Source organism: Mesoplodon bidens (genome assembly GCF_964165515.1).
Source record: "Mesoplodon bidens genome assembly, chromosome: 2".
NCBI classification, from domain to species: domain Eukaryota; kingdom Metazoa; phylum Chordata; class Mammalia; order Artiodactyla; family Ziphiidae; genus Mesoplodon; species Mesoplodon bidens.
In genome coordinates this window covers 153766587-153909714 of record NC_138177.1, presented here as the reverse complement: position 1 = coordinate 153909714, position 143128 = coordinate 153766587, and the positions used below count along the sequence as shown (strand labels likewise).

At 46.1% G+C, this 143128-nt stretch overlaps 2 protein-coding genes and 1 long non-coding RNA gene across 14 annotated transcripts; 1 reads left to right on the top strand and 2 right to left on the bottom strand.

Annotated features, from left to right (window-relative positions):
* Positions 1 to 20315: 20315 nt before the first annotated feature.
* On the bottom strand, positions 20316 to 60620 carry RIMS3 (regulating synaptic membrane exocytosis 3). 7 transcript variants are annotated; one of them, XM_081224757.1, is made up of 10 exons: positions 60296 to 60620; positions 56801 to 56893; positions 44830 to 45002; positions 39590 to 39756; positions 38976 to 39223; positions 33476 to 33617; positions 29921 to 30033; positions 27291 to 27392; positions 26814 to 26953; positions 20316 to 26098 (listed from the first exon to the last, which is right to left on the bottom strand). In XM_081224757.1, exons 5-10 carry the CDS (start codon positions 39190 to 39192, stop codon positions 25886 to 25888), a joined length of 927 nt encoding a protein of 308 aa, XP_081080883.1. In that variant the 5' UTR covers positions 39193 to 39223; positions 39590 to 39756; positions 44830 to 45002; positions 56801 to 56893; positions 60296 to 60620; the 3' UTR covers positions 20316 to 25885. The 7 variants fall into 7 exon arrangements, with proteins under 7 accessions (XP_081080883.1, XP_081080882.1, XP_081080881.1 ...); XM_081224756.1 differs by lacking the exon at positions 56801 to 56893 and having other exon boundaries at positions 39590 to 39759; XM_081224755.1 differs by lacking the exon at positions 56801 to 56893.
* Positions 60621 to 65043: 4423 nt separating this feature from the next.
* On the bottom strand, positions 65044 to 78377 carry LOC308611825. Of its 3 annotated transcripts, XR_014015031.1 has the most exons (6): positions 76482 to 78377; positions 73902 to 73975; positions 73569 to 73654; positions 73176 to 73347; positions 68384 to 68611; positions 65044 to 65173 (listed from the first exon to the last, which is right to left on the bottom strand). It is a non-coding gene; the product is annotated as an uncharacterized lncRNA (long non-coding RNA). The 3 variants fall into 3 exon arrangements; XR_014015032.1 differs by lacking the exon at positions 73569 to 73654; XR_014015033.1 differs by lacking the exons at positions 73176 to 73347; positions 73569 to 73654 and having other exon boundaries at positions 76482 to 76570.
* Positions 78378 to 78632: 255 nt separating this feature from the next.
* On the top strand, positions 78633 to 142730 carry NFYC (nuclear transcription factor Y subunit gamma). Of its 4 annotated transcripts, none has more exons than XM_081223903.1 (10): positions 78633 to 78768; positions 112584 to 112696; positions 120671 to 120742; positions 122160 to 122273; positions 125854 to 125949; positions 131022 to 131195; positions 134735 to 134893; positions 138393 to 138500; positions 140982 to 141041; positions 141998 to 142730. In XM_081223903.1, exons 2-10 carry the CDS (start codon positions 112592 to 112594, stop codon positions 142427 to 142429), a joined length of 1320 nt encoding a protein of 439 aa, XP_081080029.1. In that variant the 5' UTR covers positions 78633 to 78768; positions 112584 to 112591; the 3' UTR covers positions 142430 to 142730. The 4 variants fall into 4 exon arrangements, with proteins under 4 accessions (XP_081080029.1, XP_081080028.1, XP_081080030.1 ...); XM_081223902.1 differs by having other exon boundaries at positions 78680 to 78807; XM_081223904.1 differs by lacking the exon at positions 78633 to 78768 and adding an exon at positions 91443 to 91570.
* The last annotated feature ends 398 nt before the right edge of the window (positions 142731 to 143128 follow it).

Below are 143128 nucleotides of genomic sequence, written 5' to 3'. Positions count from 1 at the left end.
TCAGCTAATTCCTCTTCCCAACCCCTACTCCCGCACAGGCTCCTCCCCAGCCACGTGACCCGCGCGATGCCATTCTTCTTACAAGGTTACCTGAGAAGTTTGCTCTCTCTTTCCTGAACCACCAAGTCTGACACAGGTACGCTCCTAGTGCTTGACAGTGTCTCCTCTGTCAGCACTGGGCACATGTTTCCTAAGGACCTTCTGTTTATTTGTGTCCCCATTATGTGGTCATCACTTTGTGACAACAGAGCGTGTCTGTCTTGTCCCTCACTGAATGCCAGCATAGGAGTCGCTAAATAAAAATTGGTAGCATGAGTGAAGGATTGATGGAATCCTAAACTGGCACCGCCTTTTTGGAACACTATTTGGCCCTATGAAACTAGAGCCTAACCCTCACCGATGTCGCCTCTGGACAACGGAAGAAGATAGCATCGTGTAGTGAGGGCTTGAAGCGCATGCTCTGGAGATGGGACGCCCAAGTTCAAACCCTGACCCTGCCACTTACTGGTTGTGTGGCCTTGGGGTGGGGGTGGGGAGGTGTCACTTAACCTCTCCATGCCTCCTCTTCCTTATAGGAAAAATGGGAATAATAATAGTATAGTACCTACCTTATAAGGTTGTTATGAGGATTAAATGATTTAGTAAAGTGAGTGACAGTAGTGAGGGCTCAATAAATGTTAGCTTGTTATCCACTAGAGTGTCAGTTCCATAATGGTAAGGGGTTTTGTTTTGTTTACTGCTGTATTATATAAACAGTGTCTGGCATCAAATACGTGCTTAAAAGATATTTGTTGACTAAATAGGCAAAATTCATATGAAACTAATTTTATTTTAGCATACTCATAATGGGAGCCATGATTCCAACCCAAGCAGTCTCTTTCGGCATCCAGGTTCCTAACCTCTGCTTCTACTGCCTTAAAGAGCTAAATGTAAACATTTTAGGGGAACCAGAGGAGAACGTTTTTGTTGTAACCTAGTGGTTGTCAGGTTTTCCTGAGGTAAACACAAATCATGAAGTAAGACTTAGGCAAGCCTAACTACACAAAAATGAAAATGTCTTTACAGAAGTTTCCATAAACTAAAAGGCAAATAAAATGACAAACTGCAAAGAAATAGGTGCAACATCTGAAACCAACAAAGGATTAATAACTGGATTATATATAAAGGTCCTAACAATCAACAAGAACATTATTCTGTGAGGGTGTTTTGGGGTGAGGTTAGCATTTAAATAGGTGGACTTTTGTTAAAGCTGATTGCCCTCCATAGTGTGAATGGGCTTCGACTTATCAGCTGAAGGTCTGAATGGAACAGAAGACTGGCCTCCTCCAGGCAAAAGAGAATTCTCCAGCAAATGGCCTCCAGACTCAAACTAGAACATCAGCTCGCCTGGTTCTCCAGCCTGTGGGCCCACACTGAAGTTTTTGGATTTGCCAGCCTCCATAATTGTATGAACCAACTCCTTATAATAAATTCTGATATAGTAAGTATCACATTAATATATTATTTTAATTAAACATGTTATAAATGTTATCTAAATATATAATATATTGACTATACATATACTACAATCATATATTATCACTCATATAATTAACATAAATTTATATAATCTATATCTCTCTATATCTCCTATTGGTTCTGTTTCTCTGGAGAATGCTAATTAATACAGCCTATTAAGAGTTCAGGGAAAGGAGCATGCACACACATATACATACATACATAAGGTAATAGCACAGAATACACTGATAAAGCAGAAGTTCTGGTCCCAGGTGGGAGGCTTAATAATACCCTAGCCTCCCTCTTCTGCCCTGAATCATAGAAAAGAAAGAAAAAATATTTTAATAAATTTATTACAATGCTAGTAACCAACAAGCGTTTCTTCCAGTGGACCAGAAACTGTTAGGAATCCCTGAATACCATAACTAGGTTAGTTAACAGGACTGTCAGTGACAAAAATGAGTGCACAAGAATCCTAAACATTTGATGAATTCTAAAATCATAGAAGAGAGAGACAGAACAGAGGCAGAAGAGCCCAAGGAAACAGAGCAAGCAGAATAGGACTTTAGAAAAATTAGTATTCTCAGAGGTGACAGAGGTTACAGCATCATAGACGTTAAGCAGCTAAAGAGCTTGGAGATCGGAAACTTAATCTGAAATAAAATATTCACTAGAAGAGGCCCTATAGCAGCATGGATGCAGGTGAAGGTGAGATCAGTGAGCTGGAAGATTAAGCTGAGGAATTCTTTCAAAAGATATCCCCCAAACACAAAGATATAAAATGTTTTAAAGGAAAGTTAAGAGACAGGTCCAGAAGTTTCAACGTCCATCAAATAAGAGTTCCAGAAGAAGGGAAGATACCGGAGAAGAGAGACCTCTCAAGCAATTCTCAAAGGCATTTCCCAGAACTGATGAAACCCTCAAATGGAAAGACCTCACCAAGGACTTGGCAGAATAAAGTGAAAAAGGAATATTGTAATGAAATTTCAGAAACCAAGGATTAAGAAAAAAAATCTTAAAAGCACAAAGAAAACAGATTCCCTATCAATGGAGTATATATCATGTTGACTTCAGAGTTCAGATGAAAATTTACAATCCTCATTCTAAAAATACAGTGAAGCAATAGCTTCAAATTTCTGAGAGAAAATAACATGGAACCTAAAATTCTAAACTCAACCAAATTCTCATTCTGGTTCAGGGGCTTGTCCCCTTGTGTTCCCATCCCACTTCCCAGTGTAGTCATTTAATGGAAAGAGCGCAGAACCAGGTGCCAGGATTCTGGTCTTGGTATTGTTACTCAAGGCTGGGTGCCCTGGGCAAGTGTATTTGCCTCTCTGGGCATAGTTTCTTCTTCCTTAAAATGGAGGTAACATCCCTGTCTGGTGAATGTCTAATGAGACAAACAATGAGAAACGTGTGGGAACGTCTAATGCAATGACTAGAGGGAGGCTCTAAATTCTCCTTGACCCATCCCCATCCCCCTGCTCCAGGTCCTTCTTCCCCCAGTGCCCATACCCCAGGGCCGTTTGAGCTCAGTTATTGCTTGATGAACCGGTCAGCATTAGTGTTTCCCTCATGTTCAGTCCCTTTTCTGTGCGTATGCAGCAGGCTTTTCAATGGTGGGAAGATAAGAGGCTCCTTGCAGGTTCTGACGACAGCTAGACAGGGATAGAAGGTGCCTTTCAAGGATGGAGAGTGGGCACCTACATTGCCTCTATCCAGGGTGGGCCCTAATGTGCAGAGGGGCCGCCTCCACACGCTGGAGAGCCTTGCACTTTGACCCACTCCCTGGTCAGCCTGGGATTGTTTTGATGAGCTCTGCATTGGATTCTACCCAAACTATGCCCCTAACTAACCTTTGGGTGACTTTGGACAACCCTCTGGGCCTTTGGTTCTTAATTTATAAGATGGAGAAAGCTGTACTCACAGATCTCAAAGGTCTCTTCCAAGTCAAAATGTCAGAGAATTTTGGACTCTCTGTTGTTGGAATCTGAGTCATAATGGCATCAAGCAAAGAGAATGCAGAACACTGAGCCCATCACTTCTCAACGGAGAGCCATGAAGAAGAAGCTGCCCTGTCTCATTCCTGTTCAACCTCCTCTTCATCGTACTTCTCCCCTTGCCCCAGCTCAGCTTTCAGCTCATTTCCTTCCTCCTGTCCTGCCTCTTATCCCTATGACTTCCCTGTCTGTCCACCCTGTGCCTGCCTCAGTCACCAGCTACTCAGACCAAACTGGTCCTCTTCCTACCACATGCCCAGACTGTCTCCCTCCTCTTACCAGTTTTGCCCCTTCCCACCTCCCTGCCTGTGTCACCTCTACCCTGGCCTGTCCCCCTGCTCCTCCTCCCACCTGCCTTCCTCCTCTCCCTCTCCCCTTCATTCGCCACCCCTTCCAACTTGCTCCGCTCTTCTCCCACATGCCTCCCTTGACCCCTGCCCCTCCTCCTCACCCTGCTTCTTCCCCAACCTGCAATGGGCCTTGGGCCCAGATAAGCCGCCCCTGCTCCTGCTAGGACATCTGCCCCAACCAGCCCTCACCAGGCCTGATGATTCCCACTCTCCATCATGGGGCCTTGTGTCCCTACCAGTGGGGCACCTGGCCCATCCCAGAACTCCTGGGAATGTGGTATGCAGAATCCTGGTGACCTGGTGGACATGGGGGGTACTGGATGATGACCAGCAGGCGTACAACCTGGAGGGACACCTCCCTCAGTTAAGGGTCTTTTTCTCAAGATGGGGTTCTCAGCTACTCCCATGTCTTGGTTATCTTGCTGCCTGGGTTTAGTGCATGTCTCCATTCCCATTCCTTACATCAAATATAAATGGAGATCGTATTATTTTTATATAAGAGACTCCACAGGGAGTAAAGCTTAGGGAAAACTGCAAGTGGACTCTGAATTCTAACCCATGTGCATCTCAACACCGATGTCATGGACACTGATACACACGCAGACACACGCTGTCCCGCGCTAACAGTTCCCAGTCGCCATAACCCTGTACAGAGATCAGCTCGGTAGCACGAGGCAGGTTTGGCCTGAGGATGGCGTGAGTGGAATTCTCCTGAGACATTCTTGTTCTCCTGGCCCTTTTATACAGTCCAAAACTCTTGGTTTGGAGCTCTCGGTTTGCTTCTATAACATGTCGATCAGTTGAGGTCCATTTGGCCACAGTTCATAACATGCTTTTATCATCGGCCTGGGCAAGGTCCCTTTCTTGTTCATTTAGATACTCCCTTCTATGCCCATTTCTCACTTCTACTCCCCTTATTAAACAAAAAACTCTCAAAATATTTTGACGTGTATGTGTGTGTATTCTTGCAAAATATATGGTATTATTTTGTGAGCTGTGCTGTTTTTTTAAGATTTTTTTGATGCAGACCATTTTTTAAAGTCTTTATTGAATTTGTTACAATATTGCTTCTGTTTTGTCTTCGGTATTTGGCTGGAGGCATGTGGGATCTTGGTTCCCCAACCAGGGATCGAAACCATACCCCTGCATTGGAAGGCAAAGTCTTAACCACTGGACTGCCAGGGAAGTCCCTGTGAGCTGTACTTTTAATTTTCATACATGGTATTATATGCTAGACTTTAGTCTGTTTACTGCCTTTTCACCCAGCACTCTGTTTTTAAGATCTATCTATGTGTGTGTATGTCATCTGTGCTTCTAACTTCTGCACTGTATCCCGCTGAGTGTCTCCTCCATGTTATACTCATCCACTTCCCCAGATAGATGAATACCTAGATTACCTCTAACTCTCCACCATGGCGGAGAATTCCAAAACGACCATCCTTACACAAGCTCACTTTTTTCTTTCTTTTTTTATTGAAGTATAGTTGATTTACAATGTAGTGTTAATTTCTGCTGTACAGCAAGGTGATTCAGTTATACATATATATACATTCTTTTTTATGTTCTTTTCCATTATGGTTTATCTCAGGATATTGAATATAGTTCCCTGTGTTACACAGTAGGACCTTGTTATTTATCCATTCTATATATACTAGTTTGCATCTGCTAACCCCCAACTCCCACTCCATCCCTCCCCCACCTCCCCTCCCCCTTGGCAACCACATGTCTGTTCTCTATGTCTGTGAGTCTGTTTCTGTTTCATAGATAAGTTCATTTGTGTCATATTTTAAATTCCACATATAAGTGATATCATATGATATTTGTCTTTCTTACTTCACTTAGTATGATCATTTTTAGGTCCATCCATGTTGCTACAAGTGGCATTATTTCATTCTTTTTTATGGCTGAGTAATATTCCATTGTGTATATGTACCACATCATCTTTATCCATTCATCTGTCGATGGACATTTAGGTTGTTTCCATGTCTTGGCTATTTGTGAATAGTGCTGCTATGAACATCGGGGTCATGCCCAATTTTGATACCATGTGGGAGCTTGCTGGGATGGGAGCCCAGCACCAGGAGCACTGAGTTAAAAGGTGCTCTAGTCAATCTTCCGTTATTCACATTAAGTGTTCTTGTTAGGAGGAGAAATAGTTCATTGTATACATATATTCATAAGGCAAGTTCAGTAAACCCCCTCTGGGCCATTGATATGCCTGAGACCTAGGAATTGAAATTCTCAAACTCACAAGATTTCTTTTGGTTTTGCTGAGGTGAAGACTTTTGTAACCAGCCTATATTTTACAGATTTGTGGAGTTTTGAGGCAAGTACACACATACAAATCAAGACTGTGGGCTCTCCACTCACTCACCAGCACCAGCTACTGGGTCACTACCCATCATTAGGCCTCATTTATAAAGGAGCTGCATGCCAGACTTCTGCAACTTCTTTGCAATTTGTTCTCATAATTGTCAGTATTACCATTCACAGTTGTTACTGTTCTATGTCAATCCATGATGCCTCCCACTTTCAGAGGCTGTCAGGATCTTTAGAGAGTTTCCTTTTCTTTAGGCAAGTTGCTCCTCCTGCATCCCTTATCCCTGCCTGGTGGGCTGGCCAGTCTTGAAGGGCATCTCCCTTTGTCATTGTCCCCTCACACCACCTGTGCTTATGACCAAACCATGAAAGATGCCAGACCAGTGGTGGCTGAGCTAGAGAAGAATGCAGGGGCCTACCCCCAGAGAGAACATGATTGGACTTTCCTGGGCAACTTCCTTCCAGGCCCACCATCTCGTCTGATTGCCAGGAATAATCCAGAATAATCCTCTATGACCTCTAAGGCATTTCCGCCCTGAGAATCCACCTCCTGCAGGAAGAGGGAGGTTTCCAGTGTTTGGATCAAAGCTGTGATTTTCTCAAAAGGCCTTTATCCTGGAATTTACAAGGTAGCAGGGTTTGGAAGGCAATGGTATTCTACATCCTACACAAGCACAGGTATCTGATTTATAGATGATATTTTAAAAATAGACACTGGGGTTTCCCCAGTGGCGCAGTGGTTGAGAGTCCGCCTGCCGATGCAGGGGACACGGGTTCGTGCCCCGGTCTGGGAAGATCCCACATGCCACGGAGCGGCTGGGCCCGTGAGCCATGGCCGCTGAGCCTGCGTGTCCGGAGCCTGTGCTCCTCAACGGGAGAGGCCACAACAGTGAGAGGCCCGCGTACCGCCAAAAAAAAAAAAAAAAAAAAGACAATTCAATTAAAAATAGACGCTACTGAGGTATAATTTTCATAAAATAAAATGCATCCTCAACATGATTAATATAATCAACACTGGTGTATGTTACATATAAAAGTTGTTACAAGAGCAAATCCTGAGTTCTCATCACAAGGAAAAAATATTATTTTCTTTTTCATTTATTTTTGTATCTATATGAGATGATGAATGTACATTAAACTTACTGTGGTAATTAAAAAAAAGCACCCATTTTAAGGGTACAGTTGGATGCATTTTGATAAATACATACACCTATGTAACCACTACCACAATCCAGATATATTTAGAATGTTTCTATCATGTCCCCCAAATTCCTCTGTGATCCTTTGCAGTCAATACCATCCACCCCAAATCCTCAGGCAACACTGATTGACATTTTTCCCTATAAATGAGTCTCATGTGGTCTCGAATTTCATATGACAGTATTTACTCTTGTGTCTGGTTTCTTTCGTTCAACGTGCCATTTTTGCCATACATCTGTGCTGTTGCCTATATCAGTAGTTCTTTCTATTTAGTGCTGAGTGGTATCCCATTACACTAATCTTCCACAAATTACTTTTCCATTGCACCTGTTGCAACAGTTATCAATTTGTTGCCTGTCAGCTCCAAACCTACCGGTCAATACCTGCTCTGGGATAGTTGGATATCCCCCTTTTCGCGTTTCTCCTTTGCAGTGAGTACAATATTAAGCTGTGTCAGTAGATGGCGCTGTGGAGGAACACTGCAGGAAGAAGAAACCTTTCCTGGATCCAGTGTGCTTCTGTTTGCTTCTCTACCTCCACCTGCACTGCTGCCAGAGGCATGTCCATGGGAGCATCCATTAATGTTATGTCCCAGCTGTGTGTCCAGAACATGCCTGTGAGCTCACAGCCCCAGGCCTAGCCTCGTGTCCACCTCGCTGGAGCTTCCCATGGCAGAGTCTGTGCACCTCGGGCATCATCCTGCTGATGAGCAGGCCTCTGATTTCCCTAGGCACCAACCTGCCAGCCTCCACACCAGCTCCCTGGAAGGCTGTTTCCAGTGACCCTCCAGACATGGGCACACACATCCTAGGACTTCATCACTCAGCCTGCAAGTAGGTTCCTGACTCAGACTCTCTCAAGGTGCTCCCTGCCAGCCAGTACCCCAGAGGGATGTTTCCTAATTGCCTGGAGGCTATGGACCAGGCCTGGCTTGGGCTCCTGGCACACCTCACATCGCATTACAAATTTTTCAACAAGCTTTGAATTACTGATTGAAGGAGAGGGCCCCTTCCAATCTGTTCTTTCCTTGGACACTCCCTCAGCTTTAGAATATTCTGCAGATTTCACTTTAAACCTTCTACAGTGATGGAGTTGATCATTTTTAACATTAAAATTTCCTTGTTCACTGGACAGCTACATGTAAAAGAATGAAATTAGAACACTCCCTAACACCATACACAAAAATAAACTCAAAATGGATTAAAGACCTAAATAGAAGGCCAGACACTATCAAACTCTTAGAGGAAAACATAGGCAGAACACTCTATGACATAAATCACAGCAAGATCCTTTTTGACCCACCTCCTAGACAAATGGAAATAAAAACAAAAATTAACAAATGGGACCTAATGAAACTTAAAAGCTTTTGCACAGCAAAGGAAAACATAAACAAGATGAAAAGACAACCCTCAGAATGGGAGAAAATGTTTGCCAATGAAGCAACTGACAAAGGATTAATCTCCATAATTTACAAGCAGCTCATGCAGCTCCGTATCAAAAAAACAAAAAACCCAATCCAAAAATGGGCAGAAGACCTAAACAGACATTTCTCCAAAGAAGATATACAGATTGCCAACAAACACGTGAAAGGATGCTCAACATGACTAATCATTAGAGAAATGCAAATCAAAACTCCAGTGAGGTGTCACCTCACACCAGTCAGAATGGCCATTATCAAAAAATCTACAAATAATAAATGCTGGAGAGGGTGTGGAGAAAAGGGAACCCTCTTGCACTGTTGGTGGGAATGTAAACTGATACAGCCACTATGGAGAACAGTATGGAGGTTCCTTAAAAAACTAAAAATAGAACTACCATATGACCCAGCAATCCCACTACTGGGCATATACCCTGAGAAAACCATAATTCAAAAGGAGTCATGTACCACAATGTTCATTGCAGCTCTATTTAGCCAGGACATGGAAGCAACCTAAGTGTCCATCGACAGAGGAATGGATAAAGAAGATGTGGTACATATATAAAATGGAATATTACTCAGCCATAAGAAGAAATGAAATTGAGTTATTTGTAGTGAGGTGGATGGGCCTAGAGACTGTCATACAGAGTGAAGTAAGTCAGAAATAGAAAAACAAATACCATATGCTAACACATATATATGGAAATCTAAAAAAAAGATGGTTCTGAAGAACATAGGGGCAGGACAGGAATAAAGACGCAGACGTAGAGAATGGACCTGAGGGCACAGGGAGTGGGAAGGGTAAGCTAGGACGAAGTGAGAGAGTGGCATGGACATATATACACAACCAAATGTAAAATAGATAGCTAATGGGAAGCAGCCACATAGCAGAGGGAGATCAGCTCGGTGCTTTGTGACCACCTAGAGGGGTGGATAGGGAGGGTGGGAGGGAGATGCAAGAGGGAGGAGATATGGGGATATATGTATATGTATAGCTGATTCACTTTGTTATAAAGCAGAAACTAACACACCATTGTAAAAAAATTTTCCCAGTTCAAATTACTGTGTGGTTTCTATATTTTGATCGACCCCTGACAGATGCATTAGACATTTGTATTGTTTCCAATTTGGGGCTATTATGAATAAAGCTGCCATGAGCATTTTTGTCTTTGGGTGGACATAGGCTTTCATTTTTCCTGATAAACAGCTAGAAGTGGAATTGCTGGGTCTTGGGGTAAGTGTATGAGAAATTTTTAAGAAATTGCCGAACAGTTTTCCGAAGTGATTATACTATTTTATATTTCCATCAAATTGGCAATTGTATATCTTCTTTTGTGACACATCTGTTTAAGTCTTTTGCCCAGTTTTACTGTCTTATTATGTTGTCATCTTATTATGGGTCATAATGGTATCTTTCAGAGAGAAGAAATTTTAACTTTGATGAAATCCAATTTATCTTTTTATTTTTGGGCTAGTGCTTTTTATGTTCTAAGAAATCACTGCCTACCATAATGTTGCGAAGATTTTTTTCCTATATTTTCTTGTAGAAGTTTTAAAATTTTAACTTTTATATTTAGGCCTATGATCCATTTTGAGTTAATTTTTGTGTATAATGTGAAGTAAGGGTCGCGGTTCATATTTTTCCACTGAAATACCCAGTTGTTGCAGCACCACTTGTTGAAAAGATTATTGAATGACTTTGGCACCTTTGTCAAAAATTAATTATTTCTGCAGTGTTCTGTTCCACTGATCTATCCTTATGCCAATACCATTGTTACTTTATAGTCAGTCTTGCAATCAGGTAATATAAGTCTTTCAACTTGGTTCTTCCTTTTCAATATTGCTTTAGCTATTCAATGTTCTTTGCATTTCCAAATAAATTTTAGTATCAGCATGCCAATTTCTTCAAGAAGCCTGCTGGGATTTTTACTGAAAGTGCATTGAGTCTAAAGGTAAGTCTGGAAAGAACTGACATCTTAACAATATTGTGCCCTCCAATCCATGAACAGGGTATGATTAACTCTCCATATGTTCAGGTCCTTAATTTCTGTCACACTGCATCTCTCTGCCCATCCTTCTGCAAGTATCTCCCTTTGACCACGGCTGGGAAGTTTTCCACTTTTAAAGACCCAGATCATTAGATTGGGCCCACTCACATAATGCAGGATAATCTCCCTATCTCAAAGCCCTTAATTTAGTCATATCTGCAAAGTCCCTTTTGCCATGTAAATTAACATATTCACATGTTCTGGGCATTAGGGTGTGGGCAACTTCAGGGGCTTCATTATTCTGCCTGCTACACTTCACCGCAAATAATGCTACGATGAATATCCCTTGTACATGTCCTTTTAATGGATCGACATACACATGTATAGGTCATAGGGTCTGCACATAATTAGACCAGGTAATGTCAGCTTGCTTTCCAAAATGGCTACACCTATTGTACCTCCATGTCCTTGTCATCACTTGGCATTATCCAGTTTTATAATTTTTGCCCATTAATCATAAGTATAAAGTAATATTTCATTATGGCTTTAATTTGTATTTCTCTGATTATAATGATTCTGGGGCTATTTTCATATACTTATTAACTTTTGGAGTTTGCCTGTTCATTTCCTTTGCCCATTTTCCATTGTTTTCTTTTTATCGTCGATTTGTAGAACTTCCTTTTACATTCTAGCTATTAATTCCTTGCCTTTTTTTTTTTTTTTTTTTTTTTTCTGTACGCGGGCCTGTCACTGTTGTGGCCTCTCCCGTTGCGGAGCACAGGCTCCGGACACGCAGGCTCAGCGGCCATGGCTCACGGGCCCAGCCGCTCCGCGGCATGTGGGATCTTCCCGGACCGGGGCACGAACCCGTGTCCCCTGCATCAGCAGGCAGACTCTCAACCACTGCACCACCAGGGAAGCCCTCCTTGCCACTTTTGACATTGTAAATCACTATTCTGTAATCTGGTTATTCACTTCTGTCCATAATGCCATTCATTAAAAAGAAATACTTACTTTTAATGTAATCACGTTACACAGTTTGTAATGTATGATTTGTGCTTTTGAAATATTAAAAGTTCTTCCTGGGCTTCCCTGGTGGCGCAGTGGTTGAGAGTCCGCCTGCCGATGCAGGGGACACGGGTTCGTGCCCCGGTCTGGGAAGATCCCACATGCCGCAGAGCGGCTGGGCCCGTGAGCCATGGCTGCTGAGCCTGCGCGTCCGGAGCCTGTGCTCTGCAGGGGGAGAGGCCACAACAGTGAGAGGCCCGCCTACCGCAAAAAAAAAAAAAAAAAAAAAAAAGTTCTTCCTTTTCCTTAGTTCACAAAACTATTTCTTTTACATTTTTATTTTATTTATTTATTTATTTATGGCTGCACCGCTCAGCATGCAGGATCTTAGTTCCCTGACCAGGGATTGAACCCATGCCCCCTGCATTGGGAGCTTGGAGTCTTAACCACTGGACCGCCAGGGAAGTCCCTACATTTTTCTCTTATTAACTTTACATTTTAGGGACTTCACTGGTGGTGCAGTGCATAGGACTCTGTGCTCCAAGGCAGGGGGCCCAGGTTCAATCCCTGGTCAGGGAACTAGATTCCACATGCATGCCGCAACTAAGAGTTCACATGCCACAAATGGGGAGCCCACGTGCCACAACTAAGGAGCCACAAGCCACCACCAAGGACCCCATGAGCCGCAACTAAGGAGCCTGCCTGCTGCAACTAAGACCCCGTGCAACCAAATAAATAAATAAATAAATATTAAAAAACAAACCAGGGCCTCCCTGGTGGCGCAGTGGTTGAGAGTCCGCCTGCCGATGCAGGGGATACGGGTTCGTGCCCCGGTCTGGGAGGATCCCATATGCCGCGGAGCGGCTGGGCCCGTGGGCCATGGCCGCTGGGCCTGCGCATCCGGAGCCTGTGCTCCGCAACGGGAGAGGCCACAACAGTGAGAGGCCCGCATACCGCAAAAAGAAAAAGAAAAAAAAAAAAAAAAAAAAAACAAACCAAAAACTACTATGCCTTATCCCTTAAAAAAAAACTTTACATTTACCTTTCAATCTTGGGTCTAAGATAAACCATCTAGGGCTTATCTTTGCATCTTGGTGTAGGAGAGTGTATGATCAGGCCACTCAAGATGGCTGTTCTCTCTCTCTTTTTTTTTTTTTTTTTTTTGACTGCACTGCATCACTTGGGGGATTTTAGTTCCCTTACCAGGGATAGAACCTGCTCCCCTGGCAGTGAAAGCACAGAGTCCTAACCACTGGACCGCCAGGGAGTTCCCTCAAGATGGCTGTTCTCTTGCTGTCTATACATCCCCTGCTTGACCAGTCCCTGTTCACTCACGTGACTATCCAATCCACTTAATAGTAGGGCTTAATCAGTAACTGCCTACCTGCTTGTCCCTTGCTCCAGCCGCTGGTTTCCCTGGTAACTGATGAGCCAACCTGACATCAATTCCCCCTGTAAATGGTAGCCTCCCTCTTCCCTGAGTAGCGAAGGTTGCTGCCATGGCCTGCCTGCGTGCCTGCCATAGTGGGGTGTTGCTCCAGGACTTTTTGCTTCGGACGTGTAAGATTCCCCTCCAATAAGCTATTGATGTCTCTGTTGCTGTCCCCAGGCTCTTCTTCCATCTCAAGGCTAAACAATTACAAGGCTTACAGGCCTGTGGGGCGTAGCCCAACAATTGGTGAACCAGGCAGGAAGCTGATGAAACCCGTGAGTGCCAGGATGTCGGGAAATAAGGATGGGGAATGGAACACTGGGGGGGGGGGGTGATCCTGGTGGCAGTCCACTAGCATGTGGGGCCCTGTGGCAACTGACTACCATGAGAGATGTCTTTTTCTTCCATTATGTTGATGATATTCTGTTAACCTCAGAGTCTCTTTCCAGTTTAAAAGTAGCAGCCCCGGGCTTCCCTGGTGGTGCAGTGGTTGGGAGTCCGCCTGCTGATGCAGGGGACATGGGTTCGTGCCCCAGTCCAGGAGGATCCCGCGTGCAGCGGAGCGGCTGGGCCCGTGGGCCATGGCCGCTGGGCCTGCGTGTCCGGGGCCTGTGCTCCGCGGCGGGAGAAGCCGCGGCGGTGAGAGGCCCGCGTACCACAAAAAACAAAACAAAACAAAACAAAAGTAGCAGCCCTGTGCTTGTGACTCATCTGAATTCACAGGGATGGCTGGTGAATACAGACAAAACACAAGGACCTGGATTATCTACAAAATATGAGCATAACCCTGACCCACCACCCCTAAACAACTACAGACACAGGCTTTAGGGGTATTAACTCAGGGACAGGCTTGTGAATTGGACATGGCCAGTTACTCAGAAGGGTTTGGTAAAGGCCTGTGGCAACGGCAAAATAATGAGAGTACCCTTGGACTTCTGGTCCCAGCTGTGGAAGGGTGCAGAGCAACCATATAGTGTGATGAGACAACAGCTATGTTCAGGCTACAGTGTGTTACAACAGGTGGAGGACATTATAAAAAGCCTACCCAAGTCTTTGAACGATGCAAGAAAAAACCTGTTCCGGGTCTAGAACAGCTGTGTGTGACATATGGGATCCCCATGGACATCGATAGCAACCAAAGATCCCATTTTCCTGGCCATGAAGTTCAGGAATGGCCCAATAAAAATGACATACACTAGCATTTCCACCTACCTTACAAGCTCACTGCTGCTGGGCTAATTGACTACTTAAAACAACAATTGAGACGGGAACCCTGCTCTCAACATGTGGACCAGGAGGCTAACTCAAGTCCTACGAACTTAACAACCCAGGAGCAATCATTCTAGTGCCCCAGCCATGTTAACCCAGAGGCAACTAGTCAACACCATCTGAGTTCACCTGTTGACCACCGAAGGACTGAAGGACCACTGCCAACTGTTGGTCAGGACAGTAACTCACTTTTTCCCTTATCACAGGATCTACCCATAGTGGGGGATATGTTGTAAAATGGCCCTGGGACTGGTAGGTAAGCCCCTGGTGGTTTGGGTTCGCTGCCCTGTGGGGAACAGGATTAGAAAGAGACTTACAGATTTCACCTGTCTTCTACCCAGCCCCACCTAAGACTACTAAGGTAATTAACCCAGGCCCCCTACTAGAGAAAGACATCATTATATTAACCCTGTGGTTCGTTGTTATACCACCTCTCCACTATTCAGCACTGGCTATGGGGACAGAGGGTGGACAGGTGGTATGGCAGGCCAGGACAAGAACCACAGGCAGCGGTGGTATTATCTCAGAATGCTGTTACTGCTTTTATTTTGCATAATGGTCATGATCTCCCATGGTGCCTGTTAAACATCTCACATTCATCCTAGCCTGAGTGGAGGGAATCAGTTCACGGACTGGGTGACAACCCATGTAGGGACAACTGAATTCTCTTGCCTTTCTCCTGTCTTGCATGCCAAGCGCCTGGCTCCAAAATCGCCCACCTCTTGGTAAATCCCTTTTATTTTATGGCCACATGAAGTACTGCATGGCATGCGAGATCTTAGTTCCCCGACCAGGGATTGAACCTGCGTCCCTCTGCAGTGGAAGCACAAAGTCTTAACCACTGGACCACCGGGGAAGTCCTGCAAATCCCTGTTTTTAGTGTAGTAGGTATATTACACCTGATACCCTCTAGCTGCTGCCGTCTATATTGCATTTGTGGTATCTGGTTGCAGTGCACCTCTACATACCTGGCCCCAGGGATATCATGGAAGAGGGGTGGACCAAGATTGTAAGGGTCGTGCAGGGTATATAGGGGTGGAGTGTATACTCAGGCCACCCATGGCTGTTCTCTTGCTCTCTGTACATCCCCTGCTCAATCAGGGCCTGCTTCACTCACATAACTATCCAATCGTCTTAATTATAGGGCTTAGTCAGTAACTGCCCATGTGCTTGCCTCCTGCCCCAGCCACTGGTTTCCTTGGTAACTGATGAGCCAACCTGACATCAATTCCCCCGTAAATGGTAGCCTCCGTCTCCTCCCAAGTAGCGAAGATTGCTGCCCTTGAAAGTCTGTGGGGTGCAGCCCAACAGTAGGGACTTTTTTTGTCCAGATAGTGAACCAGTTTTCCTAATACATATTTTAAACAATCCACTTTTCCCCATTGTTTTAAGGTGCCCCTCTTGTCATATGTTAATTTCCCAGATATACACATGCCAATCTTTGAGTTTTCTCTTCTTTGAACAGAAGTTGATCTAACCATTCATAGACTTACATTATTGCACATAAGTTGTAGAGTAAGTTTAGTTAACATACCAGCTGAAATTTTGAGATTATGTTGAACTTACAGATTAAGTTGGAGAGTTAATATCTTTATATTAAACCGCCCTATCCAAGAATAGGGAATGTCTCTTCATTTATTCAGATAATCAACTCTTAGAGTTTGAAAATTCTCTCCATAGAGGTCTTACATATTCTTATGTAATCATTACTTAATAATTTGAATTGCTTTTGTGGATAATATCTCATGTTTGCTGGTTATAGCTGTTACAGAAAAATGCAACTTATTTTTGTAGAGTGATCTTGTATACAGCAACTTTGCTGAATGCTCTCATTAGTTCTAAAATTTTTTTCTTAATTAGGTAGTAATCAAATTATCTATAAATGATAGCTTTATCCCTTTTTCAATACTTGGCCTCTTTTTTTGTCTTTGTGGCTTTGTACAGGATTCCTAGAACTAGTTTAAATGGTAATAATGATAATGGGCCTCCTTGTATTGATCTTTCTTTCCCCTAAATATGATATGCCTAGGTATAAGCTTATTGGTATTTATCTTAATTGATGTTCTCTGAGCTTCCTAGATCTATGGTTTGGTGTCACTAATTTTGGAAAATTCTTGGCCATTACAAATTTCAAATATTTCTGCTCCACTTTTTCTCCTTCTGGTATTCCCAATATGTACATGGTACACTTTTTAGAAATCCCCAGTAGTTCTTGGATGTTCCAGTCTGTTATTTTCACTTTTTTTTTTCCCAGTATGGGAAGTTTCTATTGCCTTATCTTCAACCTCACTAGTTCTTTCCTTGACCACGTCTCATTTAATGATGAGACTATCAAGGGAGTTCTTCATTTCTGCTAGTTTATTTTTATTTTTACCATGTCTTTTGTTTATAGAGGTTTCCTCTCTATGCTTGCATTACTCACCTGTTCTTGCATGTTGTCTTTTTCATTAGATCCCTTAATATATTAACAATAGCTATTAACCATAGCTATTTTAAATTCTCTGCCTGATAACTCCCCATTGTGTATAATATCTGATTCTGGTTCTGCAGCGTTTTCTTTTCAGGCTGGGTTTTTTCCTTGCCTTTAGTATGTCTAGTATTTTGTTGAAAGCTGGACATCATGTATTGGGTAACAGGATATTGGTAACAGGAACCAAAGTAAATAGGCCTTAATGTGTGATTTTATGTTAGTCTGGCTAGGAGCTGGGCTGTATTTCGTGTAACTATATGTGTCATAGATTTCAAATTCCTCTGGTGACCTTATTTTTATCTCCCTTCTTTTTTTTAAATAAATTTATTTATTTTTATTTTATTTATTTTTGGCTGCATTGGGTCTTTGTTGCCACACGTGGGTTTTCTCTAGTTGCAGCAAGCAGGGGCTACTCTTCTTTTTTTTTTTTTTTTTTTTCTGTACGCGGGCCTCTCACTGTTGTGGCCTCTCCCATTGCGGAGCACAGGCTCCGGATGTGCAGGCTCAGCGGCCATGGCTCACGGGCTTAGCCGTGAAGATCCCGCATGTGGGATCTTCCCGTATCGGGGCATGAGCCCGTGTCCCCTGCATCGGCAGAGTCAGGTGGACTCTCAACCACTGCGCCACCAGGGAAGCCCCGGGGCTACTCTTTGTTGCGGTGCGTGGGCTTCTCATTGCGGTGGCTTCTCTTGTTGCGGAGCATGGGCTCTAGGTGCCCGGGCTCAGTAGTTGTGGCTCACAGGCTCTATCTAGAGAGCGCAGGCTCAGTAGTTTTGGTGCACGAGATTAGTTGCTCCACGGCATGCGGGATCTTCCCGGATCAGGGCTCGAGCCCATGTCCCCGGCATTGATAGGCAGATTCTTAACCACTGTGCCACCAGGGAAGCCCCTTTATTTCCACCTCTTGATTTGGGGCTTCCCTAAGAGGCTGTGTCTGGGGCTTCTCTCAGAGGCTGTGTCTTACAGCTATTTCAACTGTAAGCCACTAGGTCCCTGTTCATATGGGGATAAGTGTGGGGCAGAGGAAGCATTCTATAATATGATTGCACCTCATTCTTTTAATGGGTCTATTTCCCGGTGTTGTGATTTTTTTCGCAAGTGTTTCTTAGCTTTTCTTCTCCCCTTAGGTGAGACAGGAAATCTAGAGGGCCCTAGAATGGGGAAAATGCCCTTCTCCAGGGTAGGGTGGGCTCCGGTTAAGTGTTTTCCCTGGAGAGTAGGCTTTTGTCATGGAGGAGGCTCTGGATGTTTTTCAGAACTTTTCCCCTCCCCCTGATAAAACCACTAGATCTTTTCTCAGGTCTTTACTGTAGGTGCCTAGAGAAAAAGTCCATAAAAATATGGACCCTTCCCAGCCTCCAGTTGTTTGTCATCCTCAAACTAGTCCACACTCAGTCTCCAGCAATTAGTTAATATTAACATTTAAGTGTTCCATCAGTTCTGGGCTCCAGTGGGTTCTCCTGGTAAGCATATACTAGCTCTAATTCTCTGTATGTGCTTGTCTTTCCAGATTTCAAGGTAGCAGTTTGCCTTGCAACATCAGTTCTCTGACAGGTCCAAGAAACATCATTGTCTCCTTGCATTGATCTTAAAATATGTTAAGTGTTTTCGTTAACATAATATTTACTATAGGTTTTTTGGTATATGTCTCTTATCGAATCAAGAAAGTTACCTTCTATTTGCCAGTAGTTTTATTACAAATAGGATTAAACCTTATAAAATGCTTTTTCTGCATTAGGATAATTATTTTTCTCCTTTAGTCTATTGATGTGGTGAATTACAGTGAATTTTTCAATGAACCACCCCTGTATTCTGGGATTAACACCAGTTGATCATGATGTATCATTTTTTAGTACACTATTGGACTTTATAGTTTGTATTTAGGATTTTTTGAATCTACTTGGTTCTGTTTCTATTTTCTTAGTATTTACTCTGGATTTTAGATTTTACTTAAGATTGAAGTTATTCAATGTCTTTAGCCTCCAAGAACGTTCCAAGGACCAATTTATGTGCTTCTATTCTCCAATATTTTAGTATATTTTTTAATTTTAAAAAGCATTATTATAGTTTTATAATGTATATATTAATATTTACTAATCTTATTTCTTTGCTCACATTTCTTTCTTACATCTCAGCCTTTCCATCATTTCCTTTATAATAGCAAACATAGTAAATGCTATGTGCCAGGCACGTTCTGAGCACTTTAAACATATTACCTCACTTGAATCCCCCCAAAACCCTATGAGGTATGTACGATATTCCTTCTGTTTGAAGAATTTCTCTGGATCTCAGTTTTTGTTGTCTGTCCCTCTTGTCTTTTTTTTCTTTTTTTGAAAATTTTACTGGCTAGAAGCACAGAAGTTCTTAAATTCATGAGAGTGCATGAGATTCTCAGAGAGCAGAAGTGGGAAAGAAGTAAAAGACAGAACCCTGGGGAGCATCAGCGCTTATATATAGGTCTCATGGGCCTTACATCTAGAGGTGGTGCCCACTGGAACTGCAAGGCCAAGGGCCAGAGCCATAGCAGTGGAGGTCACTCTGAAGGGCTCTTGGGATGGCAGATGTCAGCCCTTCCCCCGGCAAGCATGTGCTATGACATTACTATACTTTGTCCATCTTCTGTACTCCCAGACCCAGTCCTAGGAGGACAATGGCACTGCCCAGAAGTGGCTGTGTCCCTCCTTGAGGGAGAGGAAGGGGTGTTCCAGGTGTCACAGCTCTAGAGGTCAACAGCTATGTTTACTGCTTGTATCAGGTGTGGCTGAAATAAGCAAGAGTGCCCCAGCCACATGCCTGAGAAGAGCTACTGGACCCAAGAGCTCAGAAAGCAGCAGTGGGTCAAAAGCACTGGCCTTAGCTCCATCTTATCTTTCCCTCTATTTGGCTCTGGGCATCCTCTGTGGAATCTGTGGGAATAGAAGGCTTTGAGGGCTTGTAAGCAGGGATCCTGGGAGACAGAGCCAGGAAGCTGCCTGGAACAGTCAGATTCCATGGCCCAATGACATCATTGTGGCAACAGATTTCCCAAACAGGAGTCAGAAGCCCAGGTCAGCCTTTTGCTGAAATGTACTTCTCTCTGCCTCTCAGACAAGGCATCTTCTTCCTCCTTGTTTAGTCACCTGGAACCCTGTTTTCTCTCTCCTAGAATTAAGAACCGTCTTCAGAAAGCAACACATGAAACCATTTTCAAACGGACTTTAATCATTTTTTTGCTGCCCAAATACTGTACATGCAGAAGCCATGTGAAGAATTTTCTCCTCAAGGGAATTGGCAAGAGTGTTGTAAGAAACAGCCGGCAGTCCTCCCCGTCCATCCACCTGCCACCTGGGAGCCACAACGAGCTTGGAAAGATGCTGCACATAGAAAATGTATAGAGCACAGATATAAAAGGCTAATTGCTTCTTATCTAAACAGTGTGCTTCTCAGTCCCTATCTGCTCTCTTTGCAGGATGCATTTAGAAATTCTAAAAAAGGGGTTCTTGCCTCCTATGAATTTACATTCTAAAGGAGTGGATGGAATAATCAGGCCAACTTTTCCTAAGAAAGCAGCAGCCACTCTGCCTGATGAGATGGTGTCTGGTAAAAGACATTCTGGAGAAGAGTAATTTTTTGTTTCAAGAAGCAAAATACTTTGAAGGGAAATAAGTTCCCTCTCTCCTCCCATCAGAGAGCATCTCCCTTTAAAATTCTCCCATTTTCTCACTCTAGAAGCAGAAATGAGGACCAACCCAGCCTCATCCGCTGGTGGGGATACTGACCTACGCAGGATGCATCTGAGGTTGTGACATCACATCAGCACCTTGGAAAAAGTCCATTGTAGACAACCCTTAATTATCTCATTACATAAGAAAACAACAACAAACCAGGAAGAGGTGGAAGAAGAAGAGTCTGTTAGGATTCCCAGAGTTCTTGTCGGAAGCAGCATCTGGGCATGGACGGGTGAGGACCTGCACCCAGCTTGGGCACCCGGGTCTGGAAGGAACCAGCCTGTGGAACCAGGTGCCAGGTGCACCAGGCTCACGACCCTCATCAACTCCAGATTAGACTTAAAACCTGGAGGGAACCATGGAGTAACTAGCAAATGCTCTGGTTTTGCACATGAGGAAGCTGAGGCCCAGAAAAGTGAGGAGTCTTGCACAAGTCTTGCACAAGTCTTCTCTGTATATAATAGCCTTTGATTCTCCGTAGCCAGCTGTCCAGGCCACTGACCATTGGGGCAGATGCTCTGTTGCCTTTGGAATTCCCAGGACCCATTTCTCTTTGCCAAGCTCTCTGGAACCCAGTCCCAAGGACCCTTCCTGGCATCAGTGTGAGCTCCCAGGGAGGGCGAAGGCTCCTGTCCTTACTGGCCAAGTTTCCAATCGGAGCCTGGGAAGGTTTTCCCAGAGCAGTAACACTCATGCTTTTTGACGAGCATCCTCCCCAAGCCGGTCTGGGCCTCTGCGAGAATGCAAGTTTCCTTCACAGGCACAGCCTTGCTGGGCCCACAGAAGCCTGAGCTCAGGGTTTGGGGGAGGGGAAGTTGCTTTGCTACATGGAAAGATTAAGCCCTTTGTCAGAGAACAAGGTCCCACCATCGGGCATGCTGACACCTGAGCTGCACGTGTGCGGCTCAGCTGGCAGAGCTGGTGCCCGAGGAGGCCAAGTTGCTCTCTTTGGCATCACTGACAGTCGCTCTGAGATGCTCAGGCACTCTTTCAAAATAACCCTTTCCCAGCCAGACTAGGCTGATCCAGCCCCCCATCAGGCCTCACTGGATCGGGCGGGGTTCCCCTGCCCTTCAGTCATGATTGTTTTGTTTTGGCCCAATTTCTTCTGACCTGAGTGAAAAGCAGACTTGAGGGAGAAGGCAGGGGATGAGTCTACATTCCTACCTCCTTCCTGATCATTCAGTGAACGGTAATCCAGTATAGGAAGCAGCATTTTAAAGAACCTCTTTCTGTGTCAGGATATTGGAGAAGAAAACTCCGGGGGAGAGGAAGAGAAAGGGAGCAGTCGGCAGGGCAGCAGGCCTCTTCTTTTCCCTCTCCTTGCAGCCACTGCAGAAAGCCTGCTGGACCACCTCCTGGCCCTGAAGGACAGGCCACCTGTCTCCACCATCAAGCAAAGACAGCAATTGCTTGCACGGGCTTCGCACAGTGCAGGAAGCAATCAAAGAAGCGGAAGAGCAGCTTTCCTGAAGCCCTGATGCTTTCTGGGCTGAAGAAGATGGGGAATCGGAGGTATCAGGAGCTCTGGAGCCCTGGCGGGGGAGGAGCACGGCATCTCCTGGACAGCAGGGTGTGGAGCAAGAACCCTGGTTGCGTGCCAGGGCTCCTGGTTAACGCAGTCTAAGATTGTGCTACATTTCATTTCCAAAAAAGTACGCTTGGAGGGCTCTAGTGTCTTTGAAAGGGGTGGGAGGCTTCTGCTCTCCTCAAGGCTGGCAGGCATGCTTGCCCTGGTGGGGGTCAGGCCCCTGGGAGAACCAGTGATCCCACAAGTGGTGAGCTAGAGGGGAACCCTCTCTCTCGGCCCCCTGAAATGCTGGCAGTGCCTGGGCTTGTTATATACTGAGAGCCTCCTGAGGGCTCCTTTCCTAGGACTGCTGGGTTGGGGGAGAGACTGGGTGGGGAGTAGTTTAGGAGACGGCTTGACAAAGGGGATATGATTCTTCAGGGAAGAACCAAGACTTGGCCCCATTTGCTGGAGCCTGATTCATACCAAAGGCCCATCACAGACTTCCCTTTAGGGAAGGAGTCTATGAAGGAAGTGGGACAGATTGAACAGGGCAGAAACGTGAAGACAGATGTTCTGAATCATCTGTCATGGTTCCTGCCCTTAGCCCAGCATCGCTGCAGGACCACTGCTGTCTCTGCCACATCTTCCACAAATCCTGACTGAGCAGAGGAAGATGGAATGACAAAGAGCCCCCCCTCCACCTGTCATCAGCCCCAGGGTCCCCTGGGGTAAGGAGAGGGCATGTGGAGTCAGGACACTGCATCTAACAGTGTCTGAGGGGATCATGTCCCTTCCCTCCCTGCCACGCCTTCTTCAAGGGACAGATGCTGCCCCCTCCAGGGAAGGCCAGCAGTCACACGTGTGCTCCCCCCTCTCCTGGGACAGGCTAGCTCCAGAACAGCTTTTCAAACAAGCCCCTGCATCCAGGACGCTGAGAGACAGACCCTTAAATCCAGCCACTCACCACCACCCATACACGGAGCCTCACTTGACTTTTACCCTCATGGGAGAAAAATCCAGGTGGGGAGTAGTAACTTAATTTGGTACAAAGAGTTAAAAATAATTCCCCAACATCAATTTGTGTGGGGAATGACTTCCCATTATCGAGGTGGAACAGTGGAGTAGCCCAACTCTTGGGCAGTTTTGGCAGCTGGGGGTTGTAGGCAGGTCAGCCCAAGTCACCGACATGTCAGGCCCCACCTCTGACTAGAACTTTCCCTGTGCCGGCCAACCTTCCTAAGAGGCAAGGGGCCAGCAGCCGCCTCTGCTGGTGGCTCCTTCTGTCTTCCTGTGCCTCTAGAGGAATGAAGGTGACACCCCTCACTGATACCCCCCATTCCCTGGGGGTAACCGCATGGTCTGCGGATCACCGCTCGGTGCCACATCAGCAAACGTCTACGCTATCCTATGGGTCACTAATCATCCCACCACCCCAAAGGCGTCAAGGATTTCCAACCATTCTGAGGGTGGCTGCTCTGCATCACCCACAGGACACAGAAACACGCTTTTGCAAGCAAGTTCCCACCCCCACTCCCCACCCTAGGATCTAAGAGCACAGAGGCCTTTGCCTTATTTTAGAAACATGAGAGATGCATGCATTACCCAGTCTGACCCTAGGAGAGAATCTCTGCAGAAAGAGAAAACTCAGCCTAGCTGTCTCTCTCTCCACACACACAAGCGTTCCCGCCATGATAATACAGGAATGGAGCCTCCAGCAGGAGTCAGGAGCCCACGAGCTTATCTTGTCCTTACTGTCCTCACCCACTTTTTGTCTGTGGGCAGGACCAGTGGGGACCTGGCTTCTCCCCCTGGTTTTCACGGGAGGGAGGTGGCCAGGCCCTGGCTTCAGCCTAATGTGGGTCCTGCCAGAAAGGACCCCTCGGTGGGGATGGCTCTGTCTCAGCCTCTGTCTCCACCTGCCTGCCTCAGAATCCACCTCCAGGCCCGTCTGGCTTCGCTTATGGATGGAGTCCAAGCAGCTCTCCACGGATCCCCACGTACGCGGGTTAGAGTCAGTGCAGCTCTCAGGGGTGATACCTGGGCAAAAGGCAGAGCGCGAGCCTGTCCCAGACCTTGACCCCTCCTCCTGCCTCTTTCCACCCCACCAGACCTGAACCCAAGGGCTGCTGTGTCCACCTCCTGGGCAACCTCTTGCCTTTCATGCTAGACCTGAGGAAGGAGAGGGACAGATCTGGGCACTCCTGAGCCAGACTTCAGGATTCCCAGCAGACATCTCACAAGGTCCAGTCCAGGCCCTGGTGCCCACCCCCAGGGCCCAGCTGTCCAATCAGGTCAGGGTTTGAGTGGCTTTGGGAAGCACCAACCAGACAAGGGTGGAAAGAAAGCAGAGGCAGGCGCGGTGTCTAGAGCAGGCCAGGCTACCCTCCAGAGGGCAGCGGCAGGGGGCAGGGGGCAGGAAGGCCGAGAGGGGTGAGTATTGCTTAAACAGAGCTGGTGACTGTGATGGTCTAGAGTCTACAGCCAAGCTGTCCGTGGAGCCAGGAGGCTGAAGCCTCAGTGAATCTGAGCTCCCAGACATGGACCCTGGTCTGGAAAGGAGAAAAAAAAAATAGAGCCCCCAATAATCAACTTCATGCAGCTAATCCCCAAAGGTCGGACAGGATTCTCAGAGCAAGTCAGCCCCAGCCCTCCTCATTCCTGCCAGCAGCCCTGCCCTGGGCACATCCTCAACAAGCCAGGCCCCTCCAGGACGAGCCCAGAGGGGCACAGGGCCACCCTCAGGGCCTGGGATGGACACAGGTGCCACCAGGGGCTGCCCACTTTGGCAGGTAACATCCCCATGAGGCCAACCTCTTGCATGTCAAGACCGTCCACTCCACACCACCTGGGGTCCACTGGGAGAGCTCCTTTGGCATGTCGCAAGTGAGGAGGCTTGGAGGAAAACAGGAGGTGAACAATTCTAAGGGAGGTACCAGCACTTTCCTCCAAGGTACCTGGCCTGCAACCCTGGGAACTGACACCTCCTTCAATCTCACTTGTAGGAAGGAGGTGGCGCCAGCCCGAGGGAGAAAGCGGTCTTTAAGCCCTCAGCTCCCCGGCATCGTCTGCCTCCCAGAGCTCTGGCCAGGGCGCTAGGTGAGATGCTACATGCTGTGGATGCATTCGGTGGGAAGAGCAGCCGGAGTGCCCAGTGAAGAGGAGGGGTGTCAGGATTCCCAGAGGGGCCTCGGTGTGGCCAGCTGCAGTGGACGCTACATTCCTCAAAAAAGAGCAGAGGCGCTGGGCGAGGCAGAGGTGGAACAAAGAACAAGACAGAAAACTAAGCAGGGACCACCAAGAACAGGCACAGGCGGGGACACGCAGGCTCTGCCCGGAGCCTAGGACCAGGTGGGATGGACCAGTGGCTGCGTCTCCCACTTCCACCCCCGGACTCAAGTGGAGTCCTGTCCACGCAACTCTCCTTTGGGTTTCTTTACAACGAGACACAGAGAGACATGGATTTCAGCCCATATAGTCACTAAGACCAAATACACCCAGACAAATGAACAGATCTAACATGGTCACATACAGACACACACACAAACACACACGCACACATACTAGGGTCTCCACTGCCAGCTGGGACAGGCCCAGTAGCCAACAGGCATGCAGCAAGGCAAGGGGTCCAAAAAGACGTGAAGACTATGTACAGGGGAGGAGACGGGGGGTGGCAGCACTCCTTCCCACGCTGCATCCAGGCCTCTTCCTGAGGCCCTTAGGAGCCTGAGGGGCTGGTGGCACTCTCCAGGGAGGACTGGGACAGGCGCCTGGTGAGGGAGCCGAGCGTAGAGTCTGCCACTGAGGAGGTGGGGAAGAGTTTGTACCAGCCGGTGACCGCGGCACTCAGGTCCAGCTCGTCCAGCATGATCTGGGCCATGCCCATGAAGCACTTGTGGTCCATGCGGCCATAGTCTCCCCAGACGATCACCTGCCAGTGGGGAGGAAGAGAGAGGAGCTGAGCCACATCTCCAACTCCAGGGCTGGGCAGTGGGTCCAGGAACCATGTAGAAGTTTTGCCAGGGCACAGATGGGACAGAGAGAGGCAGAACTCACACTGACTTTGGGCAGCAACTTCCTGAGCACTTAAGATGTGCCAGGCTCGACCCCACAGACTTTATATACGTTATCTCAATTGTTACAACCATCTAGGTAGAGGTGCTATGTATTATTATTTCCACAAAAAGGAAGTGTATCTCAGAGAGGTTAATTAACTAACCCAAAGATACATAGTAATCGGTGGTATAGCTGGGATTAGAACCTGGGTCTGACTTCCAGAGCTTCCCAGCATCCCAGATGACAACCTTCCTGAGCGCGGAGCAGACTGAGAGTCCAGGACCTGGGTCACAGCTCCCGCTCTGCTGCTGGATCACAGTGGGACAATCAACATTAGCACCAGGTGGAAGAAGATGGTGGTCAAACCCTGCTTCTACCTACCAGCTGTGCAGCCTGGGGGCAATCGAGTTATTCCCCTGAACCTTGGTGTCCTTATGAATCAACAGGGAGAAAAACGCCTTCACCGGGTTGTAACAAAAAATGGGTAAAGCATATTTAATGCGTCTGGCACAAGATAAATCATAAATAAGACAAATTTTAAATTACAGTCTTTGAGAGTTGTCCCGCCCCACTGGCCCCATGACACTCACCTGCAGCACCTTGCCCTGGGGCCCCTCGTCAAAGAGCAGAGCCTGCTGGTACAGGGGATCACAGGTCTTCTTGGCCACCTTTGTCTTCTTCTTGGCCAAGCAGGCCCCGTTCTCAAGTAGGTAAACCTTGATATAGGTGGCTGAGGGATGGAAGAGAGCATGATGGGGAGGTGTCCAGGGGAGACTGCTGTGGCCTGTCCATCCCCTAACCTCCAAGTGATCCTGGAGGGGAGCAGGGTGAGCTGCATGAGCTGACCAGCGGACAGCAGGTGGAGAGATGGGCTCAACACATACTCCTCCATCCTCCCCTCCCCCTCCCCCCGCTCACTGGCCTTCCAGGCAATCCGTGACTCCAGTGTTGAGAATACTGGTTAGGCCAGTGGGGAGCTGGGACTCTCTAGACCCGGAACTCAGCTGTATATCCCTCCCTGGCAGGACCTCATGTCCAAAATCCCTCTCCCAGCTGCTCTGCTTCACCTGGGAGGGACTTGGAGCCTGGTTTGGGGGTCAGGCCCCGAGCCTCAATCACTTCCACCTCCAGCTGGCCGCTCCGGTCCAGGATGGTAATGTGCACATCCCCTGCAAGGGAGAAGAGGGACAGTTCAGGTAGAGCCAGAGCAAGGGGCAGGCCGGCCAGCCACCGTGCAGCATGCCAGCCTGCAGAGGATGTTCCAGCACTGGAAAGGGCACAAGATGGACAAAACTGTATGTGCCGGAGCTGCTCTCGGGAGACCACTTTAAAGCAGCTGAGAAATGCTTTGATAGGGCCCTTACGGTGGGATGGGGGCATGACCCTCAAGGGGCCTGTTTGGGCAACAACAAACGTAAGCCTGGTTATGGGTGGTGGAGGGGGGTTCTGCTTCACTGAGCAGAATAGCAAGTTTGGGGACCGAGCTTCCTGTATCAGGAAGACAGAGGGGAGGCTGTGGGCTCAGTGGCTCTTCTTCACCTTCTACACAGTGGTCATCAGCCACCCCCCTAAATAAACATCAAACAAATATTTAAAGGATATCAGTTTGGAGAGACGCTGAGACACAAGCCTGCCCAGGACACGAGGCACGTCCTGGAAATGAGGGCCTGCTCGTACCCTTGATAAAGGATGGCAGGAAGGCAGCAGATGTCCCGGGAGCACAGAGTGAGAACTTCTCTCTGCGCCCCACAAAATGGATTTCCAGCTGGGGCAAGTTGTGTGTGTGGAGTCATATCAGTCGTCTGACTTCTAGAACTCTTGGCTTTGTTTGACACAGGTTAGCAGAATTTGCAATTCTGCACTAGTCACTTGGGACGTCCTTCAAAGGGGTGCAGAATCATAAGCCTGATGCAGAAAAACTAAAATGGGCCAGACTTTGGGTTTAGCCACCCGTTTTAGATTCTCTGAGCCGTCATGCAACTGTTTGTATTTGCACACTTTGGAAGATGGAGATTTATGACTTTCAGGAGACATCCTGGAATTCATCCCTCTCCCTCTAGCTATTCCTGACCTCCCCATGGGGAATAGGGAGGGGGAGGTCTCAGGAATTAATCTCCACGTCTCACTGTAACATCCCTAACAAGGTGAGCGAAGGCAAACCTGTCCTTCCCAGTTTAGGACACCAGGGGGCACCACACACAAGTGTTCTAGGCTGTGATGGCGTATTAGCCTTGTGGAAGCAGCTGGTTCCTCTCACTGCCTCCCAGCCCTTGGCCCAAAGCAGACTATCCGAGCCCTTGAAAGCCTGAAAGCAGACTTCCCTGGTAGCGCAGTGGTTAGGAATCCGCCTGCCAATGCAGGGGACACAGGTTCGAGCCCTGGTCTGGGAAGATCCCACATGCCGTGGAGCAACTAAGCCCGTGTGCCACAACTACGGGGCCTGTGCTCGAGCCCAAGAGACACAACTACTGAGCCTGTGTGCTGCAACTACTGAAGCCCGTGTGCCTAGAGCCTGTGCTCTGCAACAAGAGAAGCCACCACAACGAGGAGCCTGCGTACCACAATGAAGAAAGCCCGTGCACAGCAACGAATACCCAATACAGCCAAAAATAAATAAATAAACATATATTTTTTTTAAAAAGTCTGAAAGCAAGGGCTGGGAAGCTGACATTCACCCTCTGAGGGTCCCTGTGGACCCCTCTTCCAGCAGACAAAGGCTCCTGTGTGAGCAGTTTAGAGGAAGACAGGGCAGTGCAGTGGGAGGAGTCCTGGAATGGAATGCCAGCTCCACTGCATGGCTCACAGCAGGGCACTGTCTGCGCTCTACTTCCTCATTTGCTGTGAGGTCAAAGGTAAGACACTGTCTATGTGAGGGCTGAGTGCAGATGTCTGGGTCAGACACTGCTCAGATCAGACTGATGGGGAAGGAAGGGTGGAGGTGAGGAGGCATCGCTGGGGAAGCTAGCTGGGAGTTGCTGCTTGAAGCCAACACAGCCAGGATCTAAGGGAGAGAGAGAAGGAGGGAGCCAGAACTGCAGCTAAAAGGACCAAGAATAGACTGTAGGGAGTACTTCCTAGCTGCAGAGAAGGAGGATGAGAAAATTACTAAAAGTCTCCTAGGTGCCAGGCACTGTTAGAAGTAACAAGTCAAATAAGACACAGTTCCTAAGGCGTAAATGAAATATTTCATGCGAAGCATCAAATAGGGACTCAATACATTGTCTTTAGATCGCAGAACTATGGCAGGCATTATTATTCCCATCTTACAGATGAGGAAACTGAGGCTCAAAGAAGGGATGTGACTTGGCCAAGGTCCCACAGATAATCAGTGATGGAGCAGACTCCATGGATGTCAATGTCATGATGATTTTCGTTCACCATTTTATGCCTGGCACTTAGCACAGTTGGGCACACAGTAGGCGGTGAGAGAGAGGGTGAGTGTGTGGTGATGCGAGGGAGGGAATGTGCTGGAAAAGCTGCTGCAGGGCGGCTGGCGGAGAAAGGCTGGAACCCCTTTCCTCTCTGCTGCGGGAGGGATTGAGGAGTGTGCATACTGACTCCTCCTCACTGGCACAAAAGCCTGAGTGAGGACTCCTTTCTGCTGCTTGCCTCGCATCACGCAGGGCCCCCGCTGAGCTCACCCTTTCTGCTGCGTGGCTGCCGTTGCCCCACTCACCCTGCCCTTGAGAAGACTCACCCATTGGTGGTGTTGCCAGCGTCTGTCGCCCAACAATCTGGGCTGGTCCCAGGCCATCCAGGAAATCGCTGAACTGGCTTTCACCTCCAAGCCGGGTGGTGGGGAATATGAACCTGGAGAAGGAGGCATGAGGTGCTTGAGAGCATCTGGAGGCGGGACACAGTGGTTCTGCCCCTGGGGCACTGGGCACTCCCTCTGTGCTTCAACCTCCCCTCTATAACGTGCGAGTGTACTACTATGGCTGGGATCAAACAGAACTGTTCACCTCTGCACATTAAAGAAAAATACTTTGATGCCACTTGAGAAAAGAGACTAATATACATAATCATGGTATTTAATCCTCAAGCGCCAGAATTTCTAAGGCGACCCTGAAAAGGCAGGGCTTGCTGGACACTTGCGTCCTCACCAGGGGGTGTTAATGCCAAGAACCAGAGACAAAGGCCAGAAATTTCAATGCCTGGAACAAGTTCTAAGAACTGAGTTTTAGTTGACTATAAGTTTGAAATCCAAGTCAACAACGCGAGGTGGTATCCAAAACAGCAACTGAGACCAAAATAACACAATTACAGGTTTGAGATTAATGACAAGTGATGGTGGGTGGCCCATGGCTGTGGGGAGCCTGGAAATAGTTAACAGAAAAAACTGACAGTGATTGAAATTTGGCCAGATGCCAACAGCGCACTAAATGCTCCACTGTATCATTTAACCTTTACCACCACTGTGGGTGGCAGGAGCTATTATCTAGTTTTACAGATGAGACAACAGAGGCTCCAAACGGTAAGAGGCTTGTCTTGCCTACAAAACAGAGATGAGGGGGCTTCCCTGGTGGTGCAGTGGTTGAGAGTCCGCCTGCCAATGCAGGGGACACGGGTTCGTGCCCCGGTCCAGGAGGATCCCACATGCCATGGAGTGGCTGGGCCCATGAGCCATGGCCGCTGAGCCTGTGCGTCCGGAGCCTGTGCTCCGCAACAGGAGAAGCCACAACAGTGAGAGGCCCGTGTACCACACACACAAAAAAAAAACAGAGATGAAACCCAACTCATAAAGGGTGATGGTGAGGATTAGGGCAGATGGTGCAGGAGCAGTTCCAGACAAACAGGAAACAATCAGCAGTAGTTATTGTGGCTGTTGGTGTGATCATCACGGGAAATGTGCTACTTTTGTATGTCCTCAAGCCTAGATGTTCTGGGGAGGCCAGCAGAGAAAGCACAGGTGAGGGAGGGCTGGCCCAGAACTGCCCAGAGCCTACAATGGACCGAAGAAAGTTCTAAGATCTCCTAGAATAGTCCAGGCTCCTGCCTAGAGAGAGAAAACGTTGTCCCAGAATCAATCCCCTGTTGGACCATTTGGCCTGAGTCCCCCTTGGCCAGAGACAGGCAGGAAGGGGAGACAGGCTACATACACTTATTGGAAAGGACGTGTGTCTCTCCTCTACCAGGCTCAGCCTTCACACCCCAGGAAGGGGCTTCAAGGCCCATCCATTTTTACTGGTCACAGTCAGCAATAGCCTAATATCACATTTTTAGGATAATGGGATCTGAAAAGGTTAAATGAATAGCCAAGATATGGAAGCAAACTAAGTGTCTATCAATAGATGAATGGATAAAGAAGATGTGAGGTAGATATATATATCACATATATATATAGATGTGACATATATATATATATATGAATATGATGGAATATTACTCAGCCATAAAAAAGAACGAAATAATGCCATTTGCAGCAACATGGATGGACCTAGAGATTATCATACTAAGTGAAGTAAGTCAGACAGAGAAAGACAAATATCATATGATATCACTTATATGTGAAATCTAAAAAATAGTACAAATAAACTTATTTATAAAACAGAAACAGACTCACAGGCATAGAAAACAAATTTATGGTTACCAAAGGAGAGGGAAGGAGGGATAAATTGGGAATATGGGATTAATAGATATATATTACTATATTAAAAAATAAACAACAAGGACCTACTGTATAGCACAGGGAACTACACTCAATATCTTGTAATAAACTCTAATAGAAAAGAATCAAAAAAGAATATATATATACACATATATATACGTATAACCGAATCACTTTCCGGTACACCTGAAACTAACATAATATTGTAAATCAACTATACTTCAATTAAAAAAAGAGAGAGAGGGCTTCCCTGCTGGCGCAGTGGTTAAGAGTCCGCCTGCCGATGCAGGGGACACGGGTTCGTGCCCCGGTCCGGGAAGATTCTACATGCCGCGGAGCAGCTAAGCCCATGAGCCATGGCCGCTGAGCCTGCGCGTCTGGAGCCTGTGCTCCGCAACGGGAGAAGCCACAACAGTGAGAGGCCCGTGTACCACAAAAAAAAAAAAAGAGAGAGAGAGAGAGAGAGAGAGAAAGGATAACAGCTATAACAAAAAGAAACGTAGACTCTTGAGGTCACAGAATTTCAGGAGCTTAGTATAGAGAGTGTGGAGATTGTGAAAAAAGATTTTAGGGTCAAATGTCCTTAATTCAAATCCTAACTCCACCACCACTTAATAGCTGTGACCTTGGAAAGGTACCATACCCTCTTCCTGTGCCTCAGTTTCTCCACTTGTAAAATGGAAATAATGGTAGTATCAACATCCCTCAGGGTTGTTGTATTAAATGAGACACTGTTTTTGGCCTGATAGTGGCTGGTAGATCCCAGAGTAAGAGGCATTGATCTGAAGTGCCATTCTGCATACGGTAAATCCTAGCAGCTACTCACATTCATAGAAGCAGGCATAGTAGCAAGACACGTGATCATAGAATTTAAATAATAGAGCCACAGAATCCTGAAATCATTGGGCCTTGACGAATCTGATTCAGAAAATCTTAATCATATAACCATCATTTCATAGATTTAGAAGAGATCCAAGGGAATATCTAACCCAGAGACTTTCCAATTTTTGACTGCAACCCATATACATATGTAAGAAATACATTTAACGTCATAGGCCTATGTGCATCTCTCTATCTATCTATGTATTGAAAAGTTCACAAGGTAATTTTTCCTTTCTCCATAGGATACATTTGAATTTCCTATTTTCTCTTCTAATGCTGGTTTTGACCCACTAAACAGATTTTACTTCCTGCCTGTGAGTCATCATCCAGTTTGAAAAACAGTGATCTAGTCCAAACTCCTGCCCTAAGCTCCAAGCAAGTCCACCTGTGAGAACTCCATTCAGCTGAGCTGTAACAACTGTTTCAGATTTAAAAGATTTTAGGATCCCATTTTCCTTTCCAACCCTTTCCTCTGGAGCAGGATGGTATGGAGGTCTTGGGAGGTGGGAGGCATGAAACATACCGATGGGATGAACTGCTCCTGGGCCACTGGGGTATTCTGATGGGAAACATAGGCCCAGAGCAATAGGAAGACTGGGGCCCAGGCAGCAGGTGTCCAGGGGAGGGGGACAGAGGGAAGCGGGGATACAGAGGAACTCAAGATAACGGGGCTGGAAACCCAAGCAGATTTTTCAGCCCCGTGCCTGTGACCAGAGGGCCCAGGTGGAGGGTGGGTACACGGTGGGGGTGGGCTGAACGCACGTGCCATCGGAGCTATTGCTGTTGGTGCTCCCATCCGTGGACTCCCGGCTGCCCTGGCGAGGGACCCGACTCCGCATCTCCACGGCAACACCCGTCTCCGTGCTCCGCCGGATGTTGCTGCGCAGTTTCTTGGTGGCCCCTTCTGTGACACCCCCCGAAGCACAGAGAAGGAACAGGTCAGATCACTGAGGAGGCTTCTCCGAGATCACTGCTAAAGTCATCCTCTTGGGAGGGGGCAGGATAGGCAGGGCTCTGACTGGAGGCAGGGCCACTGCTGAGATGACCTCTAGAGCCAGTCTGCAGCCTGACCCCTGGCCCTGCTCAGGGCAGTGACGCAGACAAAGCAGACTAGAAGGATGGCTGGAGGCAGAGTGGAGATGGTGGGGCTACGGGTGGGGAGTCAGCAGGCAGCGCTCAGCCCTGCAGCCCTCCACCCTCGGTCTCCTTCCTGCCAGGCTCCCCTGGCCCACACCTTGCCACTCAATTTCAGCCCTTGCCCCAGAGGGTTAAGTTTTTTCTTCTGGAAAGTTTGCCTTCTCTGGAATTTCCAGATTTGCTTTTCCTCTTCCAGGTACTCTCCTGAGCCCTGTCACTCCCAGACATCACAACCCACCTCTGTGATACCTTCACAGGTCCTATAAAAGACAAACAAACCCATGTGAATCCTGACTACTGGCAAACTAACACCCATTCTCAAGGTGGGTCTGAATGTGGAAGGGGATGTGTGTGGAGAGGTGGAGAAGCCACTAGAAAAATAAGACTGAGAGAGAGACTCCTAGGCTGACCTGAACTGACTTTGGCTTTGAGGGAGAGGTCTGCAGAAGAACCTCAGAAGCTGTGTGGTGAGAGCTCACCCCCAGTGTCTCTGTAGCTCCTGTTCGGGGGGTCCTCTACCCCTAGATCCCCCCTTCAGCCTTGCATGGAACATGGGGCACTTTGCCTCTCCTAGCAGCGCACCATCCTGCCTGGGTTTCCATGGCAACCGCCTCAGCATTGCAGTGTGGTCCCTTTAGACACTCTCTCTGCCTGGCGGGGGTGCGGACAGAAGACGGGTTGTGGGTTTTCAGGGACTTCCCCTCCTGAAACTTGGCTGCCTGAGGAGCTTGATGGGGAGGGAAGTGATGCTCAGATAGGGACTATACCAAAGGAGCCTTTTGCTGTCACTGGTTAGAGGTCCAGGCAAATTAAGAGTGGAGCTGCTTACAGGGATGGGGAGAGGCCAGGGTGAGGCAGGCAGCACAGCCTCTAAAGCAGCGGGGAAGGGGGAGCTGGTTACCTTGGAAAATCACTCTCCCACTAACACCCAACGGTGGGTTGGGAGGGGATGTTCGAGACCCCAGCCTGGGAGAAGGGGGCCTTTATTCCTCCTGCTTTGCCCTACTTATCTTTCAGGAAGCCCCATCGGGAGAGGAAAGGCTGAGAAGACGGGATGGGGGGGACTGGGAGTGGGGTGCTGTAAGGAGGAATGTCTCCTCTGGAACCACCCCAGCTTCTGGGATATTGGAACAGCTACTACCCAGCAATCAGTGAGGCCATCAACGTGTCTGTCTCTATTACACACACACACACACAGAGTCTTATTAGCTCATGCATATTTCTTTTGCACAGGCGTAAGCAGACACACACGAGTGCCAACAATCACATATGTTTATACAGTGATCTCACATACAAGGTCATGTGTATGTTCATATAACAGTCACACAGCCACAGATGGTCTTACCAAGTCTTAGTCATACGTACACATGACACAGCCTGCCACACACGTGACCTTCACACCATAATAACACCAGGAGCTGAACCCATCCACTCAATCACACACATAGACACAAACCCACAAATGGTGTATGACCCACCACACACAGAGGGCTGGGCAATAACTGTGGGTGGGTGGACTTGCCCTGTCCCTTGCTCCTAACTGCCACATCCCCTCTAATCCGATTAGAAGACAGAAGGGCCTGTGGGGGCCACACTTCACCCTCCTTCTCCTCAAACCCCACCAACATACACCCTGAGCTGAAGTCAGAGCCTCACCACCTCGTGACCCCAATCCCCCGTCTTCTAGAGCTTAGGAAAGCTTTGACCCACTTGGGAGAAAATTTACCTTCTTTGATCTGCCCAACCTACTGTGAGCCCCTGGGTAGGGAAGTTACAGAATCCTGAAATGCCATTTCACAGATGGGGAACCTAAAGTCCAAGCGCCCATAGAGCTGGGGCTAGACCCTAGGCCCACTGACTCCCAGTTCACTGATATGCTACTTTTCACTCCCCTCCACCAATTCCACATTGTTTTGAGATGTGATTCAGCAGAGATTAAGTTCCATGTCTCTGGGTGAGGAGGAAGGTCTTGCAAACTCAGAGGAAATTCCTCTATTGGTTTCATACCTATCCAGTCTCTGAACTCTGTCGATCTGGGGAGTAACTTCATGTAGCCTCTCTCCCTAGAGAACTGGACCAAGTTGCTTGCAATAATTCTGTGGCCCTTGGAGACCAAAAGACTCCAGGGACCATCCCATCTGTCCCACCATGAACAAGGGAGAGGAAAACACAGCCTCCAGCAGCACTCCCCATGGGATCTCCTGCAATGATCCTGAGACCTTGCCCCACCCCGGGTCCAGGGCCCAGAGACTAGGAGGGGAGAGCCACTGTCCTTGGTACTGAAAAGAGAAGCTCCATTTGGGCAAAGGCAAGGACAGCCCAGGATGGCCCTGTGTAGACCCAGCCTAAGGCCAGGCCAGAACCCACCTGTGTCCTGGGAGCCCAAAGATCTGACCCCACCTTCCTCTCTGCTCCCACAACTTAAAGAATGTTAAATCTAGAAGGAAGCTGGGAGACAGTCTTTTAAGTTCCATTTTACAGAAGAGGAAACTGAGGCCCAGTGGGAAAGTGACTCTACCAAGGTCCCATGAGGAGTTAGAGCCAGGACTAGTCCTCTAAAGTTTCAGGGTGAGTTTTTGGAAGGACATTCTAGGGCAACATAAGGAATAAAATGGAAGGGGCAGGCAGAAGGCAGGGGAACTAGAGGGGAGGCTGGCGCAATAGAACAGGCTTTGAAACAAAGAGGATAGGATGGGTGGGGCTCAAGCCAATGAGCAGTATGGAGGACCTGGGAAGGGCAGACTCATAGCCCAGGAAACTGGGTCCTGGAGAGGAGTCCCTCCCCACTTCACACAGCCCCGCCTTGCAGGGAACTGAGCCATCCCACCGGGGGCAGCAGGGTCACCCTACTAGGATCTTATCCCAGAACAGAGTTTCCGGGGCCAATGCACACAGTGATCGGCCCCATACCTCCCTCTGAGGCCAGACCCAGGATGGCGCTTTAAGCTGGGACACTGGCAACCTCAAGGCCTGGGAGAACAAAATGGGGACAAGTAACTATGAAGAGGAGAGGAGTATTCTACAAGCAAGGGGCAGAGCTGTGGAGGCCAGAGAAGTCACTTTGTTTTTAGTCACTTTTTTGGCCCTACCGTGTGACCATGGGTAATAATAACACCAACAATTTACCAAGTGTCTAGTACATGCCAGGCAAGAGGCTGGGTACCTTTACACATCCTATCTCATTCAATCCCCTGGACAACACAGCAAGGCATATATTATTGTCCTTATTCTACAAATGAGGAAGCGGGCTCAGAGAGGTGAAGTAACTTGCCCAGGTTGCCCAGCTAGTACATGACAGGGTGTATCTCTGAAGGCCAATTTGAAGTCTTTCTCCAAAAAAGTGCCTTCTAGTCTCCAGGCTCAGATGCCTCATCAATAAAATGAGTACATCAGACCAGAAGATCTCCAGATCCCCAGGGCTCCTTCCTGCTCTGACATTTGACAACTGGACGATTCAGAGAGGCCTTTGGTTAGAAGGGCGGCGGGCAATTCCCCTGGCTCCCCAGGCATCCAGCCATGCCCTTGCATACCGCAGAGACAAGTGATCTGGAAGCCCCATCATCGTTCATTTCCCCTCAAGGCTGGAGGTCATCCTGGTGTCTGCTCCAATCCCTGCCTGCTGACTGTGGAGCCTAGGTAGGTGGACAGTCCCAGGCAGATCACTGATATGTCTCACAGTGACTCAGGCACCTGTCCTGGCCTTGGAAGACCGTCCCTCCAAATCATTTTGGCATGAAGAGACCTTTGGGTCTGAAGCTGAATCAGCCGATTCAGCCAGAGATCAGCAGGGCTGGGTTTCCTGAAGCCAGACTCCTGGGGGCCCTCCTAATCTTAGTCCCCTAATCTTAATGCCACCCCATTGGTCCTGTCCCAGCCCAACTCCTGGATTCCTAGATCCCCATCTTCCTGACTCCCTAGTGTCAAGCATATTCACAGGGGCCATGCTCATCCTGGGGCACTCATAATCTCAAGCCCCCTCCCCGTCTAGCATTTCTCTGAGCCAGAAACCATATTGCAGCTTGATGGCTGGAAAAGACCATCCCACATGCTCCTGTGGAGGGCTTTGTAAAAATCTATCTTGAGGCCTGGAGAAGTCACCCAGCCCCAGACCCAGCTGGGAGTCTTGATGGGCATTCTCCCCGGATCCTCCAGTGCCCCACCCCCTCACCACACCCCCATCCAGCTGCCTATTTGAAGGTTTCTTAGGGAAGTTGTTACTCTGAGCAAAATAAGCAGGAAGAGGTTTTAAAACAAAACCAGCTGGTGTCTGGGCTGATGCCACAAGTGAGGAGGTCTTGGTGGGGGGAGCTGGCTCCCCTGTGACGTGAGCTCCAGGTGTGACTGTGTGTGACAAGTTGGGTCACCCACCAGGCTGAGCATAAGTAGGATTCTATAACCAGGTGTCTGAGAAAGTATGCTGTATTTATCAGGAGGTAGCTGTGAAGGTACTGTGTGAATGTGGCTCTGTGAGGTATATGCATACACACATGTGACGTGTTTCTATGACCACAGGCCACTGAGTGTGCATGTGCCTAAGGGTAGGTTTCCTGAGCATGCTATTTATGTGAGCATGCTAATTGAGCATGCTATTTATGTGATTATGCAAGGCATGTGTCTTTGTATGTGTGTGTCTCTCTCGTGGCTTTGTAACACATGTGTGCAGCTACCTGTACCTAGGAAACTCGAAGATTACAGGTGAGACTGAATCTCATGGATGTTTCTGTGAAGCTGTGGTGTCACTCAGCACAGTGCCAGGAACATGATGGCTGCCTAATGAATAGCTGCTGATAAGTGTGTAAGTCTGTGCAGAGGCAGCAGAGTACCAAGGTTCGGAGCATGAACTCGGGAGCCCAATGCTGGGGTTTGAACCCAGACTCCACCACCTACTAGCTGTATAGTTTGGGGCATCTTACTTCCCTTCTCTGTGCTCCAATACCTGCCACATAGAGTTACAGAAGGAGTCAGTGAGTATGACACGGACTAGACCCAGAGCAGCACCTGGTAAGGTGGTAAATGCGACATAAGGATTTGTGGGGGTGGGAGTGCCCACCCGCGAGAACCGCCCCTGGGCGCCCGGTCACTGTGAGGGGCCCCGCCCCGGCGCGGGGGGCCCCACACCCCTCACCAGCCTGGGGGAGCTGGAGTGTGCCCCTGCTCCACTGGGTCAGGCCCACGATGGCCACCATCTTGGCCCCGAGGCTGCTGCGCCGCTTCTTGGCGGTGGTGGTCCCGGTCCTGTCCCCAGCTTGCTGGGGTCCGCAGATTTCGCCGCTGATGCTGGAGCTCCGCACCACGTTCCTGGAGGCCGCAGCTGAGGCCGGAACTGGCTCCCCGTTAAACATGATCCACGGGGCGGCAGGGCCTCAGGCAACCCTGTGGGGCAGCGGGAGAGACAAAGGGGTCCCACATCAGACCCTGGGCCCCTCTACCGCCGCCCCACCCCTTCCTAGCTGTGTGAACTCGGGCAAGGCGCTCAGCCTCTCTGAGGTTGTGGGGATTAAATGAACAAGTCAATGTAAAGGGTGTGCCCAGAATCTGGCTCGATGAACGGGTCTATTCTCATTAGCATGTGGCTGCCCTGACAAGTGACCTGGTTTGGCGGTGAAGGCGGAGGCTGTGCAGTTATGTGACCCACTCTTGAATTCCAAAGGCCTCTACCCACTAGCTGTGTGACCTCACGACCGAACATCTTGGGGTTTCAGTGAACACCTCAGCAAAATGAGAAATGAAAGCACTTACCTCGTAGGACTGTTGTAAGGATTAAATTAGCGCAGGTGGAAGTGCCTGGAACGGTATCAGGCACGGAGTAAATATTCAGTAAGCGTGACTGTTGTTTTCACAGCCAAAAATGAGAACAGGCAGAACAAAACTGGCTCCAGCCTGGGCAGACTGTGGAAGGGGTCCTCCTGCTTGAAGCGGGTGGGACAGAAAAGTGTAAAGAAGCAGGGAAAATCACCCTTACTGGGAGGCAGCCACTACAGGCATCTTAGCCGATTTCCTCCCAGTCTCTTTTTCACACATTTCAAAAAATAACTGAACTCATACTGCCAATACAATTTTATATACTGCTATTTTTCATTTAACGTTATATCAGAAGACTTTCCAATGTTATTAACACTTTGTAGAAATGTTTAAATACCACCAGTATGTTCCATTGTATGGAGGCGCTGTAATTGACTTAAATATTTCAATATGGTTACTGCTTAGATCAAGTCCAACTTTCTTCTCTCTCTCTCTCTCTCTCTCTCCCCCCGCCCCACCTTCTCTCCTGTCTTTTAAACAACACTGCAATAAAGATCTTTGTACACTGATTTTTATCTGCTTATTTCCTTAGGATCAACTCCTGGAAATGAGGTGACTGGGCTAGCGAGTGTGAACGCCACTGGTAGCTTTTCACTTCCTGCTTCCTGACAGAGCTCTGGTTTTGTCCACCTCATCCCTTGTTTTAGAGGCAGATCCTGATTTGTTTAAAACAATCAGTGAGTGGCGTTCACCTTGGTAACTCTTACTGGTCCAAGGGTGGGCATATGACTAAGTTGGCCCAATCTGACTTAAGGGGAAGATTTGGATTCCAGGCTTACAAGAGAGGTGGGTGCTTCTCCCTCTGTCTGTCTGTCTTTTCCCTTCCTCCCTTAAGACCTCTCTCCCGAGAGAGAGCCCACCCTAGGATGAAGCCAGTGCTGCTGAGGGTGGCATGGCACAGAGACAGAAAGGACCTCAGGCCAACCTGAAGCCTGCCTTCTCTGTTCTTCCTGCTATGTGAGACAATGTGTTTTCCATTGCCTAAGCCAGTTTGACTCAGGGTTCTCTGTTACATCCAAAAGCATCTTATCTAATACTGAGAGCATAAACATTTTTCTGATTCTTGGAATATATTGCCAAATTCTTTTCCAAAGTAGACAAATTTTCTCTCTAATGCTGCAATCAACAAATACCTAGAGGGAATATAGCCAATATTTTATAGTAACTATAAATGGAGTATTACCTTTAAAAATTGTGAATTACTATACTGTACACCTATATAATGCTGTACATCAAGTATCCTTCAATTAAAAAAACTATTCCAAAAATAAAATGTCAGTTATTCCTAAATTAATCTATAGATTCAGCACAATCCCAATCAATATTCTAACTGGCCTTCTTGTAGAAACTGGCAAGTTGATGTCCTAAAATAATCAAGGCAATTTAGAAATTTTTATCTATTCATCTTTAAACATTGAAGTATAAGTGACCTACAACACTATGTTAGATCCAGGTACACAAGATAGTGATTTGATAGTCCTATACATTACAAAATGATCACCACACGTGATCCCAAGCTTTAAGTATTATATTTATGCTAAAGGTCATCATTTTACTTAATAATATACTTTAGAAAGATACTTTTTGGGGAATTTACTGGCGGTCCAGTGGTTAGGACTCCACGCTTCCACTTCAGGGGGCACGGGTTTGATCCCTGGTTGGGGAACTAAGATCCTGCAAGCTGCATGGTGTGGCCGAAAAAAAAAAAGAAAAACATTTTTTTCTCTGAGTATAAAATTGAGGGAAAAATGTTAAAAAAATTTTAAACCCCGAAAATTCCAAGGCCTCTGCTGAGTGCCATTGAGACAGTAGTGAGCCAGGCCAACTTCGTCCTGCCCTCCCAGAGCCTCCAGTCCAGGAGAGACAGACAGTGAATAACTAGTTATGCAATTAAATATTTAATGGTGGTTCCAACGAGTGCTAGGGAAGAGGACAGAGGGTGCTGGAAGTCACTCTGGGGAGCAGGGCAGCAGGCGCCCGTGGCTCTGTTTAGTGCAGAGGTGGGATCTCTTGCTGTCGCCCTCTACAACTTGGCTGAAAGTCCTAGGCTCAGACAGAGTACAGGAGAGACAGCTGCAGGCAGGCTCCGCCCCCAGCCCTTCCCAGCTCTGCTGTAGCCCCCCAGCGCTTTCCCCAGGGCAGCTCCCATCCCAGGGCTCAGGGCCCCATCACCCTGAGGAATCCGACTTTTCAAAAGGACACAGAAAGGAGTAGGGAGATGGGGGTGGGAAGGGAAGGCACCACTCCAGCTGACGAGGAAGACAGTCCCCAGACAGCCGAGAATGGCCACCTGGGCGCCTGATCAGCATGGCTCCCGCCGGCCTGGTGAATGAGGGCTGACAGTAGGGATGAGTTAAAGCCATGTTTTGACTTCTTTGTGGCTGTCTAGACTGTTTTCGCTGGCCCTGTGATGTATGCAGAGTCTCGGATTGTATTTCTCCATCCATCCCCCATCAACCTTGCAGCTAATGGAAAGTCCTCCTGGACTTGGGCCTATGATGACCTCTTTAGTTTCCAATTCTAGTGCCAGTTTGTGTGTTTTTTTGGTATCTGCATGGTCTTTTGGTGGACGGTGGGAGAGGGCTTATCTGATACTTTGAACCCGCTACAGCAAAAGCCTCATTTACTCCTTAAAGTATTTCTGTTACATGTGTAGTTATCTCCATGTCACAGACGAGAAAACCCAGTCTCAGAGAAGTTAAGGCCTTGCCCATCCAACTCAGCTAAGAAGTGGCCAGGCCTGGACTCCTGTTAATGGGTCTCCTGTTTCCACGAAGAGACAGACACGCTCAGTAGTCCCTACTCCTTCACCACAGAGCTTACCCAAAGAGGGGGGCCCAGCCCTCCTGCTCAGGCTTTGCCCCGGGTCTCCAGGTTCTTTGAGAAAACTGTAAGCAAAGTATCTGTGATGAGAAAACCCACTCTGGCCCAGGTTCCCACGGCTGGCGTGAGCATCTGAGGGGCAGCAGAGATGCCACTCAGACCACAGCTGGAGAAGCAACTGCTTCCCTGGTGTTGCTGACAGGAAGCTCAAGAACACCGCTCCCAGGGGAAGAGAAGCGAAGAGGGTAAGGGACAAAATTCTTGACCCTGCCAACCCAGGGGCTCATGTTTCCTCATGAATAATGAATGGAACCCGACAAGCAGATGGTTTGACATCCAGGACTCTGCACCATCCACAGCCACATTCTCATCTTTAACTGCCCGGGGATCACCCAGGGGGCCTGGAGAGCTGACGAATGTTTAGGAGGGCCCGGCAGGCAGGGGCTACCCCCAAGGGGACAGGAGGAGCTGAGACTGACCCAAAGCACTGGACCCAGGACCTTAGGGCCTGCCCCCAAGTCCCAAGTCCAGGGTAGGGCAGCCTGGGAGAGTTCAGAATCAGGAGATGGGATGAGAATGTATACTATATAGATTAGATTCTTTGTGTGACCATCTCTGGGCCTGGGTTCCTCATCTGTGTGTAAACTGAAGGGGTCAGATGACGTGCTCTCTCTAGAGTCCTTTTGACACACATGGCAGCAGCAGGCTCAGAATTAGGGCTCTGGTTGATTCTCTGGCGTCCAGCATGGCTCAAGATGGGCAAGACAGAGAGCCAGTCAGAGCCAACCACCTGGCCCCTGTGAGGAAGGCAGTCCTACTCACAGCAGCGCCCCCAGCCATCAGACCACAGGGATGGGAAAGGGGCAGCAGGTGGATACGGTGGCAGAGTGGTGAGGGGCCCGCAGGACACAGAACACAGCACTTCACATCCTGGTGGTTCTAAAAGATTGCTGAATGAATTTCTACAAAAGTCACTTCAACAGTTCCCTGCCTCTGAGCAGGACTGTCCCTTTCCCAATCCAGGTCATGGCTCCTGATGGAAGGAAACCCTCCCATGATCTTGCTGGGTCACCGAAACCTTACTCTGAAGTTCTCCCTGCTGACTCCCATCTATTGCTATAGCAGCATCTATGGCCACAGCTTGGACATCCCGTCCAGGGATCCCTTCCTGCTGCCCCCCACTCCTGCCAAGCTCCATGCCAGCAGATACCTTCCAAGTTCCCCAAGGAAGGAGCCTAGCGTTTTCTTTCTGGCCTTCAACGTTTGACCTCTACCCTGGGGTCTCAGTACCCGAAAGGCTCCCAAAACCCTCTCTTGATTCCTGACAATGGCAGGACTCTGGGCTCTGCCTGGCCACCCTGGGCCCCTTGGTCCTTTTGACCATGTGTCTAACCAAGTTAATAAACCTTTTTTGAGCATCAGTAAGGCTACCCAAAAGCTCAAGATGAAACTAGCTACCCACGCTTTCAACAGAAAGGACCAAGGAATCTGTCACAGAGTGATGGACTGTTAGGCTGTAAGGGATGGCAAATTCCTAAGGCTCTTACCACCCCTCCCTATCCTCTGCACACAGCAGACATCACTAATCCTTCTCTCTTTCTCATCAGGGCCAGATTTAACCTCAGAATCCCTCTTAACACAGTGCTGCATCACCCACTGAAGAGAACCAGCTCATAAGGTCAAACTGACTTGCCTCCCTATTCCAACCTGAGCCTTTCATTTTGCAGAGGAGGAAATCAAGGCTCAGAATGGGAAAGAGTAATGGAAAACTGATGAATTCATAAAAGTGCTAACAAAAGATCAAGATGAAAAAAAAATTAATTACATGGGACTGAGTGAACTGATGAGGATGATTATAATTTTTGTGACTTTCTGTTTGAATTAAAAAAAAATCCCACAAGGACTCAGAGGCAAAAAATATACAAATCAATTTTCACTGCAAAGTAAAGGAGCTGTTACAGTGGAGGATTACTGGACTGAACATCAATATTATGACATAGTATGGGTGTGTTTCGTGTTTGGTAATTGCAATCATTATTGCTTTTGTTGTGGTCATCCATTTACAATGCTTGGTGTCAGTTTATTTATCTCTTATAAAAATAAAATACAGTGTGTGCGTGTGAAAAAAAAACAGAAAGCTAATCATGGGGGGAAAAATGATTACTGTGATGATATGACATTATAATTTTAACATCTTAAAAAAAAAAAAGAATGGAAAAGAGACACACGCAGGGGCACACAGAAAGCTGCTGACAAAACCAGAGCTCCAAACCAAGACTCCTAACTCCCAGGTCCTACATCACCTGTCAGGTGCTTCCTCCCCACCTCTCACCTCGAAGACAACCCAAACTCACCAAACTGATGAATCTGAATGTGGTGTTCCCATCACAGGGGGCTGTGCCCCTCCCAACAGCACACACCTAGGGCATTTACACAAGCCTTCTGTTAACTTCTGAGACACCAATTTTCAAGAAAGGAGGTGAAGACAATCAGGGTAGCTTCCAGGAGGAGGTGATGTGATAAGAGTCTGGAAGGAAAAAGGGGAGCTTAGAGGAAGGGCTAGAGAGGACATGTGTCCTCCAGGGATTCTAGTAGCTTGTGGAGTAAAGAGACGGACTTTGGAATAGTTGTGTGACCTTCAGCAAATCATTCAAACTCTCTGATGCTGTTTCCTCCTTGTCCAAACTCCTGGGTCCCCAAATCTGCCTTTAGGCACTTTAATGTTAAATTGCTGGTGCTAATGCCAAGGGACTCATCCAGGTCCAACTGCTAAGGAGCTCAGACCCTATTCTTCCTCTGTCCTCCCCCTGACGGATGGGGTCTGTGTCTCTCCCCAGACACTCTGTGACATGACCATCAGTCAGGAGTGTGTGTATTGGGGATGTATCAGGGGGCTGACTCCCAGCTCCACCCGCAGTGTGTGATCCTGAGCAGGTCATTCAGCTTCTCTGAACCCTCATCTCCTCTTCTATAAAATGAATCTACTGGCCATCTGGACCCAGCCCGACTCTCCGGGCTGGACTGGGGATCAGATGGGTTAAAGAGGAGCAGGAAAGCACAGTAATTAAAAGCAGAGGCTCGGGCTTCCCTGGTGGCGCAGTGGTTGAGAGTCCGCCTGCCGATGCAGGGGACACGGGTTTGTGCCCCGGTCGGGGAAGATCCCACATGCCGCAGAGTGGCTGGGCCTGGGAGCCATGGCCGCTGAGCCTGCGAGTCCGGAGCCTGTGCTCCGCAACTGGAGAGGCCACAGCAGTGAGAGGCCCGCGTACCGCAAAAAAAAAAAAGCACAGGCTTTGGAGGCAGACAGACTTAGTTCAAAACCTAGACCTGTCACTTACAAGCCATATAACCCAGGGCAATTTCCTTAACAACCCCCCTGAGCCTATAGCTCCTCATCTCTAAAGTGGGGATAATAATGCCCGCCTTAGGATTCTTAGATGAAATATTACAAAAATAAGGATTGGTACATGCTAAATGCTCAGCTTGGCAATTATATTATTACTATTCATAATGTGCCTTTGTAAATGGTAAAGGACTTCACAGGTGTTGGTGCTTATGAGTCTGGATTGCAACCAGGTGCAACCACTTCACGGGACAGCTCGGAGACCAACGGGATCACCTCCCACGCCAGCCCTGGGTGCAGGGTAAGTGTGGGATCTGGGTCCCTGCACCTCTCCGTTGAGGTGGGAGCTGACATGTGAGGCTGTGCTTTTCCCTGCCAGCATCTCAGCTCCTGGTCCCTCAGAGGATGCTGGGTCTGGCATTGGAGACCCCTGCCCCAACCCTTATCTAGCACTAGGGCTGCCCACCACATTGCTCATGCCAATCGGTGCCCATGTCAGGGGCCAGACTTAACCTCGGAATCCCTCTTAACACAGTGCTGCCTCACCAACTAACGAGAACCAGCTCATGAGGTAATACTGATATTTTTTACCTGCATCTCCAGAAGGTGGGGGTATCCCTTGTTTCTAGCCTTCACTTTCCCCCTCAGGGAGAGACAGGTGGGTGACAGAGCTGGTGCGTGGTGGGGGAGGGTAAGTTGGGCCCAGGGAGCACACCCAGCCTGAGTAGGGAGCACTCTGCCAGCTCCTCTCCTGGTTATGTGACTTTTATCTCCTCCAAACCAGGCTCGCACACACACTACACACAACCGGGAGAGGCACAGGGCACAGAATTTCAAATGTGTGATTACACACCATGCAGACCCACATGATACACACTTAAAGACACAATCACATGTGTACAAAGACATGCACACACACCCCTAAGATACTCATCCACACAAAAGCACACAGAAGTAGCCACACTGACAGCCACAGGCAGGCAGACATACACACACACCCTCCCCCTGGCCCCCGGCCCCTGCCCAGCTCAGAGGCAGGAAGAGCCCCATCCCTTCAGTGGGCAGGGAAGCAGGAAGTGTCTTACTTGGATCTGTGGGTTCCCTTGGCCAGGCATGCACAGCAGCTCTGAGCAGGCACTTGTGTGAGCTTGCACACACACACACACACACACACTCTGGCCCCCAATCTCACCCCTCTGGCCCCCGTCCCCACAGGCTGAACAAAGGATGTCATCGTGAGGTCGGTGGCGAGGAGATGAGAAGGCTGGCTGGGAGCAGCTGCGGTCGCCATGGCTACTGAGCTGACCCACTTCTCCTCCACCCAGCCTGGCCCACTCAGCCCAGGCAAGAAGGGACAGGCAGCTTTGGACAGGGGGCGCCTCTCCCATCACACACAGTAAAGGGGCGGCCCTCTGAGTGTGTGGTAGGGATGGGTTGAGCAGAGAGACTGGGCCCCGATACAAAGGCAAGAACCAGACATCTCCTGAGGAGAGCAGGGTGCTCAGGTCTCCCCCAGCCTCGGGGCCTCTGGCCTCAGGGGTCCATACGGGTCATGCACTTGCCCTGGACACGTTCTCAGACATAGTCCTCACAGCAGGGCAGGGGCTTGGGTGGTTGGGCCCAACCTGTGTCCTCCAGACTCCAAGGACTCGGGACACCCAAGGGTGAGGCAGACCCAGAGCTGGGTGAGCCCTGTCTCCTGTTCAGAACAAGGCTCCTGAGGGCAAGGTTCGTCTTCCCCACTTGGACTGAGGGCTGCTGGGGCATGGCCAGGCCTTCCTTCCTCAGACCGGGCTGCCATGTGTCTTCTCTCAGCCAGGGGGCTCCTGAGGACATGGCTGCATGTCTTCCCTCAGAACTGGGTTCACAGAGGAACAACTCGGCCTTCAGACAGCTCAGTCTTGTGAGGAGTTGGCTCACAAGGCAGAATGAATCCCTCCTGTGGGACAGCCTCCCGCAGCTCCCCGTTTCCTTCAGAAGAAAGTAAAAACCCCTCACAAGACCCACAAGTGAAGTGACCCAGCTCATCTCGCACTCCTGCCCCTCCTCCGTATTCCAGCCACACTTGCTTTTTTTTTTTTTTTGCGGTATGCAGGCCTCTCACTGTTGTGGCCTCTCCTGTTGCAAAGCACAGGCTCCGGACACGCAGGCTCAGCAGCCATGGCTCACGGGCCTAGCCGCTCTGCGGCATGTGGGATCCTCCTGGACTGGGGCACTAACCCATGTCCCCTGCATCGGCAGGCGGACTCTGAACCACTGCGCCACCAGGGAAGCCCCACATTTGCATTTTTTTCATTCCTCGAAAGTGCCACTTTGTCTCCTGCTAGCCTGGAATGCTCTTCTCCTGTCCCTCCCCACCCTCGTGTCCTGCGGACCTGGTATGTGTCGCACCACCTTTGCGGGCTAATCCCTACTCAGCGCTCAGTCCCAGGCTGGATGTCATGTCCTAGGAGAATCTTTGCAGACAAGGTTAATCCCCCTGTCATGCTCCCCCAGACCCTATACCATCCTTGCCTGTTGTGCGTTGAACTGTGCGCCCCCCCCCGCAAAAAAAAAGATATGTTGAAGTCCTAACCCTTGGTACCTCAGGATGTGACCTTGTTTGGAATACATGAAAATAACAGACAATTCCACCAATGTGTAGTTGTAAAGAGGGAAAAGTTCTGCTCTCTGCTTGATAACTGTCTTTTTATTGATTAACTGATTCCTCCTCCTGTCACTCTAGTGGACTTACAGAGCTTGAGCTCCAGAGCCTTGTGGGGCATAGATTCCAGGTGGAAGCATCCAGGAAGAGTGCACATGCTTCCCGACCATCTCCATTACCCACCCCCTCTCATAACTTGTGGCCAGATGTGGCAGCGGTTGCCTGACAGGGGCTGCTAGACTTGGCACTTGAGAATGCCACTAGAAAACACCCTGGGGCTGAAGCCACTCCCGAACAGAAGCAAGATGTCGCCCTCAGTGGATAGACCGTCCAGTGCTTCTCAAACTTAAATGTGCACACAAATCACCCGGGGATCTTACTGAAATGCAGATTCTCATTCCATGGGTCACAGGAAGGTGGAGCCTGAGTGTCTGCATTTCAAATAAGCTCCCAGGTGATACCCACGCTGCTGGTCTGAGGACCACCCAAAGCACTGAGAGGTAAAGATAAAACACTCTGGCTGTTCTGCAGAAAGAGTGAACGCTTCAGGATGGGGAGACCAGAGCAGGCATCACGGAGAAATTCTCTGCAGAGCACCTCGAAAGGTGGGTGGGATTTAGAGAGGTACAGGTGGCAGGAAAGAGGTGGAAACTAGCTGGGAAGGTCCAGAGAAAGAATGGTATGTTCAGAGGCTGGTGAACAGAGCAGTGCAGTTGGAGCAGGACGTATGTGCGGCTGTGGAAGAGAGGGCTGGGAACATAGGCTGGGAACAGCCAGAGAAGGGCTCTGAATGTAGGGCTAAGAAGTTTGGCTTTAATCCTGAAGGGAGTGAAATCTGACATGGTTTAGATGTAACATTTTACAGAGATCAATCCAACACAGTGCAGAATCAGAAGAAAGCCGGACAGGAAGAGCAGGAAGAGCAGTCAGGAGGCAGGTAAGAAGGGCTGCACTGCTTCAGACAGTGCTGGTGGAAAGAGGAAAGGGGTGCAAGAGTCGGGGGGGTGCTTGGGGGAATGCCTGGAGTTAGCGATGGGACAACGTTGGGGGAAGGGCAGAAACCAGAATCCACCGTGATTTACAGGAAGGGTGAGGGCTGACAGGTGCCATCCCCACAGCGTGAGGTCCTGGAGGGAAAAGTTGGCTTGAGGGAAACATGAGTCCCTATTTTAGAAATGATGAGCCTGAGATAATTTTGCAATTCCCATATGGAGGTGTTGGACAGGTAAGCAGATTCCCTGGAGTTCAGGAGAGCAGTGTGAGTGGGCAGGATTTGGGTGTGTTCCCAGAGGGAAAAGTGAGGTGTGGATAGGAAGGAGAATGCCCAGAGGAGGGTACAGAGTGAGGAAAGGGTGAGAGGTAATACCTACAGTTAGGGGTAGGAGGAAAATGGAATCCACTGAAGGAGGGAGAATCAGCAAGTCAAAGTAGGAGAACTCAGAGAAGATGTCGTGAGTACACAGATGGCCAACCTGGAGGCCCTACACACCCTGACATCGAGACCAAGGAGAGGCCTGCCCAGCCCAGGATGCAGGAGGGCAAAGGAAGCCCAGGCCTGAACAAAAGCACAGCCTGAATGGAAAGCAGAATTTGGACCGGTAGAGAAGGGAGCTGGATTCCCTGGGGAGGGTCTGGGTTGCAGCAGGATCCCAAGGGGCCTGGGGCTCCCAAGCCCTTATTCCAGCTCAGCCCAAGCACAGGAAAGACAGTATCCCCACTCACAAACACACACACTGCACTTTGCACACCCACTGACTACAGAACCCCCAGGGGCAGAGCAGAGAAGCAGGGGAGGAAGTCTTTGGGGCAAAGCCTCATTGCTGGGGAGCACATAATTTATCATGCAATTAGGACTCTTTCAAAGAGTGAACAGAGACACTACTAACAATCACACCAGAACCACAAGTGTAAGTTAGGACTGTCCCAGGCAAACCCTAGCCCTGAGGGATACTGGATCCCCTCCCCTGCCAAATACTCACTTGGTCCCTGTTTCCCCTTCCTAGAAAGGGTGGTAGAACTGACAGATAGGTGAGAGGGACAGGCTAGCTCATATTCAGAGGGAGGGGCCCCGCTGAGGGTGTTGGTGGATGGGGAAATCTCACCCCCTCCCAGCCCCGCCCCAGCCTGAGCGCCGACGCCCCCGCCGAGGGGGAAGCGGCAGCACCACGGACAGCGGCCGGCCCCCCCCCCACCCCCGCTCTCCCTGCTCCCCGCGGGTCTGGCCTTATTTGGCCAGGGGGGGAAGGGGCTCCGGTTACCAGCCCCGCGCTGAGCCGGAAGGCGCCGCCCTCGCCCGCCGTCCGCCCTGGGGACACTCCCCGGGAAGCCAGCGTACCCTCGGCCCCAGCCCAGACAGACACTGCCCTCAACGCACTCTGCCTTCCCAGGCACGCCCCTGGCCCCCGCACCCTCTCTGGAGCACAAAGCCCCAGGTGCACGCCACACACTTGCACACAGCCACTCGGACACACCACAGAGCCAGACACGCTCTACAAAGACGACGACACAAACAAAACAACAGGCACACACCACACCCAGCGTGCAAGCCACCAAGACGCACAACACACACACATACACACACCAGATGCCTCACAGACACACATTACACAGAGACACATTCACCACAGACCCACATGCACATCACATACAAGACACCCTGCCATACACGCCCAAACTCACACAACGCACAGAGCCTCCCCACAAAGACCCTCAGACATATCACTCAGAGGTCCTTTCACCACGGACATGCACACGTACATACAAACTCTCTCTCTTACACACATGCACACACACACACAATATGCCTCCACAGAGACCCTCAGATGTTCACCATGGATACACAAGCACACGCCCCACACTACCCAGGCTCCCCACCCCTCCTGGAGCCAAGGCCTGCCCTCCCGCTGTGGACATGGGAGTGGGGAGGGGCAGGCAGGACTTTCCTCCTGCCCACCTGGCCCTGGTCTTGGGCCCTGTGGATAAATCCTCAGTGTCCTCTGAGGCCCACTGGGGTTGCTGCCCCATCTCCAGGGGCAGGCAGTGAGCGGCACTAAGAGGTGGGAAAGGGGAGAGCAAGGAGAACAGGACCTTTGAGACCCCAAAGCCTCCTGGCTTTGCCGTCCCTGGGCCCCAAGCCCTGGGGACAGCCTCACCCTCACCCATGGCCCCCATAGCCTCTGCACTCCCTGGGACTCCTGCCCTCTGGGAGGCCCTAAGGCCCATGTTGTGCATGGGTACCTGGTGGACTGTGGAGTCTGCAGCTCCTGCCCCCCAACAAAGCCCCCACCCAGGAGTGCCCAAGTCCTGCCTCAGAGGCAAGAGGCATCCTACCCTCATCCAGACACCCCAACTCCAAAAGCCCCCCTCTCAAGCAAGCTGGAGGACAGCAGCCCACATTCTCCTATCTACAGGACAATCACAGCACGATTCTCTGAAAGCAACCCAAGCCAGGGCACAAGGTGAGGAGAACGGAGTAGGCTGGCACAGCATAAGAGACCCCCAAATTCTCCAGGTAGGTGGGGGGGATCTTAAAGATTATCTAGGTCCACATCCCTGACGTCCCTGTACAACTTCCCAGTTTTGCATCATCCACATACCATTGTGTGTCCCTCAGTGGTTTATGCCAAATCTCCATACGCCTGTAAGGTTCATTGATTATTTTCTTAAAATTGGCACTTTTAAGTTAAATGCATTTATTTTAAATAGAAATGTTGTGTTACTACTATAAATGGAAAGCCAATACCAATTTTAATAAATAGAAAATGACAGTAAAATAAGTACAGTGAAAACAAAGCTATATTATTAAAGTCTAGCTCCACAGAGCTGCCAGTCACGATCTCTGTGGTTTTCCTGTTTTTTTTTTTTGGGGGGGGGGCGCTACACCACACAGCTTGCGGGATCTTAGTTCCCCGACCAGGGATCAAACCCAGGCCCCGGCATTGAAAACGCTGAGTCCTAACCACTGGACCACCAGGGAATTCCCCAAAATCTCTGTTTAAAAGCAAGGGCAGGGACTTCTCTGGCGGGACAGTGGTTAAGAATCCGCCTGCCAGTGCAGGGGACACAGGTTCGATCCCTGGTCCAGGAAGATCCCACATGCAGTGGAGCAACTAAGCCCGTGCACCACAACTACTGAGCCTGCGCTCTAGAGCCCATGAGCCACAACTACTGAGCCCTCGGGCTGCAACTACTGAAGCTCATGCGCCTAGAGCCTGTGCTCCACAACAAGAAGAGCCACTGCAATGAGAAGCCCACCCACCACAACAAAGAGAAGCCCCCGCTCGCCGCAACTAGAGAAAGCCCGTGCGCAGCAACAAAGACCCAACACAGCCAAAAATAGGATAAATAAATAAATAAATAAATATTTTAAATTAAAAAAAAAGAAGGGCAGCAAGTGTGGGAAAGTTGTTAAAGACACACCAGCATGGCACCGACACTTTCTTCCTGGGACAAACTTGGACTTGATAGAGTTGAAAGGGAACCAACTTTCTCAGTATGTGAGCCAATGCCATGCAGTGGCATGTGCACGAGCCACTGAAAGTCATCTCAGGTCTCACTGAAGGGACCATGCTCATGTTGGGAAGGAAGTTCTAGGCTTGCCTGCCTCCTGTAGGAGCTTGGATGGCACGGTGGCAAGCTGGCACCCTGTTGCCACATTCCATTCCCATAATAACAATCCTTAGAAATTACTCAGTTCTCTCCTATTTACAAATTGTCCTTACACCTACCATCTAATAGGAGCCTCACAGCAGGAACTACCATGTATGGTTCCTCACTGAGAAAAGGAAATGAGCTGAGTCTTAGGAGATGAGTATGATTTTAGCAGAGAGAACTGTCCTGACTGCTCACGCCCTCCTCATCCCTCTCTCCCCCACTCCAAAGAGAGGTGAGAAAATCAGGGTCTCATCTCCCTAACTCTCTGCTCAGGCCTCTGAATGACATTTGACAGGCTCTTCGGAGCCTGCCCTGGGTGCTGCTGCCCCCGGAAAAGACTCCTCTTGAAGTCACAATGCTAGGTCTGTTTTCACCAGGTGCCGTCTAGATGGAAGGCTGGGGCCAGGCCCACCTGGCACTGTAAAAACTATAGCAGATGTCTTTTGAAGTATGATACTTGCCCAGATTACAAACAAACAAGGGCCATGTCTGCATGTCTGAGTTTGTTTTCCTTCCCTGCAGGCTGCAGTTGATTGGACCAGGGTGGGTACTTGACCCCCTCAGAGCCAATCAGATCCTCTCCTGGGAGTTTGGACTTGGATCTGCCAAGCCCTGGGTTCTATCTCTGAATGTAGTTGGAACTGAGGGATGAAATACAGGAACTATAAGTGGTCCATTATCTGGAGAAGCTGAGAAAACCCAGCGTGTGGAGACAGAAAGGTGAAGGCAGCCAACAAGGTACAGAGAGCAGCTGCTTCAATTTTTCCTGGCCTACAGGTCTCACCTTCCAGAGGCTGACGTTTTTCCTACTCCTCAGTTCCCCCCAAACCCCCTGTGTTCTCATAATAAACCCTTCTTTATTACTGAGGCTGGCTTGAGTGGGTTTCTGTATACAAGCAAAGACCTAATTAAGGACAGGGGAGAAGCTGGGAGCTGGAGCCGCAAAGATGAACAATCTCTGTGCCTGCACAAGAAGAGCTCAGTTTCATGGGACACAAGGAGGAAAAGATGTAGGCTCTGTGTGGATGTGGGTGAGGTGGCGGGGGGCGCCAACTCTGCCCAGGGAGGGCCGGGAGGGCTCCTCTGAGGCTTCCCAGCAAAGGTGGCAGCTGAGCTGCTTTTGAAGAATGAAGGATGTTCTCCAGGGAGACAAAGCAGGGGTGCGGAGGTATTATAGGCAGAGGGAACCACGAGGGCAGAGGTACAGAGGCACAAGACAACAGCCTGATGTGTTAGAAGAACAGGAGTTCAAAGTGTGGGGAGGGGGTAAGCAGGGGAGATGAGGCTGGAGGGGCTCTCGGGTGCAGATCATAACGTGCTTTGAATCCCATGCTAAGAAGCTGAGGCCCTTCTTGCCCTCAATGGGGAGCTATTGAAGTATTTTAAGTAGCAGGGTCAGTTCTGTGTTTTAGAACTCTGGGGCTATACAGAGAAAGGACTGGAAAAGGCAGGCCTGGAGGCAGGGAGGCTAGTTAGGATGCTGCAACAATGATTCATCTATTCCTTTCATCCACAGAACAATTCATTGTTTACCTACTACGTGCTGGGGCCAGGCAAAACTGGATTCCTGACCCCACAGAGTCCACAGTCTAGCAAGAAAGAGAGATGAGGAAAAGCAAGTCAAGTGTGATGAGTGTCGTAAGAAGTACAAGGTCCTATGGAAGGGGCTGATGTTTAGTTTCCAGTTTAGGCTTCTCTGCAGAAATGATGTTCAAGCTGGTATCTATCTGAAGGAGATAGATAAGCAGGGGAAGGGCATTCCAGGACAAGGGAACAACATGTATGAAAGTCCTGCAGCTCAGGGAGAGGGCAATTGGTACAGACGATCCAAAAAGGTAGACAAGGACCAGATCCCACAGGGCCTTGCAGACTACGTCAGTCTGGCTTTATTCCAAGAAATCTTGGAAGGGTCTTAAGCAAGGAAATGACACAATCAAACGTTTATCTTTAGAAGATCACTCTGACTACAGTATGAAACCTGAAATGAAGCCGGGCAAAAACAGAAACGTAGGGCTTCCCTGGTGGCGCAGTGGCTGAGGGTCCGCCTGCTGATGCAGGGGACACGGGTTCGTGCCCCAGTCCGGGAGGATCCCACATGCTGCGGAGCGGCTGGGCCCGTGAGCCATGGCCGCTGAGCCTGCGCGTCCGGAGCCTGTGCTCCGCAACGGGAGAGGCCACAACAGTGAGAGGCCCGCGTACCGCAAACAAAACAAAACAAAACCAGAAACGTAAGGAGACCAGTTAGGAGGCTGTCACAGTGGTCCAGGTGAGAGCTGATGCTGGTCCGGAGTGGGGCAGTGGGCAAGGAGAGAGATGACAGACTGGGGAGAGGTATTCAGGAGAACCAACAGGACTTGCTGAGGACTGGCTGTGGAATGTGGGGGTGAAGGAGAGGGAGGTGTCCAGGAGAACTTCCAGCTTTCCAGCTTGAGCAAGTGGGTGGATGGTGGTGGCAGAGATGAGCTAGGGACACGAGGCAGAGCAGGTGCCAGCAGGCAGAGCTGGGACCTGAGTTTGGACCTGAGACTGATCATGAGACATCTAAATGTGGTCCAAGAAGTAGTTAGATTTGCAGGTCTTGAGCCCAGAAGAGGGCATTCAAGTCAGGTAAATGAGATTACCTGGGAGTGGGGCAAGAGTGGGCAATACAGGGCAGCTCTGAGGAATCATGGTTGCAGCAGGGCCTGGGCACAGAGTGACCGGAAGCTCTGAGCTTGGAATATCAGAACCGTGAAATCCAAAGGCTTCCTCTCTCAGCCCTGGGAAGCATCTGGCTTTGGCTCCACCTCTCCTGGCCGAGTATCACTCCTGAGCACAGGAACTTCCTGGATGAGACAGCCCTCCCTTCCCCACACACCTCTTTCCTCCTTGGCAAACTCCAAGTTATCCTTCAGACCCACCCAGCTTAGGAGGTGCCTCATCCTAGTGAAGTCCAGGTATGTCCAGGACTGGACATGCCTCGTCCAGGCATGTGCTCTCCCATCTGACAACCTGGGTTTGATGCCACCTGATGGCTGTGTGACTTTCGCCAAGAACCTGAATCTCACTTTCTTCATCTATACAATAATATAGATGAATAATAGGAAATAATAATCGTACCTACCTCATAGGGCTGTTTGAAGATGAATATGTCAAGTGCTTAGCAGAGAACCTAGCACACAGTAAGCACTAAATAAATGTTACTATTATTAACATCCCACCCACCTTGGGACAGTTAGTCATGCCCTCCATCTTACCCCTCCTCCATCTGGGGACTATTTGCAGGTCTGTGTCGCTCCCTGCCTCTTCCTATTCCAACCCAACTTGTGGGGCCATATAATACACAGGGCCCAGGGCTAAATGAAAAAGCAGTATCCCTTGTTCAAAATTATTAAGAATTTCAAGATGGTGACAGTCCAACATTAAGCGTGGGGTCCTTCTAAGCACAGGTTGCCCTGTGCAACCACAGACTGGTGAATCTCGCCCTGCCTCCACCCCCAGTCAGCCCTAGGCCTGGGCCTGGCCCAAAGTTGGTGTCAACCCCCCTGCAAGAGAGTTAAAATACCAACTGACATTGCAATAGGGTTTTGTGATTTCTATCTGGAATTTCATTTTATCCTTCCCATGGACAGATAACATCAACCCCCTTTTATCATTGAGGATACTGAAGTTCAGAGACAGGTGTGCCTTGCCAGAGGTTACCCACCTCAGAACCGCAGAGCTGGGATGTGAATATAGGCCTGGCTGGTGCCAAAGCCCTGCCTCTTGTCCTCTGGCTCCCCAGAGAGGTTGGGAGAACCTGGGCCCAAGAGATAAACTTCATCAACAAGACCCAGAGAGAGGGAGCTGGAGGGACTGGGACTGGCCTCCTCCCTCCTGGGGTGAGTCACATAAACAACCTGCTCCCTGGGCACAGGGAAGGGGGGATGAGAGGGCAAAAGGTCACTCCTGAGAAGGATCTGCCTGAGGGCCACAGACCCCAGCCCATGCTCTCTGGAAATCAGCCCCTGCTTCTTCTGCTTCAAATCCTTTAGAGGCTGCCATCGGCTTCAGGATAATTCCTAAGTCGAAAGTATCCTGCTAGATAGACCAGGAGGTCTGGCCTGGCTGTGCTGACTCCTGCCCCCTCTCTTCCCTCTCTCCCCGACTGCTGCCCTCGCCACCATACCAGGCCTGTTCCCACCGTCACCAAGGCCTTAGCACACCCGGTTCCCTCCTTCTCTGCCTCCTCAACGCCTTGTCACGCTACCGTCGCTGCATCTCTCCTTTCAACACATGTCACGTGCTCTGGGCCGTCTCCCAGCTAGAATGCCCGCTCCATGGAGGCAGGAGCTGCCTGACACACAGTGTTTAGTACATCAGCTGTCTGAGCACATCGTCCTGCAACAGAGGCAGGAGGGCCTTGCACTCTTTCTCCCCTTCTCTCCACTCCTCCTCAACCCTCCTTTTCTTGTCCAGGCATCTTGAACTCAAGGTGTGAGGAGCCCAAACTTGCAAAGGGAAGAGAATCATCACACAGCCTGCACCCTCCACCTGCCAGTCCTGGGCTGGGTGCTGTACATCCAGTTATGACATTTAATCTGCCAAGCACCTTCCGGATGGGGGTGGGGCAGTATGGGTGTAAATTACTCCTATTTTTCCAGAGGTGTCTGAGACCTGAAGTATAACAGAGTCTGGAGGCGGAGGATGCGGGACTTGAACCCAGGTCTCTCTGGTGCCCAAGAACTTGGAGCCCTCTCTGCTGCTGTGACTCACTGCTCCCAGGCAGCTCACCTCCAACCAGAGAACAACTGTTTCTAACCCATGGCCTCCGTTCACACACAGCCCAGGCAGCACAGCTCCTTTGTTGGGTCAGCAAAACACCAGTGCAGGAAACAGCTCCACTGTCAGTGAGAGGCCAACGTAGAAGTCATCCCTCCCCTGGGTCAACAAAATGCCAGTGGGGGAGAAACAGTTCCCAGGTCAGACAAACACGAGTGGCGGAGACACCCCATGGTCAGCAAAATGCCAGTACGGGAGGCATATCCTGCAACCCCAAGTCAGCCGAAGGCCAGTGTGACAGACACTTCCCTACAGCCCCCTCTACGGGTCATGGGCGTGCACAGAGTCCTCCAAGGTGATGCTCCCGGGGTGGGGTAAGGGAGGCAATGGGGCTGGGCTGCCGCCCTGGGGAGAAGGCTGCAGCCTGGGAGTGGGGCAGACCTGGGTGAGAGTTCTCACATGGCATTAATGAAATCAACCACCAGCCTGCCCCCTCCTCCCCAGGGACCCTCCAGGCTCCAGCTGATGCAATGCCCAGGCTGGATAATTGTTTTCTTCCCTCCTTAAAGGGCCAGCTGCTGCTGCAGCTGCAGACATCACCCAGACCCCTGACAGACCCCACAGAGCTTATCACCTGGTTAGGAACAGGGTGAGCCCAGAAAGTAGCAGCTCAGCCCTGGGCTCAGCAGAGTAAAATCCAATTATGTCCAGAGACCAGATGTGTCTGTGAGCAAGGAGGGAGGGAGAGAGAAGAGTTCAGGCCTGACCCGCTGAGACCGCATGCCCCGAGGGATGGGACCTTGGTCCCTGCTGGATCCTCAGCCCCTGGCTCCTGCCTGTCCATCCATCAGGTCCTTGGCACAGGGGTTGCTCAGGAGTTCAGCAGTTACCTACTGAGCTCTCCTGAGTGCCAGCCTCTGTGCTAAGCAGCTCAAATCCACCATTTCATTTACTCCTCTCAGCTGACCTAGAAGGTGGGTCTGTTTTACGAAGGAGGCTCAGAAAGGGGAAGTGATTTCCTCAATAGTGCATAGCCAGAAAGTGGCAGAGCCTGGGTTTGAAGCCAAGTTTGCCTGACTCTGGGCTTCATACCTGCAGAATGTTGGGTAGGTATCGAACCCCATGGCTGGAGGTCCCTAAGCCAAGCAGCTGGCACAGAGGGCAGAGAAGGGGTCTGTGGGCCCTAAACAAGCTCTGAAGGGCATGAAGCTTGGACTGATCACAGGTTTCACAGACCCCTTCCCCCACCCCCTCACCTCCACCAGAGGATGCCCCATTAGGCTGCCCACATGCCCCCAGGGACAGTTGGCAGCTGTCTGATTACAGACTAATTGGTGGCTGGCAGGAACTGTGGGGCTGGCTAGTTAACCCCTTGGTGACCAGGCCTAGTCCAAAAAGGCCCTCTCCTCACCACTTCAGGCCCCAAACTCAAGGAGCCCAGACAGAAGAAGTCATCACAGGCAGAAGACAGGACCAAAGAGGCAGCAGCCTTCTTCTCTACATCCAGACAACACGCCTGGGGCTGGGGCTGGACACTGATATATATTCACCCAGGATCCCCACCCATGAAGGGCCACATCCAAACAGCCCCCAGGTGGCAGTGCAGCCAGCGCCCCTGTTCTCTGGCCTTGGTATGGCATTGCCCACCCCATCCAGGACCACAAGAGCTATGGGTCTTCCCTGGGTTTCCAGGCCCAGGGTACTGGGAAGAAACCCACTCCTCAGGGATGGGTTATCCAGAAAAGGTGATGTGGACATGGGTCCAGGCAGCCTGGGGGCCAGCAGGTGAAAACACCCTCCCCTTGCATGAGAGGGTGCCCAAGTTGCCCACCAAGGGCCTTGCCAAACCTCCCTGAACCCTGGATTTCCCACCGTTGATTGACCAACTACCTCTCCCAGCTTCCCAGAAGCCCCCTCTCCCCACCCTAGGGCTGGAATGGGCATCACCCCTTTTCTTTCATAGTGTGGGGGGTAGGAGTCCTCTGGGCACCACAATGGTGTCTCACTGGGAGGAAAGAGTGGCCAGCTTCTCAACCAGGGCACAGGCAGGAGAGAGAAAGGGAGGCTGCCTGCCAGCTCCCTTTCCAGGAGAGATTTTAAGCACTTTCCAAAAATGCCATGGGAGACAATGCTGTTGAAGACCAGGGCCCCAGGTGCTCTGAGCATCAGCAAAGAACTCAAGACTCTGGGGCCTTCTACTCTATTTTCCGGGCTTCCCCAAACACCTCATGTTCCCTTCTCATACCTTAGCCCCCCAGAGTCATCACACACACTGTGCTCCGCCCCCAGGGCCCCGCAACCGCCGCCCCAGACCCTGCACACTTAAGATCCGTACGTGGCGCCTCACGACCAGAGACCCCTCCCCCGCCCCGTGGTCCCCCAGACCTCTGCAACCCCCTCCCCACGTCCACTCCCAGGCGACCAAGGCCTACTGACTTACCCGGAGGTGGGGCCGGGGTCGAGACAGGGAGGGGTCTCCGCTGGCCGAGGCGACTCCGCAAGGCGGGGCAGGTGCTCCGGGACCCCGCCCCGCGGACCCGGCGGAAGGCGCGGCCCGGTCCCAGGAGCGCTGCGGCCTCCGAGGGGCAGGGGCGCGGGGCGGGGAGGGGCGGCGAGAGAGGCTCACGGGGGCATCGCCCGCAACCGGGCCGGGCAGCTCTGCTCCGCCCGCCTGCGCTGCCTGCTCCGCAGCCGCCACGGTTCTCAGCCACCGCCGGGTGCAAAGCCCAAGCCCCGGCTGGCGGGAGGCGAAGAGGGAGGCGGGGCCTGCTGGGGGCGGGGTCTCGGTCGGGGGAGGGGTCATTGGAAGGGGCGGGGCCGGTGGGGCAGGGCCTGTTGTGGTGGGCGGGGCCTAAGGGAATCTGGAGAGCCTGGGTTTGCCTGGTTGGGGGCCACCTATGCTAATAAGGCCTCGAAGGGGCGGGGTGGAGAGGGTGCCCGAAGCCTCTCCAGGTCTCCAGAACGCTCCTGCTCATGCTTGCCCCCCTCTCCACCTCTACATCTATCTGTTCTTTCTCATCTTCCTTCGCTCTGGGGGACCTCCCAGGACCTCACTGGCACCGCGGTACCCCTGTCACACCCTGCACTAGATCCAGGAATGTCAGATGGTGAGAGAAGGGGGAAATGACCTAGAAACATCAAATCCAGTTTACAGATGGAAAACCTGAAGCCCAGAGAGGAGAAAAGACTTGCCCAAGTGCCTGCTATGAAGAAAAAGACGGTGTCCCTTTCAGACAGAGAGTAGGGGAGTAGAGAGTGTCTTGCCCTAAGACCCATGTTAACCTCCCTCCCCTCACCGCCCCTCTTCTCCTAGAACAGTGGTTTTCAACTTGGGGTGATTCACCACCCCACACCCGGGCCCAACACTTGAAAGTGTCTGGAGACATCTTAGGTTTTCACAACTGGAGGTTGCTACTGGCATCTAGTGAGAAGAGATGAAGGGTGCTGGTAGACATCCCTCAATGCACAGGACACCCCCAAATGTTGCTAATGCCAAGGCTGAGAAGCCCTGCTCTAGGACCTAGCATCTGCCTAAATGGAGCTTCCAAGTGGGCTCCCTGAGCACTGGGACTTGAGGTGGATGCTGTATAAAGTCTCTCCTAGAGTTATGCCTGCCCCCATCTTTCTGTACTTAACCTTGCTCAGCTGGTCAATTCCACTTTGGAGCTCCAGTGTTCTTAATTCACTCATTTACAGAGGGGACAATATTATTACTATTTGCCTTCCTAATTGTTTGCTGAAGGCAAGCAAAACAAGTAGTCTCCCTGCTAAGGGCATAGATTAAAATGTGAATGGGGAGTGGGGTGTGGGGGAAAAGGAAAATAATTGAGATTATTTAATAAAAGCTACCCTCCTGGGGATAACTAGCTGTACCTTCTACATACTCCTCACCCTATCTCATCCCTCCTCACCTGGTCTGTGAGAAGGGTAAATTGTGACCCAGCAGTGTGGTGAGCCTGGAGCTGGGTCCCAACAGCTGACCAGTGGTGGAGCTAGGACTCACAAGTTTATTCACTTATTAACTAAACTTCTGTTATCATCTAAACTACATCAGGCCTACAACTAAGGCCTGTGATATAGAACGGTTGCTCTGGAGCAGCAAGGAGGATTAGATTTGGGGAAGGGGGACAAGATGGAGGGCAGGGAAATAGCTGGAACAATGGTGGAGGTGAAGGATGAGGAGAGCAGAGCCTGTGAAGATTTGGAAGAGGAGGGAGGAATCAAGATTGCTCTGTGCTCCTCCCATGCACCCCCTCACAGAGACATGTAAACCAGTGGCTGCCTTGGGAATCAGGTTCCGCTTGCACATCTGATGAAAACTTGGACTTTCCCTCCGGAGAAATGTGCAGGCAACACTTCACATATAATTTCAGGGGTTCCAAAGCTCCATAACAGCTTCCAGAAGGATTGGTCAGGGGGTTAGGGGTAGGGGTAGAGGTTGATTCATATATATATATATTTATTTATTTATTTATTTATTTATTTTTAATTAATTTATTTTTTGGCTGCATCTCATGGCTTGTGGGATCTTACTTCCCCAAACAGGGTTTGAACCCAGGCCTGGCAGTGAAAGTGCTGTCCTAACCACTGGACCACCAGGGAATTCCTGTGCCTTACCTGATATTAAAACGTATTATAAAGCCAATGTATTTAAAGCAGTATGGTATTGAGGCAGACCTAGAGGAATCAGTGAAACAAAATGGAGTACAGAAATGGACAACCATGCAAGGGAATTCCGTGTAGGATAAAGATAGCACTTCAGGTAAATGAGGGGAAATATAGGACTTACAACAAATGGGTGGAATATCAGGCAAGTTATTTGGTAAAATAAGAGAAAGCTGTGTCCTTACCCTACATAGGAATAAACTCCAGGTGGAGCTCATATTTAAATTATAACACCATAATGTACAAGAAGAAAACATTGAGGAATGTTTTCACAATCTGGGGGATGGAAAAGACTTTCTAAGCATGATGAAACCTGGACGCCAAAGGGAAATCATAAATGTGACTATAAAAACTATAAAACTATAAAAACTTCTACAGAGAAGTGATCATACTCAAGTTTGAAAGACTTGAGTGACAAACGGGAAGGGATACATCCCAGTTGCCCTCTACTTTTGCTTCCTCTGGCCCGCCAGCCCCTCCCCCAAGCCGCGAAGGGCATGAGCGGAAGGGACGGCCGTGGCTGTGACAGTCAAGGCCGAGTACATCGCAGAGGCTCCTCCCACGACACCCTGGCCAGCGCCCACCTGTTCAGGGGCCGGGAAGTCCCGGAAATCCCAGCCGGGCCATCTGGGTCCACAGCAGGTGCTTTAGCAAAACGGAGCCAGAGTCCGCGCCGAGGCTGCTCACCACTTCGCTCCTGTGGCCATACTGGGAACTGCAATCCTCGGTTCAGTTCATGCAGCTTCCCAGAGTTAAGGCGGGAATATTTTTCTTAATATAAATAAGAGTTAAATTTTTGAGGAAGCTAACAGTGTTCTAGGCATTGTGCTAAACACATAAAATATAATATTTCCTTTGACCCTTAAAACAACTCTTCTAGGTGGGTCCACTGTATTATCATTTGACAGATGAGGAAACAGGATTTGACAGAAGTAACTTGCCCAGTCTCTAAGTGGTGGCGTAGGGATTCAAGGTCCGACTCCTCGCCCCACTTTTAATGCAAGAAAGCCAGGTTCTTGGCGAATTCAATAAAACAAAGTTTTTTGAAGTTAACCTTGATCAGGCCTCATCCCAGGTGCTGGCAATTCAGAATTGAGAAAAACAGCCATTAGGAGAGACAGGCAGAGAAATATTTCTGCTTCAGTGAATCCCGGAAACAGCAGAAAACATGTTAATCCTGGTAGGGATGGGGGAGAGGGCAGGGATCCCAGAGATGTCCTTGAAGCTGTGGAGTTTGAGGGAGGGGGAAGGAGTGGGGTAGAACTTACAAGCCCACTGCAAGAAGGAAGAGTGGAGCTTTGGGGCGGAGCAGTGGTTATGTGCCCTGAGTCTGGGGTAGCTGGAGATGCGGCTGGACAAGTACACAGGACCAAGCTAGAGTTTGGGTTCAGAGGAGTTAGGGCACAAAGATTTTGAGAACTTTTCCATGTTTCTGTTGACTTGGTCTAGGGACCACCTGCTCTGCCAACCCAGCCTGCCTCGTTCCTCCCGGATGCTCCCCACCTGGGGTCAAGGTACCAGTTGCCTAACCCAGAAACCTGGGAGTCACTCTTAACTCCTCTGTTTTCCTCACCTCCATCCAGTTAATTATCAGGGCCTGCCCAATCTACCTCTTAAATACTCCCCAGGTTCACTGTCTGCTCTCCATCCCTGTGGCCACTCCCCCCCTCCAGATGGCCTTCCTCACTCCTGAATCCAGCTGCTGGCAGTGACTAGGTCTCACCACCTCCAAACTTTCACATAAGAGAAATCCTTATAAAGCAAATCTGACCACATTCCCTCTCCTACTGAAAACTCTTTCAGTTTAATATATAGAATGGATTAACAACAAGGTCCTACTATATAGCATATGGAGCTGTATTCAGTATCCTGTAACTATTACTATTATTGTTATTATAATTAACACTATGGAAAATGTATTATGTCCTAGGACCTGTTCTAAGGACTTTATACATAGTAACTCAGTTAATCCCCATAGCAGGAAGCATGGGTCATGTTCTTCACCAGATCAGGGGAGCCCAGAGGAGGTTCAGGTGGGGGAGATGCTGGACGTGTTCAGGTTCAGGTACGGTGGGGCATCCGGATGAGGGGCTGCAGAAGGAGCTGATTAGGTCTGGAGTTCAGAGGAGAAATTGTGGCTGGAGACATAGGATTGAAATTGTTGGGACTTCCCTGGTGGCGCAGTGGTTAGGAATCTGCCTGCCAATGCAGGGGACACGGGTTCAAGCCCTGGTCTGGGAAGATCCCACATGCCGCGGAGCAACTAAGCCCATGTGCCACAACTACTGAGCCTGCGCTCTAGAGCCCGTGTGCCACAGCTACTGAGCCCGCACGCCTAGAGCCTGTGCTCCGCAACAAGAGAAGCCACTGCAATGAGAAACCCGCACACCGCAACGAAGAGTAGCCCCTGCTCGCTGCAAACAGAGAAAGCACACGTGCAGCAATGAAGACCCAACTCAGCCAAAAATAAATTAAAATAAATAAGTAAATTTATTTTTAAAAAAAGAAAGAAATTTTTGGCAAATACATGAAAATGGGACAACAATCAACCCGTCTGGAAAAGGGAGGAGGAAGGAGATAGCTAGATGATTTTTAAGGTTTCTCCTGGTAGAAGAACATGTGTAGGATTCCAAGTGTTGAGGTTGGTAGGACCCTAGAGACAAAGAGAAAAAATTCACGTGGCCTGAAAAACTTGACAGATGCTCCTTGGAGGCTGTCTGTTATTCTTTCATCTGACTTTCTTTTACTGAGCAGCTACTATGAGCCACATGCTCTGCTGGAGATGGAAGGGTCAGAAGATCCAACCCCTGTCCTCAGGGACTCCACAGCCTGGCAGGCAAAGGACAATACCAAAATAGGAACCCAAGTGCCCTAAGGCAAGCCTGGGAGACCTAGGGATGCGTCCTGAAGGATGTGACATCCAAGACAAGAGCGGACGGTGAGCAGAAGAAAGCTGTGTGGGGAATCCGGGCAGAGGGGATTGTTCATGTGGTTATTTTAAAGATTCTCATTCCTCTTGGATTTTCTACTCTGGACTCTACTCATGTGCCCTGAGAGTCCATTGCAGGTGCTGGGAACCAGACAGTAGTACTTGCATCTCTTAGGCTGTGTTGAATTTGCCTTCCTCTCCTGGTTCCTTCTCCTCAAAACTCTTCCTGCCTCAACTCTTCCCTCCCTGTCGGGGCTTGGATGAGGGTGGGGCAAGAGAGGCACCTAGGGCACAAATTTAGGGAGGCACTCACTCTCAGGGGCACAGCTCCTGGCACTGCACCCTGCTCACACTGGTACTGTTCACACATGTGGCTCCTGCTGTTTACAGTGACCCTCCACCCACCCCTATCCTGCTCCAAGGCTCGGCTATCACCTCCTTCTGGATGGCTGCTGCTCTCCCCAGGCATCCCTGCCTCCTCCCTAGGCCAAGGTGGTCCTCTGTGCTCAAACAGCACGGTGAAGGCTGCACAGCACAATGCTTGCCAGAGCAGGCTTTGGCATCAGGGCCCTGCTGTGCTGTTTATTATCTGTGAACTGCTCTCTGAGCCTGTTTTCACGTGTCAAACGTGGTGCCAACTCCACAGGGGAGCTGTAAAGATTAAATGAGAAAAATGTATGTAAAGTGATCAGCAGTGATTGGTACAGGGTACTGAGTAAGTGGTGGCTATTAGGACTTTGTTTATACTTCTAAAGCACTCATACACTTAAAGATGTAATCTAGTTATTTTCCTGCCTCTGTCTTCACTATATCATAAGTTCCTTGGGGCAGCGAGGAGGAGAGGAAGGAGGAGGAAGAAGACCTTCACGGATGACATTTAACAGGCTTGTCTGCTACACAACTCAAGGAAAGAAATGACAAATCCTCTGGGGAAAGTTCTGGGCAGGAAATTTGGAGCTTTGGGCTCCAGTCACATGGTTCCAGGGATGGCATTGTGCCTGCCAGATTCACATCCACTTTAAAGAAAAGCTCCCCAGACCACAAACACAGTTGGGGCCGTGCTTTAGACTACTTGGCCCCTCCAGCTTCTAGACGTAGCAGATGGGGGCCAGCACAGAGCCAAGGGTTGCCGTCTCATATATTAGCTGGTGACCTTTAACTAATGGCCCAGCACAACAATCCGAGACGGGGCAATTAGAGGCTCTCTTGAACCAAGGAACAGAAAGAATTGTCAGGTGGCAGGGGGAGGTGAGGTAGGGAGGTCAGGGACAAGCGCGCCTGAGCCAATGAAGCCACATGCCAGCGAGCGGAGATAAGGAGCTCCGGGAGTGAACAGCAGCCTGGCACGGGGGAGGGAGGAGGGAGGGAGGGAGGGAGGAGGAGGAAGGAGGGAGGGAGGGAGGGAGGAAGGAGGAGGAGGGAGGGAAGGAGGGAAGGAGGAGGAGGAGGGAGGGAAGAGGAGGAGGAGGGAGGGAGGGAGGAGGAGGAGGGAGGGAGGGAGGAGAAGGAGGAGGGAGGGAGGAGGAGGGAGGGAGAAGGAGGTGGGAGGGAGAAGGAGGAGGGAGGAGGCGTGCAGTGCAGAGACGGGGAGGCTGTGAGCAGAGGGAGCATGGACAGAGCAGCGAGTCCCAGAGCTGCCTCGTTCCTGCTGGTGTTTCAATGTCAGTCCTTACATGGGAGTTGGAGGAGTTGGTTTCTGTTCCTTGCAGCCCCATGAGCCTGACTACTTGTTATCTTGGCAAGTCTTTGCCCCTCACTGGGCCTCGGTTGGACTAGACCATCTCTAAGGTCCTCCCCAGATCAATGTTCTCTTTGAACACGACATAGGATGGTTTTTAGACTGTGGGCAGCTGAGTTCAGTATTAGTTACAGCATGCCCATGACATCCTGGGTCCCCAGATAGCTTGGTGGCTGGTTAAAGAGCCTGGAGGAGGATCCAGCACACACTGGCTTTGAACCTCAACCTCCCTCTTCCATTGCATCCTTTGTTGGATCACAGAGGAACTGAGGAACCAGGCCTGGTGTTTCTCCAGCATCTTTTGGCTGTTGAATGCCCTACCTGCCCCCTGAACACTTTCCTGGACCCATGTCAGCATGTCAGAGGATTCCAGTGCCAGGTCTGCTCCAAAGAAAGTGCCACTCCAGGAAGAATTTGAACAAAGAAAGTTTCCTTTTTTGGTGTTAAGATTTCTTGCCTTCCAGCTGTTTGGCTCTCAGCCTGTGCCCTGCCTTCATCCCTCTAAGCTAACAACTATGTTGATAATAACACTTTCTTGCTTTTGTATGGGGCTTTGTACTTTTCAGGACATTTTCATGCTTGCTGTCTTATTTGATACTCAGAGAAATCCAGGGAGGATGGTCAAGAAGGAGGGGTACACGGTAACACCTATCATTTTTCCCATCCCCTCCATCCCCTTAAAACGATTTATTTTATTTTATTTACTTATTTATTTATTTTTTGCGGTACGTGGGCCTCTCACCGCTGTGGCCTCTCCCGTTGCGGAGCACAGGCTCCGGACGCGCAGGCCCGGCGGCCATGGCTCACGGGCCCAGCTGCTCCGCGGCATGTGGGATCCTCCCGGACCGGGGCACGAACCCATGTCCCCTGCGTCGGCAGGCGGACTCCCAACCACTGCGCCACCAGGGAAGCCCAAAACGATTTATTTTAAAAGAATTTAGAAAAATTATCCCTCTGCTCTTTTTCAAACAGATGGAAATGTTGAGATTGAGCTTGATTAAGTGATGTGCCCAAGATCACAGAGCAAGTTAATGGCTGACTGGATCTAGGTTTCCAATCATGGATCATACTTAAGTGGGACTGACTTAATACCATCGTGCAAGACGCTCCTGGCCGTGGCAAGGGGCCTCTGAGAAAAGCGGTGTTTTTGGCATGGCTGCCCCTTTGAGGCCTCCAGGAGTTATCCACAATCTTACCTCTCCAGGCCCTCAAGAGACTTGACTACCCCCCAGTGGCCTGGGTAGCAACAGGAGCTCACAGAAGTGAGCCAGGTTAGACATAAGGATTCAGTAACAGTTCCTCTGGTATCAGCCAGGATAAATGTCATTAAAAGAGTCAGTTTTCTTGTTTTGATTGCAGAGCACTTGGGGGGAGGTAAGATAGGAAACGTTGGGAACCACAGGTCTATCCCTCCATCAGCTCCTCTGAAAAAGAGGATGCAGAGGTCATAGTCCCTGCCCCTCCTCCCTCCCTAAACTCTACTCTGCAGCAAGGGCACCCTATCCCGGCTTGTCCATTTTGGGCCCCCTTGCCAACTGTGCTCCTTGCTGTATCCCCACCCCATCATTCCACAGCCTATCCCTTTCAGTCACAACGTGGAGTCAAGTTATCTTGGGAGGCAGGCAGTTAAGTTCGCCATCACACAGTTCTAATAGTTAGGGAAAGATGAGGAAGCAAAAGGAGTAGGAGGCTTTCTCTGTGCTTTCTCCAGGGTCTCCCTTGCTCCTGTCCCAATGCCCCAGCAGAGAGCTTAATGTTCTGCTCTGTGGCATCATCCAGCTCAACACCTACAAACAGCACACCTGGGAAATTAATCATGGCAGTCAGCTAATGGCCAGGGCAGTACCATGTCAGTCAGGGTGAAGACAAGAAAACAGAAAACACGCTTGGAATTTCAAACAGAGGTAATTTATTTCAGAGAACTGGGCTTGAGGAAGCAAAAGGGTAAGGTGAGGAAGACTAGAGATTAGTAGCTGCAGGAAGCTTCTACCACCCCTAGACCTGGAGGATCAAATGGAAGGGTGTTTACTAGATCCAGAAGTGCACTTGCTGTTGATGCTACTGGAATATTGCTTTTGACATAATGCTGCTGGCAGAACTGCCAGAGGTCACTGGAGCCTAGAGCTATCCCTCCAGGACCACTGACACTTTTGGAAACACTGAAGGTCTGAGCCCATAACCACCAGCTGCTGCCAGAGTCTCTAGCGGATGCAGAGAGAAAATGGCTTTGCCTCTCCAGCCATCCCATCTCCAGCCAAACAATTTCCCACCTGTACTTCCCATTGGCTGAATCTGACAGGAAGCCAGCTAGCAAGGGGAGTCTGGGAAGTGTACTTTTCAGGGCCTTTCAGGGCCTGGCACTCTTCAGTACAAAGCAGGGCATGGAAAGGCTAGATTAGAGCTCAGAGCAAACAGGCAAATGACCAGCACAAATGTTATTGAAACTTACAACTAATTTTGGCACCTCAAAGGCCATGTGTATTGGACATTAGTTGATTACCTCATTTTTCCATTTCCCCCTTTGCAACAGCCCCTGATTTCCTTTCTAGGATCCATGTGTTTCCAGGAAGCTGACTCTATCAGGGAAGAGGATGGGTGAGCTGGTCAATCTCACTGGCCAGAATGATTGGTTCAGGGTGGTGGTATGAACTCAGCCTGTCCAATCATAGTGAATCTCAGGATTTTCTTCTCAGGAGGAAAGAGTAGCCCGAAGACTAGGAGACTAATGTTTAGGCACATATGGAATGCACATGCTGTAGCCACTGCTTAGGAAGCTCTGGCATACTTCATCAGGCTCATGTCCCTTAGGGTGCCTACTATTGGTCACAAAGCAAGGCCAATTTACAAACATCATAGAAGAGAAAGAAAGTTCTAGGAATCAGCCACTCTTCTCATGGTCTCATCCTGAAACAGTGGCTTTAAAATATGTTTTACTGTACCCTCAATAAGAAATAAACTTTACAGTATACATGTAGCTGGATATATAACTGAAACAGAAGTTTCACAGTAGTTTTCACAGTATTTACCCTTGCTATGTGTAATTAGTTCAAATTTTCAATTCTATTCCATTTTTTAAAATAAAGCTGGTTGCAAACTTCTAAGTAATTTCATGGTCTACTAATAAACTAGGACCTGCAATTTGAAAAACACTGTCCTAGACCATGCCATCATCAATTGCTGCAAAATTTAACTTTTGATTTTAAGCTTCTTAACCTTTATGAACTTTCCTGCTTCTGTATCCATATTCTCTGTCTTCTTTTGCTCTAAAGAAAAGTCTCAGGGTCCCAGCTCCTATCAAAGGTCAAACTCTAACCAATCTGTGCCAAGGACCCCAAAAACTTACCTCTGCAGATCTTTTCTCTCTTTTGCATTGTCAATTTCTGCCTGTCTACTGGAATACCTAGTTTACAAAACTGCTCTAGAGTTTTCCTTCTTAAAACTAAAACAAATCAACAAATAAAAAGCTCCCCTTGACCCCATTTCAACCCTATTTCCTTAAGTCGAAGGAGAGTATATATGGTTGAATGGGACAGGAAACAGAAGGGTGGCCTAGAGATGAACTCAGTAGAAGGGGTGAGGACCTTGCCAAGAAGGCAAGAAGTGGGCATTCAAGGGAGAAGAAGGCATCATGATTTGTGTAAATGTATAGAAATCAGAAGTGAATTTCGACCCCAGAATTGCCTTCCTTAAACTCCTCTTTTGGCAATCCTCCTGCCTCCCAAATCTTTGCTGCTGGAGCCTAGACTCTGGAATCATGGAAGCTCAGGTTCAACTCCAGCCCTGAGGTTTCTGAACTGGCTAACTCTGGATAAATTACATCTCTTCTTTAAGTTTCCTCATCTGTAAAATCAGTCTAATAAAATCTATCTCGTTGAGTGGGCTAAGGATTAAATGAGATCAACATAGGTTAGCTCTTACTATTATCAAGGCTTTCCCCAATCATTATGCAAAAGCTTTCTCCCCCACTAATAATCATTACCCTTGTGACCACTCGTTGAGCAATCCCTCTGTGCCAGGCAATATGCTGGGGAGGGGTTTAAACAGGGTTTCCAAGCCAAGGATACCCTGGCACCTTCTCACTGCAGAGTTTTCTCCTTCTGATAACTTAACATTTTTAGAGTGTCTACCATGCACCAGGGAGTGGACTGGCTTACTTTCATTCATTCATTCTACAGATGTTAATTTAACACCTACTATGGTGTCTGGAACTTACTACATGATGGGGATACCAAGAAGAACATGGCCCTGAACCCTGAAGGGCTCACAATCTAGTTACACAGTAAGTGCTATGTAATGAGGGTATTTTATGAGGTGTTCTTTTTTTCTAGCTTCCTGGTCTAGGCAACCCCATCTTTGGCTCCAGACCCCATGGCTGACTGTTTATGACTCTGTTTTTCTGGCTTGACCTTGGAGCCCTACCTTCAGGACATGCCTTTGGGTTTTTAGCTCATGTGGCCATCAGGAATAAGAGAAAATTTTTGTGTTCCCTGTCTCTCCGTGCCTGGGATCCCCCTCCAGAGCAAAGATACTTAACAGATGTCCAAAAGACAGGTAAATTGCTGGTCTGGCTCTTACCCCAACACACTTTGAACACTTCTCTGTCTTAATTCACTCAGTCTCCTAATTGCTAAATCCAACTGACTTTTTGTCCCTTTGCAGAATCTTTTGCCCCTTTCTCTCTTTTTGGTATCCTATGTTGTTTACTGTTCTTTACGTCTTTTAACTCTACAGCTCAGAGGGGTCAAGTAATCTGTTCAATTTATAAGAAGTAGAGTTGAGACTTGAACCTAGGTCGGGCTGACTCCAAAGCAGATGCAATAGCCAATATTCCATGCTGTCTTCCCAAGCAGATCAACAGTGTGGTTGTACTGTCCAATATGTAGTCATTAACTACATATAGTTATTCAATTTTAAATTAAAATAAAATGAGGAAGAAACTTCAGTTGCTCAGTTGTATTAGCTGTCTTCAAGTGCTAAATAACCACATGTGGCTGGTGATTACTATATTTAACAGCACAGATATAAAACATCTCCATTATTGCAGAAAGTTGTTGGATAGCATTGGTTTAGATAGTGTTCTCTCCTCAGACCCCTTCTCTTTACCCTTTCCCCCCTTATTTATTCTCAGAGAGTGGGCAGCCATTGGTTGGTCTGCCCAACTCTCTGCTCCCACTTTTCTATCCCTATATGCTACCACACCTTCATTCACAGGCTTACAGTGGCTACAGCCATGTGTATACATGATCCTGTACCTCATAATGATGTTGATTGGTTCAGGGGCAAACTTCTGGCTAAAGTTAGTCCAAGGAACAGCTCTCTCTCCCAGGAATTTGAAATTGAGCCCAAAAATCTAGTCACCTGACTGATCTCTTTAATGTAGGCGACCTGGGATCTAGGGATGACCACATTTTCTTTGATTTGGATTGGGAAAACTGGTCTTTAGGGAGGTAAAGAAATGACAAAAACAGTTACACATATTGGAGAGGGCTGGATCTTAGAGCCCAAAGGATGTCTGGGCCCTGTGTCCTTCTCTTTCTCTGAGCTCTGCCTTCCTCTGTGATGCCTTCATGCTCAGGCAGGCTCTGTCCATAAAGCAGAAATGATAGCCACCCACAGATCTTTATGGCTCAAGACCTACAGAAGAAAAGTCCTGTCTCCCCTATATTTCACATCTTTAGGAAGGCCTTGCTTAGCTTATTTTGGGTCATGTGACCATCTGTTCAGAAACTGTGATCTGTCTAAGCAAGGGTTCCTAGAAAACAAAGGCTGAAGAAGGGGTTAAGTGCTAAAGCTTTATATGGGATGCACAATCCTAGGGCAGTGAGGATAAGGGGATGGGGAAGCAGGAAAAGATGGCAAGCAATGCAAGGAAATGTTTGCTGCTGTTTCTTCACGATGAGCTGTGAAGAGACACATCTAGTCTCTGGATAGGTCTACCCACTTGACCATGCAGAATGCCTATAGACAGGTTGTATAGAGAAACTATACCTTGAAACAGTCCATCAGAGGAAGGAAGGGAGAGTGGATTGTTCCCCCATTAATCATAGTTGGCCCCATGGGCAGTTAAATCTCCTGTACTTCTAGGTTGCTTCATTGACCCCTTCAGCAGCTGCTTAGGAAGCCAGATCTCATGCTCTGTGAGGTGGTGTGTCCTCAGGGTCTGGAAATTGCAGGAAAAGCCAGAGAATCCATGTTTGCAACTAGTTGGCCTCAGGAAGTGGAACTGTGAGGCCTCACTCAGAGTTGGTCAGCCACGTCTGTGGTTGAGGTGGAACAAGCAGCTGATGGTCTGGGAGCCAAATGATGCAGAGAGACTCTGAGGAGGCACCGGGCCAAGATGTGGGGATCATTATGATTGGTCAGACTGGGTCATAGGCTTACCCCTACGGCTGATGGGGTGGAGGGGAGGTACTACGATCTCATCCTCCCTCCCCTCATGTCAGTTCAGATCCTCAGAAAACAGATACCTGGACAGGGTTAAATGCAAGAAATTTATCATGGAAAACACCCGTGAGGGAAAATGGGTGCAAGACCTAAAAGAGACCGGGAGAGGACCATCTGACAGTGAGACAGGTCTGACCCTAAGTGAAGAAGAAAGAAGGCAAGAGTTTCTAGGTGGAAGCACCTTAGACTGCCGTGCAGCTCCAAGGAAAGGCTGTGAGGTCACTGAGGAGTCCTTGAGCCAAAGCTGTCCATCAGAAGAGTGTCACTTACCCCAGGAAGAAGCCTGTCCAAAAATCCCTGCTGTGCTCAGTCATCGGCCAGGAGTAGCTTGTGGGAAGTGAGGCCTGGGGGTGAAGGGCAACGGATTTCAGAGCTCAGCAGCTGGGCTGCAAGTAGAGTGCCATTACCATTGGAAAGGGCAAGGGTGTTGAGCAGGCAAGACAACAAGTGTCCATCCTAGACCTTACAATGTCCCACTCGCCACGCTCTGGAGAAGTCCAGAAGTCTTCATCTGGAGACTACCATTCTCCCATGTGGGAAACCTGGGGGTCATACCACACACCTTCATTTCTCTTGATCCCCACCCCTACAGCAGCTGATCAACAGTCCAGTCCTTCCAATCCTACGTTAGCAATATCACCGCTGCATTTGTATTTTCTTCCCTCCATTCTCACTGCCACATATGTGCTCAGGCTCTTGTTACATCTTGTCTGATATGTCGTGGAAGTCTCTAACTGGTCATTCTGCAACCCTATTCCATCCTGTCATCTCTGTCAGATAGTCTTTAAACACAGTTTTGACCATGTCACGCCCCTCTGTAAAAACTTCTATCACTGGGAATGTACAACAGTACAGCTGCTGTGGAAAACAGTACAGTGGCTCCTCAAAAATTAAACATAGAATTACCATATGATCCAGCAATTTCACTCTGGGGTATGTATCCCAAAGAATTGAAAGCAGGAACTCAAACAGATATTTGTACACCAATGTTCATAGCAGCATTATGCACAATAGTCAAAAGATGGAAACAACCCAAATGTCCATTGATGGATGAATGTGTAAGCAAACTGTGCTATGTACGCACAATGGAATACTATATTCAGCCATAAATACAAATGAAAGTTTGGTACGTGCTATGACATGGATGAACCTTGAACACATTATGCTAAGTGAAATATGCCAGATACAAAAGGACAAATATTGTATAATTCCATTTATATGATATACTTAGAATAGTCAAATTCAAAGGGAGAAAGTAGAACAGTGGTTCCTAGGAGCTGGGGGAGGGGAGGATGGGGAGTTATTGTTTAATGGGCACAGCGTTTCAGTATCAGATGATGAAAATATTCTAGAGACAAATAGGGTGATGGTTGCACAATGATGTCAAAGTACTTAATGCCTATGAACTGTACTCTTAAAAGTGATTAAAATGGTAAAACAAAATAAAAACAAAAAGAACTTCCACCACTAACTCTCCTAACCAGAAAATAAAACCCAAGAGCCTTAATTTGACCACAATGTATTTTTCCAGATGCTTCTTCTTCCTTATCCTCTTATTCTATATTTCCTCCATCAATCCCCTGCTTCCTATATTTGCACTAGTGGCCACCTACACATGGCATGCTCTTCCCCTAATTCTACTCATTTTTTAAATGTCACATCCTCACAAATCATTCCTGAACTCTTCCCACTATTTCATAGTAAATGGAAGAAATCTCTCCCTTTTTGAACTCCCACAGCATGTGAAATATATCTTTCTTTAGCACTTACCGCTCTTCTTTGAGATCAAAGAAGGCACACAATGAAATAGAGGGGTGTAGCTTAAGGTAGCCCAGCTGGCTGTCTAGACAGGTCCCTGTACAGTTCTAAAACTTTAAGGAATTTACCATCATCCCAGAACTGGTTCTCAGCCTTGCAAACTCAGAAGCCTGATTTTAATAGTAAGCACAGAATGGAACCATCTCCCAGGGGGGCTCTTGTATTCTCTAAGTTCACAAAAACTGATAGTTACATAAACCAGAATCCAATAGATTAATTTACAATGAAAAATGCAATTATCAAAAGAACTTGGGGGGCTTCCCTGGTGGCGCAGTGGTTGACAGTCCGCCTGCCGACGCGGGGGACGCGGGTTTGTGCCCCGGTCCGGGAGGATCCCACATGCCCCAGAGCGGCTGGGCCCGTGAGCCATGGCCGCTGAGCCTGCACGTCCGGAGCCTGTGCTCCGCAACGGGAGAGGACACAACAGTGAGAGGCCCGCGTACCGCAAAAAACCCCAAAAAAACCCCAACTTGGATCCTCTAGGTGACAGATTGCTAAATTCTGTCCCTACAGGCAATACATTTGCTGGGTGAGCATAGAATCACACCAGGAAAACACATTGATCTTAAGAAGCATTTCTTAGCTGAGGCAGCCTGAGATATTCTCACCCACTATAGGGATGACATGGACAAGGAAATGTTAATGCCCAGGTCGGCCTGACTGAGACAGGGCTCAGAGGGACAATGCTAATGCTTGCCTCTGTGATTGCGTTGTTTTGAGTTGTCATGGCTGATTAAGCCCTTTGGTTCACAGGATCTCTCCAAATCAGACACAGAATGATTGGTTGACAAGATTGATTAGGCTTCTGTTTATTAAATTACAATCACATCTGCCTTGAGATTCCTTTCACATGAACTGGATCAGAGTCTGGTTTATTTTTTGATCATGCTTGTAGCTAAGCTCTTGGCTTACCCCTACAGATAGCTAATTTCAGAACTGTATTTGCCAGTTTAGGCCAGCTAAGTTATGCTGCAGTAACAAACAACTAAAACAATCTTGGTGGCTTATAGCAAAGGTTTATTTCTTACTCACATTCCATGTCTTGTGCGTCAGCTGTGGCTCTGCACATCTTCATTCTGGGACCAAAGCTAGAAAGGCAGCTCTATTTGGAACATGATCCTCTCAGGGCTGAGGAAAAATATGGTGGAATCATGAGATGGCCCATACATTTCTGCTCAGAACTGGATCAAGCTATTTCTACTCACATTTCACTGACCAAAACAAAGCCTAGCTTGATGGCATTAGGGTGAGAAGTATAACCTCCTAGGGACAGGCCAGATGGGGAGGGTTTTAGAAAAGGAAGGGCAGAGAATATTGATAACCACAGTCTACAGCAAGGACTAATATTCAGCCTGTATGTACTAGTGTGACTGATACCAGTTATAATACCGACTATTAAAATACTGAAATACTTTGGTACTAGCTGGTAAACAGCTGCTGTTCCAACTCTCCTGACAACTCCCCTCCCAGGGACCTACTATTTAAAAACTAGCAACTGAAGGGTTAACACCTAGCACAGAGGGATATCTCTTGGACCCTTCCTGGAATTCACATCTGGTAGATCAGTGCTTGAGCAGTACCAGTTGTTAAATATGTTTACTATCACCATTAGCTAATTTCTTCTATGTAAATTTTTATTAGTTTAATTCTGAGGGCAACCTGATTTCCACGCTCCTGGAGGGAAACTGACTGCAGCCCCTATATACTGTCAATACTTAATTATAATAATAACTAATAATACTAATTTGTGCTACTTCCTGCACATTTTTCTTCTCTTTCACAAGCATAGTATATGCAATAATTGCTCAATAAATATTTGTAGAAAGACTTATCTAGCTTTTTCCCATTAGCTAAGCTTATCTATCTCAACATACTATTTCTTGAGTCTGTTTTTAATTTTTTACGCCATTTCTCAGGTCTGAAAAATCATTATCACTAACTTCTTTATAACACTTTTGCAATTTACAAAGCACTCTCCCTTATACTATTTCATTCAATCTCCCCAACACTCCGAGGAGGTAGGAATTAGATCATTTTACAGATGAAGAAATCGAGACTCAGTGAAGTCAGGTGTCTTATAACTAGTTAGGTTTTGTTCATTCATTCATCAAATATTCATTGAATGCCTGAAGTGAGATTTATTAAAGTTGGAGTTGAAAACAATTTTCCTGAGTTCAAGTCAAGGGTTTATTCCACTATTCTCAACTACTTTATCACCAGGGTCATAAACTCAAAGGAAGGAAATAATAATAGTGTATTGATTTTATTGTTGAGGACCCCTGCAACCCAAGTCTCAGAAAGGCTGCAAGGTCATTTGTAAAATTCAAGGTAACCACCAGCAGGAGCAGTCTCACTTCTCTTTGTGCCTGCAAACTAATGCAAACTGTCTCACTGTAGATAATTCTACTCAATACATATCTGATGCATTTATCTACAGGTTTGGGGGCTATTTAAACTGAGTTTTAACACTTACTAGCTGCGGAGCCTTGATCAATTTAACCTTTTTTGCGCTTCAGTTTTATCACCAGTGAAATAAAAATAACGCTGATGCCTTCGATCAAGTAGTTGTGGAGATTAAAGCAGTAAAGTATGAAAAAGATATAATATTCATTGCAGTTTAGTTTCCAATTGTTTTTGAAAAAGTTTTAAACTCTGCATTCAAGTGAGAAAAGCAATGTCCATATCGACGTAAGGTAACAAGTGACCACTATTGGGAAGTGCTGCTCTTTATTTTGGAGTATATCATTTTACAGTTTTGGTGTTATATCCCTTCTTTTACGGTACTGGTAGCTATCATTAAAGGCGCACTTAATTTGGCATTCCCATGTCGCCCTCCAGCCCCCAGCTCTCCTTCCTCCCAAATTAAAAAAACTCACAAAAACTTTATTTCCCTAAAATTCAAAAGCGTGGGCACCACGGCAGAGATCACAAACATAGAACGCTCTACACAAGTCACTACTAAACGCCTCCGGATCCCCCAAAGGGGGCGGGGTCAAAAGGTTCTCGCCTCTTAATCCGCCTCACCAAGTCATCGCCCCTTCTCAATTCTCGCGAGACTTCAGGCAACTAAGCTTCTGCGCATTAAAGACACTGGGAGTCGAAGCGCCGAGGGGAAGGGGGAGGGGAGGTGAGGGGGAGGGGGGAAACGGTGCAAACGGCGTGGCCGCCATCTTGTTTGTACCCCCGCTTCGCGCGCGCTCCGTTCTCCCTGACGCACGCTTCCCCCTCCCCTCCGCCGTGCCCAGGTCTCTGCATTGCCCGACTCCGCAGGAGCGTGGGGGCGGCTCCTGCTCTTCCTTGGACTTCTAAGCAGAGGCGTGTGAGTGTGCGGGAGCATCCGCGGGAGGAAGGGGGAGAGGTGAGCGGCGGCGGCGGGGGGAGGGGCGGCGCTTCCCGCCTTCGGCGGAGACCTCACTTCCCTCGCGCGGCTGCTGCTGTAGTTCGGTGCGGCCTGCCCGCCGCCATGTTGTGTTCTCGCCGTGCCCGCCGCTGTCGCCGCCGCTGCGCTCGTGGGGTCCGTACGCCTTGTCGGCCCGGCCCGCGGGCTTTCTCCCATTGGCGGAAGGCGACGGCGGGGGGGCTCGCTCGTGATTGGTCGGTGGCGGGGAGGCCGAGGACCTGGCACGTTATTGGTCGCGCTGGCTCTGGCCTAGGGGGTGATGAAGGAATCGGAGGCTGTTGGGATGCGCGCGTCTGGGGCTCTCTGGCTGCAGGGTGATGACCCCCTACGGCGCAGGCGTGGGGTGGAGGTTGGGGGCGAGCCTAGAGGCCTTAAAGGGGAAGAGTGGGAGATGGTCTGGCCAGTACTTCGCGGGTAGCCTGTGCATGGCCGGGAGTGGGAGGCACTCCAAATTCCAGAGTTACCCTCCATGGAACGTGCATGGCCGGTGATAGGGGCGTGCAAGCGCCAAGGGTGCCAGGTTTGGAAACACTGAAACCCGAGTTACAGGTTGAGAGGATCTTCGAGATCCAGGGGTGCTAGACTTGGAGTGTAACACAGGGAATGACCCTGATGTCCACGGATGCCAGGTCTGAGGGCATGGTATAGAAGAGGGCATCAGGGCCCTAGAGACATACCCGACGAACAATAGGATCAGATCAGGAATTTTGCTAGGGAGTCCCAGTTTTGAAACACTGAGGTTTTGGTGGAGCCCTGGAGTCCGTAGTTACCAGACCTGGACAGTGGTGTGAGGAGCAAATAAACAGACCCAGACTGAGAGAGGGTTTCTACTGGATGGGTGTACATGGTCTTAATAACTGAATGCCGAGCCTAGGAGGCACAGCATTAAGTAGTGACAGATCTATAGTAGTGAAAAAGTAGAAGCATTTTTGGAATTTTAGGATTTGGGGGTTATATTAAGAGAGTAGTTATAGATTATCGGGTCTCAGGACCATGCTGCTAGTTTTGAGATGTTCTACATGAAGTTTTACTGTTCTAGGAAAGATACAGTTCAGGGCTGAGTTTCCAAGTTTCCAAAGCTGCTCTTTTTAGCAAATATCAGATACTTGGCAATTATTTGTTTGAAAGGATATTGTTAGGTTCCTCTTTAGTGGAAGAGCGCTTGACAGAGATCCTGGATCTTGGCTCATTTATTTCCTTCTATATATGGCTAAAAAATACACCCACCTTCATACACACTTTTTTTTTTTTTTTTAAATAAGCAGCCGGGAACGAAAATAAGCTCGTGCATAGCTTCTTGCATCTTGTCTTAAGTTAGAGGACTTGTCAACTCTCTGTGGTTCATATTTCAAAAAGCTTTTGTTCTAATTGAGAGTTGTTAGAGTCAGCTTATTGGGGGTACCTTACTTTTCCATTGAATTGTGGTAACTTGGATTGTTCTACGTTTGCTCCTCCCAAGGTTTGGGGATCATGGAAACACATTTGTTAAACCTCTGTTTTCCTAATTTGTTTTTCCTTGTCTGTCTTAGGTGGTTCTTTCAGCTTTAGATAGATGTTACACTTCAGTTTTCATACCATTTTCAAGAAACTCCTGTGATTTTCACATGTCTCAGTTTTATGTGAATGCAACTGAATTTTCAAGAGAAAAGGGGAAAGTGGTAGAGGAAGGGAATTGATGTTTTGGAGCACATTTAACACATTTCCTGTTAGGTAGGCATTATCATCCCTATGTTGCAGATGAGAAAATTGAAGATCAGAGAGGTTAAGTAGCTTGTCCATTGTCACTCAGTGGTTGAGCTGGGATTCAAATCCAAGTTGCCTGATGTCAAAGCTTGTAGTTTTATCTACTATGCCATGCTATCAACATAAACCTGACTTGTCAAACTCCCAGGTAGTTTTATATTTCACAATGGATCATCTTTCTTTGACTTCTGGGTATTAGGAGTGTATTGAGTGGGGAATTTGAGTAAGAATTTGTATTTATTTGAATAATTACAAAAAGAATTTTTGTACTGTTCAAACCACAGAATGGTAACCATATAGATTATAATTTTTTCAACTAGGTATTTAAATTGTATCCCTTGGTTTCTATTGTGAAGGGAGGGATTTACAAAGTAAACTGCTGGAGTTTTTCTGAACCCAGGTAGATAATGGGGAAAATAGGTACAGAAAGCTTAAGAATCTGTATCTTTTAAAACCAGGCTTCAGAATGTTGCTGATGTAGTCTTTCTATATATGGAAATGATTAATGCCAAGCAGTGAGGAGCTACCAAGTGCATAGTGTAAAGAGCTCACTGGGGAGCTTTTTCAAACATCACCAGTTCTTTAGGATGTTTGTCCCCAAATACTGGGACCTATCTAAAAACCTAGTACCTTCTTCAAACTGTGGGGTGATCCTAGGATGTGCTTATCCTCAATGGTGTGTAAAATTAAAACTGGTTACAACAAAATATTTGCAATTCCAGTTTTGCATGGAAACCTTTAAATAATTCAGGTTTCAAGGGGAGACCAGTGAATTGGAAGTCTTAACTCCTTTGTGTCTTGATATGATTAGGTGAGGGTCTCCTCCCTCATGTTTGCAATTACATTGCAGTGTGAAAGATAGAGTCAAAAGTATGAGGGAAAACAGGGCTTGCTGTACATTTTGTACATTGGTCATCTCAGCTTCATTTGGCTTAGTCATTAAGTTAATCAAATATGAAGACTGTTATGGCATCCATAACTTAGTTTCTTTTTTAGCGAATCTGGTCGAGGTTATAAAATCAAGTGTATACATATAAATATCTTTTTTATTCAGCAAGCATTTCTTGGCGGTAGTTCTTCAGCACCAGTGACACTTTCATTCTACATTAGCCCATGTACATTCTGCATTAACCCAGGGCCAATTGCTGGGCCTTGTTATTGATATAATTTGGAACTGACCACCCTAGAAATCTTGAACTCCCAGGAGGTCTGAGTAGATCTGAGTTTATACTAAAACGTTGTGAACATCAGCTTTGTCTTCTAAGCAGAAATCATACTAATGCTTTGTACTTTACAGACTGTGTCTGTGTCATCTTATTTAATCCTTATAACAAATAATTGTTACTTCATTTGCTTACACATTTTCCATTTGGGCAAAACTGATTTATGACGCTAGAAAAGATTTAAGGTTCCTTATCGCCACTTACAGAGAAGGCAGAGTGAAATGTGGGACCATGGTAGGTGTCTTTTTGAGGCAGTTTTGAAATTCCCCTCTCTAACTTCTTAGATGAGAGGTACTGAGCCACTAAAGATATATGAATAAAATTCAGGAATGTCATAGTTACTGCCTTTTATTGAGTGCTTACATTGAACCAGCAAGGGTATAAATATATATATTATCCTCACACAGTATGGGATAGGTACTATTACCACCCTCATTTTTACATATGAGGAAACTGAGGAGTTGAGTAATTTGTTCAAGGTCACATAGCCAGTCAGTGGCAGAGCCCAGATTCAAACATAAGTCTGTAACTCTTAATTCTTACACAATTTGTGAAGCCCTTACTGTTAAACAGTGTTTTCTCTTTTTTAAAAAAATTATTTATTTATTTATTTATTTGGCTGCATTGGGTCTTAGTTGCGGCACACGGGATATTCATTGGGGCATACAGGATCTTTCGTTGCGGTTGCGAGGGCTCTCTAGTTGTGGGCTCTAGAGCCTGTGGGCTTAGCTGCCCCGCAGCATGCGGGATCTTAGTTCCCTGACTAGGGATCAAACCTGCATCCCTGGAAGAAGGCGGACTCTTAACCACTGGACCACCAGGGAAGTCCCTTAAACAGTGTTCTCTTGACACCATAGAATATGATGAGAAAAAGAAAAACTCTTACATCTTAGCTAGGGAAGTGACCTTTGGTTCTTTCGGGCACACCCTTTGTACTGAGGCCCTGAAGAGTGTGATGACCTTGATAAGGTCATTTCTATGTAAGGGCAGAGCCAAGTGTATGCCAGATTACTGGATTCCCAGGCTAGTGCTCATTCCACTGGACAGCATTTCCTCTCCTGTTGAAAGAATTGACTTGATGGCAGAGATGACTCTAAGGCACCTTTTGTATTTTGACAAGTTTGCCTCATTCACAGGAGGGAGAATAGCAGAGGACATTATTAAGGCCACAAATGACCTCCTTGAGGTTCATTCCAGCCTCAGGCATACAACCTAAGAAGAACATTCCTTAGCCAGCAAGTTGTTCTTTTCCATTCTATTTCTTGTGCTCACAGCAAACTGATTGTGAGTTATCTGATGTCTTACAGTCTCTCTTTTCATTTTGTTTATTCAGTTTTGCATGCATGCACTGTGACTAGTTAGGAAGGCTACAAGGTCATTTTAGTATTTTCCCACAGAGACTCAAAGCACCTAACATAATATTAGTAGATTAATTGTAGGAGGAAATGGATTTGAAATACTGTGGCCAAAAAGTGCCTTTGGGAGGGGCCAGTGTAGTTGCTGACCTTGGAGTCAGACCTGGGAAAGAATTCTGTCTCAGTAAGGTGTTTACCCTCCGTGGGGGGGCAGGTGGTCAGATTCTTAACCTGTCTGAGCCTTAGTTTCTTCCTTTGTAAAGTAATAGTTAATAATACCTATCTTATAGAGTACTTACTGAAAAATGAATACAGTAGCATATGGTAGGTGCCTGTCACTGAATGAACTTTAATAAGTGAGAGAACACATCACTTTCTTTTGAGAATAGCATAAAATCTGCCTGACAGCCAATTAGAGCTTGATGAGGAAGCTTTGTAATTATCTGCTCTGTTATGTACAGTAAGATTTCTGCATGGCGGGGGTGGGGGGGTGGGGGCGGTGGAGGGGGGAGCCACTTGACATGAAAGAAATAGTCTAATTTAGTTGTGCTGTTGTGGTTTAGGAGCTGATTGCTAGCGGACCGCTGCGAGGTCAGTATTACTTATGAATCCGCAAAGTCGTAAGATCATTTGTTTCAGGGTTAGGTTGTTTCCTGATCCCCTCTGTTAATCCCCAGGTGCTGAATGGTACTGATTCTGATGAGAAGAAAAAGTCTTCATATTTGCCAAAGAGCAATGATTATTGAAATCAGAACAACCGGTTTTATCATTTTGTCCGGGAAGGGACTTGCATTATAGTCATTTGAAACTTTTTCTAGTTATAGAAATAGTCAGTTGAAGTAGGACTGTCAGTTTGATTTGTAGTCACCTGGATAACATTTTCTTTGAAGTAAGCAGAAAGACAACATTGTGGAATGGTTCAGGAAAAAAATCTCCCTGCCTGCAGAAATTTTTGCCAGGTTGCAAAATTTGCTGCATCCTTCCCACACCTCTCCATGTTTTAGCAGTGATGTACCTGATAGCAGTGAGGTAACTTCTCTACTCATTTTCAGCATGGGAGTTGTATTTTCCATTTTGGTTTAAGTTCTTACTTGTCTGCAGGTGACGTTTAAATCCGTTGTACTTTCCTTTATACAGTGAGAGCTTTCTGATGGATAAACTTAAGGTGCAGTTTTTAGAGAGAGGGACTAGTCTAACCTTTGCATTTGAATGTTTCCAGTAGAATAGGTTTAAATTAAAGGTTCAAATCTTCATGTTCAAGGTATATAAGGTGTCCTATTTAAATGAACACCCTCATTTAAAATCAACAGTATATTGTTATAAATCAGATTCAAGAAGTATTCTTAAACGCATTCATGAATATGAGCTAAAATAGTGATCTTGAGCAGTGCTTCAGTAAATGCTTCAGTGACTCATAGGAAATGATACTGGAGCATAGAATATTTTATATCTTATCATTGGCTTAAATTTGTTAGAGTTACTGGAGGTTTTCAAAATCCCCTAATTACTGTTAACCCTGTCCTCAGGAGCTGCAAATTTTCCATTATCTATATGAAGTGAGATTCTTTGCCCAGTGTTAAGAAAACATATCCCCTCACCAGTGGCATGATCTGTCCATTTAAAAGAGAAAAAAGAAAGTACATACAATCTGTACAGTTGAACATTTTTGTCATTTTTAACTGTCTCAAAAACTATTATTGTACCCTGAAGGTAAGTAGCTTAGAATTTGCTCATTATCAAATGACGAAGTTGGGGCCTTTTTAAGAAGCAAAGCATACTCGGTTGGCAGTTATTTGAGAGGCACAGGATTGCTATTTATGGTGATATTTAATGTCATTTTCATTAAAAAGGGAAATGTCATAATGTGTGTAAAACTCCAACCATTTTTGAAGAATAAACTGACCATTCTCACCAGAATAGACTTGCCTGTGGTCTTCCTTTCATTCCACTAAAATTTGTAAGTGGCTTAGAGCAGCATTTCCCAAGCTGTTCCATTGAACATTAGTTCTTATACAATGCTAATAAGTGTCCTCTGGGGATGAAAAAAGGATCCTTGACAAAGTAATGGGCAATGTGAAATGCATTTGTTTTCTGCAGAGTTAGTATTGAGAATGTTTGTGCTCATATACCTTAACAACCCTTCAAGAGAAAGGATACATTATGCAGTGTTTCTCGAACTTATTTGGCCATGGAACCCTGTTTGTGAGAACACCTAATAAGCATTTCATGTTATGACTGGTGTGGAGTGGATCCCAGTTGAGCAATTCTGGTGTAAAGAGTTTATGAATAAAAAATGAATCCTTTTGTATAGGATTCATAGTTTGGCCAATAGTGGGAAGGGACTTTTCTGGGAACATATAAGATATGTTTCCAAACTAACATAGACTCTTAGGGATGCATGTGATTTCAAAGGCCATCTAGTCCCATTGCCAATAACAGTAATAATAGTAGCAGCCTCCATCTTTTGGAGCATTTGCTGTTCATCAGCCACTGTGTTGTCCTTTTACATGCATTATTAACTACTGGTCTCTCTAGAGTAGTTTACCATCCATTGGTCTTCATTTATGCTTTGGAAAATATAATTTATTTTTAAAAAACAAATAATTCAGAATTTATAATCCACTTATGGTCTCATATATTAGTTTACTTTATGGTCTCATATATTAGTTTACTTTATTCATTTATTTATTGAGCAGCCATTTACTGAGCACCAACACCATGTTCCTTATTCTAACGATGTTATCATTGCTCAGAATGTTTCTGGGACTTCTTTGGGGATTATCTTCAGAACATCTGTCAGATACTTTCAGATATGTGTCAACACACCTTTTTTTAAACCTTGAAGGTGATTTTGATTTGCTAAATAGCTAATAGTTGTTCAGAAGCAAGTCAGGTGAAAGATACGGGTCAGAAGTTACAATCTGGCAGCTCTCAATTTTCTTTGATCCGCTTATACGTTTTTATTTATTTTTATTTATTTATTTATTTATTTTTGCGGTACGCGGGCCTCTCACTGTTGTGGCCTCTCCCGTTGCGGAGCACAGGCTCCGGACGCGCAGGCTCAGCGGCCATGGCTCACGGACCTAGCCGCTCTGCGGCATATGGGATCTTCCCGGACCCGGGCAAGAACCCATGTCCCCTGCATCGGCAGGCGGACTCTCAACCGCTGCACCACCAGGGAAGCCCCGGCTTACACGTTTTTTAAAAAATTGAAACAAAATTGAAAATGAAAAGATTTAACATTAAAACAAACTGGTTTCCTTTTTCTTTTTTTTTTTTTTTTTAAACCAGACAAAATGATACTATTTATGAAGCCATTGCAAGGGTTCTGGAAGACATAATGAGGGTAGTGGCACAAGGAATGGGCATAATGGATGTTCTCTGTGATGCTATTTACAATATTTTAAAATTGAAGACATTGAAATTATTCAGTAATATGGAACTGATTAAAAAATTATATCCATTCAGTGGAATATCATTCAATTATTATAAATGATACAGGTCTATATTTGATAGGGAAAGTTACTCACATTATTTAAGTGAGACAAGATTACAAAATAGTTTGTATAGTATTTTTGTATGGTATTATCTAATATTGGGGGGACTAACTCAACCTCACATCTCATTTACATGAGAAAAACTTCTAAAAGTATAACCCAATATACTAATGCTGCTTGATTCTGGCTGCTTGGATTAAAGGTGTTCTTAAAAAAAAATACCCCAATCCCACTAACTTATAACAACATAAGTGCAAAACAAACTGCTATATACATTCATCTCATCAGCTTAATATATAATAAGGCACACAACAAATTTAATAGTCAAATGAATATGGCTTCGTTTCCCCATCTGAACATATGAGAAGTTCATTTTTCTCTAGAGATTCTCTTCTATGATATTTCCTGGGACCCACAGGTTTGCTTACTAGTCCAAAAGGGTCGGTTAAGGACACCATCAATAAAATGTTCACGCCGCTGAAGAGCCCAGTTTCTTTGCTTCTCTTTTTGCTTCTGTTGGAATACAGTGTAACCTCCAAGATCAGGTAATCTGGGGTACTGAGCAAGACTTTGTCCTTGGCAGGAATTGTCATGGTGGTTGAGGCCAACTTCTGCCATAACTCTCGTTCTTTAGTCATTCTTCAGGATGCTATATCAGGAGTTATGCTAGCATCAACTTTTTGTGTCCAGGATCTGGCTTTTGCTTCTTTTATTGAATCTGAAGCTCTTACCGCAGTGGACCAGCATTCTTCCATAGCCGTCATCAGTTGGAGCTCAGTAGTAGCTGCCTCCTACCACCCCCACCATTGGCTGTGCCGCATCGCTTGTGGGATCCTTGACCAGGGATCGAACCCAGGGCCCTGGCAGTTAAAGCGCCGAGTCCTAACTACTGGACCACCGGGGAATTCCTCAGTAGCTGCCCCTTTAGATGAGACATGCACTCTTCAGTTTTCATCAGCCCCCACTACTCCCTGTTATTTCATTGACACTATGGCTAAGGTCAGGTGTGATTTATATCTCTGTACTGAGCACTGAGGATATATGTAGATATAAATAAGACACAGTTGCTGCCTTCCTCTGGTAATAGAGACATGGTAAAACCTAATTATATGATAGGTGCTATAGTCAAGTGTATATTTAAATATTAATTGAATACCTACCACATGCTAGGTATTAATGCTGAGTGCTTTAACTCACTTAAGCCTCAACACTTCTGTGAGTTGGTGTTATTTTTTCATTTTACATGAAGAAAATGAAATGTTACTTGTTTCATTTTACACAAGAAGTGAGCTCAGAGATGGTTAAGTAACTTGGCCCAGGTCATACAGCTAGTAAGTAGGTAATTGTGATTCAAAATCAATTTCCTGACTAAGCGCATCAATTCCCACCCTTCCTTCTTTGGGAGCATTAAAGCTTGACCCATGTAACCACATGCACTCGTTTTGTCTCAGGGTGTTTATTAGGGCAAGATGATGCAGTTGTCTGGTGTAGAGGGCTGTTGAGATGCAGGACTGGGGAAGAATATGAGTTAGAATCTCAGAGATCCAATGAGCCTCTTAGTCCACAGTAATGACAAGCTAGAGAAAGCTATCCTAAGTGAGAGTGCCAGGTGGAAATTGTAGGATAATTTGAGTTATCTTCCCACTAGTGGCTTGAATTCTACTAAGGTGACTGTTGATGAGAAATAGGGGTTCAAGTGTTTTTCTTGCAAACTGCCAAGAACTAATAAAAAGTTATGCCAAAGACCTTCACAAAGTATCAAGAGACATATTTGGTTTAATCTGGTACATCAAAAGCAGAGTCAAAGGGTAGGCTTTTGGAACAATAACCAGACTTGAGCCAGGATTGGTGGTGAAAGGCACGGATTTCCGGCATAAAAACTGGGGAAGAGTTTTAGTAGCAGCTGGGAAGTCCTCCTATACTGCCCTTTATGGCTCAGGAGTTTCTTTCTGCAGGGTTGCAGGGTATGCTGGAGATGGAAGAGAGACATTGCTTTGTGGTAGCTTTGGGGCCCTAAGGAGCTAGGACTTTCTGAATCTTAACCGCTGCGTAAAACAAGGAATTTGGATTGGATGACCTTAAGTAGTTTACTTTTTTTTTCAATGCTTATTCAGACACAGTACAGTATACTTTATATATGCTGGCTCATTTAATCCTTACAGTGGCTCTATGATATAGATGGTGATATCCATATATTAAGATGAGGAAACTGAGGCTCAGGGTTAGCCCAGTGTCATACAGTTAATAAGTAGAGGAATCAGAATTTGAAACTAGCTCTGCCTGATTTCCAAGTGTTTATTGTTTTGCCGTAGTGACACTAATTAATGATCAGTGATGTGAACATGTTTTCCATATTCCTGTGCCTCCCACCCTTCAAAGGAGCTTCTTTGCTTCCTTGCAGCTGACTTGACCCCCAGTGTTATGAGGTTAAGAGAGGCTCTAGTGTGAATAAGGCACACAACTGGCCTGTTGGCTTTCTGCCTTCTCTTCCGAGGCTGGTAGCTTATTCAGAAGCTGTGATCTAAACTTTTCAGAAAAGAACCACAATACCTGTAACTCTGTGTAGCTTCAGGAATCATCCAACAGTGCACCCTGTTAGCATAACTAAGCTCTTATTTAGATGCCATAGTGAAATTGCCATGCAATACCTTAATATTTTAATGTATAGTGTTTTTAATGATTTAGTTGTTTCAAGTCCTTATAAATTATACAAGTGATTTGATACTGGTTAAATGTTTCTAGTAGTTTAGTAATAAAGTTTGTATCAACTTATAGAGTGCTGTTTGTCAGATACTTAGCTAGATCTCTAACCAACATATCAAATTAAACAGTCAAATTTGTAATTTTTAAATTAGTGAAGTTCGGTGTAATGATTTATACATACAGTCAGCCTCTATCTGTGAATGCTGAACTCAGATACAGAGGGCCAACAGTATTACACCATTTAATATAAGGGACTTGATCATCCTTAGATTTTGGTAAATGCAGGGGTCCTGGAACCAGTTCCCCAAAGATACCAATGAAGGACTGTATGTGACACCTAAGAATTTCCTTGGATGTGCCCTGAGGTGCTCCATGTTTTGGTACGCAGTGTAGTGCCATGGGAAGAGTACCACCCTAAATGAGACATGAGTTTGACTCCTAGATGAATGGCTAGGGGCCAGTTGCTTAACTTCTCTGCACCTCACTCTTTCTCGAAGAGAAGTTCATATGGCAAAGTGATTGGACAGTCTGCCTTGCTTCTATTTCAGGGACCTGCTGGATCTCTGCATACGCCTATAATGACCTCTCATGTAAGATCAACCAAGGTTTTTCTAGAAAAGGTCTCATCTACCTGGCAAAACAGTTGTGTTGTTTAGTCCTGGGATACTTTGATGAGAGGAAGCAGATATAAGGAGATTGTTAAAGGCCTCAGGTGAGATGTTTCTACTTGAATATTAAAAAAAAATATTAACTGATTTTCACCGTATTAGGAGGCTCCTCTTAAAACCTAAACAGTTGGCCCACAATCCATAAACAAGTCTTTGACTGCCACTGGTTAAACTTCAGCACCCCAGAATGTCTTCAGTAACCACGATACTTATAATCTCTCTTGAGATGACCCCTGCTGCTTGTTCTTGAAAATGTGGTAGAAAAGTTTATCTTCTATGATATCGAAACTCTGTTATATTAAAAGCTAATCAGCAACATTTTATAACCACCCTAAATAAATTAATCTATCAAACTATATTGTGTTTTAAACAATATATTCACTGATGTTCACTCATCTTTGCCAATTTTTTTCCCCTTTATCATTATATTTCCCTCTTGGGTTCCTGGTAGACTTTTTGAAAATGCCACTGTCCCTGTCACTAACTTCATACATTATCCCAGAATTTTCCTATTTAGATTAGTTTGTATTTCAAAATAAAGTGATTTGTCGTGGTATTAATGTGTGCTTTTAAAATTACCATGGACATAATGATAGATGCCTTTTCAGAAATCTTGCAAACTATTGTATGACCATTGATATCACTCTTTGTTACTTTAAAGAAGCTGTATTTTCTTTGGTGACATTGGATTTAGCCCACCCAGTTTTCTTTTTCTTCTTCTGTTAACGCTTAACAGAAAACTGAAGATAGTTAAGTCACAACTTTCCGACCTTGTGCACATTGCTTCTCTGGTTTACTGCCATAGGATACTGTAGCAGTATCTTACAGACATCTTTGATGGCCAATCAGCAGCAGTTAAATTACCTTAAATTTTTTAAATGGAACTCTGACAGCCAATAAGAAATCCTTTGGGTGGGAACTGTAACAACCCTTTCGCATGATTTTAAGAACAATTCTAAATTTTCAGTATCTTCTGTTTTGGAAGCACATGTGGTCCTAGTGCATGTGCTGTGTACATTTGCCAGGCATTTTGAAGCCTTAAGTTCCTCGTAGTTTGAAGTCTGGATCTGACCCCTGTTCTGCTTCTCAAGGTAACTTTAAAACAGGAAGTGTACAAAGGAGGTAACTGATGACGTGATCAGCCAATCATGGTTTTGTGTTCTTAGCTGATAAAGCAGCTCAGCCAATGGGACCACTCTGGAGGCAAGGTTTGGTGTCAAATAGCATGCTAGATTGAATGCCTTTGACTGTTAAAGTGGAAGGAGGCTGCAGGGCTTCATTGGAGCCTCGGAGTTTTTCACTGAGGCAGGGGTCAGCTGAAAGACAAAGAAAAATGGCGAATAGTTTGCTGGGGGGTGGGGGGACAGCTGTTCGGGTTTTCACTGGAGTGGACATTCCAGACTCAGGTTTCTGCATCTCCTGCTGCCTTTTGTTTCCTCCGTCCTTTTTTGGGGGGGAGGGATAGGAGTGACTTAAATTCTCCCTGTCCGAGGAGATATAAATAACTACATGTAAAATTAATGCAGTTCCCGGTAAGTTTAATTCTTTGTTTTGTGTTAAAATGGTAGAAACTGTTTAGCTTCAGAGAGTGTAGACAAGTTGCACTGTTTCAGAAAATGGCCACTTTACATTCCATGCATACCTTTTGGTGCACCTAGAATACCTTGCTCTGTTTAGATTTTGCATGCCCTTCAACTAGGATTTCTTTTCCTAGTTGAGTATTGAGTAGAGCAGGTACATGAAGAAAGGCTAATCATTTTTCAGGGGCACACAGAAGCAAAGCACTTTCTCTTTGCATTCGGTAAACTTATCTGTTTTCCAAATAATTTTCCTTTGTTCAAGTGCACTGAAGCTTTCCTACAGAATAAGCTGAGTTGTTTTAAGACTCTTTCTGTTTCCATGCACTTTGTTGACATTTGTGTTTTCAGAGGTGGAAGCAACACCATTGCTGTTCTAAATTCGTGTGAAAATATGATTTGCACTGATGCAGGTTCTAGTGGTAAAGGCCCACATGCCAGTATGAAATTCTCCCATAACTTTCTTGATTTACCTGTCTGCTTCTAGATTCTAATAAGTACCGATTAATTAACAATCTTTGTTTTAAAATGCACATTTTAGCTTATAATGCTGGTTAGAAACATCTCCACTATATTGGCAGTGACAAGAGCAGATCTTTTTCTGCCAGTTTCACACATTTTGTCAGGTGTTGATTTGGTTCCTTTAAATGATGTGAGCAAAATGCTTTTCATTTTCTATGTGAAATCTTTGAAATCCTAATTTACCTGCAGTTTGTGAATAGTAAAGTTGAGAGTACAGGCACCCTGTCTTTTGCCCTTGGTATTTTTTTCCCCTCTTTAGGGATATGAAACTAATGTAGGTTGCTGGCTAATCGGTAACCAGCCTATTCTTGTGAATAGTGAAATCTTCTATGCCGGGTACTAAGATCTATAATACACTTGATTTGAAAAAGCAGTTCTCTGTTTTCTTTTTATTTGCAAATATGGAATGAAGGTCATTGGAACATTTCTGCAGCAGACTCAGTATGGAGCAGTGGACTGGCAGCACTCAGCCTTTGGGTAGGGAAAAGGAGCAGGCCCTGTTAGAGGAGAAGTTTGGAGGGTGTTGGTTTGCCTTCCCCTTGAGTAAAGGATTTACCTGAGAGGATCGATAGGGGTTTAGATTTGGGGCTCTTGGAATTGGAGTGGTGTAGCAGTCCAAGTTGCTAGATGCAGGCCTCTGTCGTTGCTCGCAAAAGTGACCTTGAAAAACTGCCGAGGAGTTGAAAGATTGAAGGACAAAGTTTGTTTATGCAGATTTGGACTGAAAAGCTCTATTTAAGATGAAAAGAAGCTGTACTTCTGATGTTCAAGTCCAGTGGTTAGTAGGAATATGTTATAGATTCAAATTAGGAGTTTTCAAGCCATAAGACGGGGGCTGTATTCATTCTCTCCCACTCTTCTTCATTCCCTCCCCCCAGCAAAAAAAATTTAAATCCTTTTGGTATGATAGTTGAGTGAACTGCCTAACAGATGCAGAATTCCTTGCATGCTACCTTGTCTTCTGTGTAATCTAGAGGGTTCTTAGTGAAGAATGGTATTTCAGGAGTTCAAGGTAGTTATGTTTGTGGAACTTCTTTTGGGAAATTGGAATGCTTATGGTAAGAAAACAGCCATTCTGGAAAAAAAAAAAGGCAACGGTCATTCTGGGAAGTTAAGTCCTAAGAGAAAGGCATATGTGTTAAAGATTACGTTTTAACAGTTAATTATTTTAACTTAAATTTATTGTTTACAAGTCATTGATCTATATGTTACCAGTTACTCCAGTTTTTAATAATGGGATTTAAAAAACAGTTGTAGATACTGAATGAGCCTATTGGCCCTGGGAGAAGGCCTGGAGCGGGGGAGGCAGAAGGTGAATGGCTCACAGAATGAGGCCTAGATAAAACTCTTTAAATTAAGAACTTTGTGGATTTAGCTTCTTGGAAAGATATGTAGCTACTGCCTCTAGCCTGGGTTCTTAACCTTCTTAGGGTCATGGACTCTGAGAATCTTGCCCTACTACCTGGGAAAGTGCACCTAGGCATGCCTATGCAGAGCCCCTGGTGACTAAGATATTTTCCAGTATATGTTGAATGGTGTTAATATGATCTCATTTAACACTTTAGCCAAATAAATGTTTCCCAGAGAAACGAAGAAAACTCTACTTCCATAAGGAGCAAAGATCTACAGCTAACTATAACTTAGGCTGGAGGGTGGGTGCGTGTGTTGGCGGGGGAGACTTAGATGGGGTCTGAGATTTGGGCATTTATTTACTCTGATTACATTATTTGAGGCAGCATTGTGCAGTAGCAAAAGCAGGAGACCTGTGTTCAGCTATCACCAGCTTTGTGAGCTTGGGCAAGTCAGCCATTTAGTGTCAGCTTCCTCACATGTAAAAATGGAACCTAAAAATAGCACCTTTATTTAGTGGTGAGTCTCAAATGAGATCATGTATGTCAAAATGCTTTGCAAGTGGTGAAGTGCTGCATTAACGTTAGCTATTACTAGTCTAAACTAGGGGTTAAATGCTTATGGAGTTAGGTGTGACATCGAAGAGAAAATGCCATTATTTTAATATGTTTACGAAAGAGTTTGTTTAAACCTGGTACATCTCTGTTTAATCTGGTTTCACATACTTTCACCTGCATATACCTGTTTATGCTGACAGGACCCTATGTAATGCAGACATTGAGACCATCAAACATTCCTTTACCAAGATTCCTATGGAAGAATTTTAACCCTTCTGTCAAAAATTAAGGGCCTCTTAGAACAAGATGAAATGAGAACACTGATATTTTTAAAACCCTTGTTAGGTTTAGGAACCTCCCAGAATAAAAACTGGGAACCTGTTCTGATTGGATACTAAGATTTGCAATATAATGCAGGTAGGTTGTGATATTTTCAGATGTTTACCAAGCAAGGGTTAACATTTTTAGTATGTGCACCAAATATTTATAAAGTAAACGGGAGCCACTTTTTGTTTGCTTTGTGGTCATATGATCTCTTTTCTGTCAGTTTTCAAACTTGGGAGGTAGTTTTAGCTTGCAAAGTAGTAGTAAGCTAGTAAATGTTGGGATGAAGACTTTAAAAAAAATACTTGGTCTCATCAAAATATAAATGCGGGAATGAATTTCTCACAGTTGATACCTATTGTGAGATACATTTCCAGGGTAAATGGCGGGAACCCATGGGGGTTTCTTTCTCACCCATTTTACATGCCTAGTGTCATCTATCTTTAGGGTTCCCCCACCCCCACTGGGGGTGGTGGTAGTGGATATTTTGTGATCTATTTGATTTCCTGTCCTATTAAGTAATTTCCTCTCAGGCATGGTCAGTCAGCATTGATGTCTGCCTCCTTTCTGTGCGTTGAAAGAATCATAAGAAGATGGAATAAGGTTTGGCAAAATTGGCATTGACCTCTGCAAATAAAATTCTAGTTCAGGGATGTGTATGTTTGAAAACAGCAATCATGGTCACTGGGAACTTTTTGTTCCTAAAACAAGATGGGAGTCTCCTTTTAAAGAAGCTGTATACTTTTGTGGAGGCTCCAGTAACCCAAAAAGCATTTTTAAAGCTAATCATTTATACATGGTCGTCTTCGTGAAAGAAGTTATTTTTGCCTATCCATATTCCCAATAAAATATGCATACAGAGTTTATATAGTCTTAAGTTAGCCTAATGGAAATTATCTAGGGATCTAGCCTAGTTCCCTTGTTGTAAAGTGGGGAAGTTGAGGTCCAGAGAGGTTAGTTGTCTCAGTCTTTCAGCTTTTTAATGACTGGACTTTTTAGTGGCTGGTCAGAGATTCAACTCCTGCTTAGTTCATTCTATGTTTCTTTTATTCCTCTAGGCTGTGTTTACTTCTTATTTTTCATATTTGTCTTCCTTTTTGGTACATCTGTACAGGTTTGCTCTTTGAACACAGAAGGAACAGAGAGAAAGTGGGCCATGGAAGAGGTTCAGAAGTCTTCATGTGAAGTCTGGTGGTTAGAAAGTCTTCTGTGGCAGCAGACTTACTGTCCCTTTTGGGATCTGAAGATCTCTTGGCCTCAGCCAGTTGCTTATTCAGAAAGCTGAGAATAAGCTAGGAAGCTAATGGTACCCACCTGGCTAAGCTGTCCCAGAGAGCTGGGTCACTTATATGCATTACAAGGAAGTAAACTAAGGTACACAAATACAACACATGCATGCCAGTTAGTCTTGTTGTTGTTAACACACCTCAAGAACAAGCTAATTCCCAAACAAGTTTGGGCCTGCTTCTTCGAGTGTGTCCTTAAAGCCAACCTGTATTTAATAAACAAAGATCCCAGGATCATTTTAAGGATTTGACAAGACTAAGATAGAATTCATTGTCTGTATACTCCCAAAATAATATTTTAACTATGCTAACTTTAATCTTTACTACCAGCAAAATAGTATTATGTATCTGCACGTGTGTGTGTTTGGGTACTTGTAGGTTTGATTTTTGTTCTTATTTTGCATATTCTCTGGTAGAGCATAATCTACTTGAAAATTTAAAATTTTTCTCTTTTTACCACTTTCATATATTTGAACAAAAAGTACAGCTTATTGAAAGAACAAGAGCTTGAATGATGTAACTTACGTTATTTATTTATTTTTTTTTCCGGTACGCGGGCCTCTCACTGTTGTGGCCTCTCCCGTTGCGGAGCACAGGCTCCGGACGCACAGGCTCCGGACGCACAGGCTCAAGCGGCCATGGCTCATGGGCCCAGCCGCTCCGCAGCATGTGGGATCTTCCCGGACTGGGGCACGAACCTGTGTCCCCTGCATCGGCAGGCAAACTCTCAACCACTGCGCCACCAGGGAAGCCCCAACTTACGTTATATTTAAGTCCTGAGGTATATTGTGACTGAAAATTATAGTAGACACAGCTGGATGGTATCTACCTCATGTCTGCATTTTCCAGAAGCTTAGTTTTCTTTTTACTCTGTTCTTTCTGCTGCCTCTGTTGGGCCTGGCTCTTTAGAACTTAGATTCTATTTGCATTATCACCCTTATCTTCCTGTCACTCCCCTCGGCATCCCAAAGCCAGACTCCACTGTTCAGTAATTGACCAAAAGTTTTTCTCTAATAAGAGTATTTACTATAAATTAAATTACAGTTCTACACCCTGCAGTGAAAAAGGGCAGTTGAAGGATAAGAAATGAAGGTAAATTCCAGTGTAAAGGCAGAACTAAAGGGAAAAAAAACCTTGTAAATGTTTAACTTTAAAGTGGCATAACATAGCTTGTGACCTTGTGTTCCTTAGTTCAGAGGAAGAAAGGAGACTAAAATAACCACAGCAAACAGCAGTGCTGGTTCACTTGGTTATCCTTTTTTTCTTGGAGGTACTGTCATTTTGGTCTGTCTCCATAGTTTCAATTACATAGAAAACTAAAGAGAAGACCTTCTTGACTGGAAATATCCAGGCACAATGAATTTTTCCTTTATCTACCTAAGCTATATAGTTCTTACCATTGAGAAAATACAAATGTTGGATGCTTTATAGTTCTTTCACTAATTCACCTGCATGCATGTCTCATTTATGTGGAGATATAAAAAATGTGTACAAATAAAATTTTACTACAGGATCTAACAATCTGATAGGGGAGACAGGTGATGTATATCAAGTATATGAAACTGATATGGAAAGTACAAGCAAAGGGCATAGAGTTCAGAGGAGGGGAGACCTTTTCTTCTGGCTTAGGAATGAAGGAAGGCAGTTAACTGCGTGTTGGACTCAGGGAGGTAGGCACATGGGCACTTCAGGCATGGGGAACAGAAGGAGGAAGGTCATGATTCAGAAAGTGTAGTGTGGGCTGAAGAGAGCAGTAAATGGTCTGGTCTGCTTAGAACATAAGGAGATGAGTTAGGGACAGGAAGGAGTGGCAAAAGAAAGAAGTCTGAAGAAGTAAGTTGGGGTCAGATACTGGAGGCCCTTGACTGCCAGGCTAAGAAATTTGAACTGTCTCTGCTTGATAATGGGAAACCATTGGAGATTTTGGGTAATAGCTTGATGTGGCATTATCAGAGCTGTGCTTTTATGAGATTTATTAAGCATCATTATGTAGAAATGAGTAGAGGACAGTAGAAACAGTGAACATTATGCATTGAGTTCACATACTAGGTTCACAGTCCTTTGGATTATTATGAGGGTTAAAAGAGATAGCAGTGTAAAAGGCTTAGAACCATACTTGGCACACAGTCCTAACTGAATAGCATTAGCTATTACCGTCATCTTTATTATTACATGGAAGTGATGAGAACCTGAACAGAGATAGTGGCAATGTGAAGAAAGGTCAGGAGATGGACACTGTTATTACAAAGTTTAGCAGCTGATTAGAATTGAACAGAGTCTAGGATGACTCAGATTTCAAGCCTGGGAAACTGGAGGATAGAAAAAGAAAAGTTAGGAGGAGCAGGTTTGGGGAAAGAAGAAGATAGATGTAATTTTAGACAAAAGGAGTTTGAGTTCTGGGTGGCTTTCCAGTTGGAGATGTTTAGCAAGCAGGACTGGAGCTTTGGAGAAGTACCAGAATTGGTAACATATGTTTGGAATATAAGCTCATAAAGCTCGTAGCTGAACCTGGAGAATGGATGGGAGAATCAAGGGAGAGGATGGGCAGAGGACCAGAAGAATAAAGCTTCTTGTTAATGATGGAAACACAAAAAAGTTTGGCCCCTGCAGTTGAGACATCTAGAAATGAGCGTGGCAGAGTCCTCTAGGTCAGTGTTCTCTAAGCTCTTTTGATTGTGCACCCCTATTATCTGGGTGTGCAGCTGTCATATATGAGTTAGTATTCTTTACTCTAAAAAGTCACTTGTTCTTTTTTGGAATGTTAATTTAGTTAAAACTAGAGAATATCTATATCTTCCCTTATCTAGGGAAACATAACAAAATGAAGGTATTGCTACTAGCCCCACATTTTCCTCTGAATACTTAGAGTACCGTGCGTGATACACGATCTTGTCACAAGTTAAACTGAGCGAGGATATCAGTATCAGCCCATAGGTTAAATATTCAGAAAGCTAATACTAACACATTTTCTGTGTGTGCCTTGATATGAAAAAGATTAGAAATACTGCCCTACGATCTGGCCTTCACTTTTTCTGAAGAAGTACAAGTATTTTCTTGAAATGTTATGCATTAGCTCCTTGAGATTAGTTATGTATATGTTTATGTCTGTGTGTGTGCATGCATAACCTCAAGCTTTCTTGTTTAAGCCCTAAGTATACACCCACATCTCCATCCCATGCAAAGACTTTTTTCCTGAGTTGCATTAGGCTTAATCTTACTGGTGTTAGCTTTGTAAAGTCTTAAATGACAGCATTCTGCATGAAGCCAACCATAAATACACAAGTAGGAATTTGGCAACATTTACTTAGCAAGTAATTTATATCCACATGGTCATGATAACACTGAAGAGCAGCACACACAATTTACCAGGAATAGGATAGCCTCATATGTAGGATTTAGCAGATTTCTAGGCTAGGTATGTTGTAATTATCCTCAGTCTAAAATAAAGGCAATAAGAAACTTTTCACTAGAGAAATAGTGGTAAATTTCCAGCCATCTTACTTGGTTATTTATATCTTGAACTCCATGATTATTTCCCTACTGGTAATTGGCCAAATGCCCATGAAACTACCCTTGAAGGTAGTTAAGCAATATAATGTGTTTGTATGAAACATAGTACTTTGCAGTTAATGGAGTGATTTTTAAAGTTATTGTCAAACAAGATAGGTGAACACAACCCTCTTTTCAGAATGAAACATAGTGCAAATAGATTATATACTAGTATGAGTACTACCAGTATGTTGGGAAATTGTCTTGTGTTAATCCTAAATTCACTAAGGTCAGATAACTAGTTGAAGGATTTCCAAATAGATATGAGGTTAGAATTGTGTTAGGTGTTCTATAGTGTTCTTTTCTTCCTTCCTCCTTTCTTTCTTCGTTGGGAAAGCTGTGTGTGGGCTTTCTCTAGTTGCAGTGAGCGGGGGCTACTCTTCGTTACTGTGCACGGGCTTCTCATTGCAGTGGCTCCTCTTGTTGCGGAGCGTGGCTCTAGGCGTGCAGGCTTCAGTAGTTGTGACACGTGGTCTCAGTAGTTGTGGCTCGCGGGCTCTAGAGCGTAGGCTCAGTAGTTGTGGCGCACGGGCTTAGTTGCTCCATGGCATGTGGGATCTTCCTGGACCAGGGCTCGAACCCGTGTCCCCTGCATTGGCAGGCGGATTCTTAACCACTGCGCCACCAGGGAAGCCTAGAGTGTTCTTTAGCTGTGCAAATCTATACTTTGTGGTATATATTGGGCACCTCTTATATTTGAGTTCTTATCTTGAACCACAGAGATTGATGTTTTTCGATGAGTCATGGTGTTCTTAAATAATCAGTTGCTTTGTATTTCTTAGCTGTGATTTATAATCTTAGTTTTATCCCTAGTAAGGTAGTTGGAACAGGGATTTTGATTCTGAGAGTAATGGCTACATAATTAGAATAACATTGTCACCAAGTTCACAGTGTTGCAAAGGCTGTAATTTTGAAACACTGCATAGAATTTAACCAGATGATTCCGCCTATAAGTGTGCAGCTATGAAAACAGCTCCAGTAAGGGGGGCTAGGCTAAGGCTAGTCCTCTGAACTGTAGTGAAAAGATAGAGTGACTTCTCATCACCAGGCCCCCAGAGAGTGAACTTGATCTACTGGACCTTTTTATCTCTACTCTTGGTTGGTGACCAGATATCCCCAAGTCCCAGTCCTTGTGGGCAACTGCAGCTTTAACAAGCTTGAAAAACTTAAGCTTTCCACTTCGAAATGTGTAAGAATCTGACATCTTGGCATTTTGGAGTACTTTATTTATTTATTTATTTATTTATCTATCTATCTATGGCTGCATTGGGTCTTCGTTGCTGCATGCTGGCTTTCTCTAGTTGTAGTGAGTGGGGGCTGCTCTTCCTTGCGGTGCACGGGCTTCTCACTGTGGTGGCTTCTCTCATTGCGGAGCATAGGCTCTAGGCACGTGGGCTTCAGTAGCTGTGGCATGCGGGCTCAGCAGTTGTGGCTCGCAGGCTCTAGAGCACAGGCTCTGTGGTTATGGCGCACGAGCTTAGTTGCTCCGTGGCATGTGGGATCTTCCCGGACTAGGGATCAAACCCTTGCATTGGCAGGCAGATGCTTAACCACTGTGCCACCAGGGAAGTCCCTGGAGTACTTTTGTCCAGGAGAATGATCAGGAAAACTAAAGATAAAAGGCTTTATGGATTTATGTTCCAGTCTGAGAAGATCCACAGGTTCTTAAATTCTTAGTCCTCTACTGAGTTATCAGTTCTAAAGAGGGAAGAGAACATGCCGTGAAAGAGCACAAAACTGAGAATAAGGGCATATGGGTTGTGGTTCTGGCTCTGGCATATACTTGCCCTGTAACCTAAGGCAAGTCCCTCAGTCCACCTGGATAAAATATCTTTATCTGTCAGATGGGAATATTAGTACCTGTGTTGTGTTTGCAGTGAAAAACAAATGAGATAATGTAAAGAAAGCTACTTTCCAAAGTGTAAAGCATGTACAAACGCAAGGGATTAGCATAACCATCTCAATTGCTTTGCATTCTTTGAAGTGATCTTTACATTCTCTGTTCCTGACAGCTGTATACACAGAGGTGGGAGATTTAGAGTTTGGCTGACTTGGAGGATTTGTTTATTCTTATGCCCTTTCTTGCTTGCTTTCTTTTAACTTTCAAATCAATGCTAAAAGACACTAAGCAGAGGACAGAATTCAGTGTGTCTGTGAATCAGCAGAATCCATACAGCCAAATCAATACAGCCAGGCTCTTATTGACACTCTTATAACACGCTCCAGGTTTTTAATCGAGAGTTCTCCAGTATTTAGATGGATTAACTCACCAGCACAATATTCCATTTTCCAGTGGAGTCTATGATTAGATAATTATGCACATTTCTGCTACATTTTCTAAAGTAGAACGGGTTTCTCCCCATCCCCACTCTTTTTTGACTTTTCCATTGTATTACTACCAAAGGTTATTGCACAGCTGAGCTCAGGTACTTGAGAAGGGATTTCCCCATATGCACATTTCAAAGAAAAGAACCCAGAGTAAAGTCAAAGATACTTGGGGTCTTGAAGTAGTTCTTGAGGAGCTTGTGCTTGTTTATTCAGTAGATGTGTCCTATTCATAGGTGCTACTGACTGTCCCCACTATGTGCAAGGCATGTTTCCCTTGAGGATGTGTCAGAAACAAAGACAGTTACATAAGAACTGGGGAGAAAATAGGAGCATGGAAATTTTAGGTTTAAGAAATAATGTGCCTAATAATAATAATATTCAATATATGTGTGAAGAAAGTGAATATGATAATTGTAGAAATAGATTTTATTGGGTGCCAGGAGTGGTTTCTTGGGGAGAAAAAAGTTTAGTGGCCACTGGGTATATTTATTTCTTATTTATTTCTCACATACTGTGAGAGCAAGCTTCTTATCAGTGCTAGTCCCAAAAAACTTTAAAAAGTTGGTTTCAGTCCATGAGATAGTCTCAAAAATTACTGCTTTCAGAACATATTCCCTTTACTCCAAGGTCTTGGATGGAGATAGAAGCAGCCAGAGCTCTCTTCAGAGCTCAGTGTTCTGTTGAATCTTGGTTGGTGGGGCCAGATGGGGCAGGATGCTGCCTAGACTTCAGGTCTCCTCTGCCTGCCTTCTACAAGTCAAAACAGCCACATACTTCTAGCTTACAGAAGTCTGAGGTGTACAAGGAGACACGTTCTAAGAATTTTTATATTTTTGGGTTTGTCTAGAGGGAGAGCCTGCATGGCTACTGATCATTGACATTCCCAAGGATTTAAGTTAAGAGCATTCCTAGTCATTTCCATCTTGAATTCTTTATTTGGAACCTAGTACATTCATTCTAAATTTAATAGTTTAAAGGGCTTTAAAAATTATTTTATGCTTATAAAAGAGATGGAAGAAGCTTTCTTACTGCATTTGTTTCCATGCATCTGATGCAGGACTCTTAGGACACATGTTAAAAATAAAGTAAGGGGCTTCCCTGGTGGCGCAGTGGTTGAGAGTCCGCCTGCCGATGCAGGGTACGTGGGTTCATGCCCTGGTCCGGGAAGATCCCACATGCCGCGGAGCGGCTGGGCCCGTGAGCCATGGCCGCTGAGCCTGCGTGTCCGGAGCCTGTGCTCTACAACGGGAGAGGCCACAACAATGAGAGGCCCGCGTATCGCAAAATAAATTAAATAAATAAATAAACTAAGTAGTCTAAATTAGAGAAAGAAGCAAATTGGGTTACTTGTTACAAATACGTGAGGGAGGTTTGTCTTTGGGCTTGGTACTGTGTTTGAGACTATTCAGGCCAGGAGTAGATGTCTTGTCTAGCTCTGAGCAGTGATTTTGATATGCCATCTGGCATTTATATGATGCTTGGTATTTTTCAAGGCCTTCTAACGTGTCTTTCCCATTTGTGTGCTGCAGCTGCCCTGTGAGGTGAAAGAGGCTTCAAGAAATTAAGTGACAAGTTAGTCGCCAGAGAGCAAGAACCTCCAGGTCCAATACATTTTATTTATGTATTTACCCTGTACTTTACTGCCCCCCACTGTTTGTTGCTGAGTATTCATAGGTGCTACTGACTGTCCTAGAGACAAGCAAGAGGGAAGGATAAAATAGAAAAGAGAGTGATGGAGCAAGGAGAGAGACAACAGAGAAATAAGAGAAGGATGTTTATATGATAGGAGATAGCAGTGCCATTAACGTCTTCTGTGATTGCCACAGAGATTTTGTGAGCAAGTGGATAAAAATGATCTTCTGGGTTAAGGATTTGAGTCAGTGATCCAAGCCGAGACTGCTCATCTCCCTGGACGGTTTGAATATACACATACCTTAAAGCAACAAAAAGTGAGAATGAACAAGCTGTACTAAATCAAGAACAGAATTTTAGAGCTTTTGTATTTCCAGCTGCACCATTTACTATATTGTGACCTTGAGCAGGTGACGTAAGATACCCAATACTCGGCTTTCTTATCTGTAAAATTGGAATGATACTGATAGCTTTGGCACTGAGCTGAGTGAAGATCAATTGAGGGTAAAACTCTAAAGCTTTTAAGTTGGCATCTTTGAAACATTCTTCAGAATCACACTTTTCACCTCTCCTGGGCATACATTAACACAGGATCCTGCTAGAAGCTGGGCAAAAGATTGTTCTTAGAGTTTCTGAGTCTCCGAGGGGATCCAGTAAGCAAAATGGCTCTTTGTTTTAGATTACGTTTTAGCTCAGACTTACAGGCACTGTTCTTTCTCCAGCTCATGTTAGAATTCTCTTTGAGGCTCAGGGTCTGAAAACCCAGTTACGTACTTGTCATTCCTCCTTCAAGAATTTATTTACTTTCATTAAGTTGGAGTGTCAGAGAGATTAACACATATTTCTGTGTGGTAGAGAGGGCTGGCCTAGTTTACTCCTAATGGAGGTTGAACAGGTGAGGAAGCAATGTAACAGCTGTGTGATCTAGGGCAAGCTTTTCAAACCTCTGACACTCAGTTTCCCCATCATTATATTATCAGATCCTTTTTTTTTTTCCCTAAAGGGCCAGATAATATTTTCAGCTTGTGGGTCATACAGTTTCTGTTCTAGCACTTCAACTCTACTGTTGTAGCATGGAAACAGCCATAGACAATGTAAGTGAATGGGGGCTGCAGTCTTCCAGTAAAACTGAATTTACGAAAACAGGCTGCATGCCAGATTTGGCCTGTGGGCTGTAGTTTGTGGACCCTTGCTTTAGAATACTTCACTAAAATATTTGGTCTTTTTTCTCCATCATACAAAATACTGATAGTGTTTGGTTGCTGTCATATATGCCAGTATATAGACATACATGTCATGTAAGCTGAATATCAGTAAAGGCATGAGGAAGAAACTATGTGAAGTAAGATGTTCACATACCATTTCTATTCCACAGGAACAGGTTTTTAAATGTTCTGGTCACACCTTCCTGTTAAGTTTCATTGCTTATACCAGTTGCTCTGCCTTCCTTTTTTTCCCATATACACTATAACTATATTATGATCTAGCCCTTGTTTGAAAGATTATGTTGTAGTAGACAGCAAACAGAAACATGTTTTGTTTTTGAAGGAAGAGTATCTCTGCTGCCAATTTGAAAATGCATCTTTGTGAGCACATGCAGCCACTTCCAACCCATAGTCTTTTGGAAAGCATGATTTCTCCTGTAGGCAGTTTGAAAAGGGGCTTCATACTTAACCTTTTGGAGCTCGAGACAGACACACCCTCAAACACTGAACTTGGCATTGTTTGGGATTGGGGAAAGGGATCTACATTATTCATTCTTAGAGTAGTGGGGTACTGTGTAATAACCTGCCAGTAAGTATGACCATCTGGAACCCAGTTATGTTTAGAATTTAAGTAGTAAGGTTTCTGGCACTAGGCTTAGTGCTTTCTTGCTTTAGTAGAAACCATAGATGAGCTTAAATAAAGACTGTTGAGGGACTTCCCTGGCAGTCTAGCAGTTGAGACTCAGCTCTTCCACTGCAGGGGGCGCAGGTTCCATCCCCTGGTTAGGGAACTAAGATCCCGCATGCCCTGTGGCACGGCCAAAAAGTTAAAAAAAAAAAAAAGAAAGGACTGTTGAACCCTCTTTTCTCTCTAGTCACCCTGCCTTCCCTTGTATTCATTCATTTATTACATCTTCAAGCAGTGAAGTGTAGGCTTTCGATACCAGACCACCCCTTCGGCCTTTGGAGTATGTGTTCAGTACACATTGCTTCTGGAATGGCTTAGTGAAGTGACTGGCCCAAGGCCACCAGCTTGTAGGCAGCCGGCCAGTTCACAAACATAGGTCTTTTTATTTCCAGAACATTGTTATTTTTCTCCTGAAATTGTCAATGTAAGGTTGGTTTTATTGTGGAGAACATATGCCTCCTTAAGGCTTGAAATGCTTTTTAGCCATTGTGATTGACAGTGGTCCTTATGTCCATCTATATAAACATGAGAACCAGCTTGATGTTGGTAGAATTGTTTTGTTTTGTTTTAAACTTATTTATTTAAATTTATTTATTTATTTTTGGCTGCGTTGGGTCTTTGTTGCTGCGCGCGGGCTTTCTCTAGTTGCGTGGAGCGGGGGCTGCTCTTTGTTGCGGTGCGCGGGCTTCTCGTTGCGGTGGCTTCTTGTTGTGGAGCACGGGCTCTAGGCGTGTGGACTTCAGTAGTTGCGGCACGTGGGCTCTAGAGCGCAGGCTCAGTAGTTGTGGCACACGGGCTTAGTTGCTCCGCAGCATGTGGGATCTTCCTGGACTAGGAATCAAACCCGTGTCCCCTGCATTTTCAGGCGGATTCTTAACCACTGAGCCACCAGGGAAGTCCGGTGGAATTGTTTTGTTTCAGAAATTTTAGTTCTCAAATTTAGTTTTCACTTTTCTTTGTAGTTTGGAAGAATATCTAAAATAACAAGCACAAGTTAGCTTAAATCTTACACCCTTTCTTCTCATTCATTCATATTAATATTCTTTCTTTATCTCTCATTCCCCATTTGAAATATAACATCCCAACAGTTTTAGCCAATTCAAATAAAGAAGCCTGGAACTAACATCAATAAATACCTGAGCAGTACTGGAGCATAAAATGCATGTGATAGTGCTGCTAATTGGGCAAAATAAAAAACATGTCATCTAATGACAGGAAAACATGATCAAAATGCAAGTCAAAAAAGCAAGTGAAGAAGTTAATTTGCTTTGAACATAGGGAGATGCTTGATATATGTTAAGTTGGAGACACATAGGAATGATTGGGGACATTCTCAGCCTGAAAGGCCTAAAGGCTGCAAGTTGGATTGGGGTGGTGGTGCATTAAGGTGAAAGATGGTACCAGTGTATAGATTTGTTTTTCAGTCACAACTGGGCCAAGAGATATTTGCTTGCATTTGACAATGAGAGCATTATTTTTAGGTAAAATTTGACTGCCTGGGATGGGGCAGCTCTAGTATTTTAATGGGAAGCAGCATTGGGCAAGGATTGGGCTTCATTTTAGGGGAACTTTCTGTGGTCCTTTTTCCTTGAATAGTTGTTGTGATGATAGGGATTTAGGTATTATCTCCCAACAATATCTATTTGGTTTTAGTTGTCAGAGAGCTGTGTTGTGGGTTTAGGCATATTATAATGTAAAGGATTTTTGTAGAGAGAGTGAGGTACATGCCAAGAAATAGAGATCCAAAACCTAAAGGTACAGAGTTTTAGAAACTAGGGAATATTGTAAGTAAAACCTTATGTTTCTTTGTATTTTATGAGGTTGGTCATTTTGATACATCCTGTTCCATGTCTAGCATATTACTAAGGGAGGATTTGGTGAGAATGGTAAGTGGCCGAAAGAAAGAGCTTGAAAGACTTCCAAGGGAATCTTAAAGGAGGAGCACTCTGCTTCTGGGATATTTTGAAAACTCCTTAGGTCTCTTTCTTCAAGAATGATAAAGAGTAACCAGATATTAGAATGACAGATTGTCTACCCTTGAGTGATATGATTGAATCATCCCAATTTGATTGAATCATCCCATTTCCTCCATGATTTTCTCCTTATCCTCCTGGCAGTGGCCAAACACAGGTCTCCCCCCTGCCCCTTCTTCTCCTACTTACCTATTGTCATTAATTTTTCAAACTTTGCTAATCTGTCCTGGTCACCTTTCTGAGAAGATTCTGACTTTCAAAAGGTTTACACTTGGGAATGGTATGCACCCATGTTTCTAGCCTTGCAGTCTGCCCTGCAACTTCCAGGACGTGTGTGTGTGTGTGTGTGTCTCCCCTTCCTATCATGCCCTTTTATCTTTTTTATTTATTTATTTATTTATTTATTTATTTATTTATTTGGCTGAGCCGGGTCTTAGTTGCGGCATGCAGGATCTTTAGTTGCAGCATGCGGAATCTAGTTCCCTGACCAGGGATCAAATCCAGGCCCCCTGCATGGGGAGCACAGAGACTTAACCACTGGACCACCAGGGAAGTCCCACGCCCTTTTATCTTAAATTCACTTTGGCAAGTCATGTGGATTTCTGATTGTAGTCCTACTTATACTTTCAAGGTCCAGAGAGAACCTCGTTAATTCTGAAACTCCTAGGATAGTTTGCAGTCCCAATAAGTCTTATTTCAGGGCCAGGCTTTCCAAGAGGCCTCTTTTTTCTCAGAAAGGCCATATGCAACAACTCGCTTGCTCCTTCATTCAGAAGTAATTATTTATCAGGCTTTGAGCTAGGTGCTGTGAGAGAATCTAGAGATAAATCATACTCCGGTCCTACCCACAAGCTTATAAATCAGAAGGGGAAATATAGTAAGAAATACATAAATAATGATCATACGAGGTAATGTGGTGAGGGCAGGAAGAAGTACAGATTAAGGGCTCTGAAGGTTTACAGGAAGGAGTGATCACTTGGGGTTATTTAGAGGACAGTTGTGGAGAGATGGCAGTTGATTTGAGCATTGCAGAAGTGGCCTTTTCTTGGTGGACTTTGATTCTTCCCATTTTAGTTTTGGAAAGCAAACTGTTTTTGTTGTTGTTGTTGTTTTTGGCGATACGCGGGCCTCACCGTTGTGGCCTCTCCTGTTGCGGAGCACAGGCTCCGGACACGCAGGCTCAGTGGCCATGGCTCATGGGCCTGGCCGCTCCGCAGCATGTGGGATCCTCCCGGACCGGGGCACGAACCCGTGTCCCCTGCATCAGCAGGTGGACTCTCAACCACTGCGCCACCAGGGAAGCCCCAAGCAAACTGTTTTTAAAACCAGATAAATTAAGAGATAATGGGAGTTGAGATTTCTTAAAGCAACAAACATTCAGTATTTCATCTGGTCCTTAAGTCTTTATTAAATAGTTAAACAGGCAGTCTTATTCAAGTGTTTATAATCTAATTAATGAACATGAATAATAAATCTAATATTAATTATGAACTAAATCTGGGAAATTCTATTATGCTTTTTTTTTTTTTTTTTTTTCTTTTTTGCGGTATGCGGGCCTCTCACTGTTGTGGCCTCTCCCGTTGCGGAGCACAGGCTCCGGATGCGCAGGCTCTGGATGCGCAGGCTCAGCGGCCATGGCTCACAGGCCCAGCCGCTCCGCGGCATATGGGATCCTCCCGGACCGGGGCACGAACCCGTATCCCCCGCATCGGCAGGCGGACTCTCAACCACTGCGCCACCAGGGAGGCCCCTATTATGCATTTTTCATAAGAGTCATCTAAGCTAATGCGGCTTGGTCTTACTATATATAAATAGCTTTATCTCATGATAGCGATAGCAATTTAACATGGAATAAAAAGGATCCTGGAATATAAATCTCTTTCTTACTTTTAAATACATACCTTTCTTATCGCTCTAGAAGATGAACCTGGCATATTTGCCAGGGGTTGTAGATGTTGTAAGTAGACTACTTCTGTAGCAAAATCAATTCCGTTGCAATTTATGTATTAATTATTAAAATAAGTGATAAAATTAAGGTTACTTTACATTTTTTAACTTGGGTGTTTGGTGAGCAAAATTTATGATTAGGCTTTATTATTTTAATGTTAAGTTTTGCCACAGTCAGAAAATATTGAGAACACCAACTTGTTTTCATAAGATCTGTTGCGTGAGATTTGATCTAATTTTTAAAGCCCCATGTGAAGACTGGATCTGCTTTGGGGAAAGCCTTTTGAATAAAAATACTCAATTTCTAGGAATTTATGGTAACAATTTATGTTCTTCCAAGAGTTTTTTTTTTTAAGATTTATTTATTATTTATTTATTTTTATTTTATTTTTGGCTGTGTCGGGTCTTAGTTGCAGCACGCAGGATCTTTGTTGAAGCATGCAGTATCTTTCATCTTGGTGCCCGGGCTTCTCTCTAGTTGTGGCGTGCGGATTTTGTCTTCTCTGGTCGTGGCAGGCAGGCTCCAGGGTGTGTGGGCTCTGCAGTTGTGGCGCGCGAGCTCTGTAGTTTGCTGCACGCAGGCTCTAGTTGAGGCGCACGAGCTCAGTATTTGTGGCGCATGGGCTTAGTTGCCCCGCAGCATGTGGGATCTTAGTTCCCTGACCAGGGATTGAACCTGCACCCTCTGCATTGTAAGGCGGATTCTTTATCACTGGACCACCAGGGAAGTCCCCCAAGAGATACTAAGATAATTAGCTACAAATCATCTCTGTGCAGAGATGCTAGAAAACATGCTCCAAACCATTTTCTCTTTTTCCTCATGAGAGGATCTTCTGTCCCTGATGAAAGTATAGTACCTTTGTTTTTTTGGAGTCAGGAATTTATGAAAAGAGGTTTCTCAATGGAAAAAACGTAAAAGTTGTAACTGTAAATCGAATGCTGAAATGATCCTTTGTTTGTAAATTCAACTTAGTGTAAAGAACAGTGAGAGCTGTCCAAAGATGGAAAAGAATGCCTTACCAGTGAGCCAGTTTCTTAGAAGTATAGCGGGAGGAGCTCATGTTTAAGCTAAATGACTCCTTAGGGTGGGATTGAGGGAGCTGGGCAGAGCTTGAAGTAGGGCTGTAAGCATCTTTTAGAGGAGCTGGCCTGGGTGGTTCTTAATGCCTTTTTTCCCCCAGTTTTAAACTTCTATGATGCAGTAAAATGTAAAGGACATTATTACTGACTTGAATTTTTTTGCCATTATCCATTTATGATTTTCTAATTCAAACGGGTCAAGTTAAACACTTAACCTTTAAATACGTTTATCAGTTCCAGAAAGATTTGTTACCTTCTGTTCTGTAGCCAGCCCCCACTCTGACAGTGTGTGGCTCTGAGCCAGCCAAAGATTCATTCATAATCTATTGACTGCACAGATGTTTGGGAACTGATTGCGCCAGCACATCCTTAGTTGGGGCAATTCAAGATTTAAGAGCAGACTGTGCACAGATGGTTTTAAAAATGCTTCTTGAATTGTGTACCTTGGTAATGTTTGTGGGAAGAGATCAGAGGACAATCAAAACTGGTTACCAGCTTTCTAAATCTCACAGGCCTTTGCACTCAAACTAAACCTACTCATCATCAGCAAGTTATACAGAGATATCACACTGGCAATTGTGCATCTTCCTCCTTTGACCATAGCAATTTTCATGGCAGATTCTGCTAAGATCAGGCATGTACAGGGGTCCATACAATGAAAGGTTAGATTCTTTTTAAAGTTTTTTGATAATTATTTTCATTTCTAGAAAGATTTATTTGCCCCATTTAAAAAGGTTAGAGTCTCACTCTCATCATTGTCATGAGTACCTCATAAGAATCTATTAATAAAAGTAAATAAATTTCTGTAGATTACCTTGGTTTCTTTGTTCTCAGTACATCTAAGAGAATAGTGTATAGGCCATGTGCATATGGTGATAAGTGAAAATGTCATGGGAGCTGAGTTGAGAGGATCTTACTTGGTTATTTAGGACTCAAGATTTTATCTAGTCATTTCCAACCGTGATTCAACATTCTTCACTTTAATTCCCTCCAGAAACTCCAAGATCATATTGCTTCCTAACACTTAGAGTTCCTGTTGATGTATAGAGCTGCTTGTAGGCCTCCAGCACCAGAAATTGGCTCCAAACCTTTTCCCATTACATCATCAGCCACTAATGTCATTACACCAGAGTGAAATCTGCTTTGAAGATTCTACTCTTGTTTTCCTTTCATTTCTTTCCTCTCATCATTTCCTTTAGAAGAAAAAGGGGGAAAAAAAATTAGAGACCTCTAGGACAATCCCAGGCAAACATTTAAGAGTGAATCAAACATCCTCACAGTCTAAACCTAGATTTATCAGCCTTCATTCCATTCTGCTGATAGAGAATGATGTGCCCAGCGTGCATCCACATGAAGCCTGGAAAGTAGCAATTTGGTCATGTGACACCTGGCTTTGGTGCTTTTCTTTCAGCCCTTCAGAATTAGTTCTTAATGACTTACATAGCTGTCCACCAGCATCCTGTCACTGGCATGTCAAACCTTTTCAAATAGTTTCACAGAATAGAAATTCTTAGGACATCACTAAGTTTCTTGCTCTCTGTGTTTAATTAAACTGTTTCTTGGGTGTAAGTATTTGTCAGATAAGCATTTAAGCCATCTGGAGTTTTTTACTTCCCCCCTGTAAACCTTTTAAGACATTACAATGTTATCTATATTTATAGCTGATGTGGGGATCCTTATTCATCTTCCCTCCCCCATCACAAAGCAATTGACCAACTGCAAGTTCTGACTCTCTTTTCTCTGTCCTAAATTTAATTCTTCAATGTTTTTCAACTATCTTTAAAGCTTCCAGCTGGTGGTGTGCTTTGTTTGGCTTTGTGCCTAACAGCATGGTTCAGGTAAGGAAAGAACTGGGAAGTGATTTCAGTTCGGAGACTTTGTGCCGTCCACTCAATTATTGGCCTAGGCTTTAGTGCTTTTATGTCCTTTGAGGCAGATTAGCTTGAGATTAGAAAGAATAATAATCATCAGTAGCCCCAAAGAAATGCGACCACAGTGTCTAAAACAAAAGAATAAACTTGGCTCTTATTTTTTAAGACTTTGGGTTTACATTTCTGTACAGTATTAAGCACTGGGGACCCTTAATGTATGTGCTGCAGGCTGTGGCATGGAGTGTGAGAGCCACATAGAACTTGAAAAACATTGGAGAGAATGGCATTGAAAATTATGGACCAGACTAGGACAACCAAGTGCCTTTTTTTCTTTCCCCTCTGCAAAATAAGACATTAAAAGTCCTTGATTCCCATTAGGATTTGAGTTTGGATTTCTAGCAATTTTAGATTTTCTGCTTGGAGCTTCTTGTTAGTCTCTGCGGTATGAGCTGGATAGAAGGGAAAACTTTCCTCCTTATTTTTTGCTAAGACTTAAGTCAGTGTGAAAAACCCCTTCAGCACAATTTTGTATACCTTCTCAGGCTGAGAAATTGAATGAATTAGTGAAAACATCCACAAGGAAAGCTATAAATAACCTGGACAGAAGGTCTGACTTTATTATTTCTAATGTATCTCATGTATGTGTTTGTTTTTAGTTGTCAAAATGTCCACAGAAGGAGGATTTGGTGGCGCTAGCAGCAGTGATGCCCAGCAAAGCCTACAGTCCTTCTGGCCTCGTGTCATGGAAGAAATCCGGAATTTAACAGTGGTAAGGAAGAATGAGAAACTTTTAAAGAGTGTAAAAGCTTTGAGATGAATAACCAAAACTTAGACTAAAGTATTTTTAATCTTAAGCACATTTACAAAAATATAGTTCATTTCTGACCTTTGGATAGGAAAATGAAAATATAATTTACCTTAGGTGAGGTAACTACAAGGGTTCTTTTTATATCTTAGTGGCTCTCTTTAGGCATGTGGATGTATAGTGGATGCTTTGACTTGGAGATACTTTAATGTGAGGCAGATCTTTTAGAGAATGCAGAAAAGCAGAGCTTACTTTCCTCCAGTAGCTGTAGGTCATTTCTTAAGCCTTGATTTAGTGGCCCTGCCAAATTTCTAGGACCTGGTGAAAACTTTTGGGCAGTTTATTCAACAACAAATCTATTGTAAGCAAGTACTCTTTCCAGGTGTCAAAAGATACACTTAGATTGGGGTTTCTTAACAGCCTTATTGACATTTTGGGCCAGATAATTCTTTGTTTTGAGGGGCTCTTCTGTGCATTGTACGGTGTTTAGCAGCATCTCTGGCCTTTAATCCGTAGATGCCAGCCAGTAGCACTCCCCTTCCAGTTGTGACAACCAAAAATTATACTAGACATTGGCAAATGTTCCCTGGGGGCCGAAATCATCCCCTGTTGAGAACCTCTGACATAGAAGAATCAAATAAAACCCTGGCCCTTGAGGAGCTTACAATGTAGTAATTACAACCAGAGTCATTTATTTGATAAGTATTTATTAAATAGTTACTGAGTCAGGCACAGGGATGAATCTGAAGCAATAAAAGTCAGAGTATGGTGTCATATCCTTAATGAAGAATGTTCCATTTGGTGTCATTTCAGCAAATGCTGAAGGAGCTCTCTGTGTTAGATGTGTCATTCCTGCCCTGAAGGTATCAATATTAGCATCCTGGCAGAGCAAACACTGGATTCCTTCTTGATGTAGAACTCGTGTTGCAATTTCTTAGAGTTTTGGTCCTTAACCTCTAACATACGTAGTCAGTTTATTTGTTCACTGGACAAATGCTTATGCACCTACTATGGCTATGCTAGTTACTGTGGATCCAATTGTGAACCAGACAGACGGAATCATTGCACTCACAGAACATGTATTCTGGTGGGAGAGACAGACTATAATAAACAGGTAACGAATGAATAAAATAAACAAAATAACTTACTGTGATAAATGCCCACTTGACTTCAGGGGTAGAGAAACTAATTTATATTCTGAATGTACCTGTGGGTCATGTTTGTTTGTATGGGGGATTTTCAGCAGTTGAACTTGGCTTGAGCTTTCTCGGAGTGGCCTGTGTTCACAGGTGGATTTCCACTGAAAAATCATTCTTTCTCTTCTGCAATCTAAAGGTAGTAGTTATCTGTACTATCTTAGATATAAAACAGAAGGAAGGAAAAAAATGAAATTATAAAGTCAAAAGTGGGGTATTTTGTGCATGTTTTGAGGGGATAATCTCATGGTTAAGCTTATTAGGTTTTAGTGCTGGGATCAGCCTGGTGTAAAACCAGTGCCCTCCTGGGGTATGGTGGGACTAGGCCAGTGCAGCAAGTCTGTCCTCCAGATTGAACGCAGAAAAAATCCAGGATCAGGCGAGTGGTCAGATAAACTGTGGAAGTTCAAATTCAGCACCTTGCTTTTCTGTATTTTGTTGGACTTTGATTTTTGATTTTTTTTTAATTGTGGTAAAACGACACAACGAAATTTACCATCTTAACCATTTAAAAATGTACAGTTCAGTAGTGTATTTACATTGTTGCGAAACAGATATCCAGGACTCTTTCATCTTGCAGAACTGAAACTTTATACCCATAAAACGACCACCACCCACCTTTCCCTCTCCCAGCCCTTGGTAATCACCATTCTACTTTCTGTTTCTATGAGCACTCTAAGTACCTCACGTAAGTGGACCCATACAGTATTTGTCTCTTTGTGCCTGGCTTGTTTCACTTAGCATAAGGTTTTCAAGGTTCATCCATGTTGTAGCATGTGACAGGATTTCTTTCCTTATTTAGGCTGAATAATATTTCCTGTGTATGTGTACATACCACACTTTGTTTATCCATTCATCTGTCAGTGGGCATTTGGGTTGCTTTCATTTCTTGCCTATAGTGAATAATGCTGCAGTGAACAGGAATGTGGGCTTTGATTTTTATCCTACTTGGTTTAATTTTCAAGTTTGATTGACATCAGAGCAGATCGTGGTGTTGACCAACTTTTTGTCACTAGACAGCTAGTCCTTCAGAGGTTAAAAATGGATTTGGGACTTCCCTGGTGGCGCAGTAGTTAAGAATCCACCTGCCAATGCAGGGGACATGGGTTCGATCCCTGGTCTGGGAAGATCCCACATGCCACGGAGCAGCTAAGCCTGGGTGCCACAACTAGAGCCTGCGCTCTAGAGCCTGCAGCAAGTCACAACTACTGAAGCCCCCGCACTTAGAGCCCATGCTCCGCAACAAGTGAAGCCACCGCAATGAAAAGCCCATGCACCACAATGAAGAGTAGCTCCTCCACCACTCGCCGCAACTAGAGAAAGCCCGCGCGCAGCAATGAAGACCCAATGCAGCCAAAAATAAATAAATAAGTAAATAAATTTATTTTTTAAAAAAAGTGGGTTACTTTGAGGGATTCACTTTTAGTTCAAGTTTTATGAGTAAGGAGAAAGAAGATCAAGGAGGAAAGTCTTCTTTAATCATTCTCCTATCGATGGCTAACTAAAATTTTCCTCCTGTGTACCCCTGAGAAAAGACTCCTAGACTGCTACCATCGTATCTCTTACATCAGATGCTTAGAGTGATGTTTGGCATATAATAGGTGCACGTTAAATATTTGAATGAATCAGATTCCTCCGCTTCAGACTTAGTGTGAAGCAACATAGTGCCAAGTTTGAGTGAGAATGTAATCCAATAAGGTCCCTTTGTAAAACTTTTATTTTCCCTCTGCCTGTGGCACACGAAGAAGGCATCTGCTTCTCTGACTGCACTTCTGCCTGTGTAATGTGGCTGATGTTTTAGTGTTTAGTCTGTGCCTTTCCAGAACTCAACAGCACTTAAAACCAGACTTCCTCAGATATGTCAGAGCCTCTTAGGTTGACATCCCAAAGTGTCTACCAGATTTTTTTAAAAATCCATATGTTCAAACCATCCAAACGTAAATAAAACTTATGAGAATACTCATAAGGTGTTGTGATCTCTCTATGACTGGGACAAAGATGTTCCAAAAACAAGTAATTGAAGTTTGCTAGATGATATAGTTCATGATGTATTGGAGACATTGGCCCCAGTCATTTTGGTCTGTGTTCTGCAAAAGCAATTTGTCTTTCATCTCAGCTTGGCCACCAGGCTCTCCTCACTCTTGAAAGCTCTGCATTGTCCATAAACCTAGATGGTGTTCAGCTGGAATTGAAGTTGGTTAAAAATCATACCAAAATGATGGTACACCAGGATGATTGTGTAAAATACTGTATTCCTGCTTAGCAGAACTCTGGGAACAATAATTAATAGACTTCTTGGCACTGAATTTTACCCTTCTAGACCTCTTCGAAAGGGGGGAAGAAGAAGCTAACTTTTTTCTTTTGTGGGGGCAGGTGGGGAGGCAGTAATGCTGAATCTTAAAGAAAAATCTAATCCTCCTTTAAGCTCCTTCCGTACATCCCATTTAACCTTCAGTTAGCTGTAACTTAATGCTTAGGTCACTTTCTTTTAATCGCCAATTATATCTTTTCAATGCCTCCAGATTGGAAGATGACATTTCCACCATTACAATCAAATCAGATAACCATTTAAACAAGAACTTGGAGGTAAAGGTTGGTGGACTGTTAAAAAATAAGTCCTGTGCTATTTGAGCTCTTCCTGTAGAGCAGTGCTTCTCAGAATTTATGGTCTATATGTGAACAACATAAGGGTCATGTTGAAATACAGATTTTGACTTAGGAGGTTTGGATTGGAGCCTGAGATTCTGCATTTCTTTTGAGTTCCCAGATGATGCCATTGCTGGTCTAGGGACCTCACTTGGAGCAACAAGGCTTTAAAGCAGTGGTCCTTAACCCTCACTGTGATTACAGTCACCAGGGTAGTTTTCAAAAAATGTGATGCCAGGACTCCACTCCCTAGAATTCCTGATTCACTGAGTCTGGGGTAAAGCGCAGACATCTTGTTTTTCAAAAGCTCCCCCAGGGGCTTCCCTGGTGGCGCAGTGGTTGGGAGTCCGCCTGCCGATGCAGGGGACGCGGGTTCATGTCCCTGTCCGGGAGGATCCCACATGCCGCGGAGCGGCTGGGCCCGTGGGCCATGGCCGTTGGGCCTGCGCGTCTGGAGCCTGTGCTCCGCAACGGGAGAGGCCACAGCAGTGAGAGGCCCGCGTACTGGTAAAAAAAAAAAAAAAAAAGCTCCCCCAGGTGATTCTAACATGTTGACAAGGTTGAGAATCACTGCTTTCGAGAGGATAGAATCTTGACTTTGCCGGAGTGAGTGCCTGACTAGGTAGGCCTGCAAAAGATTTCTCATCATTATTTGAAACTGTGGATGTTCTTTAGTGCAGCCTGAGACCCATTGACTTTTCTCTGGCTTTGAACTCTCATTGAGTGAATTCAGACTTCTTGAAATTCGGCAATTTCAGTTGGCAGCATTTTTTTTTTTTTTTTTTTTTTTTTTTGCGGTACGCGGGCCTCTCACTGTTGTGGCCTCTCCCGTTGCAGAGCACAGGCTCCAGGTGCGCAGGCTCAGCGGCCATGGCTCACAGGCCCAGCCGCTCCGTGGCATGTGGGATCTTCCCGGACCGGGGCACGAACCCATGTCCCCTGCATCGGCAGGAGGACTCTCAACCACTGCGCCACCAGGGAAGCCCCGTTGGCAGCATTTTAAAGTGTAGTTCTTTGGTTGTGGTCAGGAGCAGGAGAATGTTCTGAGAGAGAATCTGCTCTTCTACCATGCTGATGTCACTCCCAAGAGTAAAATGTGTTAGTTGTTCTTCCACTTGGATTAGCATCAGGAGAAGAAGTTTAATGTTACTCATGTCAGTTGCATGGTTTCCAATGACAAGGGGAGCATTGACTTGAAAGCCAATTTACTGATAGTGAAGGGGCTCCCCTCTCCAATAAGCTTGTCGTAAACCCTTACATGTGACTGGAAAGCTAGGCTGAGATTATAGAAAACTGGGCTGTTGTCAGCGATAATGAGCCACACACGCACAGCTGAAGATCCTTTAAGATCTCAAGGTTTGGGGATCATGAGAAAGTTTCTTACAAAAGAAAAGGTTGGTGGGGCTTAGAGCAGGGCTTTTTATAAATTTCTGCCTCATTTTACACCTCATCAAGGTGGGGATGATATCCTTGACCTTTTCTTGTTTCTTCTTTTAATTAAAGAATAGTCTCATAGAAATTCTAAAAGTAATATTTTATTCTTTCAAGTTAGGGAAGGAGGTCTTTTTATTAGCTTTGGGCTTTAGTTAAGTAATCTTAGAACAGTCTTGTGGGAATTATATTAAGTAACCAAGCCAAATGAGAGCACACTTGCAAGAGACCTAAATCTTGCGGTCATAATCTTGTTCTTTGTGTATCATCCTGGGAGGCCTTCCAAAGGAATTATCATCCCTAGTATTCTCTTTGGCATTTCTGTTTCACATCATCATTTTGTGTGATATGCCACACAAGAAGGAAGACCAGTGATTGATTTCTGTAGTTAAATGTTTTTTTAAAAATCCCTTTAGAGTCTGGCCCCAATCCAGCATTCCCTTTCCTGCTGTTCCCCTCTGTACTAAGGTCATACATCGAAAACTTAAACAGGCCAGGTTTTTTGTCTCTGTGCTTCTGTGCATGCTGTTTCCTCTGTCTGAATAACATACTTTTCCAGCAAGCAGATTTGCAGTATCCCTAGATATAATTCAGATTCAGCCCCTCTGTGGAACATTTGCCAGTTCCTCTCGCTCGCTCCAGCGCCCCACACCTCCCATTGCCAGCTGGTCATTTTTTTCTTTTCCGTGTGGGATTTTACACCCCCATTCTAGTATAGGATAGGGGATTATAATGTTCTTATGTGATAGTCTCTAACAATTAACCTATTTGGCTATTCAAAGGTAAGAATATATTTGCATCTTCCACATGGTAGTAGGTATCATACATTTGCTGTCAGTTGAGTTACATGAAGTAATAAATGAAAGAGGAGGAGAAACCATAAGAATAGTATGTGTCCTGCTGTCTCCTTTTGGTGACACTGTTAATAAACTGGACTTCTCAGCCTCTTACCACTCCAGGGTTAGAGTTTTAGAGGCTTATGGAAAATGCTGATACCTAATTTGGAAAAGGAGAAGATGAAAAGTCAGTGTTGGAAATTTGTAGAGGTGAGTGGTAGCCAAGCAGCTTGTTGGGTTTGGGTGGAGTAATTAGACGTCTTGAGACTTCCCTGGCAGTGCAGTGGTTAGGACTCCATGCTTCCACTGCAGGAGGCATGGGTTCAGTCCCTGGTCGGGGAACTGAGATCCTGCATGCCGCTCGGCATGGCCAAATAAATAAGTTAAGTAAGTAAGTAAGTAAGATGTCTCGGTGTACATTTTATCCTAATAGTTGCTCTTCTGTATTCATAAAATAGATTCTGGGAAGGCTGGTGATGTTTTTCCAAAATGCCCCACTGCCTTCTTTGATGTATAGTTGAGGTTTTCTGTTGGTCTTGGAAAAGAAAGTTCACGAATGCATGTTAATTATACCAAATCTCAAATAAGAGCTGCTTCCTCCGTAATGTGATGATGTAAATTCCCAGGTGAGCGTATTGGGTTTGGTGAGTCACATTTCAGACCACTTATAGAATCAATCATTTGACACCTAGTCCCAGTAGGGATTTTGCTGATTTTAGCTAATCTCTGCCTTTGCACCTTTCTCTTCATTGCAGCTCTGAAACCCAAAATTGATTTTTATTTCTAGAATTGCATCCCTCATTGGCCATGTGTTTAAATACCAGTAGTATCAAAATAAAACGAAAAAGCGCCTAAACTGCAAGTAATTGAGTGGTGCTAATCGAAAATCCCTTTCCTAAATCCTATCCACAGTAAAGTTAAATGGTTTCTCCCCAGCTTAGTCTTGCTTGTTAAGAAAACATGGACAGGGCTGTTCCTAAATGACAGCTGATACATTCACCCTCACCCTTTTTCCATACCCTTCTACTCCCACCCCCACCCCCAAGCAGATTTTGGAGACAAGGCCTTTGCTGCTGTGATGGGAAAGGAGCTCCTCCCCAATTTCTGGTGTCACATTAGTGCAAAGGTCAGAAATAGGCAGTGCTGGGCTTCCCTGGTGGCGCAGTGGTTGAGGTCCGCCTGCCAATGCAGGGGACATGGGTTCGTGCCCCGATCCAGGAAGATCCCACATTGCCGCGGAGCGGCTGGGCCCATGAGCCGTGGCCGCTGAGCCTGCGCATCCGGAGCCTGTGCTCCGCAACGGAAGAGGCCACAACAGTGAGAGGCCCGCTTACCGCAAAAACAAAAAAACAAAAAAAAAGAAATAGGCAGTGCCACATTGGCTGATGAGAACAGTCACTATGGTCAGGTGCTGCTGGCACTTGCCCTTGCAGTCCTTGATTAGAAGGAAGAACTGGAGGAAAATCCCTAAGACAAAAATCTCATTTTAACCTGCATGCAAGCTGGTAAACTTTCTTGGGTGGGGAGAAGACACGTATAATACATCTCTATATCGTGCTGGCAAAGAATCTGGTATTGCTTGGGGCCACTTTTCATGAGGGCACTGTTAGAAGCCATCATAAGTTTATCCTGAAACCCTCTGTTTGAAGCTCTGCATTGGTTAAGAAGTATTGTGCCTCTAGAGCTTGTATTTTGTTAATTTCATTTGTACTTCCTCTCCTGCCATATTTTCTGAAAGGAGGGACTAAACCAATCAGGGTGTTCCATGCTGCCTGTCATGCCCTGTTGATTATTCCTACCATTTATGTACCTGTTGTTACTCATTTCAGAAAGATTTCCGAGTACAGGAACTCCCACTGGCTCGTATTAAGAAGATTATGAAACTGGATGAAGATGTGAAGGTGAATTCACATTCATTTTCATTATTCATATTGAAAGTAAAACGATGGGAAAATTGTTGCTCATTTCTCTAGAGCTCAAAGTTTAATTAAACAAAAATGAAAATAATATTGTCTGTTGCTTTTTTATTTGGATTCTCTCTAAAATTGTTATGTGAGCTAAAATTGAACAGTTTTAATTGTTGTATGGTCTTCTCTGAAAATTGGGGATATCCTGTTTTCCAGATGTTGAAAAGATGCTGAGTATTTGCTTTTTGAATCGCCCGATTCTTTCCACTATGTAGTGTGGACATGTGTCATCACATCAACAGGACAGTGACGTCTTCCTAGCATCTTATTGCAATCTCTAGTTTGTTGATCTGAGCTCTAAGAAATGCTTGATAATGATATTGCACTTGTTCTAACTTTTCAATCTGTGAGTTGTTTCACGTGATTTATACTTGTGAGAGGATTTACTTGGGGGTGGCCTTTTCTGTATTCCTAGGAGTCCACATCCTGTTACAGTTCTCACAGGAAAAGAGCAACTGTCTCTCTTTCCACTCAAAATTGATAGTTTCTTGTATTTGTGTGGAAAGCTAACAGTTTACCACAGTTTTCCCTTTTATTAGCTCACTTCTTCCTCATAGTAACCCTGTGAGATTTGATAGGATAAGAATTGTTAGTTTCACCATTCTATAGATATGGAAATAGACACAAAGAGGTTAGAAGTGTCTCACCCAGAGTAGGAGAACCAAGATCCCAATTCTCACCTCCTACTTCCTTAACTCCAGAGCTCTTCCCGTGGCTATATTCTGCATAGACCACCTCACCAAGGGTTCAGAGCTTTGTTTGACCAAGAGTTTGAACTTTGAATTCAGACTTGGCAAGGCAGCTTGCATTACTTGAGCACTTACTGTGTGCCAGGCCTTGTGCTGGGTGCTTTTATATATATTATCTCATTTGATTCCCACAGCAACCCTGGAAGGTTGTTATCCTCTTTTTCACTATGTGAAAAATAAAGCCCAAAAGGATGGGAAGCCAGAGATTTTCCCTAAATCCATTGGCTCCCATACTCATTATCTTTCCCCACATTGTCTCCCTTTGGATTAGAACCTAAATCCTACCACTTACTGGCTCTATGGCCACAGGCAAATCACTTCATCTCTCCTAAACCCTAGTTTCTCTGAAAGGCTATTATGAGAGAAAGAAAGTGCATGGTAGGTGCTAGATAAATACCTTTTTCCCTCTTCCCTTCTTCTATCTGCTACCTGCTTTGTCCCTACTCGTGGATTTATTTTACCTTGGAATCTTGTAAGGCTACCACCTTCTTGTTTTCTAGCCCTTGCCCCATAGCCCAAGAGCAGGACATGAGGTAAGGGACGAACTGACTGGTTTGAATGACTTGCTGGTGATTGACGGGGAGGGCCTATGTCTGTTACAGATGATCAGTGCAGAAGCCCCTGTGCTGTTTGCCAAGGCGGCCCAGATTTTTATCACTGAGTTGACTCTTCGAGCCTGGATCCACACAGAGGATAACAAGCGTCGGACTCTTCAGGTAATATTGTAGAAAATTAGGCAAGAGCTGCCTTTGCCTTCTTCTGTTGCATGGCTTTGGACCAAAGTTTTTGTTTTTCCTTAGGACTCTGTCAAGCTGGTATGTTTAACTGGCATCTTCCTCTACTGGTGGGAGGCAGGCAGACCATATAGACAAGATAGTCTGTATTTCCCCACCAAGAATCTTAATTTCCAACTCTCCTGTTTTTCACAGCTCAGTGACTGAACTTTGTACTTGGTGGGCTCTCACTATAAACAGAGGCTAAAGTGGTATTTATCTATTTCCAGATCTAAACAACTTCTGGTTGGAAGCCTTGAGAGACTCCAGAAAAGAACAGTCCCAGGAAGAATAGTCTCACTAACCTCATTAGCCTTTTTGTTCCTTCCCTACTTTCCTGGGAATCCTTTTCTTCTTCTTTCATGTTTCCTTTTTTATTTTAATCCAGCAAATCAGCATTCATGTTGTATGAGGACTCCTTGGTCATTGGCTCTAGAGGCCCTCTGCTCAACATCCAGGCCCTAGTTGTTAGAGGAAAGGTTTCCCAGACATAAGAGGAAGGGTGTGACAGATACAAGAGTGACAGTATTTTAACAACAAAGCCAAGGAAGTAAATTATGCTTTCTGTTTCCCTTTATCTTCAAAATTGAAAATGCATGCTTTTATTCATTTATCTTACAGATATTAAATGAATACCCACAATGTGCCAAGCACTGTTCTAGGCCCTGGGGACTAATACACAAAACAGACAAAAATTCCTACCCTTGGGAAGTCTATATTCTAGTGCAGCCAGACATTGAAAACTTATTTTATGCTGTCTTGAAGGAAGTCTATGAATCTAGAGAGATCCAATTAAAGCTACCTTCAAGATCAATTCAGATTAAAAAATAAAATGGGCAAAGCGCTTGAACAGGCCCTTCAAAAAAGAAGATACCCAGATGACCAATAAGCATATGAAAAGGTATACAACATCATTTGTCATCTGGGAAATACAAATTAAAACCACAATGAGATACTGGTTTACACCCACTACAATGGCTAAAATAAAAAAGACTGACAATACCAAGTGTTGACAAGGAAGTGAAGTGACTGAAACATTTATTGCTGGTCAGAATGTAAGGTGCGATCACCTTGGAAAACTGTTTGGCACTTTCTAATAAAGTTAAACATGTTCCTTATTCTGAGACCCAGCCATTCCACTCCTACGTGTACACCCAAAAGTGTGGACATTGTTGTGTTAGAATGTTCATAACAACCTTGTTTATAATAGCCAAAAACTGGAAACAACTCAAATATCCATCAAGATGTAAATACATTAACAAATTGATATATTCATAAAATGGATTACTACTCAACAATAAAAGAAGCAAACTATTTATTCATACAACAACATGGATGAATCTCAATAATATTAAGCAAAAGAAACCAGAGGAAAAAATTACATAGCACGTACACCATATACTATCACCATCTGTGATGACAGAAATCAGAGTTGTTGTTGCCTCAGATGGGTAGGGGAAGGAAGTTGACTGGAAAGGGATAGAAGGAAACTTTGTCTCTTCTTATCTGGGTGATAGCTACCTGGGTGCATATATTTATTCAAATTCATCAAGCTGTGTACTTAAGATTTCTGTATTTTTTTTTTACTAAATATGATAATCAGTAAAATACTAGCATTAAAAAAGGCAAACTAAAAATGTTAAAAAGACCCATTTAAGTGTATCTGTTTCCAAAATTCTGTAGAACACTTTGGTGTATCTTTGGAGGTGTTTTTTTTTTTCTCCCCCTCATTCTATCCATTGATGAGCCATTTGGGTAGCTTGAGTAGGTGACATCATCAAGAACGTGATACTATATCGTACTAATCTTAAATGAGACCTGGCAGCCTTAAGATGTGCCCTGCTTCGGTTGGGAGGGTTTATTATCAAGCTGGTGGCTGGCAAGAAGGGTGGACTGGAGTTTTGCATTTCAATGGCTTGGGGCCATCACAAAGACAAGGGAAGGAAAATTTCCATCCCCTCCTATTTTGTCTGATGAGTCACCTTCTTTTAAGATGTGATATATAGAGCTTGCTAAGGATTTCTGTTAGCATGTTGACTTTTCCCTCCAACATTTTATTATGTTGGAGGGAAAAGTCAACATGTTAACACAAAAAAAAATTAATACAGAGTTTACAGTGGACACCTGTATACTGACCGCCTAGATCCTACCGTTAACATTTTACTTGTTTTGTTCCCATGTCTGTCTTTCCCTCTATTCATCAAGTCATCTATTTTTTTTGAAGCTGCATAGCCACCATTGCTGCTCCAAAGTCAGTTTATTTATTTGTTTTAATTTTTTATTTATTTTTTGCTGCACTGTGTCTTCATTGCTGCGCATGGGGGCTACTCTTCGTTGCAATGCGTGGGCTTCTCATTGTGGTGGCTTGTTGCGGAGCATGGGCTCTATGTGTGCAGGCTTCAGTAGTTGTGGCACGTGGGCTCAGTAGTTGTGGCACGTGGGCTCAGTAGTTGTGGCACGTGGGCTCTAGAGCGCAGGCTCAGTAGTTGTGGCACACAGGCTTAGTTGCTCCGTGGCATGTGGGATCTTCCCGGACCAGGGCTCGAACCCGTGTCCCCTGCATTGACAGGCAGATTCTTAACTACTGCACCATCAGGGAAGTCCCCAAGTCATCTATTTTTATATGCATTTAAAAGTTAACATTCCCCTGAACACCTCAACATAGGTCTCACTCACCATAGTTCACTATTTTTTTCTGTTTTTTCCTTTGCTTTAAAATTGTCATACAGTGAAGTACACAAATCTTAAATATACATAGTGTGTTGGTTTTTAATTAAAAATCTTTTGATTTTATTATTTAAAGAAAGGGAATGTCAGTCTTAGAACGCCATCAGAGCAGGCCTTGGTTTCAGTAGCGTTAGTCAGCTGACTTGGTCTCTACCCACCCTGCCTCTATTCTAGTGACTTCAGACTTCCAGTGTTCATGTCACGTGGAACAAGATTTAAACTGTGGATTTGACATTGTGATTTTGAATTTCAAAATAAAAATTGTAGCCTTGTAGGAACTAACATATATAGATCCAATGACTAGAAAATATTGCAAAAAGTTATTGAATTAGGATTTCAGCTAAGAGATTCAAAATAGATTATAACTACTTGTGAACCAAAGAGCCAAAATATTATTTAGAGGCTTAAAAAGTTATAAGGTTGAATGATAGTCTAACCTTGCTAACCACAGAATGACCAGAAACGTGTCAGTTAAGATTGCTAGATTTGTACAGATGTATCTGGAGGATGATAATTTAGGATCCAGCAGAGTTGGTAACAGTTGGAGGCTCAAATATACAGTTTGTAGAGCATGAGCTACATTTATCTCTTTTTTGTCAGTATTTGTCCATCAAGTCTGATCATTTGCAGTTTATAAGAGTTTGGTTGTACTACTTTTGGCCTGTAGGCTTGGCCATGGGTATTTAGTTTGGCTTAGAAGTCATCATCTTACCTTACTTGTAACTTGGAGAGTAGAAAGCCAGGTGAACTAGTTTCTCCCCAGGCTAATTTTTCACTCTGCTTTTCTTTGTTACAGAGGAATGATATCGCCATGGCAATTACAAAATTTGATCAGTTTGACTTTCTCATCGATATTGTTCCAAGAGATGAGCTGAAACCACCAAAGCGTCAGGTGAGCTGGGAAGGCATTGCTCCTGCTGCTGCTGACTAGAGAGTGCCTTGCATCCTGGTATCAGATACGCTCCTTTTCCTCTCTCAGCACAAGTCATTTGCTCTTCTTTTGCTTTTCTTTCTGCAGACCAGATCCATCCTTAACATCTCCTTCTGTTACTCATTTAGGGATGTTTTTAACTCAGTGCCTCTGAGGTGGTATTTCAGTGAAAACAGACAAAATGAAAATGAAAGACTTTAGTTACAACAGTAAAGTGAAGCTCATTTTGAGGGATCCTAGGAAGTCTGTCAGAGTTCTTAGTCTGGGATGGGAGAGCAAGTTACAGATTTTAGATTTCCAAGAAACAGCTTCGGTGTGTGCATAGTGGTGTTTGGAGTGAGTGGACTGGGTTTTCTCTTAGTCTAGATTGTGGGTCTCTGCACAGTGCTCTGGCTGCACATTAGAATCACCTGTTAGGGTTTAAAAAATACCGGTCTCTAGGCCCCGCCCCTACACCAGCTGAATCAGAATCTGCGAGGGGGAGGCCCAGGCATTAGTGCTTTTTAAAGCTCTCCAGATGCTTTTAATGTGCAACCATATTTGAGAACCACCACTTAAGCAACCTTTCTAAGCAGTCATGAGAAAGAATGTGAGTGTCTGCCTTTCCTGCTCTTCTGTCTGCTCCTCTCTGGAGGTCACACCATTGTTTTTCAGCACTTTGGGTGCATGAAGCTCTTAATTGCAATTGTGATAGACCCCTCTCCTGTATAGCTCATCATTTTAGGCATGCAGATTGCATGACTCACTAGATGTAGTAGAGATGCTTGGGGAATAGTGGCAGAGTCTGGCAGGAGCAAAGCTGAGCCTTGATCTGCTCTCTCTGTTTTGTTAATAAAATTTTAAGTGTTTTTAATGAATTATTTCATAGTGTATTGTCCTTAGAAAGAGGAGTCATTCAGTGACGACCATTCTGTGCCATCTCGTGTTAATAACGAGTAAGAGAGTGGAGGAGAAGTGGGCATCTTAAACGCCCTTTGTAATCCCGACCCTGCCTGAGGGTCTTGGGGTCAGCAAGCCCTCTGCACCTCCTTCCTAGAGCGGGGTGCCTCACTGCGTCTTCGTTCTTTCTGGGCAGTCTTTGCTACTGTAAACATCCTTGACTGGAAGCTGTAAGGCGTTCCAGGGAGCTTTCAGTCGGATGTTTACAGCGGCAGGCTGCCACGGTCGTCCCGCTGTGCATCGCCTTTGAAACATTGCAGGTTTGTGCCCGCGGCTCAGTTCCCCCTCCTAGTGCTTCCCTCCTCTCTGAGAAGTCACTACAACAAGAACTCAGACCACTTCGCTTCCTTCAGAACAGTTGATACCATTCGCCCATTCTCCTTGTTGGAATTTGTTTCAGAAGCCCCCTTTAGACCAAGGTGGTGAGCTCTGTGACAACATCAGGCCTTGCTCGGGCTCCTTGCACCAACTCCTGCTTGTTCCCTGGGGCTGCCTGCCGAGCCAGCTGGCTAGAGAGAACGGTCGTGTCCTCTCCCTTCCTCCAGCGTCCTCAGTGCTTGACTCTCTTAGGGTGTCAGAGAGCTCCTTGTTACATCCTAGCCTGACTCAGAATGCTATGATCCATCTCCTTTAAAGTGTGTCTGGCTGAAACAGCTCAGTTTCTGAACTGAACACGTTCAGTTCTTCGCAGGTGTTCAGGCCATTGATCGGCATCCTATTCGGGACAGCTACTGCCTGGCCTTTGAAAGGTTGAGATTGCTGAAAGCTGGCCTGAAATTCTAAGATAGCACTTTTACTCCTCTATAGACATGGCGTTTTCCCAAGCTCCGAAGTGGCTGGCACCTCCCTTAAGTCCTTTAAAAGCGCTACTGTCCAAAACTCACCCTTTCTGAAGGAGGCAGCAGTTCATTCTTGCTACTGAAGCAAATGTGCTGTTTTCCAGTCTGGGGCTGCCTGCACAGCACTGTGGTGATGGCTCTAGGATGTGAGGCTGCTCCTTCTCTGGCGCTGTCTATCAGACTCTACTTCTGAAGAGATTCCAAGAGCAGGCACTCTGGTTGGGGAGGCCACTGCTAAAGCTGGGCAAGTGCCCCATTCTGGATTGATCCAGTCATTCAGAGATTGTTCTAGCACAGGGGGTGATTTCCCACTGCTGGGGAAAGAAACGAGCCAGAAATACTGAGTTGTGGATCTAAGGCCCTTGACTTCTCTGAGATGCGTGGGGATGTCTTCTTGTTCTTTGGGGAAGCAAGTAAAGACTACTCAAGCAGAAGATAGTTGAGGCCTGACTTCTGCCCCACTAAAACTGTGAGTTGAAAGTTCCTGCTCATTGAAATGTCATTTCCTCTTCACCCATTTCTTTAAACCAAGCATAATCACTCCCTTGCTAGCTTGACCTCCATTGGCGGAATGAGTATTCATAATGCAGAAGAAGCTTAGATATGCCTCCTTCCATTCCAGTGATTGGAGAACTGTCATGCCTGTCCTCACAACACAAACCTTGGTGCCTCTATTTGATACTCACAGAAGTGTCCTAGACACTGCCTAGTTCATAAACAGTTTAAGAGCATACAGTAGGCATCATAGGAGAAGCTCTTTACATGTTTTCACAGCTTTTGGCAAGGGATATTTTAGCTTCTGAAAGTGGTACTTAAAGGGTTTGCTATTTGTCTGGCAAAAAGACTATATTCACTTGCAGATTAGCTACAGTCAAGGATAACTGGAGACAGAACAATGACAGGTCAGGGCTGGTAAATGCCAGTGGCTCCCTCCTCCCCAAGACTTCCTACAAGTTAGTTCTAGGGGTCTTAGTCCTCTATACCCTCTCATCACCCAAGAGCTTTTCCAAGTTAGTTTGGATTTTAGTGGTTGATGCTTTTTATAGAATGGGAAGGGAGTTCTGAGTGGAAAATAAATTCATTGAACCTATTGCAGGAGCCTTGAAAAGAGTAGTTGGCCTTTGTTTCTTCGCTAAGGAGGGTATCAGTATTATCCCTGTTACAGCCAAGATCAAGTTGACTGGCTGACCTTTATTTATAATGGTGAGAAGTTGGAGTTGAAGTGGAGGTGATGTTGTCACAGTTAAGTTGTTCTGGAAACTGAGACCTAGATGAAAATAAAAGGGGACCTCCTTTTTCTTCTGCCTCAGCATGATCATGTCCAGGGTTCAAACTGTTTGGGCCTGAAGCACAGAATACATTAACTTAGAAAGTTGGTTCATGTTTGAGGACTAGCTTAGAAACCCAGAATGTTACAAGTGTCTGCCTAGACTGGGTGAATGGCCATTAGGGAACCTTGTCATGCAGAGATCCAAGTTTCTCAGGGGCTAGATACCAGGAGTCCTAGTTTTAGTATCCTGGGCCCCCAGTCACCGGGCAAGCAAAAGAATACCCAAACCCGTTCTTTAGCGGACAGGAGTGTCTCCTGCACTATGGCCACGGAATCCTAGAGGTAGCAAGAAATTAGGGATTCTTTTCTACTGCTAACAGCTGTTGGGTTCAAGAGAATTTGTCATACTCCCAACTTGGGTTAAAAAAAGTACTTTCCGGGCTTCCCTGGTGGCGCAGTGGTTGGGAGTCCACCTGCCGATGCAGGGGATGTGGGTTTGTGCCCCGGTCCGGGAGGATCCCACATGCCGCGGAGCGGCTGGGCCCGTGAGCCATGGCCGCTGAGCCTGCGCGTCCGGAGCCTGTGCTCCGCAGCGGGAGAGGCCGTAACGGTGAGAGGCCCGCGTACCACAAAAAAAAAAAAAAAAAAAAAAGTACTTTCCTATTTCCAGTTGTCTGCCCGGCTCTATGAATCCATTCATCATTCAGCAACTGCTTATTGAGTGCCTGCAAGGAGACAGGTGGTAGGGACAGTGGGGAGCAAGAGAGAGTGAGGCTTTGCCTTCATAGGGCTTTCATTCTAGCAGGGAAAGTAGTGGAATTTTCCAAGCAAGTACAAAAAAAGTGTAATGAGAAACGGACTGTGGAAGCACAGATAGGGGATGGGGTCAGTACCAACTTTGTAAATGTCACTTTGGAGAGCTTTGGTCCACAGGGTCTCTATACCTTGAAGAAGTGTCTTCTTTTCCTCTTTCCTTGAACCTGGCAAACTTAGTCCAGAACATGGAAGTGAGTAAATTTAGCTGATATTTTGCTCAACAAGCCCAAGTGGTTGTATGTTTCTGTTGTTTTTGTTGTCCCAGGCAGGGCACCACGTGTCGCAGGGCCCTCCGGAGCAGACGCCGATCTGTGTCAGTGGTCAGGGGCCGGCCAACCCTGGACCCTCAGGCTGTAACCATGCCGTAGTGTGTGTAAACATCCTACACTCTCAGCTGTGAGCTCGAGGTGGCTGGGAGAGGGTTGTTTACTCCTTCTGCCATGGACAACGTCAGCTGAAGAAGGAACAGTCTCTTCACCCAGCAGATTGGCCAGAGGCCACCCCACTGGAGGGCTGTCCCTCAGGCCCTCTGGGTTGCGCTTCTGTGGCTAAGTAGCACCAAACCAGATGTGATGCTGGATAGACATGGCCTCAGTGACCACAGAGCTCTCGACATGCTCTGAAAAGCTGGGCTCTTGCCTACCAGTGTTCTTGATCCTGACATTTGATTCTGAAATTCCAGTCCAGAAAAAGCCCTGTTTCCCTTTCCCCTGCTCGTTCCCTCCTGAGGTGGTGGGAACGAAATACGGAGAGTGCTGCCTATTTGGGAGATTGGGAGCCAGACTGAGAGCATGGTAGTCGGGGTGCTTGCCGTTAGCACTGTTCTCAGATCATCGGCCTTGACGGCATTTACTACCAAGCACTGCTAGTGCGTGGTTTTTAGGTATGGTAATTATTTGCCCATTTGCAGCTCATCACACAGTGGGTGATTACTCTGTATTTCAGAAAATTGGCTGTATGTTTTGTGAAGCCTATGGAATCTGTTATTTTTAGTTTGATTTAGCACAACTGGTCTCTTCGAATTCCACTTTCTCTTGGCTTCAGATATGGAGAGCTCAGCGTTCAGCAGGCAACTGCACAGAGCCCATTTGGGGGAAGAGTGGAAATTCACTGTGGCAGCTGCTGAGCCGGTTCTTTTCCTCTTACCTGCCCCTCCTTCTGCCCCACAGGAGGAGGTGCGCCAGTCTGTGACTCCTGCCGAGCCTGTCCAGTACTACTTCACTCTGGCTCAGCAGCCCACTGCTGTCCAGGTCCAGGGGCAGCAGCAAGGCCAGCAGACCACCAGCTCCACAACCACCATCCAGCCCGGGCAGATCATCATTGCACAGCCTCAGCAGGGCCAGGTCTGTGAACCACGGAGGGTGCCGGCCCAGCCAGACAGCACCTCTTAGGTTTGGGATGGGCAAAGTGTGACTGGGGCAGAGGGGCGGTCAGATCACTGTAGAGGACTGGATTTGAATTCTGGAGACCTGGTCTTTTCACCAGATTCAGCCACTGAGGTGATGTGTCACCTGATCTCTCTAGACCCTGGTTTCCTTGTGGGTCATATGAGGAAAGTGCAGTGAGCAAGACATTCTCCAGGATCCCTAAAAAGTTTTAGGAGGAAAAAAATCTTTATAATGCCCCCGTGAAGAATAGTGACATCTTTTAAGTGGACTCCGTGCCTGCTGTCTGCGTCTCCCACCAGAATTGGAATTTGTACCCTCAAGGGGGAGATGAGGCATCACTGACAGCTTGCATACCCCTCCTCCCCTTTTCCCCATCATTTCTGTGTCCCACCAAATTTGTGTCAGGTGACTTTCTCTTTTTACAATAGTAATCAGAAGATTCCTTCTCTGTCTAAAAGCAGTAACATCCACATGGTTGGGATCATGAGAGGCTGAAGAGAACTATGTGTTTTGTTTTTGTTTTTGTACATCTTTATTGGAGTATAATTGCTTTACAATGGTGTGTTAGTTTCTGCTTTATAACAAAGTGAATCAGTTATACATATACATATGTCCCCATATCCCCTCCCTCTTGAGCCTCCCTCCCACCCTCCCTATCCCACCCCTCTAGGTGGTCACAGAGCACTGAGCTGCTCTCCCTGTGCTATGCGGCTGCTTCCCACTAGCTCTCTATATTTGGTCGTGTATATATGTCCATGCCACTCTCACTTCGTCCCAGCTTCCCCGCCACCCCCGTGTCCTCCAGTCCATTCTCTACGTCTGCATCTTTATCCCTGTCCTGCCCCTAGGGAGAACTGTTTTCTGAGCTCTGACTCCAGATTTCCTGCCAATCATTAATTTATTTATTCATCAAACACTGAACGTCCTCTTAGATAAAGTCCAATGCTATGTGTTGGGGATACAAGCATGAATAAAACAGTCCCTATTTTAAAGAATTCAAGAATCTAGTTGGGGCTACAAATACTTGAAGGTTACACCACGTGCCACATGGGAAGTATAAGATATTTTTAGGATTGTGTAGAGGGTGTTACGGGAGCACTTCAAAGGGGAACCTAACAAAGATGTGAGGGAGGTGGAAGAAGATGTCAGAGAAAGTTCCCTGAAGGGAATAATATGAGTCTTAGAGGGAACAATGGAAATGAACCAAATAAAGGGGGAAGGAGGGCTTTCCCAGGAGAGGGCACAGCATGAGCAAAGGCTTGGAGATGAGAAACAGCACAGGGAAAATGGTAGGAGGGGAGGGTACAGTCAGCGTAGCGGAACGTTTAGGCAAGTTGAAAAGATAGGCAGAGGACACATCCCAAACAGCCATGTGTATTCTGGTAAGGAGCTGGGTTTACCTAAAGAAAAAAAGGTTGGGACAGGGGTAGATTTAAATATTAATTATGATTTTAGGATTTATTCCCTGCCCATTTTCTTATCCATGTAACAGAAATTTATTGAGTGCTTGCTCTTTGCAAGACACAGTGTTAGGCAGACGGGGTTTAAAGATGACCACAGCCCAGTCCCTGCCTCAAGGCATCCACTGCACCATGATGCCTGAGGGACCTTCTTTGGCTAATGCTTGTGCCTCTGCAGTGGTGAGAGCTTTACCTGCCAAAGGCTTATCCCTGTACAGAGCAAACTTCAAGGGAGTCTGCCAAGAGCTGGCTCTGATTGGCTGACCATTCTAAGAAGCTCATGGCTGTTGTGCCCCGACAGCAGGGCACGCCATACGTGATTTGACATCTGCCAGGCTAACACGAGCCCTCGTTTTCCTGAAATGATTTGGAAATACCTTGGAAATCCTCTTGGGAAAATTGGGTTGGCAGTACAGTGATGAGTTGGCAGTATGCATCTTTTTTAGTCAGCAAGAGTTTCACCTGCCTCTTCTTTGCCACCCCAGACTTGCTCAGCTTGGAGCTGATAAGGCTTGGGAGGGCGGTGAAGTTGGTTCTTCCCAGCATCTCCTGTTGTTTCGCTGCCTGGCTGGTTCAGGGTGGCCTTGTGCTGTGTCATACCTCCCTGGACCTACGGGAATTGTTGTTTCAAATTGAGTTCAGATACCTTTGCAGGACCAATACATATTAAAGTTGGAAGAAAAGCATATTTTGTTAAAGTGAATCCCGTGTTTTCTGTCATAAAATTGGAAGCATTTATTACTGGAGGTTTGGGGAACAGGCTGAGTTGGAAATCATGGTGTGAGTATAGGCGGTGTTTACTGTTGACCTAACCCACTGCATGTATTGCCCTCTGTCATCTTTCTTCCCTACCCTCCTGCAGTTTGTAGTAATTTCTCCTTACCTAGTAATCCCTTGAGTCCCATCTACAGTTCTCAGAACATATCCCCTTCCCTTGTAACTTTAGATGCAGAGTAGACCTGTGCAGTCAGAAAGTGAGAGCCTCAGAATAACAGCATCGATTGAAGCCCAGGATTCATTAAGACTCTCAGAGTTGTCTTAAGAGGTGATTCTTAATTCAGAGTGGGGAGAAATCATATCCAAAGTGAGGGGTTGGGGTGCAGGTGTGGTTAAAAGGCTCCACTAGCACCACCGCCAGATGAACAAGATATGCTGGGATCTGTAGTGGTCACATCTAGGGCTAAAGTTTTGAGATTAAAAGAAATGACTGATCCTTTTGACAGTTTGAATCTGCTGTCTCTCAAAGGAGCAGGTTTCATTGGGCAGTGCTCTAAGTGTGTGTGAAACACAGAATCTTCATATACATTAGACAGAAATTCCTTAAAGCTGCGATTCCTGTTTCTAGAAAGTTAGAAGTCTGGCTTTATTAAATTCCGTTACTTGCGGGTAGCCTCAGTTAAGGTCCAGGTCTTAACAGTGTCCAGGTCTTAAGGGTGTTTGCCTCCCCCGTGGGAAGCAGTGCTGTGATCCAGAGCAGCCGGCTGGCCAGAGTGGACTGGAGTCGCTCTGCTGCTTGAACGGGGGTGAAAGCCAGTATGCCCTTTATGTTTCTTCCAGTGTCCTGCATGCCTGAGAAGGAGCCCAGGGTCCTGAGCTTAGTTAACCCATGCTGACCCCACTTTCCATTTAGTTTGCCCTCTAAACTCACCTGCTCCAGACTTGACTTCAGCCATGTCTCAGGCAAATTATCGTGGTTGCTTTTGATGCTCTTGTACTCTATGTGCCTTTCTATCATTGAAGGGGCTGTGAAGAGTTGAAACATTTGAAGCATAGAGGTATTTGGGACCGAGGCAAATATTCTGTACTCTGAGTCTAAAAATCCGTTTGGCCTTCCTGTTTTCTATTTTGGAGAGTGACTTGAACAGTGCTCTGAGCCCAAAGGCTTCTGTAGGTTGAGTATTGTTAGTGTTGCGATGAGGTCAGGCGTTCATGGAGGGGGTTTGCTCCTGGTTAACTGCTCATTATTAACCCCTTGGTAGGCCTAATGGCTCTGGGCTGGAGCTCAGTCAGCTTTCTCATGACTCTTCCTTCCAGACCACACCCGTGACCATGCAGGTTGGAGAAGGTCAGCAGGTGCAGATTGTCCAGGCCCAGCCGCAGGGTCAGGCCCAGCAGGCCCAGAGTGGCACTGGGCAGACCATGCAGGTGATGCAGCAGATCATTACGAACACAGGAGAGATCCAGCAGATCCCGGTAAGTCCTGCCCTGCCTTAAGGTCTGCGTGGCACTTTGCTCAACAGTATAACAGGAAATAGTTAAAGATTTTACACACACACACACACATGTACGCACACTTTGTTATAAACCTATATTCCCATTACCCCAAACCACAACTTGCTTCACTGTATATGCCCTGCTTTCCTTTAATCCAGGTTCGGGCTCACCAAGATGGGGCAGCTCCTCTCCGCTTCCCCTCACTCGGCCTACGCAGAGAAATCATTGTAACCACTATTTTGTGCCAAGGCCCAAAGGCCCTGTGAGGCAGTCCTAGTCCTGTCTTTTGATTTGCAGAGAATAAGAGGGAGGTGTATAGAGAAGGCCATAAATACACTTGTTGCATATTCATGAGTCAGTTCCCAGGGGAGCCTGCAGCAAAGTGTATATTTGGCTTTCATTTAACTTATCCATTCCTTCACTGTGGACTGCTACTTCCTGTGTGCCTTGAGGGATTTCATTTCTTAGATTTGCTGGCTTTTTCACTTGTACTTGTTCTTTGGTGGAAAAAAAAAAAAAAAGGTCCTTGTCTTAACACTTGCCATCTATTCATTGGTCAATTTGCCACAAAAAAATGTGGAAAATGAGTGACATGGAGCAGGCCTGTTCCTGCCCCTTGCCCTTCCTATTGTAAATGAAATGTAGGCAGATACAGAAACTCACTTGGACTTGGTTAACAACTTCCTTTTTGAAGAAAGTTCAGAAACTTTCCTCAACTCTGTTTTGGGGACTGTTCTTCTTAACAGAGTAATAGGCCAGGAGAAAGCTTAGGAAAGGGGAGTGTGTGCATCCCTCTGTTTATCTCTTTCCTTTTCATCTCTCTCTCTCTCTCTCCCCCCCCATCCCCCGCTCCATCTCCCTTTCCCCCCTCCCTTTCCTTCCCCCATGGGGTGGGGCTGGGGGTGGTGGCGCCAGACACACACACACACCCATCAATTCCAGATTCCTTGCAGCCACCAGCCCATGACGTCTCTCATAAATGGTTCTCATTTTTGCATGTGAGGGCACCAAAACAAGTTCAGCTAAGCCAGAGAAGAGTTCACACTTTGTAGTAACTTTTTTTTAAAAATAAATTAATTTTATTTATTCATTGTTTTTGGCTGCATTGGGTCTTTGTTGCTGCGCATGGGCTTTTCTCTGATTGTGGAGAGCGGGGGCTACTCTTCGTCGAGGTGCACGAGTTTCTCATTGCGGTGGCTCTCCCGTTGTGGAGCACGGGCTCTAGGCACGTGGGCTTCAGTAGTTGTGGCTCGCGGGCTCTAGAGCGCAGGCTCAATAGTTGTGGCACACGGGCTTAGTTGCTCTGCAGCATGTGGGATCTTCCCAGACCAGGGCTCGAACCCGTGTCCCCTGCATTGGCAGGCGGACTCCCAACCACTGCACCACCAGGGAAGCCCTATAGTAACTTTAACTTGAGTCTTTTAAAGCCTCTGGGGCACAGAAGACTTGTTGCAGAATTTAGGACCTGGTCTTCACTGTATACCTTCTGCAGGAGTCTCCATTTCTAAACTCACCAGAGTGCTCGTATTAGTGATGACCTTTATGAAGGAAGCTTTGCCCCTCTTTTGAAAGCCCAGGGGGTAGGATTCTTTGCTCTGTAATTTTAAAAAGGTGTGAGGGTCCCCAGGCCTACCCTTGTGGTAGAGGACTGAAGGGCAGAGCATCCCCAGTACCTAAACACAAGCCTGAAAGAAGAGCTTGCTTCTAAGAACTGCTTGGAACTGTTTGGCTCACAGCTTTTCAGTCACATTTGAGTTTCTGCAAAAGAGCTCTTCCCAGCTGGGAAATGTAAAATCCCTATGGCCAGCAGTATACCTTCCCCCACTCCTGGGACAAGGCTTCGGTCTTTCATCCCATGTTCTTTGGCAGGAGTTCTGGTGACTCCTGGGACCAGCCACCATCAGTCTTGGCAGATGAGGTTTCCCAAGCCTCCACCCAGCTGTCTTCCTCCCCATAAGCAACTTAATGTTGCCTGGAAGCTGCATTGTGGGATGTAGTAGGGAGTTTAGGCCTGGCATCACAACTTCCCAGCAGCTCCTCTTAGCATGTTCTCAGGAGAGAAATGACTACAGGTTACAATACCTTGCCCTGTCTCCTTTGAACCAGATTATTAACGGGTTTAGATTTTGTGTCCCTCCATCTTGCCTTAAGCAGACAATTCTGGAACGTTCTACCAGGAACTTCAGTGTTAGTCTTTTCTTGGTGGTTCAAATCCTCGTTGAGTCTGAAGTTTCAGAGAAGCAGTTTGATTTAACACTGCATGCAGAAGCTTCATCCTGTCAGCATTTTCCTCACGGAAGTAAAAGCCCCTGTAATGAAGTTATTAGCTCTTGAAGGCAAGGGGAAATTTTGCTCCGGGACAAAGAGGCATGACTTGCCTGTTACCCTCAAGAAGCCCACCCTTACAAGAAAAGCAGGCTAGGCAGCCAGGTAGGGTGGTGTCTGGGCTGCCAGATAGAGAGAGACCAAATCTGCTGGTCTTCCTGGAGCCGCTTTCATTCCCCACATCCTGAGTGTGACTGTCCGTAGTCCTCCTTTGCTGACTGTTTTCTCTGCTGAGCCACAGTTCCTCTCACGTTGTAGCTGCCTTAGTCCTCTCCTCATCCCCATGCTCGAAGCACTAATGCTTTCATGGTACGCTGTAGCATTAAGAGCCTGAGTTAAGGCTTTTAGCACACAATTAAATGCAGCATGTGGTATTATTGTATTATCTGAGACTTAATCTTAAGCATGAGGGACTTTAAGGGCATTTTTGTAGCTTTGGTTTCCGATGATGGGGTTTTATGTGAAAGGTTTATTGATTCAGCTTCCCTTTGGGAGGTATTTGGCCAGAAGCTAGTGCTGAACACCAAGGATCCTAAAAGTCCCACAGACCCCTATTAGTCCTGGCTCTTGGGGACAGAGATAGTAAAGCGGGCCAGCTTTCTCTTCCAAGATGTGCAGCATGGGGCTGGGCAGTCCTAGGGCTGTGGTGCGGAGTGATGGCCACCTGCTTTGGGCTCCTGGCAGACTCTGGGGCTCTTCTCAGTATTAGATCAGCCGTCCCGGGGACAGGGGTGGGGAAGGGTGGAGACGGAGGGGAGAAAGGCCCCACACTTAAGGTATAAGCGTTCCGATAATGTCAGACAGTCTTTGGCATCAAATCTTAACATAAACTGTGGGCAAATAGCTAAGAGCCAGTGAATGTTGAGGGTCCAGCCGTGCTGTCCTCACATATATGACAAGATCCTCTGGGAATTTTTCCCCAAGTCCATTCATGGAACATATTCTCTTTTGTGTTGTGTGACTTACGGGGTAGGGATATTATGGTTTTGCTTGTTTGGGTTTCTGTTAAAAAGAAACTTTTCAGGGTCGGCCTTTCTGGAGGGGTCGGGGTGGGGACGGGTAGGGGATAGTCACCATTTCTTGTCATGGAAAGTTTGCTTGTTTGAGGTTGCATTCAGTCTCCGGTGGTTTGTTTGTCTCTGCCCCTGCCTAGGTGCAGCTGAATGCCGGCCAGCTGCAGTATATTCGCTTAGCCCAGCCTGTATCAGGCACCCAGGTTGTGCAGGGACAGATCCAGACGCTTGCCACCAATGCTCAACAGGTATGTGCTGCAGAGATTCCGGGCTTGAGTTGGGAACCAGCTGGAGCTGGCTTCTGACAAAGGAGTGCTCAGCACACAACTCTCGCCACCTCATCCTTCAGCAAGAGCCGCCTCCACCCCCCGCACGTCTGTTCTGCACCCCAAGGGACAGATGGGGTTTATCGGAGGATCGGATTCAAAGTGTGTCTCTTACCATCGTGCTCTTGAGCGACAAGGAAACTCAAGGCAGGGGAAGCCTCAAGGATGCTTGAAGAAAGCCCAATGTGTGTGTGTGCAGGTCTGACTGGAGGAAGCTTTCTGACAGACTGCCTCATTGTCAGGCTGAGTTTCCATCTTTAAACCTGATGACTGTTGTGATCTGGCACCTCCTGTGCCCTTTGGAAAGCTACTTAGGTTTTTACTTCTACCTTCTCATGCACCCCTAACCAGAGACTGCCCTCCTCATCTCCTCTCATGCCCTGAGATATTGAAGGCTGAGCCACAGGTGCCGAGGGGGCTGCCTCCCTGGGCTTGGGGATTGGGGGATGTGGGTATTATTTGCAGGGGACGGGGGATGCTGGACAAGGGGAGGCATTGTTAATCAATTCTTTTTGCCTCAGACCCAAAAAAAGAAGCAATCGTTAAAGAGCTGGACTCGTCTGGCCCAATTGCATTTCTGGTGATGTATCTATTGACAGTGGTGACAGAGCTGTTTGTAGAGCAGGTCTCCAAAGATCTCATTTGGGAAAATATGAGGAATGAGCCAAAAGCAGGGCTTCTGAGTTCCATATAGTCTCTGGGATCTTTAAAGGCCCACTCTAAACCCATTCCTTGGCTTGCATAACGATTTGGGCTTTTCCCTAATTTCCTGGGGCTCATTGACATGGAATGAGATCTCAAGATTGGTCCCACCCTTTAGTGTACCCCTCTTTTTTTTTTTTTTTTTTTCTTTTTTTTTAAACTTGTAAGATTCTAGCCTGGGATCCAGAAACTTTCTATGGCACAGGGTGGGAGGAAGTGAGAAGAAGAGTTCTTGGTTCCCCAGAGGTCAGTTTTGAGACCAGGAACTAAAGCCAGAAAGTGGGGAAAGTTGGGTGTATAGAGAGGAAGGAGTGAAGCAAGAAGAGGGTGCCTGAGGACACAGTCTGTGTAACAACAGATTGTAATTATAACAACGTGGCACTTCATAGGTGCTCAGTAAACGTTTGTTGAATGAATGTTGAATGAATGTTAACATGTAAATGGAATTTAAAGGTGAATGAAACTCTTCTCAACTGATGTGAAGGGCAATCCTGCTGGCCACAGGGCACAGTTAAAACCTTCTCATCTATGACGAATATTTTCCATTTGTCTCAGGATCATTCATTTATTCTGCAGATATTTCTACAATACTTACTTTGCACTGGGAGATAGACAAAACTTAGCTCCTGCCCTCAAGCAGGTGGGAGGAGAAAAACCCAAAACAAAGAACACTAGTAAGAAACCCTCATGAAGCCCTTTCATACCTGTCCCCTTGTTTTCCTCATAGTCTCATGGGTAGGCCCGATGGGTTGTTTTTGGCCATTGTGAGGACACTCGAGAAGACAGTCCTTACCTTGCAGGGTGGCTGTGATGATTCCAGGAGAAGGTACACAGAAAACATTAGCTAGTCAAATGTTCCATAGATAACATATACGCACACAAACATTCTTCAGTCTTTTTTCTAGTCTGCCAAGCTGTCTGCAGCAACTGGCATTATATGATGCGGTTCTCCATGTCTGTAAATTTCCTTTAAAATGTATTTAAAATGCCCACATAAGATTTTAAGTACATGTGATAAATGTTTTCCTCTCCCCCCCCCAATCCCCCTGCCTTGGCCCAGAGGGTTGCACGTGGCCTCTCTCGGAAAAAGTACTTCATAGGTTTGCCACAAGGGCTTTCAGGGCCAGGGCCACCTGCTCGCCAGGGTGTTTCATATTCCAGTCAGATAATCTGGGTGATACGGGTTTGGTTTGGAGCCCACCTTCCAAGCATGAAAGGGACCACTCACCACTTTGCCCAGTGTTTTGCAATCTGCCTTCACTGGTTGAAAGACAGACTCTTAGGGTTTCTGCCTAAACCATAAATGTTATGCCCTGTCCTGTCAGTACCTAGGAGCTAGGTGTTTTTGTTTGACTTGAGCCTCAGGCCCCAGAATGACTTTTTTAGCAAGGGGCTGGTTTCAGTGGGGCAGGGTGTAGTTAGGTGGACATTAAGAGAGATGGTTGCAGAAGTTGTATATTGCATGCTCTGGGGTCCTCTGTGTGGTGCCAGCTCTGAGTAGCTGTCTGTGCTAGGGGGTGGGGAGGGACCCTTGTTTTCCTGCTACTCATCAAGCCCCTGTTCTGTGCCAGGCCTCATTCTGGGCACTTTATGTGCATTGTCCATTTGATCTTCACGACCCTCTCCTGGCTGGTGGGCTGGTGGACTAGTGGACCAGACCCTGCAGCTGATGTACCTACTTTGCCGTCTTGATTCCTACAGATCACACAGACAGAGGTCCAGCAAGGACAGCAGCAGTTCAGCCAGTTCACGGATGGACAGGTAGGATACCCAGCCTAGGCAGGAGCAGAGGGTGAGGAGTTGTGACAGGGTAGCAGGTGATATCTGTGGGTTTGGATGGCTAGGACAGCTGTCCCCTCATCTGTTAACAGTAAGTGGACAGAAATTGTTAAAACAACAGTCTTGCCTATCCTCTAGATTTATAGACTTGGTGGGAGTTGACAATAATCCTAGACATTATGTAGCCCCAGTCCCCGTTTTACAGATGAGTGAACTGAGCCCTGGAGGTGGGAAGTGCCTTGTCTGTGCTTGCTTAGCTGTTCATTGCAGAACCAGGACTAGCATGCAGGTCTCCTGTTTCCTTTCTTTAAGAATAGTTTTTCTCTAAGCCATGCTCTTTTTAATCGCATGGATTAGTTGAAATGCAGAGAACATGTGACCTCTCAAGCTCTCTAGGTGCCTGGAATTCAGTAATTCTAAACTCGTGAGGAAGGGATCTTCCCTTTTCCCGCCCCTTTCCCTTCGCACTATCTTCCCATAGACCCCTGAGGACATGATAGGATGACATGCCTAAGCCTATGTTCTCTGCTGCCCAGAAAGGAGAGGAACTGGCATCAGGACCCAACTCTGGCTTCTGCCAGCACCAGATGCCAGGCTCACATGCCAGGGCTGCTGTGGCAGGGGGTCTTAGCTTTTGGTTTCTTTTGGAAACACCTGAGAAATCATGTGCAGTTGGCCCTAACCTTCCGTAGTGGCTACGCGAGTATCTTCGCAGGTCTTCGCTGTAGTAAGCGTTTAATCCCGGGTGACCTGCCTCCCCATCAGGGCCCATGCAGGAGATGGAGATTCAGTGTAGCCTCAGCCTGAGCCAGATGTTCTAAGGAAAAGAGGAGAGAGGGTAATCCATACTGCCCCTGCCAGTGAGGATTACTGAGTTGGGGAAATGCTGACTTCCAAGCTGCTGGTACAGTGGTTCGAATTGCTTGTGTTTGTCACAGAGGAACAGCGTGCAGCAAGCTCGAGGCTCTGAGCTAACGGGAGAGGCAGAGCCCAGAGAAGTGAAAGCCACAGGAAATGCAACTCCCTGCACCTCTTCCCCGCCCACCACACATACCCCCTCTCACCGGGCTGGTGCCTCCTGTGTCTGCTGCTCCCAACCGCAGCGGAGCGCCACTTCCCCTCCTCCCTCTGATGCCTTGCAATGGGTGGTGGTTGAGGTATCTGGGGCCCCCAACCAAATCGAGGCCCATAGGGAGCTGCATGCCCCTCTCCCAGGGGTGACCTCACTCTCTCCTCTCCACCCCTCGCAGCAGCTCTACCAGATCCAGCAAGTCACCATGCCTGCCGGCCAGGACCTCGCCCAACCCATGTTCATCCAGTCAGCCAACCAGCCCTCCGACGGGCAGGCCCCCCAGGTGACCGGCGACTGAGGGCCTGAGCTGGCAAGGCCAAGGACACCCAACACAATTTTTGCCATACAGCCCCGGTCAATGGGCACAGCCTCCCTCCCCAGAGGACCCTGCCGACCTCAGCGCCTCCTGCAGGCTAGGACACTGGTGCACTACGCCCGACGCCTGGGGGCCGAGCTTCTCCAACAGAAAGATGCAATATTTTTTATTTCCTTTTTCCCATTTTTTTCCTCCACGGAATCAATATTTCAATATGTTGAGCTGTGTGTCCAATGCTATGAAATGAAAATAATAAATAACATATTTATGGCATTTTCTTGAAGAGTGTGGTTGAAGAAATATTTCTTTTGTTTTTCTTTTTTTTGGTTCTTACTGCCACTTCTTTTAGGAGCAAATCTCCTCAGGGGTGTGTGTAATCTCCTGACTCTTAGAACAGCTGCTGCCCCGGGATTTACCACCTTGTTCTGCCCTCAGGTAGAGTTAGGTGACCACGTGTAGCTGCTTTTTCACTAGTGCTCCTCTCCCGCGTCCCTGCTCTTGCCCCAGGGCTCTGTGGATTTGCATCAGAGGCCATGGGAACATTCCATGCATTTAATAGACTCATTTGCCAGGGAGAGTGGATGGTTTCATTCCCAAACCCTTCTCTTACAGGGACTCAAGGAGACTAGGACTTTGTGTATTTGCCCCCCAACCCCAGTTTTAATTTAATTTAATTTAATT

Bases quoted from the DNA above. Each gene is read 5' to 3' on its own strand.
- RIMS3 (XM_081224757.1), bottom strand. From the start codon at position 39,192: ATGTTTAACGGGGAGCCAGTTCCGGCCTCAGCTGCGGCCTCCAGGAAC. The intron at 33,618-38,975 runs GTGAGGGGTGTG...GGGGTGTCACAG, and splicing joins ACTCCAGCTCCCCCAGGCTG to AAGGGGCCACCAAGAAACTG. The intron at 26,954-27,290 runs GTGAAGCAGAGC...TCCATCCCTCAG, and splicing joins AGGCTCCAAGTCCCTCCCAG to CCACCTATATCAAGGTTTAC.
- NFYC (XM_081223903.1), top strand. From the start codon at position 112,592: ATGTCCACAGAAGGAGGATTTGGTGGCGCTAGCAGCAGTGATGCCCAG. The intron at 125,950-131,021 runs GTGAGCTGGGAA...TCTGCCCCACAG, and splicing joins TGAAACCACCAAAGCGTCAG to GAGGAGGTGCGCCAGTCTGT. The intron at 134,894-138,392 runs GTAAGTCCTGCC...GCCCCTGCCTAG, and splicing joins GAGAGATCCAGCAGATCCCG to GTGCAGCTGAATGCCGGCCA.